The following is a 144,179-nucleotide window of genomic DNA, read 5'->3' as shown; positions in this document are numbered from 1 at the left end:
CACCCAGCACAAGAATGTGCAAGGAAGAAGGCTTTTGGATTTGGTTTTAACCTAGTTAATTTATTAACAATGATCTGTTAGTGAGAATTTTGTTTTAGAGAATATTGATCTAATAATAAAAAAAGAATTGTGTGTGATATTTGTTGTGTGCTAAAATGATGGTTTATTCATCCTCTTACTGGAGATTTAGAACAGAGCTGTTTGATCAGCTCTGTTCTAAATGTCCTTGAGCTACCATTTATGAAACATTGCCTTCTTTATCAGGTATAAATTAACTCCCATTATCATACTCCTGCCATTGGGTAAATGCGCATTCCCTCTACATATTTTAGGTGTGGTGTAGGTAAACTGGCAGGAGACCCACCAATCAGGTTTAAGAAACTTGGCAAAAAATGTAAAGGTGAGTTAAAGAGAACACTTTTTAGGCACAATCTCGAATGCAATGCCTGAAAATGTGGACAGTAGTAATTCATTGAAGAGAAAGCGAGTCATGGAGTCATTGGTGGGGCCTCAACTTTTAATAGAAAAAAGAGAACACTTTTTAGGCACAATCTCAAATGCAATGCCTGAAAATGTGGACAGTAGTAATTCACTGAAGAGAAAGCAGGTCATGGAGTCATTGGTGGGGCCTCAACTTTTAATAGAAAGGGAATGGAATGTGCACTTGAAAAGGAAACATTTTTAACACTACAGAGAAATGTCATCAAGATGATAGTTGTTCCAAAGAGTTGGTACAAGTATGTGAATTTCCTCCTTCTGTGTTGTAAGATACTCTTTTTCTCTGGGGCCATTTTATATTTACTCACTTCGTTTTTGACAGGCAACTGAGAAATTACAATTACATTAAAGATACCATGATCTTGACTGTTAGGACTTCAACTGACACCCACCTAAAGCCAATGTGGGATAATTTTAATCCAAACAATGTTGGTACCTGACGGCAGCATTTACTTCAAGACCCAGATGTAAAATTGCAATCAGTTTCCCACTAGGCAAATCCAGCACTGGTTTAGTTCGTGGTAAACAAAAGCCTGCACTGTAAGTTTTACATCTGTTTTCATCCTCTTGTCAAACTTGGAGGAGCAGGAAATTAGTACACAGTCTACTCTCCCTCCACTGGTTATAAGGACCTCTGTAGGCAAGTCAGGAAGCCAAGCCCGTACTTGGTGGTCACCCTCTGAATCATGCAAATTAATGCTGAATCTGACTGACATCCTGGTGAGAAATTTGATTGACAATGTTAAACTGAGGCTTGAGAAATTTTGTGATTGAGTTTTGAATAAACACCAAAGCCCACATAGTGAAAATTGGGGAATTAACATGAAAAACAAGGAGGTTTTTCATTGGTCTTCTCTTTAGAGGATACGCATAATATCTCAGGATCAGCTGTAAATCAAAAATTGGAAGAGGGGTAGGAAATGTGGGAATTACAATCACTAGCAAAGTGGTACTGAAGTTGTATGAATTGAAGTTTTTCAATTTATTTAAATGACTTGAATCAAGGGGTTATAGGTGTGAAGAGGACATATTATTGTGAAGAGGACATATTATTGTGAAGAGGATTTAAGAAGTCCTTAGGTCCCAATGGACTTCATCTTAGGGTCTTAGGAGAAGTGGCTGGTGAGATAGTTGGCACATTGGTTTTAATTTTCCAAAATTCCCTAGATTCAGGGAAGGTTCCATTAGATTGGAAAATATCAAATATAACTCCCTTAGTCAAAAAAGGAGGGAGACAGAAAGCAGAAAACTAGAAGGTGATTAGCTTTATACATGTCATAGGGAAAATATTAGAAACTATTACTAAAAACATTGTAGCAGGACACTTAGAAAAGTTCAAGATAATCAGGCAAAGTCCACAAGCTTTTATGAAAGGCAGATCATGATTGGCCAACTTATTGGTGTTTGAAGAAGGAATATGTACTTTAGATAAAGGGAAATTGGTGGATGAAATATGGCTTCCAGAAGGCATTTGACAAGGTGTAACGTCAAAGGTTATTGTGGAAATTAAAGGTTCGTAGTCTAGGAGGAAAGATATTGGCCTGGATGAAAGATTTGCCAGCTAACAGGAAACAGAGAATAGGCATAATGAGTCTATTTTAGGTTGGTAAGATGTAATGAAAAGTGTGCCAAAGGGATTGGTCCAGGGATCTCAAATTTTGCAATTTATATAAATGATGAGATCAAGGGATGGTGGGTGTTGTCTCTAAATTTGCTGTTGGCACAAAGATAGATAGGAAGGTATATCGTGAAGAGGACATCAAAGGCTACAAAAGGATATAGTTTAAGTCAGGGGGCAAAGATCTGGCAAATGGAGTAAAATGTAGGAAAATGTGAAATTGTTCCTTTTGACAGGAAAAATATTTTAAAAAAGCATATTATCTAAATAGCGAGAGATTATGGGGCTAAGAGGTAGATGGATTTGGGTGTCCTACAGCATGATTTGCAAAAGTCTAGTATACAGGTACACCAAGTAATTAGGAAAGCTAACAGGATGGTATTGTTTACTCCAGGGAAACTGAGTTCAAAAGTAGAGAGGTTATGCTTCAGTTATATAGGGCATTATGAGACCACATCTGGAGTACTGTGTACAGTATTGGTGTCCATATTTTAGGAGGGCCAGAGAAGGTTTATCAAAATTATAAATGGAATAATACACCACAGCGTTGCACCATTGTAAAGGAAAAGTGTTTAATAATTGGAATATTACTTTAAATATTAAAATTAAAGAAATATTGGCACTTATATACCCTCTTTCACAATCTTAAGATGCCCTAAAATGAGCTACAACCAATCAAATATTTTTTCTTTAGTTATTGGATTAAAGTAACCTGAGAGACAAGATTAAAAAGTACATATACTATCTTTTGACTTAGTTCATAATTTAGGAATTGGATAACAATCTTGGATCAGTGGTGGCAATCTGACAGAGTCAGATGTTGATGGGTTCAAGTCCCGTTTCAGATATTTGAAATACATAATTCAGGCTGACACTGCTGATGGAGTGTTGCACTGCCAGAGAAATTGGTTTTCAAGTATGATATTAAATGAGGCTTCTACTGTTCTCTGAGAGGTACCCCTGGACACTGTTTAAATAAGATCATGTTCTGCTTTAGACCTGACTAATATTTATTCTCATTTATCATCAATGTAAAAAGCAAATCATTTTGTCTGTCACACATCACCGTTTGCAGGGCATTGATGTAAGAAAATCTGTGGCTGAATTTGGTCAAATTATAGCAACTTCTGCATGTCAAAGCTTCTCAATTAGTCTGTGAAGTTCTTTGGGATGCAAGGTACAATAGAATATTCACATAGCAAACTGTGGTCATGGGGATTTCTAGTACCTTTGACATTGGGGAAATGACTCCACTCACAAGAAAACATCAACACGCTGAATGCATTCAAGTCAGCATCTGGAAGAGACTGATTGGCTACATTCAATTGGGCTTTTTCATTAGAGCTCATGATCGACTCCTGATAAGGGATTGACGTGAGCATATTTTTCTTCTTCAAATGCTAATTGAACAGCTGTGCATTTCCAGGGTTCTTTGTTTTTATTTCAGATTTCTGAGTTCAGTTGTTGGATTTGCTCACACAGTTGCCGTGCATTAACAGGCATCTGCCAGTGTGAAAAATCATTTTATTTCCTGGGGCTTGTAAATAAGACCAGGTCACCTACCTCAGTTTCTTTAAATTCTTCTATCTTACATACATATCTCAAGTATTTTCTAAACCATTTAAATAGTAACCTGGGACTTTCAATACCAAATTTCAAAGTTACTTGTGTTCAACTTGACTTAAAATTAAATGGTTTCAAAATTAAAAGAGGTTTTAAAATTAAAAGCTTAGTTTAGTTTGTTTTGAGCTCTTCTTTCTCATTCTATGGAAGATATGCAATCATGATACTGTATTTTAGAAGGGTATCCTGTTTTGGCTAGTTTATGTGTGTGCAATCATAAATTGCATTTAATCTAAGTGAAGCTCACTTTTTCAACTTCTTTTCCAAGCTGTTTTGCTGAAAGTGCACCTGGAACCACACATTATTCAGAGCTCCCAGCTGAAAAGCCCTGCTGTTAATTTGTTCTGCAAAGATTTCTTTTTAAGCAGGAGAAACATTATTATTTTCATGAAGTGTTGTGAAATGAAGGAAGTATCATTCGTCACCTTAAAGAGGTTATCAGTAATGACCCTCATTAATCAGCAATGATAATCCTATTGTGCCAGGGTCTGTGACAGAGCCAGTGTATCTATTATCATGAACGTCAGCATTACAAAGGAAGGCACAGAACACCCACAACAGGCAGAGATGTCACAAACTCTCAGTTTGCCTCCCTGCATGCTTACAATAAAAGTTTCGATGAAATACATGAAACATTTTGGAACATACTGCAGGCAACTAGTCACTTTGTTCTTTGCAGGTTTTTCGATTTAGTACTTGTGAATTTGGAATTAAATTAAGATTTAATGTTGTGGATTTTAGTTCTGTCATCCTGAAAGAGGTTAAAGTTCAAAACATTCACACTTATCATGGTAGACTGTGGCAGGCTTTTTACTTTATCTTCCACACAGCCACACAATCATGGTTTGCTTGCCGGTAATGTTTATGCTGAACACCTAGTGACCCGAAACTAAGTGGGATGTAGTCTTTAGCAGAGGATGGAAGTATATCTTAATCATCAAGTTCTGCTGAACACCAATGCAAAGAGAGAAAATGAATGTCCCCATTCTATGGAATGATCAACCTCATTAGTGCTATTGAGCTTATTGACTTGTCCAGGTACTGTCTGATCAGATAGGACAAAAAGGAATCAACACAGAGGGCTAAGGCCTCCACTTACACTTACACGTTTTTCTATAAAGTTAATTACCCAATAAAACTCCACATGAACCATGTAATTTTGAGACCCCATTGGTCTGATATGGCAAGAGTGCAGAGGCACCACAGGTCTCTGCAGAAGCTGCTGTTTCAATTTACTTATGAATGATGTGCCATTAATGCAAAATGAAGCGTACATTACTTCTGTGGACAACTGTCTGCTACTGTTTGCTTTCCAGACTAGCAACAGTGTCTGCCTAGCACTTGGCTCATCATTCACTTGCCCCACAGACTCACATTCTGCGCACTTCAGTGTGATAGAGCAATAATGGACTCTTTTGTGCCATTGATGTGCACTCACCCATGCGGGCAAGTCAACGGAAAATCTTTTTCATACATCTCAGGAGTTAGCTTCAATTAGCCAAGTTACAGTCTGGAATGAATGTCCTTTCTGACCTTTAGCCTGAGTTGTTATTTTTTGTGAAGAAAAGGATTTAACAAGATCTTGACAGTTAAGAGGCCTGATGCTCGTCTTTAGTTTCTGGTGGATGGGAGTATACTATGGATATGAAAAAAGAAAAAAACTGGATGGAATTTCCACCGTATGAAAGCTCCACAGACTAGTCACTGTACAGTTTTCTCTTACATTGTCACTGAGGTTTGAAAGGATTTACAATGGCCCTGTCTGTCTATCTGCGCCTGTATGGGTGTGAATGTAATTGAAACTAACAGCCCATTATACAGTATATCCCCTATATGAATAAAATATAGTGAAGTGTTGGGCTAATGGAGGCAGGTGGGCCGGAGGTGGGGGTGGGTGTAGAAACAGTTCTGTATTGAATTTCATCCTGTTCCAGGATCTGAAACAAAAACAAACTTATAAAAAGTTACCAATGAGTTACACTTGTTAATTATGCTGTTAAGTTTAACCATGCTAGTGCACAATAAATTGTATTTGACTGCTTTTAGATTATTATATTAAGCAGAAGGATGTAATGCACAAATATGCATATTCATGCATCTTTAATATCTACTGTTTACTTGAGAGGCACATGCTCTAGCTGCCAATTTCTCCCCACATTTCAGCACTCATCATGAATGTTAAAGATCATGCATTTTTTTAAAAAAATGTCTTTAATTTTATAGTTATGGTAGCAGATCATTGTCAAAAGTAATATGGAGGAAAAAAACAATCCCACTCCCTCTGTGGGCCTGAGATAAGTTGGGCTGTCCAGTCATCTCTCCAATTTTACCCCTTTAACTCCAGATGACACCACTTTCTCCACTTACTGAGGCGATGTACTGGTGTGTTTGTCTTGTTTACATCTTGTTTACAGCAAAGTACTTTTTTAAGTGTTGGTGTACACATTACATCAAGGAGGAAGCAGGAAATTTACTATTACCATGGGAATAGTACGTATCTTGAAAATGTCTGTTAATTTTATATCTTGGGCTACTGACTGTACCAGGTTAGCTGTGTGTCACTAGAATGGGGCTTGAATTACTTGAAAACCAATGCAAGCGTCCAACAGATATCGCGCTTTAAATATTTTGCTTTTACAACACTGCCACCACCTCCAAGCAAAGAATCCCCTGTCTCAGTAATGCTAACCTCATCCCTGACCAGGAAAGTGGGTGCCACAGAGCCCTACGCTCTGCAAACCCCCAGCTTGAGGTAGTTGAGCACCCTAGAACCGGGAGTCTCCAGGTGAGACAGACAGACAGTATACATGGATGTGGGAACCCAGCATTTGAATAGTCAGGAGTGGCAGAAAAGAGTGAGTGTAGGGAACAGCTGAGTAAAGGATTAAATGAAACCCAAGGATGTTACTTTGGATAAATAATGGGGAATGTGAAACACTTGGAGCTTGCCAATATACGTGTTCAGAATTTTGAGTATAGGTTTGATCTGATTGTAGACATCATTTGAGATTTATCTGTCCACAGCTGGCTCAGAACTTTTTACACAACAGTCATAAGTGTGAAGCTACATGAGGACTGCACAAGGAGGCTGAACTCATGGCATATGTTCAGGGAGCACTTCTCATGCCCCAGTTTCAACGGAGAGCAATGTGTGCTATACTGGCACATCACCAATGGACTTTTTTCGGCTGGTGCAGCCAAAGATAAAGCTTCAGACCAGGCAGCTTCATCATTAGCCATGACTGCTAAGTACATGGTGAGGCTTAACATTCATTGCAGATGATATTGGTGACATTTTGTGTCATTGAGGTGCTAGGAGAAACATATACAATCACACGCCCAGTGGATAGACCAGGACTGAAGAATTAAGCACTAATCTTTACTCTTCGACTCCACTCACGTGGTCCTGTGTAGGTTAACACAATATGGATTACTGTTTGTTTCCGAAAGGATATTTAGCCTTAGAGTGGATGACACACAAATTCACTAGAATAAAAATGGAGCTAAGAAGGTTAAATTTATAAAGATAGGTTAACATAACAATAGTGTGTTGGCTACTTAGTCTGACAAGCCTTTGCCACCATTCAATTAGGTCATGATTAGTGTGTCCCAAATTCAGTTTTGCATCATTTCCCTTACTTTTAGTTAAGTAGAATCTGTCATTCTCAGATTGAATGTTAACAATTGACCTAGCAGCAGCTAATACCAAACTTCAAAACTTCCATTGCCATTTGAACTTGTTAAAGACTTCTCTGAAAGGCCTGATTAATTTTTCAAAGTCCCCCTAATCCTAAAACTAGATTCTCTCTATTTATTCAATGCTCCATTTAATTACTTGAAAACTTTGATCCAAATTTACCCCCACCCCCTTTCTCTCTTCTTTTAGTATTTTAAATTCCCTGGAATAAAACCCTAGTTTCCCATAACTTAGTAGTTGGAGTGATCCTGATTAATGTTCACTCTGCTCCCTTCAAGGTCATGATTTCCTTCCTATGACATGGAATCCAACATTGTTCATTGCATTCCAAGTACAGGATAAACAAGGCTTGATATAGCTATTCCCTTGTATACTAGTCCTCTGGATACAAAGATCAGTACTATACTAACCTTTTTTGATTATTCATTACACCTGTCTGTGACATTTTAATGATCAACATACATAGACTCCTAAATAGACTAGGCTTGTATTCCCTTGAGTATAGAAGATTAACAGTGACTTAATTGAGCTTGTTATACTGCTGGTAGGATTTGATTAGATAGCTGAAAACTATTTCCTGTCATTAAGAGTCCAAAACAAGGTGGAATAACTTTAAAATTAGAGCTAAACTGTTTGTATATAATGTTTTGAGGCAATTTTTCACATAAATGTAGTACAAATCAGGGACTCAGTTCTTTATAAGGTTATTGTGGCTATGCCAAAGAAAATTTCAACACTTGAATATTGATAGACTTTTATTAGGCAAAGGTGAATGAATGGAAGTAGGGTACAGATCAAACATCATCCTCTTGGATGGTGGAAAAGGCTTGAGATGTTGAATCAGTACTTCTCATTCCAAGATGAGCTCTCTGGTAGCAACCTGGCAATACCATTCACTCTGCATAAATCCTCTGTGTCACCTTCATTCCAGCAAGGAATTCTGTCAGAAGATGGCTCTGAGACAACAATGGATGTAGCATGTGATCCTGTTGACCTGACCGACAAAGACTGACAAGCTGTCACAAGGAACATAATATTGAGCAAACCTTTGGAGAAAGAGACATAGCTTTATTAGTCACATGTACATCGAAACACACAGTGAAATGTATCTTTTGTGTAGAGTGTTCTGGGGGCAGCCCGCAAGTGTCGCCACGCTTCCGGTGCCAACATAGCATGCCTACAACTTCCTAACCTGTATGTCTTTGGAATGTGGGAGGAAACTGGAGCACCCGGAGGAAACCCACGCAGACACGGGGAGAATGTACAAGCTCCTTACAGGCAGCAGCTGGAATTGAACCCAGGTCACTGGCGCTGTAAAACCGCCACACCGCCGTGCCTTTAGTACAATGCATGGGCTAGTGCTCTGGTTGTAATCGGCACAAGAGGCAAAACATGCACATCCCATGCACACCTTCAAGAAGGCTAACTTCCTGTTCCTGAGATGACATGTACATACACAGGTTCTGAAGTAAACAAGAGGGACAAAGGACAATGCAAGAGTAGCAAGAAAGTGGCTGGAGAAAACAATAAACTGTGTGTCCTGCAGAGTGTGGTTAAAAAGCAATAGAAATAATGAGGGGGAATGAGAGTAGGTGAAACCTTGTTAGATGTTCCGTTGACATTGACAATCACCTTGGCCATGACTCTGCCTCTAACCGTGATTGCCAGTAGACCTCAGGGGACAAAGCATCTGCAAGAGGACCCAGTCTCCACCTCTGGCATTGTGTTGTCTGGAGTTATGGGCAAGCTCTTCCTGCAAGAAAGAAGGGAAATGGTGACAGTGTCAGAGAATGTACCAGTCATAGTTGAATAATGGCATGTAGCTTGGCCAGATGTAAGGTGTGAGGAAGGGAGGGCTGAAAAGTGGTCGGTGTGAGTTTGAGGAGAAGGGGGTGGAGTGAAGTGCCACGCAGTGATTTTAGAAGAGTGAAAATGGTTGCAGCTGGTGGAGCAGCTCCCTCACTGTGCCAGTGACTTGGGTTCGAGGCTGACCTCCGCTGCCGTCTGTGTGGAGCTTGCACGTTCTCCTTGAAACCCCATGTGTTTTCCCCGGATGCTCCGGTTTCCTCCCACATCCCAAAGCCCTGCAGGTTGGTCGGTTAATTGGCCACAGTAAATTACCCCTTATGTGTAGGTGCATGGTGAAGTTGATGGGGATGTTGGAAAAATAAAATGGGATGAATGTAAACAGGTGCTTGACAGTGGGCACAGACTCGCTGGGCCAAAAGCTTGTTTTCCATGCTGTATGACTCTCGGAGAAGCAGGAAAGAAGCTTTGAGGCGTGGAGTCAGGTAGTACTGAAAGTGTGAACAGAAGGAAAGTGTATTATTACCTTGTAGCATTGCCGGTAAGCCTCTGTTACCTATGGCCAGAGGGAATTTCCCCTCCAATGGGTTACCTCTACATAGCATCAAAATGAATGATCTCCGGGCCCCCTGAGCAGGTGCAAAGCCAATGAACAGTATTTACAGCATTAGCTGTTCACCTAATTCATAATAACTGCCTGGAGCCAGAGTAAAAATGCATGAAGTTCAAGTCCTGTTACATGTGCAACCACTTCTGGGCATAACTCAGTCAAGGTTTCTAAATTAAATATAAAATCAATTTGTTTCTGAACTAAAATTGCTTAAGTATTCATCTCTGTTTGCTATCAGTATCAATGCTATACAATAGTATCCGTGTGCTGCCTCAGAAGTTAATTCCATTGATTTCAAAGCAAAAGAAATTTGCAGGAAAACTGCAACGTGCTGTTGCTAATATCCAGCATATTTAGTGCTACCCCAGCTGGGAAGGAATTTCTAGGCAACCGAGCTGTCTCTGTCTTGTTAAATACAGGTTTGCATGGAGGCAGAAGTACAAGGCAATTCTGCTTTGTCTTTCTGCTTCCCATGTAGTTAGCAGTCAAGTATCAATTCATTAATTTTCACTTCAAGACCCTTTCAGGGTCCTCCTAACACTGGTGGAAATAATCATCACTGTTAGTACACCTCACTACTTCTGATCAACATTCAAGGAGTGTGCTGTAATTTCTGAGCCACCGAGCTGCTTAAATCAAAAACTGATGTGCTTCTACTGGACAGAATGGCAGTGATCATAACAATCATCATTGCTCACTAATGCTTGGGCTTATTCTGATGCATGATGTATGCATTTACATGTTACTTCTTTTGACATTTGTTTTAAATTGGAGAAATAGAAGCTCTTATGGAACTTGCACAGTTTATAATTATGATGTAGAAAGAACTAAATATAATTTTATGATAAATGCATTCATTTATAAAATGCATGTAGTTATGAGATAATGTGGTGAGGTAATGGTGTATTTTTGCTTAATTATAGAAAATTCTTAATCAAAAAATAATGACTATGCAGTGTGTGTTGCTTCCAATAATTCCTAACTGTTATGTTGTTCAGCATTGTCTCTTCCTGTTCCCAGTCCGTTAATGTAATAAGGAATGTTTATTACTATATCATTAAACGGATGCACTGTATTAAACATATCTAAAGTTGTGCTTTTCTTCAGTATGGTTCCCAAAGTGAGAATCTACCATGGTATTAAAAACAAGAGAACTGGATACCCAGGTGTATCCACAATCCACACAAGTAGTTTCAGATTTCAATAAAATATGAGCTGACAGTCATGAAATCTTTTATTGTCATGTTAAAACATTGCTGTTATGATTGAGTCATAAACCATTCATCTGGAGCAGTCCAAACATTAGCTCCATGGCCAGACGTTACGCATTCTTTTGGCACAATCCCAAACTAGTTCACCCCTGTTAACTATAGGAGGTTTGATTTTCACTCATATAGTTTTGCTGTAGGTCTGAAGAACTTTTTTAGCTTCTTTTTTTTAAATAAAGGCTTTGGAATGTGGTTAGAAGAGTGGGTAAGGTTATTATTAATAGCAAGGGCCATAAATATCAAATAGCCACCAATAAATTAAGAGTTCAGGAGTAACTTCTTTTCTCAGAGATTGGTGGGAATGTCAAATTCACTATCACATAAATTGAGTAAGGTAATTGTACAGATGCATTTTAGGGGAAAGGTTAGGGTTAGGGTTAGGCCTCAGACAGAGAGGAATGTAATGATTTGATGATGATATGTAGCAAAGTGAGAGAAGAGCAGAGTGGAGCTTAAGCAGCTGCATGGATCTGTTGACCATTTGGCTGGTTTCAATGTTGCAAAATTCGCTGCAATGTTAAGAAAGTAAAGATAATGAAAAAATATGCAAAAATAAAAGGTGTTGCCAGGATGAATGTGTAGGAAATAGTTTGAGTTTAAACATCCATAATTGGAATACCTTCAATCAGATTGGATAAAAAATCTGTTATTATGAACAGCTGAGAATTTGCCAGGTGCTTTAGAGCTCCAAATGTCAAAAGTATGGATAGAAATTCTAACGTACCCAAGTGAAAAGATCTTCCACATGTTTGTGGGTGAAAATATGTCACCCAAGACCAAGGCTGGATCCAGTTGTATGTGGGAGTAGGGCAGGAAGCCACGGTATAGGATAGGTGACCAGAGACCATCAGCCCAATCATGGTCTGGAGTCAGTTCCACAAACAGATAAGTAGCCATGGTGGGGGTGGGGGTAGTGTAGGTGGTGGAGAGGTTCGGTGGTATAGGGGAGTGGAGTGGTGGTGGCGGCGGTGTTGTTGTTGGTGCCTAAAACCAAGGTCAGGGCTGGTTTTGGGAAGGTAGGAAGCAAAGTAGGAGGCAATGATGTGAGATGGGAGTGAATCTGCAAGTAAGTTCAGAGACATGAAATGAGGGAGTGTTGGTGAATCAGAATCAGATTTATTATCACTGATTTATATGATGTGAAATGTATTGTTTTGCAGCAGCAGTACAGAGCAAAGATATAAAAATTATCACAAATTACAAAAATAAATAAATAGTGCCAAAAAAAGGAATATGGAGTAGTGTTCATGGGTTTATGCACCGTTCAGAAATCTGATGATGGAGAGGAAGAAGCTGTTTCTGAATCATTGAATGCTGGTCTTCAGGCTCCTGTACCTCCTCCCTGATGGTAGGAACGAGAAGAAGGCATGTCCCGTTGGTGAGGATCCTTACTGATGGATGCCACCTACTTGAGGCACCACCTCTTGACGATGTCCTCGATGTTGGGGAGGGTTGTGCCTGTGATTGAGCTGGCTGAGTCTACAACCCTCTGCAGCCTCTTGTGATCCTGTGAGCCTCCATACCAGGCTGCAATGCAACCAGACAGGATGCCCTCCACCGTACATCTATAGAGATTTGTAAGAGTCTTTGATGCCATGCTGAATCTCTTCAAACTCATAACGAAGTAGAGCCACTTGTGTGCCGCCTTCATGCTTGCATCAATGTGTTGGGCTCAGGAAAGATCCTCTGAGACGTTGACGCTCAGGAACTTGAAGCTGCTCACCCTTGCCACTGCTGACCCCTCAAAGATTTTGTGACTGCAGTGGGGTGGGAGGTGTGGGTGGAATTGGAGAATGGGCCTGCTTTGCTGATCAAGGGCTTGTGCCCAAGGCTTTGAAGTAGGAAGCTTTGGAGACAATGGATGAACTGAATATAATCGTCTAAAATTCCATAGATTTCACAAGACCCACCCCCCAGATGTAACCCCAATATCTAAGAAAGGAGGGAGAGAAAAAGAGGATACTCTAAACTAGTCAGCCTAATGGAAAAGCTATTTCTATTTCCTGTTACTATTTCCTATTAATTTAGAGTGCTCATAACACTAGTGGAAACAATCATCATCAATGTGAGCATACCTCACTACTTCTGATCAACATTAAAGGATTGTGCTGTAATATCTGAACCACCAAGCTGCAAAATGCACTGGATATTCGTAACAGCATCTTGCACTCTCCCTGCATATTGCTGCTGTGATATAGCATGGATACGGCTACCAACAGGGTACTTAGAGAATAACAATAGCACTGAGCAGAGTCAATGTGGATTTATGAAAGGGACACCATGATTGAAAAACCTGTTAGAACTTTTTAAGGGTGTGACTAACAGTGCAGATATAGAGAAAACAGTGGATTTGCTGTATTTGGAGTTTCAGAAGACCTTTGATAAGATGACAGTCAAGATATCATTACTTTAATGAGAGTTTATGAGATTGGGGGTAATATACTGGCATGGACTGAGAATTGGTTAATGACAAAGAACAAACAGTAAGAATAAATGGGTCATTTTTAAATTGGGAAGCTGTGTCTAGAGGAATGCACAAGGACTGAGGTCCCAGCTTTTCACAGTCTATTTCAATAATTTGAACGAGAAGGCCAAGTGTAATATATTTCAGTCTGCTGATGATAATGATTTGTGAGATAGATGGAGGGAGGATTAAAGGAGATATGCACAGGTTAATTGAATGGGAGAGGAAATGGCAGGTGCAATAGGATGTTGAAAATTGTGAAGTCATCCATTTTACCAGAAAAAATATAAAAGTAGATTTTGTAAACAATTGAGAGAATGAAAAGTGTTGCTGCTAACAAGCACCCAGATGTCCTTCAACATAAATCACTGAAAGTTGAGATGCAGATACAACAAGCAAGTAGAAAGGCAGATGCTGTGTTGGTTTTTAATACAAGAGGATCTGAGTGCAGGAGTAGAAAGGAGACACAAGAGATTCTGCAGATGTTGGAATCCGGAGCAACACACACAAAATGCTGGAGGAACTTAGCAGGTCTTCCAGCAGTTCCTCCAGCATTTTGTGTGTGTTGCAGCAATAGAAAGGTCTTGCTCCATTATATAGATCCTTGATGAGACTGCATGTGGAGTACTGTGTACAAATCTGGTCTTGTTTCTAAGGGAGAATATATTTGTGACCGAGGGAGTGCAGAAAAGGTTCACTAGATTGATGGTAACACAAGAGACTGCAGGTGCTGGAATCTGGAGCAACAATCTGCTGGAAGATCTCAGCAGGTCAAGTAGCATCTGAGGGAGGAAAGGAATTGTTGATGTATCAGGTCGAAACCCGAAACACTGACAATTCCTTTCCTCCCATAGATGCTGCTCAACCCACTGAGTTCCTCCAGCAGATTGTTTGTTTCATCAGATTGATTCTTGGGATGAAGAACTGTCCTCTGTGGAAACATTCAGCAGACTAGGCATATACTCACTAGGGTTTTGGAGAATGAGAGGGGATTTCACTGAAACATACAAAAATCTTATGGAACTTAACAGGATACATGCAGGAATGATGTTTCTTCTGAGTTCAAGGGTTTTTGAGTTGAGTTCAAGAGCCGCCAGGTAATGTTGCAGCTCTCTAGAACTCTGGTTAGACCACACTTGGAATATTGTGCTCGGTTCTGGTCGCCTCATTATAGGAAGGATGTGGAAGCTTTAGAGAGGGTGCAGAGGAGATTTACCAGGATGCTGCCTGGATTGGAGAGTATGTCTTATGAGGATAGTTTGAGTGAGTTAGGGCTTTTCTCTTTGGAGAGAAGGAGGATGAGAGATGACTCGATAGAGGTCTACAAGATGATAAGAGGCATAAATTGAGTGGACAGTCAGAGACTTTTCCCCAAGGCAAAAATGGCTAACACAAGGGGGCTTAATTGTAAGGTGATGGGAGGAAGGTATAAGGAGGTAAGTTTTTTTACACAGAATGGTGGATGCATGGAATGCACTGCTGGCAGAGGTTTTAGGGGTAGATACATTAGGGACATTTAAGAGACTCTTAGATAAACACATGAATGATAGAGAAATGGGAGGGAAGGGTTAAATAGATATTAGAGCAGGATAAAATGTCGGCATAACATTGTGGGCTGAAGGGCCTGTACTTTGCTGTTGTGTTCTATGTTCTGGTTGAAAGAGGAGTTATAATCTCAAGATAAGAGGTCAGCCATTCTGATGAGAAAAAAAATTCTTCAGTCAGAGGGTGGTGAATTTTGAAACTCTCTACTCAAGAGGGCTATGGAGACTCAGTTGCTGAGAATATTCAAGATGAAAGCTGATTTTTGGATTGTAAGAGAATCAAGGGATATGGGGGGTAGTACAAGAAAGCATCTCTGAGGTAGAAGATTAGAATGTTCTCATAGAATGTTCAAGCAGTTGAATGAGGCAAAGTGGTCTACTCCTTCTTATATTTTTTTATGTTTTTAGAAACATCAATTCAATTCTGAAATTCTAGGTCAGTTTATTCACATTAGTGGTCATTTCAGAATCTTTAGCTAATCTAATCATAAAGGGCGATGACATCTATTGAAAATAGTTCAGAGACAATTAGTAACAAGATGTATCTTTACAAAGGAGCTAGAATATTGTCTGCTGGCAAGATTGCCTAGATATAATTGTGAAATATTTTAAATTCTCACTCTCAGTTGGGAATAAAAATCAGCAGGAAAATTGTGTAAATGGAAAACTCCTTTTATAACAAGCTGCATGAAAATGTAAGGGGGAAAAATTGCTCTCCAGCAGGACATGGAAAACAGGATGATAAAAAGACACCTATCAGCCTGAGTCCCATTTAAAACCCAGCCTGTCACATCACTTGATTGCAATTTGCAAATTGTGAACCCCAATGGGATCCTGATATCCCTCCCTGGATTGTGGCCTTTGAACTTCCCACTCTTTCTGACCTAGCCTGTAAGTAAGACCAGGGGAGTGAGGTGAGGAGGAGAAATGAAGGTGATGGGGGAGTTGATTACAAGCCTGCTTTGACAGCCAAGCGCAGTACTTTTTTGGGAAGAAGCACTTCTCTTGGGAAATAAAAGGTTTCCACAAATGGAAGGTAATCAGGTTGAAGGTCTTCCAGTTGTTGTTTTCAACCTCACAACTCATAGCGATTACTGCTCTAGCAATACACTTTGCCAGGCCTGCATAACCCAGAATAGCATGTTCTGAATACACAAATCTTGCCGAGATTTGATCAGGTCAAATTTTGTATTCTTTGGTTGACTGCTGGTCCCCAGAGTGTGGAGGCTGGTACATAGTTACTGGTGAAGTAAAATCAAGACTTTAGCTTTTTTGAAACTATGGAATATTGTTTTCTTAAAGAAATAGTGAATGCAATTTATGAATGATCTGAATTGGCTCATAATTTAAACCTCTTCAAATTATTCCAAATCTGTTGAGTTAGAAATAAATAAAATTTCAGATTTCTTTTAGAAATCAAAATCAAGCTCTGAAAGATAATATTAGCATCCGTCCTTTTCTGGAACTGCTTCTAAGTTGTAAACTGCATTTACAACCAGATCATCAAGGCAGTAATTTATTCAGGTCATTAAAAAATTGCTTATTATCAATGAAGTGGCTAAATCACTGAAAGATTTGAGGCAATGAAGAGTAATGATTACAGTTACAAATGAGCTGTCTTGAGTTACTTATGAAAAGCCATTTGAAATGGCCAGAACGACAGTAGAGTCATTTAACCTGAAAGGCTGTATAGTTGCATATTTAAATAAGCTCATCACTTCAAAATGTGTTTAGTTTAAACTCGGGTGAGTCTCCAAAGCACCAGTATCCTTACTCAGTGTTAATCTTCTGGCACTAATGTATTAGATTATCTTAATAAGGCATAATGGAATAAGACATTTCCGGCCCAGTCTTTAGCATTGCAAGAAGTCTAAGGGTTGACAGAAATTGTAACTGGGGCCTATTCTCAGTAATTGGGATGAGTTGCTGGTATTGGAATCATAGAATTAGATGATTCTATTGGTCGCTATTTAACAGGTTACTCTAGTGTGGGGAGATACTATTTCAAACTGTTTGCCTCAGTGATAGCTGATCTCAGATAAGGCTCTGGTGGTGGGCTAGGGTGGAGCAGTGGAGATGTTGTGATGCCTGGAGATTCTGAAGAGAGTCAATGGAACCAGATTGCAGAATCAGACTACAACACACAGCCCCTGCAACATTATGTGTTCAGTGCAAGCAACCAGGGCAAATTTTTAATCCCTCAGTGTGTACTTGAGCAGTCTGCAGTTAATCTGACTTTTGCATTTTAGTCTGTGACAGTCATTCCTTGGCTGATGAAAACAATATCTACAAGGCTGACCTCTGACACAATAAGCATGCAGGACATTATAAACGCAGACAAGGATAACAAAGACAGCATAAAAATACACCATGTCTCTCTGTTAAAGATTCCTTAAATCAAAATCTGGGCCGCTTACTTTCTGACATTTTGCAACCAAGAAACACTGTCAAAAGTACTCTACAGAATAAGTATTGTTCTGCAAGTACAACGAAAAATCTGTTGAGTACTCTGTTTTGATGCTTAATTCAGAATATAGCAAAGTTAGCAGATTCAGCTGTTTGACTTGATAGAATGCCAAGTACAAAATCCATTTGCTAACAAGATAATAAAGTGACAGAGGAATGAAAGCCTCATTTGTGACTCTAAGGTCACCCTCGGACATTTGACTACAGGCCAATGCTGTTTATCCTGTGCAGACACAACGATCACAACACCTGTCAAAGTTGGGCATATAAGCATTTGTATCAGCTCATCCTAACTGCTCTGCTTCTCGCCATTTCAAGATATGAGCTCATTATGAGTAATGGACTGTCTCATTTGCAATGTAATGTGCATTTCATCAAATGTCATGCATTAATCAATGACAAAGGATCATGTAGGAAGCCGACAGGCCTTATGAAAAATGTCTGTGGAGGGATATCCATTTCATAATCCCTAATAATTATAATACCTTAAAGTATCATTGGTTCATTACAGTAGATCAGGATTTCAATGTACTTAGAGTGTGCCTTCACCCTCCCAAATACTTCCATTTTTATTTCAGTTTGATGCTATGATGGACTGAACTAGATATTTTGCAAAGTCAAACTCGTATAGCATTGGGATTTCAGATTTACAAGTAGCCAGTAAAGCTTATATTTTTTTTTTGTTCAGGGTTATTTAATTACATTAGTTTGTATTAACCCTTGGTCCTTGGGAATTTGCCTGATGGAACTGACCACAGGGAGCAATCACTGCAGCTGAATGGATAGGACTGGTGCTCATGAATCTTTGGCCAAGAGTCTCATCGCCAACAAAATTTAGGAGCTCTGGGCACCCAAATTTCAACCTTCAGGCAGCATCCAAGAAAGAGCACCAAGATCAGTCTACTGTTTCATCAGTTTCAGTGCCCAGGTATGCTCTCAAAGGGAACTGGGAAAGAGGTTTGACAAAGAATATGGATTGGGAAGGGGGTGAGCAGGGCAAGGGGAACCGGGCAGGTAACACTGATCAGTAGGAAGTGGGAGATGTCAAACACCTAATCAACAAAGAGACAAATGGTGGCTGTCAAAAGTCTGACCTTCACTTTGTGTTTGGAGGAGTCACTCTTCTTTCTCCATACTTAGGTGAGCATTTTAACAAACTTACTTTCATATCAATGCATTTTACACGAATGGGCTCAGGGCTGGTGCACCACCCTGGGTTAAAGCTGAGGGCAAAGTACAAAATGCTTCTGTGTCCTTTTCGGTGAAATCTGCTCCTCTGTGGTCTGAATGATGAGGTCATGGGGAAGCAGACAGAAAACTTCTAGAATGTCTTGGACTTCAGCACTTAGGCACAAGTACAAGACTTGCTGATGGGTGAATGGCTGTTAGCAGGCTGTTCTGAGGACCCAGCAGCACAACTTGACCTGTTGATTTTGGTCTCCACTATATAAAAAAAAGTTCCCAAACTGTAACTCCATCTGTCCCACAATGCCTGCAGCTGGCCATCCCCAATCCAGATGCCCTATTTGACCTTGGGGTGAGCTTCATGTGATATATGACATTCCATTTGGGGCAGTGGGATCAATGGGATTGCTCTGAGAGTTGCCTTTGGCTCTAGAAGCCAAATGGCCTCCTCCTATGTTGCAAGGATATATGAAAAATACACTAACTTTCTGTTACATCATCTGTGTCCACACCTACATCAATTAACTTGCTGCTGAAACCCTCTCCCATGCATCTCTTGCATCTGGACTGGGCTATTTATATGTTCCCTTCACTCTCCTCCATCTGTGCATCAGAGGTAGATTAGTGCTCAAAGAATCAACTGCCTTTGTCCTTGCTTGTCCCAAGTCTCATTTACCCGCCATCACTGCTTGCTGAACTGTTTTATTATCTGGTCCAACAATTCTTTGACTATTAAGGGAAACAAGGGATTCTCACCCTTGTTTTCAAATCCCTCTGCAATGTCATCCCTTCTTATCTCCTCTGTACTCTTTTGAGGGTACTGAGATCTCATGAATCTCAATATTAATTCAGTTTATATGTGTTTTGAATGTTGTATGTGTTCTGAATGTGCAAATGTTGTATAAAAATGAAATTAACATGAGAGCAGCCATTTCCTTTTGAAATGCTGCTCATCGGAAAATAGTTTTCACTTATTTTTCAGGGTCATGATGTCACAGATAAGTCCAGCATTTATTGCCCATTTTTAAATGCTCTTAAGAAGTTGGTGGTGAGCTCCCAGCTTGAACATTCTGGTGAAGCTACTCCCATACTGCTATTGATTTAGAGGCAGTGACAATGAAGGAACAACACTATATTTCAAAAATCAAAACAAAACATGAATGAAAGAAATCTGAATTAAAAGCAGAAAATGCTGGAAATACTCAGCTCTGCAGGAAGCATCTGTGGTGAGAGAAATAGAGCTAACATTAGTCCAGATTAGTCCAAAAGTCCAGATGAATGGTCTTGACCCGAAACACCAACTGTCACTCCACAGGTGCTGCCTGACACACTGAGTTCATCCAGCATTTTGTATGTTGCTCCAGATTCCAACATTTGCAGTCTCTTGTGTCTCCAATAGAGCTAACATCCTGGGTTGGTGACCATGCAGGCTAGGATGAAGCATGACTCAAAGGGAACCTGAAGGTGGTGATGTTTCATTTTGCCTTTTATCTTTGCCTTCCTCAGTGGCAGAGTTCAGGGCTTTGGGAGGTGCTGTCAAAATAGCCTGGGCAAATAACTGAAGTGAATTTTGTAGACAGTGCACATTAGTGGTGGAAGAACTAAATGTTTAGGATGATAGTTCGCATGCCAATCAACCAGGCTCCTTCATCCTGGATGTTGTTCAAGCTGTGTGCTTGAGTTGTGCCTTGCTGATGACGCTTTGCAGTGTCAAGTGATGGGTCGCTTATCTTAGGATACCTGCTTTGTAGCCACAATGTTCGTGCAGCTGGTCCAGCTGGGCTTCTGGTCAGTGATGCCCCCCATAATGTTGATGGTGGTGGACTGGGCAATGGTAATACCACTGACTGACAAGTGTAAGTTGTTAGACTTACTTTTGTTGGAGATGGTCATTGTCTGATATTTTTGTGGCACGAATGTTATACCACAGAAGCCATGGCTGAATGTTGTCTAGGTCTTGTTGCATGTGGGCCTGGACTGCTTCATTTGCTGAGGAGTTGTGAGTGGAATTGAACATTGTGCCATCATCAGTAAACATCCTCACTTCTGACCTTATGTTGAAAGGAAGATCATTGATGAAGCAGCAAAAGGTAGTTGGATCTAGTACTTTATCCTGAAGAACTCTTACAACAATGTTTGGGGCTGGGATGAGTGACCTCCAACAGCGTCATCCATCTTCCTTTTTGCAAGGTATGGCTCTACTGAAGTATTTTTTCCATTTGGAGCCTATCGATTTCAATTTTATCTGGGTTCCTTAATACCATAATTGGTCAGATGATGCCTTGATGTCAAGGGTAGTTACTCTCACTTCACCTCCAGAATTCAGTTCTTTGGTCCAAATTTGGACACTGCCTGAGAGGAAGTCTGGAGATGACCGCAGGAACCGCCCTCTCCACGACTCCTTAGTTCACTCCTCCACCCAACCCCACCCCCCCACCCACCCATCCATCCCGATCCCACCCCAGGAACTTTCCATTGACCCCTCCGTAGGTGCAACACCTGCCCCTACACCACCTCCATCACCTCCATCCAGGGACCTAAACAGTCCTTTGAGGTGAGACAGAGATTAACCTGCACCTCCCTTAATATCATCTACTGCGTTCAGTGCTCTAAGTGTGGCCTCCTCTACATTGGTGAGACCAAACACAGACAAGGCGACCGTTTCGCAGAACACCTGCTCTCCGTCCGTAACCGCGACCTGCATCTCCCCGTTGCCAGTCGCTTCAACTCCCCCTCCCACACTATCACTGATATGTCAGTCCTCGGCCTCGTCCACTGCCAGGAGAATTCCAAGTGCAAACTGGAGGAACAGCACCTCATTTTCCATCTTGGAACCTTGCAACCTAATGGTATGAATATTGAATTCTCCCACTTTAAGTAATCCCCGCTCCCCCTTCCCCACAACACCCCCCACACCATGTTTCTTCTCTTCTTTCCTAGCCTATCTCTCCTTTTTTTTCTAACCTTTTTTTTCCTTTCTCTCCTTACTTTTGACCCAGCCCCAGTGGATCTGCTCTCCCCTCCTCCCCCGCACTTGCCTATCACTATCTCTTACCTGCACCTACCTATCACCACCTTGTGCCCACCCCACCTCCCCTCTTTTGTCCACCTATCACTGCTCTGCTTTTCCCTGCTCTATATTGGGCTTCCCATTTTCCTATCTTCAATCCTGAAGAAGGGTCCTGACCTGAGACGTTGACCGCCTGCTTTTCTCCACGGATGCTGCCTGGCCTGCTGAGGTCCCCCAGCATCATCGTGTTTTTCATGAAGTCTGGAGAGGACTGGTCCTTGCAGGATTTTGTGTGACTTGGAAGGGAAGCTGCAAGTGGTGGTGTTTCCATGTGCCTGAAGTCCTAACCCACCTTGGTGGTAGAAGTTGTGGGCTTGTGGAACGATGTTGGAGTAGTCTTGCTGAGGAACTGAAGTGAATTTTGTAGCCTGGAGCTAAGTAGCCTTTGCAAAACCCAAAATGACCTTCACAAAGCAAGTGCCATTTGATAACACCATCCAAGGCACTGCCATCATTTTCTGAAGATCAAGAGTAAGCTGATTAGACAGTAATTATCTAGATTGTATTTGTCCAAATATATTAAGTAGACAGCAGGACTGCCTGTGAAATTTCATAGATGTAAATGTAACAACATTCAGAAAGGTCTTCACAGCAGCATAAACTTGGTCTGAGTCTTTTAGCCTCCAGATATGGTGCATGCCACACAAAGTCATCTTCACGGGATTCATATTTACATCTTAAATATTGTTAAAAATTAAATTCATATTGAAGAACTACATTTCAGTTCAAAAGTTTTCAAAGATTGTCTCCCCCCAAAGAACATCTTTATTGGGTAGAGGTGGAGAGACCATGAACACTCATTGAAAACATACACTATAATTTATTACTCGTCCAATTCATGAAAAAATACTTGTTTAAGGGTTTTCATGTTTATAATCAACAAAATAAGCTCATCAATACAGTGGTTAAGAATGAAATTTCTTTAGAATTGATTATCAGGACCTTTATGTTGAATATTGAAAATGGTTATGATGAACCAAATTGTTGGGCAGCATGGTTGTGCAGCAGTTGGTTCTGCTGCCTCACAGCTCCAGGGGCCTGGTTTCCTGACCCCAGGTGGGTTCCTGACCCCAGGTCTTGCTTGTATGGAGTTTGCAAACTCTCCCCATGACTATGTGGGTTTGTGCTGGGTGCTCTGGTTTCCACCCACATCCCAGAGTTGTGCTGGTAGTTTAACTGGAAATTACTCCTTAGCGGAGGTAGGTGGTATAAGAACCTAAGGGGAAATTGATGGGCCAGTAAGACAGAATAAAATCAAAGTCAAGTTCATTGTCATATGCACAAGTACATGTATGCACAGGTGCAAGGAAAAAACTTACTTGCAGCAGTATCACAGGCACATAATCATGTAAATAAGTTGCAGGGCCAGAGGGAAAAAGGGAAGTGAATTGGGACAGAGGGGCCAGAATGATGGGCTGAATGGCCTGCTTTTGTGCTGTAATCAGTAAGTTTTGAAACTTGGCTCTTGTAAATTGCGTGGTGTTTGCTTATTATTTTGTAATCTGGAAGGATTTAATATTTTCATAATCTTTCTTGAATTAGCCTTCTGTACAATTAAACTTCCCTTAACTTTGAATTTCCTCATCGGCAAAAGCTAAAATATAATTTCAACGTATTTCCTATTAGAATTACAATCTTGTTTAGTGAGATGTTTTGCTCTCCTGCTGATTTCAAAATGTGGTAGAATTACGTGGCGTTCAAGGCTACTGCAGTGAAGTACTTTAAGAGACACAAAGCTCCCCTAGCTGTACTATTTGAAATGATATTTTTGTTTCTTCGAGTTGGCTAGAGATTTTAAATAAGTGGGAATCAAGCTAATTTGATTCTCTGGTGCAATGGGGCATTAGTGAGTTGTGTTGTCAATCACTGCTTGGAGTTAATTCACCAATAGATGAGTTGAGAAAAGGTAGGCCTGTGAACACTTTACTGTAGATTTGTTTTTTATTGCTTCATTACTAGTGGAATGGTTTTCTCAAGCTCGCATATCAAAGAAGAATGCAAGAACCCCACTTCAGGTATTTAAAGGATAAATTAAAAAAATTATTGGCTTCTTTCTTAGAGCACATTTTCAGAATAGGAGCTTGCTTTGTAGCAAGTGCTCATGGAAGCAAATATTCCTTCCTGTTTGTCTTCCATATCATTACCAACAGGCTAGAAATAATGATATACTTAAGGGTATCATGAGGAGAAAATAGCTCATTTTTATGGCTTATCATCCCATTACATGAACAGAACTCAGGACTTAACAATTTTACTGTTATTCATCATTTCTGGGCTTATGCCAACCACTTGTTAATTAAAATTGAGTAATCCCTTGTCTTCAGCATGTTTCACCCAAACTGTTAAAATTCTACCAATTCAAAAGAGAAATCGAATGCAAACAGGAAACAGTTTCTTTTCCATGCTTTAAGATTTACCTTAATTTTTGATTGTATGATAAATGAGCCTATCATATAATTGAAAATAATATTTACCAATCCTTTGTGGTTTAATGCCACTTAAAGTGATCAACTGTAGTTTGACATTTGTTCTGGTGTCTCTTTAGCAAATGCACTCTGAAAGGTTTCAACTCTAAATAGAGGATTGTCAGAGGTCAGACTCTGTCAGGACACAGTGCACGAGGTCCTCTTCTGCCATGACCAAGGTAATAAATACTTTTTCATCTGCATGTAAAACTTTTATCGCATGTTCTTATTTACTGAAATGCTTTATTTTAATATCACAAAACCACCGTGGAGTTATTTGATTATCAGATGTACTTGCTACTAGAAGGTATATAACTGCAGTGAACTGAAATCATGAATCAAGTTTCAAACCTCTGATTCTTTTTCCAAGTTACTTACTTGTATCCAGTTAGCAGCACTCCCATCTGAAATGGAAGACTGTGGGCTCAAGGATCAATCTAGAGATTTGAGCATAAAAATCTAGCCACTGGGGCAGAGTTATATTGTTGGAGGTGCCCTCCTTCTGATGAACCATAAAACCAAGGATCAATCAGCTACTTCAGGCAGGTTTTACGAAGATTCCATGGTAATTATAATATTCAGCTTCCCAGGATTCAATCCAATGAACCTTTATTGCACTCCATCACAATTATACAAGTGTAGAATAGTACTAGCTTCTTCAGAATGTGTTGTGGAAGACAATAGATTTAAATTAATTCAGTGATTCTTCAATTGCTCTAATCAAGTTTTAATTGAGATGTACTCGGAGCCCATTTAAAACATTCTGCTTGCATGTCTCTTGGTTAATTGATAAGCATAGATAAATATTTTCAGTGCATACAATAAAGCAGGGAGGAGTTTAACTTACAATCTTGTGTTGTGTGGAGGAGTTGCTGCTTTCCTAGAAGTCCTCTCTGTTGGTTTATGCAGGTAATTAAAATCTCATGATAATGGGAGATAAAACAAGTGAACCAATTTCATCTCCTTCCTGATTGTATGATCCTGAAGAAATACCAAAGGTATTCATTTCAAATGAATTTATCATACCTGCACAGTTATGTGACATTTCTGAGAACTGTGACAGTATGCTATATAATTTTTTTGAAGAGTGATATTGTCAAGTAAAGATATGTTACCTCACTGCTGCTGGTAAAAACAAGCATGAAATAAAAAAGAGGCTTTTCTCAAAACCCCTGAAAAGATCTTATTAAAACACATAAGGTTCTATAGGGGCTTGACAGGATATAGGCAAAGTTGATGTTTCCCCTGGAGGTGGTGTCCAGAACCAGGAGCCAAAGTAGGGATCAGCTATTCAGGATAGAATTGAGAAGAAATTTCTTCAACCAGAGGGAGGTAAATCTTTGAAATATGGCAGTGGAGGCTCAGTATATTCAAGACCCAAGATAAATAGATTTTTAGAAAGCAAGGGCATTAAGGGAAATTAAGTTAATGTAGAAAAGTGACACTGAGGTAAGAGATCAGTTAAGAACCTATTGAATGATGAAGCAAACACAAAGGGGTGATGGCCTCGCCTGTTGATATTTTATATGTGTTCTGTGATCACAATCAGCATTATCTGAGTAAAGGTGCTTTTAAACAACCCCATATCTTAAAAAATTGAAGTTTGTGTACAAGAATTTAACACATACCTAAATAATTTAAAGACCTCACTGGACTAAAGGACATAAGATTTCAGTGGGCATAAAACAAAAACACTCAGCAGGTCAGTCAGCATCTATACAATGAGACAGTTAATATTTCAAGTCAATTTTTCAAGAAGACTCTTTGTCAGAACTGGGAAGGAGAAAAAATAAGTTGGTATTAAGTTGCAGGGAAGGTGGGGAGGCATGGATAAAGGGAATATCTCTGATAGGGTGAAACTAGGGTTGCCTTAGGGATGAGCTGTAAATATCAATGACTCTCTTGACTTTAAATGTGTTCCGAGGATATCCGAACTTGAAACTGGGGAAGATCAATTCAGACCAAACATTGTGTCACCGAAGCTGAGAAATCAAAACATCCTAGAGAACCTTGAAACAAAGTTGGATCATTTACAAATTTCGCAAAAACAACAGATGAAGCAATTAATTTTAAAATTCCAAAATTTGTTTCCAAAAAGAACATCAATGAATCAAAAGAATCATGATGTTGACATTGGGGTTGCAAAGCCAATCAAACAACACCCATATCGAATGAATGTGGAAAAGAGTAAATTTGTTGACCGAGAAATTGAATATATGTTAGAGAATGATATTATTAGATGTTCCACTTCAAATTGGAGTTCACCCTGTGTTATTGTGCCTAAGCCAGATGGGAGTTTTAGGTTTTGCACTGATTATAGAAAAGTGAATGCTGTAACTAAGTCAGATGCTTACGCTATCCCTTGGGTGGATGATTGCATAGACAGAGTGGGAAAGGCTAAATTTCTTACAAAGATTGACCTATTGACCATATGGTGTGTTCCATTGACAGATAGAGGAAGGGAGATTTCTGCCTTTGTAACCCCTTCTGGATTGCATGAATACAGTGTTTTGCCATTTGGAATGAAAAATGCTCCAGCAACATTTCAAAGAATGATTAATTCTGTAATTCGTGGGTTAAAACATACAGATGCCTACATTGGTGACTTAGTGACAGGGAATGATACATGGGAAGAGCACATCTCTGCACTAGAAAGGTTGTTTGAAAGACTTTCTGAAGCCAACCTTACAGTTAACTTGGCTAAAAGTGAATTTGGCCATGCCACTGTGACGTATCTTGGTTATGTTGTAGGTCACAGCAAGTTAGCTCCTGTTCAGGCAAAAGTTCAAGCAATATCTGAGTTCCCCGTTCCAACGGGTATGAGGACTGTTAGAAGATTTCTGGGAATGGTTGGATATTATCGCAAATTTTGTAAATATTTTGCTGATATTGCTCTTCCCCTAACTAATCTTCTGAAGAAGGGAGTGAAGTTTGTTTGGACAGATTCTTGTCAAGAAACATTTGAGAAACTGAAAGCCATTTTATGCTACCATCTTGTGCTCAAATCACCTGACTTTGAAAAGCTATTTTCATTTGTAGTAGATGCCAGTGATGAAGCTGCAGGAGCTGTGTTGCTGCAGAAGGGTGACCATGGTAATATTGACCATCCTGTAGCTTACTTTTCAAAGAAATTCAATGAGCATCAAAAGAATTATTCCACCGTAGAGAAAGAATTACTGTCACTTGTTTTAGCTTCGCAGCATTTTGGTGTGTATGTTTGCACTGCTCAGAAACCACTTACCGTGTATACAGATCATAACCCACTGGTATTTCCGAGCCGAGTCAAAAACAAGAACAGAAGGCTGTTAAACTGGAGTTTAATTTTGCAAGAGTTTGATCTCATGATAACTCACATTAAAGGCAAAGATAACATAATTGCTGATTGCCTTTGTTGATGTTAAATAGAAACATGTATCTTTACTAATCTGATTTTCTGTAACTATAACACATTGCTTTACTAATGGTATACGCGGTTAAAAATGTTGCTCTTGAAGATCAACATTTTTTTTTAGGGTGGAGGTGTTATGGATCAGGTTGCTATTTGGTGAATGTCCCTTTAAAATATAGTACTGTAGAAAGTAGTGTGTGTGTGGTGTCATCATGACAGCAAGATAATAACGTGCGGACATTTTTTTTGCTCAGTGAGTCAGTGAGAAGGAAGAGAGAGAGATAGAGAGACTGACTGCTGGTCTCTGTATCATGGATGAAAAACAATAACTGTGTCTGTCACTACAATCCACATATGGATTATTGGAGCAATCCAGTGGACTCCACTTTGTAGTTAACCTGTAGAGGGAAACAGGTATTTCTGTGGACGGCCACGTCTCAAATGCCTTTCAGGGTGGCAGGTACTTTGGAACAAAGCAGTGGAGATCATCAGTGATTGAGGTGTCGTATGGGTTCCATCACGGAACATTTGGATTTCATAATTTCTCTCTACATTCTCCCTACATTTTCTCTTCGGTCAACGGTGGTTTTGCAAAAGCCTTTGCTCACGTTTCACCTTATGACTCACTGAACTGAACTTTGAGAACTATTCCTGGACTTGAAGTTTGGAAATTTGCCACACACACACTTTGAGTTTAGTTTTGGGGTTAATCTTTAATATCTAACATTTTTACTTTTCTTGTTATTACAAGTAGTTATTAATAAAATAGTTTCTAACACTTATACATGACTCGGTGTGTTTCTGTTGTTGCTGGTACATAACAGTAGCTTCAATAAATTAATTTAAAATCGCAAATGATATGAAATTGTGTGCTGTGGTTGTCAATAGAGTAGTGAACTGTAAAATAAAGATTTATAAATGTTTGATGTAATTTAAAGTGCAATGGGACAGAGTTATACACATGGGACAACAAGAAACAAGACTTGCTTTTCCGACATAGGTACCACGTAAAAGTAATAAAACACAATTGTACTTGGCATTGCTGACCAGTTGGTGAGGAGTCTTTCCCTCAGGATTAAGGATGACTTGCTTCCACTCCAGTTCTGTATGTTCTGAGGTGGCTGATGAGACCAATGTGAGAACCACAGACTCTTCCACAGCGGTAGCAGGAAGTCCCTGACAAGGTGCTGGGTGGATAGTTTGTGAAGAAGTGCACTCTTCCCACTGTTTATACAGGGCTTCTGTGTGCTCTTGATGCATGACCTCTAGGTTTTCAATGCATTCCCTGCTGTTCCTTCCCCACTTTCAACAGTCATGGGCCAGAGTTTTCAGAAGTCAGTGGGGATGTTGCAATTTTTTCTCATTGAAGCTTTGAGCACATTCTTGAATCTTTTCTTTATCCACATGGTAATCTCTTCCCGTGACAGAAATGCGATCTGTTTTGAGTGCACAGGGTCAGGCATCTAAATGATGAGTGCCACTGAACGTAATTACAACCTCAGTGCTGGGGATGTTGGCCTGTACTAGGGCACAGGTATTGCTTCACTCGTTGAAGTGAATTTGGAGGATTTTGTGAAGACAGCATCAGTTGATAGACCGTGAGTTCTGTGCCAGGTCTGAGGTCTTAATCTTGAAAACCCTTTTCCTCAATTGACAAACACTGTTTGGGCCTTTAAAAGCAGTGGTCACTGTCACTGCCTGCCTTCACCAAAAGGTGGCTGCGGAGATTGCGGAACTGTTCTCGGTAATTGTGAATGGGACTCATGCAAGCAATGTTGGGTCAATAAAGTACAAAACTAAGAATACTACCTTCCACTTACAATTTAGTGTGCCTGGGTCTACTTTTCAGTCTATTTTTTCTCTCTGGGAAGTAATGTTACTCGCACTTGTATATCAAGAACAGCAAATGCAAGAAACACTGAGCAGATTAGGCAGCATTTGGGAATTCACTTTTAATATGCATGAGATGGCACCATCTATGGATATGCTGACATTGATAGGCTCGATAATCTTTTCTCACATCCCTTTTCATATTGTCACATTTTCCACTCAGCTGCATTTGTATCCTAATTAGACAGAGAACATAACACTTGATGCTTTCCCCCACTGTACAAATGTAGAAAATTGCCCAGGTGCATTCCGTCCACATAAAGCACGACCAATCCAATTCAGCCAATTACTACCTCCTTAGTGTCCTCTCAGTTATCAGCAAAGTGATGGAAGTTGTCATCGCAAGTGCTACTAAGTTAACTTATTCATTAATAGCCTTGTTAACTGATGCTTAGTTTGGGTTTTGCCAGCACCTATCAGCTCCAAATCTCATTTCTGTAGTTTTCCAAATACGGACCAGAGTTGAATTCCAAACATGAGGTGAGAACGACTGCCCTCAACTTCAAAGTCACAATAAACCAAGTCTGGCATTGTAGAGGCCTGTAACATTGAGTCAACTGGAAATAGAATGCAAACTTTCCACTCGCTGTCATTACATCTTCCAAAAAGGAAGCTGGCTGTGGTTATTGAAGGTCAATCCCCTCCGTCCCAGGAAATTACTGCAGGAGTTCCTCAGAGCTGTGTCCTGGGTCCAACCATCTTTCTCAGCTTCAGTAATGGTCTTCCTTCAATCATGAGTAGGGAAGATCACTGAGGTTTGTAGTATTCAGTTCTATTCAGAATTTCTTCTAAAATGAAACAGTCTGTGTCCACAGTTAGCAAGTATTAGACAGCATTTTGGTTACGTGGGGGGATTAACACCTGTGCAACACATGCAAGGCAATGATCGCCTCAAAGACAGAACCTATCTACTTGTTCTTACCAGCACCATCACTAAATCCCAAACTGTGTACATCTTAGGAGTTACCATTGACCAGAAATCTCACTGGACCAGCCACATAAAAACTGTGGCTGCAGAACGAGATCAGAAGCTGGATAGCCTGCAGTGAACATTTCCCTCCTTGCATCTCTACAAGGCAAAATCAGAAATATGACCTTGCTCTTGCACAGCTCCAACACTCAAGGAGGCCAGCACCATCCAGAGCAAAGCAGATCATCCCATCCATGGCCCAAAATATTTACTCCCCACCACCAGAGCATTAGTGCCATAGTGTATACCGCCTACAGATTCTGTGACTGAGTGGGGATGTTCACTGATGTTTGTAGTATTCAGTGACTCACTATGGCTTCTTTTATTGGACCTTCAAAGCAAGTGACCTTTAACAAAGGTTCAACATAATTAAGTGTGTTACCAGTATGGTTGTATCACTAATATTGCTGACTTGACCCACTTGTTCTGATTGCGTCAGCCATTTCCTACCAGCCCACTTTCACCTCTGCCTTTAACACTCAGAATGCCAAGGGCAGCAGTCACATTGTAACTCTAGTGCTTCCAAGTTCTCCTCCATGTCATACAACATCCCATACCAGAAATCTGCTTTTACTTCATTGCCGCTGGGTCAAAGTCCTGCAACTCACTGCACAGCAGCAATGTGGGAATACCTTCACACACAACCACAGCAGTTCAAGAAGGCAGGTCACCATATCACTCAAAAGCAATAAAGGGATTGTTTTTTTTTATTCGTTGTGGAAAAAAAATGCACATTTAAATCCCAAGCCAACTGAATAAGCAATGTGTTGCATTATCTCAGTACAATCATAAGCTATTCATCATCAGACACCGATGCTGTCTTTACCTCAGCCATGCTGTGTCATGCATTATGAGAGCTCTGGTAAATCACCAGACCATCAGATTATTGTAGTTTTGGGGAAATGATGAGAATAAGTAGTGACGTAATGTAGAATACTGTGGCCTGAAGTGCGGGTGGAGGAGCTGACTTCCGTGTCCATGGATTCTCAGCCCCTGAGGAAAGGTAGGATGCCATATAAACCATAGTCCTTACAGAACAACTCTGATAATTCAGCACCCTTGAGACCCTTGTGCCAGACCAGCAGATTTTCCATACTATTAGATATTACTGTGATTACTATCCCAAGACATTTTTTTAAAAGGTATTACAAGCAGCTTCAATTTTCCAAGGAACACATTGAGTTTAAAGGGAGTGTGGGAAATGTGGCCCCAGTGAGTTTACAGGGAGTGCTGGAACCGAAACCAGGTGAGTTTAAAGGGAGCGTGGAAGACAGAATCCAGTGAGTTTAAAGAGAATGTGGGAAGCAGAACTTGGTGAGCCAGATGCTAAAACATTGAGAGTTCTGAACAATTGGATACCACATTACGGGAGTTTGATTGTACACATTGAAGAAACTTGTGACTTGCGAAGCGCAATAAACATCATGTTTAAACTCCAATCTTAACCGTAATTGTACAAACATAGAACAAAACTAAATTGTTGTACCAACTTGGCCGTCCATGAACTCTTCTTAGAAAAACATTTTTTTTTAAAACAAGAAAAATTGCATTCCTGTTTGAATGAAAAATAATTAACCTGAAATGTTAATTCTGTTTCCCTCTCTCCCATATACTGCTTGATCCACTGAATATTTCCATTTTTTCTGCTTTCATTTCAGCGTCTGCAGTCTTTTATTTTGCTTTTCGAGAAGAATTACTGCTGTTTTTCTTCCAGGTTTTCTTTCAAGAGATATTTTCAGTGGCAGTACAAAAAGTTAGAATGTATAAAAGTCAAGAGATAAACAGAAGCCCATATAAATATTAGTAACAATGTTGCAGTTGAAACATTATATGGACACCACATTTCTTCTGCTTAGGCAGTACCTTGGGATCAAAGATGACTTACTTCTATATGGGTTTTGTGGGATTAAAGCATTCGAATACTATGCAGGTTCATTGGCATCCTTCCTGTCATGAGGGAATGCAAATGTAAGGAAAAACTTAAAAATTGAGACATATTTCTTTGGAGTGATACAAATTACGGCAGCAATATATAGTTAAGATTATGGAAGAATGGGGTGGGGTTGATAGGGGCAGACTGTCTCTAGTGGTTCAGGGCTGACGAATGAGGTGACATGTATATAAAAGGTTCAGAAGAGAAAGCAAAAGAGACAGCTTGGCCGTGAGCTTTCAATTTGTGGAATTCACTTGCAGAGTTAACACGAGTCAAAACCTACATAAACATTTGAGATTGGAGATGTCAGGGGAAAGAAAGAAAATGGAACAATGAACTTTCCTGATATAGATAATGACTGAGATGGGGCACATGATGCATGTGCCCTAACTTTGATGTATTTAGTAGTTTCTTATGTTCTCAACGTTTGTGAACGGTGAAAGCAAGGAGTTATATCTTAGCAGAGGAGTCTAAAACAAATGTGAGAGATTAAATGAAAGGAGGAAAATGGAACAATGTAAATAGAACATAGAGCTTTACAGCACCCTACAGGCCATTCGGTCCACAATGATGTGCCAACTTTTTATCCTGTTCTAAGATCTACCTAACCTTTCCCTCCCACATAGCCCTCCGTTTCTCTATCATTCATGTGTCTATCTAAGAGTCTCTTAAATGTCCCTAATGTATCTGCCCCCACAACCTCTGCTGGCAGTGTGTTCCACGCACCCACCACTCTCTGTGTAAAAAAAATCTTACCTCTGACATCCCCCTTATACCTTCCTCCAATCACCTTAAAATTATGACCCCTCATGTTAGCCATTGTCGCCCTGGGAAAAGTCTCTGACTGTCCACCCAATCTATGCTCCTTATCATCTTGTACACCTCTATCAAGTCAGCTGTCATCCTCCTTCTCGCCAAAGAGAAAAGCCCTAGCTCACTCAACCTATCCTCAGAAGACACGCTCTCCAATCCAGGCAACATCCTGTTAAATATCCTCTGCAGCCTCTCTAAAGCTTCCACATCCTTCCTATAATGAGGCGATCAGAACTGAAAACAATACTCCAAGTGTGGTCCAACCGGAGTTCTATAGAGCTGCAACATTACCTTGTGACTCTTGAACTCATTACCCCACTAATGAAGGCCAACACACCATATGCCTTCTCAACAACCCTATCGACCTGCGCAGCAACCTTGAGGGATCTATGGACGTGGACCCCAAGATTTCTCTGTTCCTCCACGCTGCTAAGAGTCCTGCCATTAACCTTGTATTCTGCCTTCAAATGCGATCTTCCGAAATGTATCACTTCACACTTTTCCGGGTTGAACTCCACCTGCCACTTCTCAGCCCAGGTCTGCACTCTATCAATACCCTGTTGTAATCTACAGCAACCTTCTACACTATCCACAACACCACCAACCTTTGCATCATCAGAAAACTTACTAACCCACCCTTCCACATCCTCATCCTCATCCAAGTCATTTATAAAAATCACAAAGAGCAGGGGTCCCAGAACAGATCCCTGCAGAACACCACTGGTCACTGACCTCCAAGCAGAATACATTCCATCTACCACCACCCTCTGTCTTCTATGAGTGAGCCAATTCTGAATCCACACAGCCAAATTTCCCTGGATCCCATTCCTCCTGACTTTCTGAATAAGCCTTCCATGAGGAACCTTATCAAACGCCTTACTAAAATCCAGGTACACCACATCCACTGCTCGACCTTCATCAATGTACTTTGTCACATCCTCAAAGAATTCAATCAGATTCATGAGGCATGACCTGCCCCTCACAAAGCCATGCTGACTGTCCCTAATCAGGCTATGCTTCTCCAAATGCCCATAAATCCTGTCTCTAAGTATCTTCTCCAGTAATTTTCCCACCACTGAAGTAAGTCCCTCTGGTCTGTAATTCCCAGGGTTATCCCTACTCCCTTTCTTAAACAAAGGAACAACATTTGCCACCCTCCAATCATCTGGCACTACTCCTGTGACTAGTGAGGACGCAAAGATCATCGCAAACTCTTCCCTCGCTTCCTGTAATAACCTTGGATATATCCCGTCTGGCCCCAGTGACTTATCTATACTAATGTTTTTCAAAAGTTCCAGCATATCCTCTTTCCACATGTCGACATGCCCTAGCATATCAGCCTGTCATACGCTATCCTCACAAATGTCGTTATCTCTCTCTGGTGAATACTGAAGCATAGGATTCATTTAGGACCTCCCCTACCTCTTCCAACTCCAGGCACATGTCTCCTCTTTTGATCAGTCCTACCCTCACTCTAGTCATCCTCCTATTCTTCACATACGTGTAGAATACCTTGAGTTTTTCCTTGATCCTACTCGCCAAGGACTTCTCATGCTCCCCTTTAGCTCTCCTAAATCCATTCTTAAGCTCCCTCCTGTAAATAAATGTAAATAAAGTGTAAATATAAATAAAGTGAGAACTATTCCAGCAGCAGAAGTGCTGGCTTTTACACTCAGTTTGTAAAGTACATGTCAGATGCCCTGAACAGCAATGGCAGGTGCATGGGGCTGGATGTGTCTGGTTGAAGATTAAGACAGGAGTAAATAGTTCCGTAAAAACTAGTAACTAGGAAAATAGGTCTATGTTGTCTGGTATATAGCAGGGGGATTAATAGCGTTCCCTGCCTGTTTAGGAAGATTCACTCACACCTTGCAATTTTGAAGTTTCTTCAGCAAATCCCAACCATTAGAATAGATCTTCATCCTATTAATTAATCTGATTGAGAAAATCACTTGTCTGCACACTGAACATGAGGATCAGGCAATTTGAAGTGAATATGATAATCTACTCTGTCTTTTTGTAAATCGTTTTACTTTACAGAGGGTTTCTCTTCCACTATATTGTTGATGTTGCAAATATCAAGTGCCCTGCTGAACTCTGCCCCCTGCAGTGCTTTTAAGCTTTACTTATTGAATGATACAGTTAGTTATAATTCCAAATATGAAAGTTGATTTTATGGTAGACTTTGAAATACATCTGTTCTAGTCATCAATTAGCCCCGAAGCTGTTACACTTAATAGAATCTGTTTGGGTGTTATTAGTTTGTGTTAGAAACCATTAAATATGTGTGTAATGTCTCCTTTATTGATCCCATCTATTGCACTTACTCACCATCAGTCAGTTTCATTATAATAGCCACTTCATCACTGACTCCAATCACCCTAATAAATTACTTCTTTCTTTTAACTTGTCTTCAGCTTCCTTTTTAAAGACATGTTTTGACAGATTAAACAACATGGTTTTCTCATTCTTCAACTGAGCAAACCAATGAAAATAAATAGTGTTCTTTTTTGCTACAGATATCATTTTCTTATTTTGTTGGTTTTAGCTTTGATAAATGATAAGCAATAGGAAAACATAAAAGTCTGTCATTACTGTAGAGAGCAGTCACAGAATCACACAGCAGGGAAACAGGCCCTTCGGCCCAACTCATCCATGCTGACTGTGTTGCCCACCGAGCTAGTCCCATCTGCCTGCATTGGGCCCATAACCCACTGCCAAACCTCTCCAACCAATGTACTTATCTAGATGGCTTTTAAATGCTGCTAATGTGCCTGCCTCAACCATGATTTTTGGCAGCTCATTCCAAATAAGGACTGCCCTTTGCGCGAAGAAGCTGTCACTGATGTCCCTTTTAAATCTCTCGCCTCTGATCTTAAACCTATGCCCTCTTGTTTTTAGCAACTCCCTCCCTCAGGAAAAGACTACGTGCTTTCACCCTGTCTATGCCCCTCATGATCTTGTATACCTCTATCAGGTCACCCCTCAATCTCCAAAATTCCAGGGAACAAAGTCCTAGTCCACACAACCTCTTCTTGTAAAGCTATGAAAAGCAAAATGTTGTCTTTTTGTGTGGGATATTGATCATGTCACATTATGGGGTATGAGAAGTGCTTATCTAAACCTGCATATTCTGCAACTGGTGCTATTGTGGCTCCTGTTATTTTTGCTTGAATTATGAGGGTTATCAGCATAAGGTTGTTTTGTCAAAGGGTTGTTGTGGCACAGAAGGAGGGCATTCTACACTTTGAATCCTTGCTCTCTCCTGACAGGGCAATCCTGTCAGTCCCTGTACCACTGTTCTGTCCCCGTAGCCCTTTAAATCTTTCTCTCTCCAATTACCATCAAGTTCCCTGTTGAAGGAAAACAGAAAAAGCTGGAAACACTCAGCGGGTCAGGCTGCATTGGTAGAAAGAGAAACAGTTAAAATTTCAGGTCCAAGACCATTTGTCGTAACTCACCTCTTAAGTATTTCCAGCATTTTCTGTTTTTATTTCATATTTCCAGCAACTGCAGTTTTTTTATATTTCCCCGTATGAAGACGCTAATTGACACTTGCTGATTGCTTCCACTAACTTTAAATGCAACAAGTTTCAGATCATATCCACTTTCTGTGTAAAACGTTTCTTCTCACATCCCATTTGTATCCTTGCCAAAACTTTAAATCTATGTCATCTGCCACTGCGAACAGCTTCTCTCTATTCATCATTTCTAAATCAGAAATCTCCTTTCATTATTCTTTGCTCCAGGGAGAAAATCCCCAGCTTTTCCAGTCTGACCTTGTGCCAAAATCACTCTTCCCTAGAACCATTCAAGTAAATCTTTCCTAATCTCTCACAAACCTTAATATCCTTCCTAACACTAGGTAACCCAGAATTGTAAGCAATGTAATACTGGCCTAATCAATATACAATAGGGGTTCTCTATAACTTTCCTGCTTTTGTACTCTACATCTCTATTCACAAATTCCATAATCCTTCTTTGTAGTAATCATTCTCATACCATGCTCTGCCACTTTCATAGATCTAAGCACAGATATACTTAACTTTAATTCCGAGATTTTCTGACTTATTGTGTTCCATTTGATATTTTCAAATGCGAATTACAATTCCTATTTGAATGTTTTTCTGCCCATTTTCTTCCGATTCAATCTATGATTTTGATGATTTGCTGTTGTCTAATAAAGATAAAAGTTAAGACAAACAAAATGCAGAAGTTTGAATATGTAGCTATGGTGCTGAAATGTGTGATTTCATGAACTGATGAACAAAGTGTGATTGAACTGTAACATTTATTTGAGCTTTATTAAACTTTAATTTTAATAGTGATTCTCTTTAGTATTGACTCATTATAAGACATAAGCTGCTTTCATCTCTCTGTGCACTCTGAAAAAAATCCTCTTAGGTTGAAATTAGAAATAAATTTGTAAGGGTATTAAGAGAAAATTTTGCCAGTGATTAATTAAAATATAGAATAAATATTTAGATTGACAGTGCAGTAAGACAAGTTCAATGATAACATATTGACAGTATAATCACATTCAAGGGATGGTACTTGGCTAACTGGTTAAGCAGGCTTCAGCACCGGATTAATGCATGGGATATTCATACAACTGGTAGAGCCACCATTTATTGCCATCCTTAATTTTTCCCATGAACGTAGTGCTGCATTCAGTTTTGAAAGCCTTGCACAGGCTTTGCATGAGCCTTACTGCTCCAAATCACACCTAAGTTGGTCTTGTGCTTAGCTCACTATTCCTTTGCACTGGTTCACTCTTGCAGCCACTTAAATACATTTTATGACAAATGTGTGCAACTATATCCTGAAATGCTGATTTATTTTTAGCAAAACAAGTTTTTTCTTTGTTATGAAATGCAAACTTGCACCAGATTAAAATGCATTGTGCTACTGAGCCAAGATTTTACCAGGTACCTGACTTTTCCATAAAACAAACATGGCTTTGGACAATATAATAGGCTGGTGTCCATTCAGGATGAATCAATTGACTGGTTGCTAAATGCAGTTTAATTATCCCTTGTTACCAGAAACAGCTGGAAAACACAATGATGTTGGTGGAACTCAGCAGACCAGGCAGCATCCATGGAGAAAAGCAGGCAGTCAACCTTTCAGGTCAGGACCCCTCTTAGTCCTGAAGAATGGTCCTGACCCGAAATGTTGACTGCCTGCTTTTCTCCATGGATGCTGCCTGACCTGCTGAGTTCCTCCAGCTTCATCGTGTTTTTCATCTAGATTCCAGCATCCACAGTCCTTTGTTTCTCTTCCTATTGAGTTCAATGGGCCAGAAGTAGTTCCAACCCTCGGATTGGCAGGTGGCCCTGCTACTCGCTATCTATGCAGCTCTAACAATGAGTCGATTCACCTGGCTTGCTGAATGTCTAGGGACACATTCATGTCTTGATTTCCAGTTCCTCCTGATCTCCAGTTTCTCTCCAGCACTCCAGTTTTCCAGTGTCTTCCCAGTCCTCTTTGTCTCCAGTTTTCCTCCCTCTCAGACTTCATTCTCTCCCCAGCTCTCCAGGCTCCCGGTATTTCCTCACTTTACCAATCTCCAGTGTCTTCTGAGTCCTCCTAACTTCCAGTGTCTCCTCTGCCCTGTTGAGCTCCAGCCTTTCCCCAGCTGCCCTTTAGATCTTCAGCTTCTCCCCAACCTTCTTCTTGGCCTCTCATGAAACTACAGTGAAGTGCCATGATAGCTGGAGCCCAGCAGGTTGTAGATAATGCTGTGATGATACTTACTCTCCAATTGTCCACTCACTGATGCCCAAACTGTTTCACCTGGACACTTGGTCCAGACCTCATTACCACATTGACCCATATATGCATGAAAGAGCCAAATTCCTCAGCTGAGATGAGATTGATTGCCATTGATGTAAAGGCAGCAAGTGTCTTGAGTGTGGCATCATTGAGGCCCAGGTGAAAACAAAATCAATATGCGTCAAGAGGAAACCATTTTAGTGGTTTGAGTCAAACATTGTACAAAGGAAGATAGATATAGTTCACTTATCCCAGCTCCAGGATATCATTCCTTGGGGCAGGGTCCTGGACACAACCATTTGCTGCTGTTTTATCAATGACCTTCCTTTCACCATTAGGGCACAAGTGGGGAGGAATGTACAATGTTCAATTCCATTCACGACATTTCTACAATTGTAGAATCATGCCTGCATGCAGCAAGGCCTAAACAACATTCAGAGAGCAGCTAATAAGTGGCAAGTAACATTCACGTCACAAAAGGCAAAGACAATGTCCAGCAAGAGAGGAGCTAACTATTCACCCTTGACATTCAATTGCATTACTATCACTGACTTTCTCACCACCAAAGTCAATTCAGTTAGACCAGCCACATAAATACAGTAGTTACAAGTATAGGTCTGAGGCTCAGCATCAAGTGACGAGTGACTCACCTCCTAATACCTCTCTTCCTTTCCACCAGCTACAAGGAACAAGTTGGGAACATGATGGAAAACTTTCCAGTTGCTTGGATCAGCACAGCTCCAGCAACTGTCAAGAAGCTCCATATCATCCAAGATAAAGCAATCCACCTGACTGGCACTAAATCCATCACCCTGAACGTTGATTCCCACCACTATGGTTGCAGAGTTGATGTTGTGTGCACCATCTATAAAATGGACTGCAGTTTCCCACCTAGACAAGTCTAGTGGGAGCTCCAGAACCTGCAACTTCTACAATATTGAAGGACAAAGACAACAAACGTGGGTTCCTCTCCAATTTGCATACCACCCTGATTTGAAAATTTATCACTGGTCCTTCATCCTCATTGGTTCCAAATCCTGGAGCTCTCTAATCAAGAGCACTATGGGAATACCTTCACCGGAATGGCTACAGAAGTTTGAGAAGGAAGCTAACCACCACCTTCTCAACTGCAATTAGGAATAGGCAATAAATGCTGGCTACGCTAACAATGTCCAGATCATTAAAATGAATTTAAGGAAGGGGTAGAGTTGGACACTTATTGGAATTGGTATGATCAGCTAGAGGACTTTCTGGAAAATGTGCCCAAGCGTGATGGAAGGAACAGCATGATCCCTAGCTCAGGCACTCAATGATTATAGAAGATCTGACCTTTTATGCATTTAGCTTTGTTTGTTTCACCTACAATGGCTGCTTTTGATCTTTTGAACCAGAACACAAGAGTAGGAATAGAAGTGAACAAAATGTCAGTTAAGTTGCCGTGAATATTCTACAGTTTAAAATATCTTTGTTCAGTTACAAATTACCACTGGCACAGTAAACAACATTGGAGATAATTACTCCCATAATTCCCTAGTTTAAAAATTATGCTTTGGGGTTCAATATTCCTACATTGTACACTGCTTAAAACATACACATAAAGTCCCTTTTTTAAACAGCTTAATGACTGCATTAAACTAAAGCACAAAGGAATTTTCCACAAATGCGTTAAACAGTGTAGTACCAGAGGAAATTAAACCCTGTATTAATGAGTGACAGATGTGAGAACAATAACTGTTAATGACTTTTAGAATGCTGTGGTTAATGAGTTTGATGTAATTAGGATTTGCATTTGCATTCTGTCACGTGAAAAGTATATGCACACCAACCAGGTCGCATCACTCACCAGAGAAGAAAAGTTAAGATTTTGAAAATGTGATCTTGTATTTCTTACTGCTTATATATCCTTTCCATCATTGGTATATTATTCTTTATTTCCAGTTAATCCATCTACTGTTGAAAATCTTGTGAAATGTGGTAAGGTTGCTGTAAACCCTGAGAAGACTGCTGTAATGTGTAAAAAAAATTATTAATCTCAAGCAGCTAATCTTCTGGAGCAAAGTTCTGCGCAAATATTCCCTTATCCTCAAAGTACTTTCATGAATTTTTATTTCCCTAGAAATTCAATTGCATAATCCTTTTTTTTTCAGTGTTATGCTATTGAAATTTGTTTTTTTTTCCTAGAGTGAAATGCAATCACGATCTCTCCAGGTCAGTTTACATCATTCTGGAAGTTCAACTGAGCATTCCTGAGCATGAGTCTGCTTTATGTCCTTGAGGCATGGGATGATAATGTTCACTGGATTGAGCTCCTTTTACAGAGTATTACAGAGGAACTTGGAAGGCATTGTCCTAGGATTGGCCACTCCCAGAATAGCATTGTCTTCCTAGCGAAGTACCTCCCTCCCCCCCCAGACCACAGCTGTCTCCCACACTCACATCTAATCCTTCAATAACCAGAGTTCTGGGCCTTTCCTTCTACCCCTGATCCTGGCACCATCTTAATCGCAGGTCACAAACTACTGCTGCAGATCTTGCAATACATCTCCTTGTTCTAATGTACTGACTAGCGCAATTCATTGTCTTTGCTGCCTTGGTTGCTGTAATGCTGTATTAACCAGCAGGAGGAGTCAGGAGGAACAAAACAATATGTGGCTACACCCAGATGAACTAGCACATGTCTCTACCTCTCTCTCTGTATTATTATAACAAAGGTTATTACAGCTGTATCTGCTGGTTCCTGAAGTATATCAGTGCAGCCTCCCATCCTAATCTCCTAACACTTCTGCTATTAAACTCACCTCAATCTCTTTTCAGCTTTTACATGGTCCATCTGCTTCTTTTCTGTAGCACTCAGTACCTCTCACAGTGAAACAAATCTCCCCCTGTGATCCTCTTTCTCCATTCACTCACCTCTATCACTTGGCTCTTTATTTTATGCTTGCTATGTAAATGCAGTTGTTGTTGTGGACATTAAGTGTTAACTGCATTTTAGCATGGAGCTACAGGATGCTGAAGCCAGTGGAGGTGATAAGACCCTTCCATGCTAGACATTACTGAACTGCTTCAGGTGATGTAATAATCCAGCAACAGGAGTGGGTCACTTGAACCTGCTCTGCCATTTAGCAAAATTATGGCTGAATTGACTGTAATCTCAGTTCCACATTCTTGTGTCCCCACAGTAAACTTCCACCTACTGCTTATCTAGAATCCATTTACCTCAAAAATATTCGGAAACTCTCTTTCCTCTATTCTTTAAGGAAGTGAGTTCCAAAGCCATAATGCTCTGAGATAAAATCACATTGCCTCATGTCTGTCTTAGATAGATGATCCCTTATTTAGAAACAGCTATCCCTAGTTCCAGATTCAACCTCAACAGCCACCAACCACCATATTAAGACTGCTCTGCAGGTGCCAGATTTACTTCCCAATTCACTGTTGTAGACTTTGAGTGCTGGATTATTGGTTTAATGCTCAGGATCACAGCCATTAGAATTCCATATAACAAACAGCAGCCATCAGTGTGAGGATGAAGTGAAAACATTCCATTTATGTGGCACTGTACACATCCCTAGAATGTCTCAAAGCTCTTACCAGCCAAAGAATTTTCTCTGTTTACTGGACTATTCTGTGAAGGAAAACATAGCAGCCAATTTGCATTTTGGCAAGGTACCACAAGTAGCAATGAGACGAGCAACCAATTAACGTGTTTTTGCTGATGTTGGCTACAATACATGCACCTCCAAGAATATAACTCTTTATCGCAACTCACTCAATTTGCAATTTTCATGTAGGCTGCTGCATTGATATGTTATTAATGTAGATCCTGCAGCACCAGATAAAGTCGTCCCTCAAATACTATTTTCGAATTTACTAAATTAAATATTCATGGAATTTAAAATGAAAATAATGCATTTTAAATCAGTTTATCTCTCATAAAACTGTAAGGAAAAACAATCTGCAATCATCCAGGGAGCTGAACAGATTAGGCTTCCACCGGTTTGGCACTGAGGAACTGATTTATTGTTAGAGGTGTCACCATCTTTCAGGTGAGACATTAAACCGAGGTCCTGTCGACCCTCACCACAGACTTGAAAAATCCCGTGGCACTAATTTATTGAGAGGTAAGGGAGTTATTCCTAGAATCTTACCCAACATCTATCTCTCAGGCAATGTCACTAATCAGATTATCTGGTCAGTGGTGTATCTGGGTCCTTTAGACCCATAGAGTTCTACAGCATGTGAACCCTCCCTTTGGCCCAACTTGCCCATGCCGACTGAGATGCCTAGCTAAACTAATCCCATTTTCCTGCATTTGGCTCAAATCCCTCTAACCCTCCCCATCCATGCACTTGTCCAAATGTTTTTTAATACACTGTGATTGTACCTGCTTCTGCCACTTCCTCTGGCAGCTCCTTCCATGTACCCACCATCCTTTGTGTGAAAGACTTGCCCCTCAGATGTCCTTTAAATATTTCCCCTCTTACCCTAAACGTAAGTCCTCTAGTTTCAGACTCCGCTACGCTACTCTGCAATAAAGACTGTGATTATCCACCCTATCTATGCCCTTCACAATTTTGATGAACTTCGATAAGGTCACCTTGCAGCCTCATGTGCCCCAGTAAGAACATACCCAGCCTATCCAATCTCTCCTTGTAGCTAAATCCCTCCATTTCAGGCAACACCCCAGTGAATCTCTTCTGCACTCTTTCTAATGCTACCATATCTTTTCTATGATGTGGTCACCAGAACTGCACACAATTTTCCAAGGGTGGCTTAACCAATGTCTTCCACAGCTACATTATGTCCCAACTCATATACTCAATACACCTCCCTCTGAAGCAAGCAAAGTTGAATGCCTTCTTCACTATCCTATCCACTTGTGCTGCCATTTTCAGGGAGCTATGAACTTGCAGCCCAAGCTCTCACTGTACCTCAACGCTTCTAATGCATTACCTCACATTTGTCTGGATTAAATTCTATCTGCCACCAGTCCGCCCAACTTTCCAGCTGATCTATATGTCCCTCTGTATCCTTCGGCAACTGTCCTCATTATCTGCAACTCCACCAATCTTCGTGTCCACAGCAAACTTACTAATCAGACCACAGACATGCTCATCTATATAAAGGTCCCAGCACCAATTCCTGCAGTTCACCACTGGTTACAGACATCCAGTCAGAAAACAACCCTCCACCACTACCCTCTGCCTCCTATTTTGACTATTTTGACCAAGCTAATATTGGATTCAGTTTGCCAAAACACCATGGATCCCATGTGCCCTAACTTTCTGGACCACCCTACCATGTGGGGCCTTGTCAAGAGCCTTGCTAAAATCTATGTTTGCCACATTTATCACCTTGTCTTTGTGAAATTTTCTTGGTAACTTCTTCAAAAAACTCAATCAGATTTGTAAGGCAGGATTTCCCCTGCACAAAACCATGCCAATTCCCCCAAATCATTCCAAGTGATCATAATTCCTATCCCTAAAAATGTTTTGTAATACTTTCCCTAGTTCTGATGTAAGGCTCACCAGCCTGTAGATTCCTGCCTTATCTCTTCTTGAATATAGCAAAAGTATTAGCTACACTTCAGTCTTCTGGTACCTTACATGCAACTAAAGATAATGCAAAAAATCTCTGTCAGAGGCCCTGCAATATCTGCCCTTGTTTCCCACTTCATCCTGGGATAGATTTAATCAGGCCCCGAGGAGTGGTCCACCTTCATGTGCATCAATATCTCTAACACTGATACACACTGATACACACATGTTCCTGATACACACATGTTCCAGACTATCAGTGTTCACCTTCCCTAACTCTCCATACTCCCTATCCTGCTCCCTGGTGAATACTGGCACAAAGTATTCATTCAGGACAACATACATGCCCCTTGTCGCCACATTAAGACATTTCTTTTGGTCCCTGAGGGGACCTACTCTTTCCCTAGCTACCCTCTTGCTCTAACATATTTATAAAAAGTTTTGAAATTCTCTTTAATTCTGTTGGCCAGGTCCATCTCATGTCTTGTTCCTATGTGCAAATTGGTTGTCACGGTTCCTACATTACAACACAGAAATGCTGGAAGAACTCAGTGGGTCAGGCAGCACCTATGGAGGGAAATGGACAGTTGACGTTTCGGGTCGATCTGAAGCATCACCTGTTCATTTTGCTCCATAGATGCTGTCTGATCCACTGAGTTCCTCGAGTGCTTTGTGTGTTGCTCCAGATTCCAGCATCTGCAGTCTCTTGTGTCTTCTATATTACAACAGTGACTACATTTCAAACCCACCTCCCTAACTGTAAAATCTTGGGGTATTTTGATGCTATGAAAGGCTTTATAGAAATGCCTTTTTTTTTATTTTTCATTTTATCAACTAAAATGTTTGAACAATAGCTGTAAAGCCCAACATGTAACTATAGACCATATGGAACAAATATATCCAGTACAAATACATTACTTTATTTTAACAGAACTCAGGTTCCCATCAAGATGAATAGGATCAGACTTCTCACGTATTTTGGTGTGTACATGGAGTGATGCTACTTTTAGAATCTGTCCAGTGAAAGACATTTCTTTCACTATAGATTTATTTTTATGTCGCGAACCCCTTGGTGAGCAGAACAACAAAAAACATCAGCAATAAATGTTGCCTGAAGTTTGGTACAAATGTTTGAGACCTGAAATAAAATGAATCACCAATAGCCTGTCCTGGTCCAACCACGTAGATGCCACGGCCAAGAAAGCTCATCAGCGCCTCTACTTCCTCAGGAGGTTAAAGAAATTTGATATGTCCCCTTTGACCCTCACCAATTTTTACCAATGTACCATAAAAAGCATCCTATCTGGATGCATCATAGCTTTGTATGGCAACTGCTCTACCCGGGACCACAAGAAACTGGAGAGAGTTGTGAACACAGCTCTGCTCATCATGGAAACCAGCCTCCCTTCCATGAAATCTGTCTATACTTTTCACTGCCTCTGTAAAGAGACCAGCATAATCAAAGACCCCGCCCACCTCAGACGTCCTCTCTTCTCCGCTCTTCCATCGGACAGAAGATACAAAAGTCTGAAAGCATGTACCACCAGGCTCAAGGACAGCTTCTATTCCACTGCTATAAGACTATTGAATGGTTCTGTAGTACAATAAAATGGACTCTTGACCTCACAATCGACCTCATTGTGAGCTTGCACCTTATTGTCTGCCTGCACTGCACTTTCTCTGTCACTGTAACACTTTATTCTGCATTCTGATATTGTTTTCCCTTGTACTACCTCAATGCACTGTGTAATGAATTGAGCTGTATGAATGGTATGAAAAACAAGTTTTTTACTGTACCTCAGTACATGTGACAATAATAAGCCAATTTACCAGTTTACCAATCCGAAGCTGCTGGAAGTGAGAAATGGACAAATGTTAAACCATCAATCTCTTTACACACGCTGTCTTTTATTCCCAACACTTCCGGTCTCTAATTGTATACTAAAATGACTTGTGGAAAAAAATTCTTACATGCACATCAAATTTAGTTAATGTCAGGGCACATTGAATTTTATGCTGTCCTGTACTGAATTGAAGATAAAAGGTACAGATTCTAATTACTTAATCAAAGTATTTATATATTCAGCTCATTTTCTCTATTTCAATGCTAGGCTTGAATACCATCTGTCTGTATCTATTCTCAATTAATATTCTGCAGCAGAGCTCCTGCAAAGATTACTTATGCTGTTTCAAATTTACAAAATAATCTCCTCTACCATAAAAGTACCAAATGTTGCATATACATGTATGTAATTCATACACAAGTGCAGACAGTAAGTGTAGAAAGTGCTAAATTAAACTAGTACCTAGACTGCTTAAATTGCATTTAAATATACTCTCTATTTGATGCAGGGAACTCAAATTAATGTACTTCTCTCAATTTAAAAATCCTTTCCCGAAAACAGATTGATTTTTTTTCAAATGTTAATTACAGGCTGTGGCAAAGGCTTTAAATCAGACTGCATTATTGTGCCTTGATGCCTCGTTCATGCATTCACCGTTCAGGTTTCCATGGGAGACCTTCCCTTTTGTGCTCAGTGTAATAGGCACAGATGTTCAGCCTGGCTCAAACAGAGTGGGTTTTGCCTAATAACCATTTTTAATATGGGAAGGCTGCACCTGTTCAAGAGATGGGACTGAATTGGAAGGGCTTGATTGCTTCTAAAGAAAAATTGGCATTTTTTTGTTTAAAGACATGATTGTGTTATCTCAGTGAAAAAAATAATTGTTACTGCAATTGTCCTTTATAGTAAGATTGTAGCCAAAATAGTCAATGGTTTGCTCTTTCATTACCTTTTGTGTTTGCCTTCCAAACACAAGTGTATAAAATCATTTTTTGAAAATTTTCTCAATACATCTCATCAAGGTCTTGTGGATTTCCAAAATCTGAACTGCACAACGTGAATGTGAATCATTTTATCCACAGGGATAGAGAGTGCTCAACCTGTTCTAAGAATTATTTGACTTCCAGAAAACAGCCAGTAACTTCCATTTTCTAGTCCCATATCCATTTTTACAGTTTTAATTCAATGTGTGCTTTTGATATTCTTGTAAACCTTATGAATAACTATATATCCAATATAGTCACTTTATTATTGAGATTGTGATGTCTGCAAAGTTACAGTCACACAATCTCCAGTGGTTGCAAGGTTCTGTGAACCTGTCCGAGATAAAAATAATATTTTCCCTGTGCAGGTTGCACCAAATGGATGTGTGTAATCAAGATCTATCTTATGCTTGTCACTCTGGGAGGTACGGTACAGTGAATTTAATATGTTGCATGCCACATTTTTTTACCAGCCCAGCTGAGTGTAACTCCTGTAGTTCTTTCTATACGGTACACCCTTCCTGAAGCAGCGTCAGTGCTTTAGGGTATTACATTATAATCCGATACATGCCTTATGTTGTACAGCAGAGTACAAAGACAAGAAGGGATTTCAATCCACCTGCTTTCACAAGCTGATTAAAATCAATTGATTGTCAGCCAGTTTTAAATTGACCATAGATATGGGCAGTGTTTTGAAACCCAGCAATAGCAAAGGGAACAGTTTTGTACGTTTATACAATGCCTTTTAAAATGGAACAGCTGTCAATTCAGAAGCACTCCCCTCCAAAAAAAAACACAAATTAGCAGCTGCAATGTGCAAAGGACATTAAGTGCACCTCACTATCTTTGGCTTGTCATAAAATGGATTAATGAGGAAAGAGAATCAGACTGTGAAGAGACCTGAAAAGTGAAGGGAGCTGGCATCAAAATACTACAGATGAAGTAACGAGGATGCCAAAATCGTATGGAGGGCATGGTGGTGAAATTAAGATCCATATTTACGATGGTGAAAAAGAGGCAGGAAAATGACTCATTATCAAAAACTTTGACAAAAGAACATTTAATTGTTCCCATAATTTAATCTGAAAAGACAGCTGGACTGGAGTCTGTTTTGTCCTCAACTATCCATGACATGAATTATTTGTAGAGAATATATAGTTTCTCAGTAATCCTTGTTATAATATTCATCATTACTGGAGCCTATTTTAATGGGCGCTTGATTAGATTTCAATGTTCAAATGCTCCAAATTTTGGCAAACAACGTAAGGCATGAGCATGAATTTTATATGACTGTGGTCTGAGAGAGCATTTGATTGAGAGGAATACAAGCAGGTTCTGTTCTTGGGTGATTATTCAGTTTTGCGTTTTCCATGATAATTGACCTTGGTTCTGTTAAACCTTATTTTCCTCATTGTAGGAAATGACTTGGACAAAAGTGTAGATGGGCTGATTGGTAAGCTTGCAGACAACACAAAAATTAGTGGAGTTGAGAATAACGAAGAAGGTTGTCAAAGGATACAGCAGGATGTAGATCAGTTTTTTTTCAAAGGAGATTTATTCAGTGATTACAGCATCACATTATTACAAAACCACAGTATTCCACGATTCACACTATTTACAGTCAATAGTTTCAAATTATAACACAATCATCTCTATCCAGAACACACTTGAGCCCCTGTGGTGCCCACTGGTCACGAAAATCCCCCATTGTACCCGTGAATACCACATGCTCCTTCTCCAGGGACACATGGGTACAGGTGTAACCCCAGAAAAGGGGGCAGACACTCAGCTCGGGCAGAACCCTCGACTGCTCGCTGTCTGGACCTGTGAATGGCTACCTAGGCCTGTTTTAAATCAGTTGCAGATATGGACGAAGAAATGTCAAATAGAGTTTAATTGGGGCAAATGTGAGGTGTTGCAATTTGGGAGGTCAAATGTAAGGGGAATGTACACAGTAAATGGCTTTGAGAACATTGATGGGCAGAGGGATCTTGGGGTCCAAGTCCATAGCTCTCTGAAATGGCAACAAAAGTAGATAGGATGGTAAAGAAGGCATGTAGCATGATTGCCTTTATCAGTTGGGGCACTGAGTATAAGGGTCAGGAAATTGTGATGTAGTTGTATAGAACTTTGGTTAGGCTGCATTTAAAGTATTCAGTTCAGTTCCAGTTGCTCCATTACAGGAAGAATCTGAAGGCTTTGGAGAGGGTGCAGAAGAGGTTCATCAGAATGTTGCTTGGATTAGAGGTCATGTGCTATAAGGAGAGGTTCGACAGACTTTGATTGTTCTTCCTGGAGCGTCAGAGGCCGAGGGGAGAGCTGATAGAAGTTTATAAAATTACAAGAGGCAAAGATAGGGTCGACAGTCAGAGTCTCCTTATGAAGAGAATAGAGGAATAAGGATGATATGCAGGCAGATGGGATTAGTTACATTTGGCATCACAGTCGGCACAGACATCAGGGCCAAATGGCTGGTCCCTATCCCGTAATGTTCGATGTTCTAAGTTTTATGTTCCGAATCAATACTTAGCGTCTGAGATAAGGTGGGAAGGAAGGACTAGGACTTCTTTCAATAAATCTACATCTGTCATGTGGTCATCAGGACTTAAGCATCAAGGAAACTAGTCTTTGCTGAACTCTGTGTTCTATGTTCTTACTCATAGCTTGTCCCACTCCCATTCACTTTATAGCAGCTATTCAACAAAGTACTCCAGAAGTTTCAAACATGCATGTGATAACATCGGAAGAATCTTGATAGAGCTATTGAAATTGTGATACCATTACTAAAGAAATTCAAGTGACCTCCAGGAATTCAGTTCATTCCTGAAGACACCACTCCAAATGGTATACAATGATTTAAGTATGATGTAGAAACTTCAGTTAGGTGCAATGAAAAGCAAGATATCATACAGATACATCTAATAGAAATAAATGGCACTGATACTCCATCCTCCTAACAAATGGGCTAAGATCTGGCAGACAATGCCTGAAGTGCAATGTGCCTCTCACATGGATTTCTGTGAACAGCTATCCTCAGGTATAGAGGTGTAACATGGTAGAAGTGTATAGAGGTGTATAGAGGTGTATAGAGGTGTTACACCTCATGTATAGAGGTGTAACATGGACAAGAACATCCAGATCCTTCTAAATACCAACACATTTCAATCTCTCACCATTTAAAAAATACCCTGTTTTCTATTTCTTCTATAAATGTAATGACTTTTATTTTTTATATTATTATAACATGTTTTGAAAACAGATTCTGTTTCCTTATTTTTTATAGACCAAGATAATATATGAAAGAGTAACAAGAAAATGTGGAAATAAAAAGATGGAAATGAATGATAAGAAATCGAAAAGCATGAGTTGTATCGTATGAAACAGTCACTGTGTGTGAGATCAGTGAACATTTTAGACCATAAGATAAAGGAGCAGAATTAGGCCATTTGGCCCATTGAGTCTGCTCCGCCATTCAATCATGGCTGATTCTTTTTCAATCCCATTCTCCCACCGTCTCCTCGTTTGCTGTAACCCCTTTACCAATCAAGAAACTACCAATCTCTACCTTAAATACGCCCAATGAGTTGGCCTCCACCGCCTTCTGTGGCAACAAATTCCACAGATTCACCACTTTCTGGCTTAAGAAATTCCTCCTCATCTCAGTTTTATTCGAAGGCTGTGCCCTCGGATCCTAGACTCTCCTACCAATGGAAACATCCTCTCCACATTCACTCTGTCCAGGCCTTTCAGTTTGTTTGAGACTTTGCTGTTAAGAAGTTCTGGAGCCCAAGAGCTCCAAGATATTGAACACTACTGAATAGCCTTTTATTTTTAGAAGCCTGTCCTTTGTGTGCTCCTTCATTGCATAGCATACAAAGAAAATCAGATAATATTTCATATTCAGGAGGGTGAATTGTGGGGATGAATGGCCTGGGTGTTTGGAGAAGGATTGGTATTTGGACAGGCAGAGGTTGGGACTGGATTGGAAGAGTAACAGTTGGTCCAGGCAGAGAGATGGGGGTCTGTCCAGGATTGGAAGGGTAGACGTATTTCTGGAACGTTAATAGTAAGATTGAGACAAGTGTTGGCTGCTGGGAATTGTTGTTGGACTGGGGTGGGGTGGTTGGGCCCTGAGATTTGTAATGGTGGGGTAGTAAGGTTGTTGGTTTAAGGGGATCAGACAAGAATTGTGAGCTGAGGAGGTTTGGAGATCACTTCTGGAATTGGCAGACTAAGTTCGCAGCACCACACTCCACAGGCTAGGGCGGGGTCAAATATATCACCTTTAAATAAAACTAAAACAGGTTTCACCATCCCTGAGAAGCCTCATCCCACAAATGGCTTGAGGGCAGTGTAGGCCCACATGCAGGGCCCAAATTCCACAAGTGACCCTCAGGTGTGCATTGTCCACCAGATGCCCCAGTTCTCTCCATGTACTGCATCAGATGAATGGAAGTTCCTGAAAGAAAATTGCAGACTTTGTTCTACTTGCAGTAACTTCCCAACTTTCCTTTAGGTTTTACTTTTCATTGAAATTAAACCACACATTGTAGAAAAATGTGGCACTATGCGATACACTCCAAAAATACTCAAAGTGTGGCTGCCCCTGAAAGAGAATTGATTCTAAGTTCAACAATTCTTGGAACAAACAGTGAAGAACTCACATGAGTGTTTAACTCTCAGCTTGAACAGGATATTTCACAACCTTCATATATGAGAACACTAAGGCTCACCAAGCTCACACCAAATCTGAATATTTGGTTGAAAGTCCTTCATATTTTGGTGATTGTGGTGTGTGAGAAGGGGTCAGGAGGAAAAAAGTCCAACCACAGCAGGGTGTAACGTAGAAGGCAGATGACTTAACAACCCTTATGCACCTATACAGTTTTCCTTTTTGGAGACACAAGAGACTGTAGATGCTGGAATCTAGAGCAACAAACAAGATGTGGGAGAAACAGAGCAGGTCAGGCAGCATCTGTGGAGGGAAATGGACAATGTTTAGGGTCAAGATCCTTCATCTGGACGTGAATATGTCCAGTTGAAGGGTCATGATCCGAAACGTTGACTATCCATTTCCCTCCACAGAGGCTGTCTGACCTGCTGGGTTCCTCTAACATCTTGTTTTTTGCCCAATCTTTCATTTTGTTGATTTAAACAAAATAAATGAAGTTTAGAGCAGGTGGCAGATCCCTTTTGCCTCTTTTGTCTCCCTTGTATTGGTATTGGTATTGGTTTATTTTGCCTCCCTTGTGAAGTCGAATTTTGCTCCTTATTAATTTGCAAACAATCTAAGAGCTAAAAATGCTAAAAATGAGGAATTCCAAGAGCAGACACAGACACCAGAAAGGTTTAAAGCAGTCTTTTAACAATGATGGAAAAATAGTTAGAAAATTATTTGGTAAATGGATTAAGGATTACGAGGAGAAAGCGGGAGAATGGGTTTAAGAAAAAAATAGCCGTAATTGAATGGTGGATCAGGCTTGATGGGCCAAATAGCCTAATTCTGCTCCTATATCTTATGATCTAAAACCATGCATATGTACAAAATACACAACCTATAATGTAGAAGAATAAAAACACCTCTGTTATCAGTGCATTTCTTATCATGCTGCTTCACAAACAAAATATCAGTAGTTTAAACAGGTTCCATTTTCCATGTCTATTTGCCATATATCTCAAGAATGACATGCTCTCAGAAGCTGTCTATGCAATTCTTCAGCTGGTCACTAGGTAGCATGCGACTGCAGCTTGGTTGAAGGGTCGGACAAGTTCCTCTTGCTTCTCTGTAAGATACGATCCTGTGCTTACTGGTTTGGTGAACTGCTGCAGCAATACTACTTTAGTCCAGTTTGTGGCCAAGTACACTGGAGTACTATAGTATTTAACCATCCATAGTAACGAGATGGTTTTATCCACACATCTGATTATTTGATTTCATTTCATTAAAACAAGATTTTATCACTGGATGTTTCCAAAGCAGAACATTAGATGCAACCAATTATTGGCAACACTATAAGGAACTTTAAACAAACATCCATCAAAATGCCAACAAAGGACAAGAACTGATCCCTGAATTTCCCAGATTTGGTGTCTTCAGGGACTCAATCAATGCTTTTAAATGTAACAATTGGATAATTATTAATGATTCTGACAATGAATCTGAACTATTTTGAAATCCAAGTTCCTATATCTGAACATCTGAACATCCTCAGTGTGAGCTGTCGGTGCTGTAGTTTTGTATGAAAATCAGAATCAGCCTTCAACTGTCTTCATATGTAAACCAGTAGTTTACATTTGATATTAGACTGCATAAAAACCAGACATTAAATATCTACAATGATATTTGTTATAAACCCACTGACACCCACAACTACTTGGACGAAATCTCTTCCCACTCTTTCTCTTGTAAGGATGCCACCCAGTTTCGCCGTCTCCACCGCACCTGCCCTCAAAGTGAAGCCTTCCATTCCCAGACATCTGAAATGTCCTGCTTTTTCAGGAAGTGTGGCTTCCCTTTGGCTGAGGTTGATGGAGCCCACTCTCGATCTGCTCTGTTTCTTGTACTTCTGTTCTCATCCCACCTCCCTCCTGACAGAAACACTGCTCCCCAACTATAAGTTTACACAGCTTTGCACACAAACACAGCAGTACCTGTGAAGAGATCAGACTGCCAGGTCACAGTGGGAAGCTACTTAAGGAGATATAGTTTGGAAACTGACGGAATTTGTTAAATGTGTCTAGGAGGGATTCCTGACGAAGTATGTTGACAGGCCGACTAGAGGGAATGCCATGTTAGATCTAGTTTTAGGAAATGAACCAGGACAGGTGAAGGATCTATTGGTGGGTGAGCATTTGGGGGACAGTGACCATTGCTCCATAGCCTTTAAAATTGTCATGGACAGGGACAGGTGCAGAGAGGACAAGGGGTTTTTCAAATGGGGAAGGGCTAACTACGAGGCTATAAGGAGAGAACTTGGGAGTGTAAATTGGGATGTCCTTTTTGAAGGAAAATGTACCATGGGGATGTGGTCGATATTCAGGGATCTTATGCAGGATGTTAGGGATAAATATGTCCCGGTGAGGCAGAGAAGGAGTGGCAGGGTGAAGGAACCGTGGGTGACGAGAGAGGTGGAACGACTTGTTAGGGAGAAGAAGGTAGCATACGTGAGGTATAAGCAGCAAGGTTCAGACAGGGCCCGTGAGGAATATAGGGTAGTGAGGAAGGAACTTAAGAAAGGGCTGAGGAGAGCTAGAAGGGGACATGAAAAGGCTTTGGCTAGTAGGGTTAAGGAAAATCCCAAGGCCTTTTTCAAGTACGTGAAGGGTAGGAGGATGGCTAGGGTAAAGGTAGGTCCGATTAAGGACAAAGGTGGGAGAATTTGCCAGGAGGCGGCGGAAGTGGGAGAAGTTCTCAATGAGTACTTCTCTTCGGTATTCACCAGGGAGAGGGGTCTTGATGACGCGGAAGGGAGTGCTGGTAGGGGTAATGTTCTCGAGGTTGTAGATATCAAGAGAGAGGATGTGTTGAAGTTGTTAAATAATATTAAGACAAATAAATCTCCGGGACCTGACGGGATTTTCCCCAGGCTGCTTCAAGAGGCTAGGGAGGAGATTGTTGAACCACTGGTAAGGATCTTTGAGTCCTCGTTGTCCACGGGGATGGTGCCAGAGGATTGGAGCGTTGCGAATGTTGTCCCCTTGTTCAAAAAAGGTAATAGGGATAGGCCAGGGAATTATAGACCAGTGAGTCTCACGTCTGTGGTGGGTAAGCTGTTAGAAAGGATTCTAAGGGATAGGATTTATGAACACCTAGAGAATCATGGACTGATTAGGGACAGCCAGCATGGCTTTGTGAAGGGAAGATCTTGCCTCACAAGCCTGATAGAGTTCTTTGAGGAGGTGACCAGGAAGATTGATGAGGGCAGTGCGGTGGATGTGGTTTACATGGATTTTAGTAAGGCGTTTGATAAGGTTCCTCATGGTAGGCTTCTTCAGAAGGTCAGAGGCCAAGGGATCCAAGGAAGCTTGGCTGTGTGGATTAGGAATTGGCTTGCATGTAGAAAGCAGAGGGTTGTGGTGGCAGGAGTGCCCTCGGATTGGAAGGCAGTGACTAGTGGTGTCCGGCACGGATCGGTTCTGGGACCTCTACTTTTTGTGATATTTATAGATGACTTAGATGAGGGGGTGGAGGGCTGGGTTAGTAAGTTTGCGGATGACACTAAGGTAGGCGGTGTTGTGGATAGTGTGGAGGGCTGTCGGAGCTTACAGAGGGATATTGATAGGATGCAGAGCTGGGCTGACAAGTGGCAGATGGAGTTCAATCCGGAGAAGTATGAGGTGGTACACTTTGGAAGGACAAACTCCAGGGCAGAGTACTGGGTAAGTGGCAAGGTACTTGGCAGTGTGGAGGAGCAGAGGGATCTGGGGGTTCATATTCACAGTTCATTGAAAGTTGCCTCACAGGTGGAAAGAGCAGTTAAGAAGGCCAATGGGATGTTGGCTTTCATAAATCGCGGGATTGAGTTTAAGAGCCGCAAGGTGATGATGCAGTTTTACAAAACTCTAGTTAGGCCACACTTAGAGTACTCTGTTCAGTTCCGGTCGCCTCATTATAGGAAGGATGTGGAGGAGTTGGAGAGGGTGCAGGGGAGATTTACCAGGATGCTGCCTGGATTGGAGAGTATTGAATATGAGGAGAGGCTTAAGGTGCTAGGGCTTTATTCACTGGAAAGGAGGAGGATGAGAGGAGACATGATAGAGGTATATAAAATATTGAGAGGAATAGATAGAGTAGACAGTCAGCGCCTCCTTCCCAGGGCACCAATGCTCAAGACGAGAGGGCATGGCTTTAAGGTTATGGGTGGGAGGTTCAGGGGAGATGTCAGGGGGAGGTTTTTTCACCCAGAGGGTGGTTGGTGAATGGAATGCAATGCCTGGGGTGGTGCTGGAGGCAGAAACATTGGACAGGTTCAAGAGCTTGTTGGATAGGCATATGGAGGAGTGTGGGATGGGGGGATATGCAGGAGGAAGGGGTTAGGTAGTGTGAGGGTGGTTTGATGGACGGCACAACATGGTGGGCCGAAGGCCCTGTTTTGTGCTGTATGGTTCTATGGTTCTATGGTTCTAGATACAGGTCTCCCTGTCCATCGTTCCCTGAAAGTAGTAACACCGGTTGATAGAGTGATGAAGAAGGTGTAGGGCAAGGTTGCCTTCAAAAACCAGGGCAGAGAATATCAGAGTTGGGACATTATCTGTTAAATTTGCAAGACACTGGTTAGGCCACTCTTGGTGTATCATGTACAGTTCTGGTCACCATGCTCTGGGAAGGATGTGATTATATTGAAGAGAGTGCAGAGGAGATTTGCCAGGATGTTGCTTGCATTGGAGGACTTTAGTTATAAGGAGAGATTGGATAAGCTGGGTTTGTTTTCCCTGGAGCGAAGGAGGCTAAGTGGTTACCTGATAGAAGTATGTAAGATTATTAGAGGCATAGATATGGCAGATAGTCAAAATCTTTTTCCCATGGTAAGGATATCAAAGACAAGGGGGCATAGGTTTAAGGTGAGAAGAAGGAGTTTTAAAAGGATCTGAGAGGTAAGAATTTTTACACAGAGAGTGGTTGAGAGTGGAACTTGCTGCCAGAGGAGGTGGAGGAATCAGATGCAATTTCTAAGGTTAAGATGCATTTAGACAAATGCTTAAATGATCTAGGCATGGAAGAATACGGTATTAATGTGGGTAAATGGGATGTGTAGATAGGCAAAAAGGTCGACACAGATCGTGGTGGGCTGAAGGGCCTGTTTCTGTGCTGTACGACTCTATGACTCCGTGACCATGACACATTCTCACACACATTGTCCAAACATAATTAACATAGAACTATGTTAATTAGACTGCATCAAACCAGGTGACCGACATCTTGAGCTAAGATAATTTGCACCATTGTGATAGAGATCAAGGAAGGTTCCAGACTGGCATTTTTGCTACTTAGAACACCAAAAATGGTCAAATACATATTTGTTTTGTTGATTAGTATTCAGGGTATTTTTGTATCCAAAGAGTCAGCTCTCAGAATAATATGGTTTGAGAAAGATGTTTGGAGGTCTGAAGTCTTTTTGCCTCAGATCTTTTAGACTATCCGGGTAAATTACTTTGACCCGCCAAAGGTGTTTGAATATTCAGAATTGGTCTTGTCATTTAAGATATGCTGCCTTTGGAAATATAAGAGATAAGATATCTTTATTAGTCACACGTACACCGAAACACATAGTGAAATGGACCTTTTGCGTAGAGTGTTCTGGGGGCAGCCCACAAGTGTCTCCACGCTTCTGGTGCCAACATAGTATGCCTAAAATTTCCTAACCTGTATGTCTTTGGAATCTGGTAGGAAACCAGAGCACCCGGAGAAAACCCACGCAGACACAGGGAGAACGTACAAACTCCTTACAGACAGTGGCCAAAATTGAACCTGGGTCGCTGGCGTTGCAATAGTGTTACACTAACCACTACACTACCATGCAATTCAATGGAATCATTTTTCTACACCCAAAATATTGAAGTAAACTGGGCAATTATAACTATTGAAATTGGTTTCAATCATCTGCTGTTACCTTTGTGGGTAATGCATAAAAACAGAATGTACTTTGAAAACTGAATGTACTCAGAGAGATTCTCCCATCAGATCTCCCCCTGCATGTCTACTTGGGCTGAAGAGAGACCTGTTACATCTACCGCTCTGACCTCTGTGTGGCTCATCCAAAAGCACAACACCCTCAATCCAGCTTCCAGAGACATGGTCCATGATGTTGGCAGATGTGACATCAACGGGAAGGAGTATCCAGAATGGGAATTGGTGTGGCCTGATTGTGCCTACCAACCATCAGCCTGGACATGGGGATACACCTACCTCATGAACAAATGGGCTCTATGGAGACTGGAAGGTCTGGACAACCATGGAAATATTAAATATATCTGCTCCAATTGGCTCTTCTCTGGCATCTCTCCTTGTGGGCCCATCACCTACCCTTACCTTCAGTCCCCTCATCCCTGCATAGCTGGCACTCAACATACCAACATACAGTAAACAGGGTCAGTTGATTGAACCTTGTTTTAACCCTCTGTATTTTGGCATTGACAGCAGCATCTGCCCCACTTGTTGCAATGGTGCAGGGGACCTCAGAGACGCCACAGTCTTGACTACCTTCAAGAATGGAGACAGCTGACTGTGGTAAGAGTCTCCCTGGTATCTGTCACAGGGAAAGTCATTGCCAGAATCTTCCTCAGTTTCTACACACAGTCCAACATCTCCCAGTCCAACATCCCCTGCACTGAGGTCCTAATTAGTTGGAGTGTTGGACTGGCCACATCATTTACAGACCCTTTTCTCCCGAAACAGACGTTCCATTTACTGCTCTGTCACGGGAAGAGATTATCAGAGAGACAGAGACAAGGATGTGCTCAAAGCCTCCTTGAAAAAAGTCCAGAGCCCCTGCCGATTTCTGGGGATCTGTGGCCCATAACTGCTCAAAACAAGGAAGGAACATTTGAGATGATTTTGAGTCCATGCATCGAGAGAATACAGAAGTCCAATGTAAACAGCGGGAGGACTCCTCCTCACAATCTATCCACCCACCCAGCCCATCAGGCATCTCCTGCCCCACCGGTGGCAAAGTCTGCAGGTCCCACATTGAACCCACAAAACCAGTTATCCTTGATCCCAAGAGAATTGCCTAAGAGGAAGAGAAAGATGCAGAGTGGACGAATTTCGGTCCAAAGTTTGGGTTTGATTGCAGAGAAGCTTGAAGTAAGAAATTTTGAGGAAAGCGAGATCGACCAGAGTAAACATAGAATAGTGATATTGTTAGCAATAATGGGGTAACAGATGAACTGGGACGAGGACGGGAAATAAAATAGGAATTGCATTCTGCCAACGTGTGTCATGATCTTGATGCAGGGAACAATCCTGGTCCCAGAACTGATAGATCAAAGCCCAGTCAAAATTTAACCTGGGGTCCCCTTTAAACTGGATCAGTGCACTGTGGACCCCTGCTGCACATTTCCAGGTGACTTTCCTGTGAAACAGACATCAGTATCTGTGCTACTGGCAGTGACCCTCAGGATGGTTGGATTGGGGGGAGGAGATGAGGAATGGGGGCTGGGGCCAGGACTGGTGGGGAAGAGTGGGGGAGATCAGAGAGGAAGGAGAGGCTCAGGAAGGGATAAGATGACCAGATTAAGAAAGCAGAGTTGCAGAGAAAATCAACTAGATGTGAGGAATGGAATAGTGGAGATTGGTTGAGGGGTGGGAGGTGGTGGTGTTGAGAAGATTGGGGAGAGGGACATTATAGGAAGGGAGCAGGTGGTCTCAAGGAGATGAATTAAGATGAGGAAGTGATCCTATGACTGGAGGAGATTAAGTAGGGGTAGGGAAAGGATAGGGAGGGCATGTGAGATCAAGGCAGTGGGTCCAGTGAGTCGAGTGGCAGAGGGATTCGTTGATGGGAGACAAATGCATTGTGATGGCTGTCGAATGATGGGAAGTGATCCAAATAGAGCAGAACTTTGCAAAAGGGAAAAAGATGGGTGGGGGCGGTCAGGGAACTGGACCTATGGGGAGAGGGCTAACTATTGGGAATGGGGAGAAGATCAGGTGAAGAGGAGTAGGCAAGATTGGGAAGTTATATGGTTGGGAGTGGAAAGGGTTGAGGGGGTGATCTGGAAGTGGAGGTGTTCTGGAGGGGCCTGCAACGTAGCACTCACTCCTGGGCACTCGGGCAGATCCAGTTACCCCAAACCAAGCTGACCCAGGACTGGCTCAATTCAGGATAGCCTCATTTTGGTATCTCAGTAACATATTCAAAAGAGTAATGCCTGTGTTCCATGAGGACAAATTCATTGGCCTCACAAACTTAGCAGTGGGACAAATGCCCAGGGAGTTTGACCATCCTCTGCTAAACTGGTGCAGCTCCTGAGTGTTTTATCACTGAGAAAGAACATAAGTGTACAGCATATTCTGCCTGAGGATCTTCAGTGCAGACTGTGGAGCCATAAAAAGGAAAATTCACATTCAATGGAAGGATCGCTGAATATAAAAACCAGGATGTAGTGCACTTTGAGGCATCCTGTGCTTGTAAAAGGCATAATGCATAAATCCAATTTGATTTTCCGTTACTTCTGTGTGATGTTGATGTGATGTGACATTGATTAAGGTGCCATTGGAGTATAATTAGAGTTCTGGGCACTCTATTATAGGCTTTCAAATTGTGGAAAGTTAGATCAAGGTTTTATTAGAATGATACGAAGGATGAGAGGCAAAACCAATTTCACTGAAATAAGGGAGGAACAGAATGACATAATGGAAATCAAAAATACAAACGATTTTGAGTAAGCTAGCAATGAAAGACGTTTCCTGCGATTGGAGTAATGGGGACAGTTAGACTTGATAAAGAGGGGACCTAGAAGATTCTTTTTCACATAGTATTATTGGGACATAAAATACATGAAATTGGTTGCTAAAGTAGAAATATAATTTTGAAAGGGAATTGGCTGGCTATTTTAAAAAGAATAATATGAAAAGATATGACTTAACTAGATAATGAGACCAGAATAAGCTGCTCCAGTTAGAGAGCTGCAATCGGTACAGGATAACTTGCTTAGCTGCCTGTGTTCAGTGTTCTCAAAGGAGAAGGAAGTAGTTTTCAACACAACATTTTAGGAGTATAAAATTAGAGCTTGAGGACCAATTTCCACAAAACATGGCAGCTAGAGGCTTCCAAGATCTCCCTCCAACAGCAAAACGTATGTCAGGCTGCTGTTTATTGGTTATATCTCAGCGTTCAACACCATCAACCCCTCAGTATTAATCAACAAGCTTCAAAATCTGGGCCTCTGTACCTCCCTCTGCAAATGGATCCTCGACATCCTTATTGGGAGACCACAGTCAGTGTGGATCGGTAATGCTATTTCCTCCTCGCTGACAATCAACACAGGCACACCTCAAGGATGTCTGCTTAGCCCACTGCTCTACTCTCTACACTCATGACTTTGTGGCTTGGCACAGCTGAAACTCTATCTATAAATTTGCCAATGACACCACTGTTGTTGGTAGAATCTCAGATGGTGATGAGGAGCATACAGGAGTGAGATAGTTCAGCTCGCTGAGTGGTGTCGCAACAACAACATTGCACTCAATGTCAGCAAGGCCAAGGAATTGATTATGGACTTCAGGAAGGGGAAGCCAGAAGAACACACATCCGTCCTCATTGAAGGGTCAGCGGTGGAAAGGGTCAGCAAATTCAAGTTCCTAGGTATCAATATCTCAGAGGATCTATCCCGGGCCCAACATATTAATGTAATCTCGAAGAAGGCGCACCAGTGGCTCTACTTCATTAGGAATTTGTGTAGGTTTGGTATGTCACCAAAGACTTGCAAATTTCGATAGACGTACGGTGTAGAGCATTCTGACTGATTACATTACAGTCTGGTATGGAGGCTCCAATGCACAGGATTGCAAGAGGCTGCAGAGGGCTGTAGACTCAGCCAGCTCCATCACTGGCACAAACCTCCCCATCTACCATCAGGGAGGAGGTACAGGAGCCTGAAAATCCACACTCAGCGGTTTAGGAACAGCTTCTTCCCCTCCACCATCAGATTTCTGAATGGTCCATGAACCCATGAACACTACTTCATTATTCCTTTCTTTTGCACTATTTATTTATTTACATCTTTGCACTGTACTGCTACTGCAAAACAACAAATTTCACAACATATGAGTCAGTGATAATCAACCTGATTCTGATTCTGAAGCATCACCTCTCCTAAATTTGTTAACCTGAGCCTGATGCCAATTGGAGTCACAAGAGACTGCCGATGCTGGAATCCCGACCAAAGAACAACCTGTTGGAGTTCCTCCCGATGCCAGTGGTTAGGTTTTGCATAAACATGGTAGTGTGTTCAGCACATCAATTTTGGGTTTCTGTTGACCTATCTGGCAAGTATTGCTGTGATTTGGGTCTATGTTGATGACTCAGCCTCTCCCTTGTATACTCTCTGAGATATTGGAAATAGTTGTTAACTTAAACTATCAATAAGATGCTTTATAAATGAAGCAGCTAATAGAGCCAGCCGGCATTCTTACACTGCTTTCACTCAAACAGCCTCCTTCCTGAACATTCCTCAGCAGTCCTGTTGCAACATTGTTAACCATGTGAAACAATTTTCAGAGGAGTGACAGCATTAAGCAACAATTATTGCCTGCAGACCAATATTACATAGAGCACATATCTTGCATCCAGCCCAGTCCTCATTTGGTAACAAAGGAAGACAAAAAATCTATCCAGTATGTGTGCTTTATTGTGGGACAAAATCCTGGAAACAATTGGGTTGATGGACTCTCTTTCCAGAATTGTTCCGAACTGGTCATCGTTCTCCTGGGGCCTTTTCCGGAACTGTGGTGTTTTCAATCTGCACAGTGACTGGTAATGCCCTTCACTAACTCCATTCAGTGTCAATGGAGACAAGCATGTCTTTTCACATGATAGAACTCTGTACCAGAAAACATTCATGAAGTTCAGCGTTTCTCCGCAGCATTTCAAGAAATTAAAATCTATTTTTACATCATTGATCTGATCACTTTTCAATCCACTTTCACGACTCTGCCTCAAATTATGTCCAAATTTGCATCTGTTTCAAGAAATGTTTATTGCCCTTCATTCTTTGTCTCCATCCCTGTTCCTCTGCTTCTCTGCCCTTGCTAACAATATCACTATTCTGTATATTGGTAAATGTAAAATCTGTCACAAATTAGCAGATTTCAACTGTACTTTAAAGGGTAAAGACCCAATTTTTGTTTGGAAATGTTGGCAGTTACACATATTTAGTATTTTAAGATTAAAAGACGCTGGTCCTCAAGGGGAAATGGGTCCTTGTATATGAATCACTGAGTATTAAGTCATAGGTGCAGCATGAAACTAGACAGACAAACAGCATGTTGCCTTTATTTCACGAGGATTTCAGTCCAATCAGAGATACAGTAGGTCTTGCAGCAACTATATGGGAACCCGATGAAACTGTAGCTGAAGCACTGTGTACAGGTCTGTTCTCCCTATCTAAGGATGGATATAGTTGGAATTGATGGAGTGAAACAAAAGTTCACCAGATTAATTACTAAAATAAAAGGATTTGTCCAATAAGGGGAAATGAATCAATTGGCCTTTGCACTCTAGGTTTCAAAAGAATGAGAGGTGATCTCACTGAAACCTATAACATTCTTATGGAGCTTGATGGGGTAGATACACAGATGATGTTTCACCTGGCTGGGGTATCTAGAACCAGGAATTACAGTGTCAAAATATTGGGTTGGCAATTCAGGACTGAGGTGGGATGAATTCTAAATTCATTACACTTTCCTGTCAGAAGAAATGTTCGCTTCTGCTGGTAAGAAAAGAAGCCACAATCATATTGTTCATCTATTATCAAGTTATGTTCCTCCTCTCTTCCCTGCCCCTATTAAAAGTGTTCCCTCACGTCAGTTCAGTTTTATAGATACCCATACCCATGTAGTCCTTCATCCATGGTCAAAGTTTGAGTTTTGGGAAATTGGCAAAGCAGGGCCTAGGTCCTTTCCTGGGCTTCACTGAGGTACACCTGATCCACTACAACATTTCTTCAATGGAAGCAGTCTTGGGTGATTGTACTGAAGCCACACACCCATAGATACATTCATTCTTGTATAAGAATGATTGTAACAATTTTAATACTAATAAGACAAGGTTTGGAATATAAAAAAAAATTCTATTTGGCACCCACCTGGCCCTTCATCTTTGACTTTCAAGAGGAGTGTGGATTAATACTTTAAGGAGAAAACATGCAGGAAATGGGGGAAAGAGCCAGTGAATATCACTGACTGAGTTTTTGTCCCAAAGAGCGAATGCAGTTTCAATAGGCTGTGAGGCTTTCATTTGTGTGGCACTATTCTATGAATTATAGTAACTGTTTCTGACTTATGGCCATCTTGCATAGCTCTGTGCTCCTTTCTGAAAGTTATCACTTTTCACCCTTTCAGTGGAGAGTGCTCCTACGTCAGCTGTCCTACCCCACTTGCTCCAGAGCCAGGCATGGAAATATTTGAACACCAACACAAAAACTATATCCGTGTACCGAGGCAGAATTACTTTTTAATCACACAATTACAGCATCAATATTTTATAATTCAGTGAGTGCACATGAAATAGTGGTTAGATCATTTAAAAAATTGAAGCAGGATTTAATCTGACCAGAACTCTTCCCAAGTGGCCCATATGGGCATCTTTACGAGGCATTTAGCAATAACACATCAGTACTCATTTCAAACAATAGTCAGACTATTCCTTTTGCACACACAACTGACTTTTGTAGAGAGTGCTTGATGATACTTTCTTATTTTACGAAATTGTTTTGGATTCAGCCGCTGTCAAGTTGTGGAAGTAGTGGCTGCTTCAGCTGCCAGGGGATTCTATGGAAGGAGCATCGAAATTATTTTGTTGATGCAATGTTTTTGTCATTCATTTTGCACATCACAAGATTGTCTATTACATTGCAATCCTATCCATTCCTGGTTCGGACTGGCCTTGCCTTTTGTTCGGACTGGCCATAGGTAATTCTGTCCTGAGTGACAATAGGCTACTTCAGTGAACCTCTCCTTCCATTGTGCTCTCCTTTCCCAAGCTCCAACTTTCTCCTCTCTTGTCTTTAATCTCTCATGTTGTTAGCCTGGGGTTCCCATGACTGAATCTAATACTCTCCTTACCCATAATCTGTACGTGTATCTTCCAGCACCAATTCCCCAACACAACTTCTTTCTATGCTGCAGAATCCAGCTGAGATCAGATCATTAAGCAAAGGCTATTTGAAATGTTTTGAGGATTTGATCAGGTACATAAAGAAAATCAACTTCCATACTTCTATACAACAAAGAATGAGGCCATTTGGCTTGTTGAGCCAATGCTAACTCATTGAGACTCTTGTAAATTTCTGTAGGTATACAGTGGAGACCATTCTGACTGGTTGCATCACAACCTGGTACGGAGGCTCCCCTGCACAGGATTGCAAGAGGCTGCAGAAGCTTGTAGAGTCAGCCAGCTCCATCATGGGCACAACCCTCCCCACCATCGAGGATGTCTTTAAGAGGTGGTGCCTCAAGAAGGTGACATTGATCCCTGAGGACTCTCACCATCCGGGACATGCCCTCTTCTCATTACTACCATTGGGGAGGATGTACAGGAGCCTGAAGACCAACTCTCAATGATTCAGAAACAGCTTCTTCCCCTCTGCCATCAGATTTCTGAACAGTCCATGAACCCATGAAGTCTACCTTGTTATTCCTTTTTTTTTGGATTATTTATGTATTTTGTAATTTATAGTAATTTTATGTCTTTGGACTGTACTGCTACTGCAAAACAACAAATTTCACATCACCTAAGTCAATGACCACAAATCTAATTCTGATTCTTATTCTGATTCTGATTCTAAAGATTGGTGTTGCTGTGGATAGTGTAGAAGACTGCCTAAGGATACAGTGGGATTTTGATCAGTTGTAGATATGGGCGGAGAAATGGCAGATGGAGTTTAAGTCGGCAAGATGTGAGGTGTTGCACTTTAGTAGATCAAGACCCTTAACAGTGTTGATGTACAGAGGGATCTTGGGGGCCAAGTCCATAGCTCACTGAAAGTGGCTGCACAGGTTGATAGGGTGGTTACAAATGCATATGGCATGCTTGCCTTTCTTAGTCAAGGCACTGAGTTCAAGATTCTGGAAGTTATGTTGCAGCTTTATAAAACTCTAGTTAAGCTGCATTGGAGTATTGCATTCAGTTCTGGCTGGCCCATTATTGGAAGGCTTTGGAGAGGGTGCAGAAGAGGTTTACCAAGATGCTGCCTGGATTAGAAGGCATGTGTTATTAGGAGAGGTTGGACAAACTTGGGTTGTTTTCTCTGGAGCGGCGGAGGCCTAATAGAAGTTTATAAGATGATGAGAGACATAGAGTAGACAGCTGGTACCTTTTTCCCAGGGCTGAAATGTCTAATACTAGAGGGCATGTATTTAAGGTTGGGGGGGGGGGGGTGGTGGGGGTAAGTTCAAATGAGATGTGTGTTTTTACACAGAGAGTGGTTGTTACCTGGAATGCGCTGTCAGGGGTGGTAGTGGAGGCAAATACTATAGAGACGTTTAAGAGGCTCTTAGACAGACACATGAATGTGCAGAGAATGAAGGGATATGGACATTGTGTAGACAGAAGGCATTTAATTACTAGTTTAATTAGTTCGGCACAATTTTGTGGGCTGAAGGGCCTGTTCCTGTGCTGTACTGTTCTATGCTCTATGTTCTATGTAACCTATTCTCCCCCCCATTACTATCACCCCTCCCCTGCCCCCAGATACTCCTCCTCACCTGCCCACTAAGGACAAGTTACAATGTCCCGTTCACCTACCTACCAACCCATACTTCTGGCCATTTCAACTACCTACCAACCCATACATCTGGTCAGTTCACTTACCTACCAACCCAAACATTTTGAGCATCAAGAAGAAATCCATATAGTCTCTGGAAGAACATGCAAACACTACACAGATAGCACCAGAGGTCAGGACTGAACTTGGATTACTGGAGCTATGAGGCAGCAGCTCTACCAGCCGTGCCACTGAGGAGGATTGCAAAACAAGGGAACATAATAGTAGAGTTAGAACTGGTCCACGTTGGGAGTGATAGATATCTAAAAGACTTTCTCCAAAAAGCTGTTAAAATGTCAAAAATAAAATTGATAATTTTTTTTGTTAGATAAGGGATTAAGTTTTATGGAACCAAAGCGTATAGATGTACAAATACACAGATCATGCTCATACTGAACAATATCAGGCTCATGGGAATTCTGTTTCTGTTGGAAAAATTTTTATTCCCTACCTTGCACTATTTTTTAATGCAATTTTAACCTAGGAACAGTGTGGTAACAATAATAATCTTTGACGTGCCTCTGTATTTGCATGCTAATTAAATTTACACAATATAATTTACAAATATTAATATTACAGTTTCACAGCTTGCATTGCCACCAGCAGTTCCCAACTTAAATAAGTTAACTGCAATGACGATAGTTCCAACTCACCAGTTAACAGTCTTGAAACGAGACATTACTTGGAAGTTCCTACAAGCTGTATGCAAGAGAAAAGCTGGTCTAAACAGTAATAATTTCTACTAATTTCTTTCCTGAGGGAGTACCATGCTTGTTGATTCTAAATTCATTTGCTTCAAAGGACATGCAAGTTTCCATCTAATGATGACTGTTGTCATTAATAGTGGGCAAATGCTTAACATATACAGGTGTTAGAGCAAAACCTAAAGCTGAAAATCCAAGGCAAAAACAGAGATGTTTTGGAGGGAGAAACAGAAACAGACATTTCGGTCAAAGACTGTTCATCAGAACTGGAAAAGTGAGAAAACAAGTTTTTTTTAAAAATTACAGACAGAAAGTGGGCTGGAGAGAATAGAGGGAACATAGGTGAGAGGATGTAGATCAAGGTACATATTACCTTAAATTCCAGCAGTTAGAGACAGAAGAAAAAAGAAGCAAAAGGAATAAATCAAAACCGAAATATTCAGCAACATCTATTGAGAGATTTATTTTTTTTTGTCCTTGTGAGAATACTTAGTTGAGAAAAAGTGCAGGGTTCTCTCAGCTCCACCTTTACTTCTGAAAATATTAAGCTCCAGAGACTGACTCTTCTCTTATTAACAAGTAGCAAAAGGTTAGACCAGGAAGAAAATCTCAGCGCTGATTGAAGTGACCTGTATGACATGTCCAATTTGCCCAATGATCATGGACACTTTGAAACTCCCAGTAGGCAGAAGTAAAATTAATGTGCAGGTAGACCAGGTAATTAGGAAGGGAAATTTAATGTTGGCCTTTATTGCAAAGGTGATGGAGTATAAAAGTAAGAAAAGCATTGTAGAATTGTCTGGGGACAATACCTGGAGTACTGCGTAAAGTTTTTGATCTCCTTCTTTAAAGAGGGATGCACTTGTAGTGTCGACAGTTCAGCCAAGGCACATAAGGTTGATTCGTGGGAAGGTGTCTTATGAGAAAAGATTGAGCAGATGGATCCAGGACTCATTGAAGTTTAGAAGAATGAAATGTGATCTAATCAAAAGATATAAGACTCCAGTGGGGCTTGATAAGATAGATGTTGAAAAAGTGTTTTTGTTTTGAGAGAAATCTGGAAAAGGGAGCATAGTTTCAGAATGAAGGGTCATTCATTAAAATGGAGGTGAGGAGGAATCTCTCCTCTTGAGGACCATAAAACTTTGGGATTCTCTACCTCAGAGAACTGTAGAAGCTGAATTATTGAATATACTCAACGATGAAATAGACTTTTGGCCAAAGGGGAATTAAGGGTTTTGGGGAACAGGCCGAAAAATTGAGCTGAGGCTGAAGTTAGATCGACAATGATTTTGTTGAATGGCAGAGAAGGGCTTGATGGTCAAAATGCCTCACTGATGTCATTATATCTTCCATTCTTCTATCTTCACAGTTTTTGTACCGGAATGCTAGTCAAGAGAGCCTCCAATAATACTAGTCTTTAGATGGAGCCAATCAACACAAAGTACTTTTCTAGATACATAATTAAGAGCTCTGTCGACTCAGTTTTGGGTATTCATTAATATTGTAGTTCTTTTCAGGAAGCTTGGTCAAAATGCTAAAATATTGTCCATTTAGTAATAGAGTAACTTGACTGAGTTTTTTGAGGAGGTGACCAAGAGGATTGATGAGAGCAGAGTAGTGTATGTTGCTTACATGGATTTTAGCAAGGCCTTTGACAAGGTCCACATGGTAAGGTTAATGTGCTAGAGCATGTAGCTATCAAGAGGGAGGATGTGTTGGAGCTGTTAGAAAATATTAGGACAGATAAGTCCCGGGGGCCTGACGGAATATTCCCCAGGCTGCTTAGTGAGGCAAGGGAGGAGATTGCTGAACCTTTGGCTAGGATCTTTGAGTCCTCGTTGTCCATGGGAATGGTACCGGAGGATTGGAGGGTGGCAAATGTTGTCCCCTTATTCAAAAAAGATAGTAGGGATAGTCCAGGGAATTACAGACCAGTGAGCCTTTTGTCTGTGGTGGGCAAGCTGTTAGAAAGGATCCTAAGAGATAGGATCTATGAGCATTTAGAGAATTATGGACTAATTAGGGACAGCCAGCATAGCTTTGTGAAGGGAAGATCTTGCCTCACAAGCTTTATAAGGTTCTTTGAGGAGGTGACCAGGAAGATTGATGAGGGTAGTGCAGTAGATGTGGTCTACATGGATTTTAGTAAGGCATTTGACAAGTTTCCACATGGTAGGCTTCTTCAGAAGGTCAGAGGGCAAGGGATCCAGTGAGGCTTGGCCATGTGGATACAGAATTGGCTTGCCTGTAGAAAGCAGAGGGTTGTGGTGGAGGGAGTGCATTCGGATTGGAGGGCTGTTACTAGTGGTGTCCCACAAGAGATTGTTAGATAAGCATATAGAGGAATTTAAAATAGAGGGATATGTGGGAGGAAGAGGTTAGATAGTCTTAGCCGTGGTTTGAAGGTCGGCACAACATGGTGGGCCGAAGGGCCTGTATTGTGCTGTATTGTTCTATGGTTCTATGGCTCTGTGGTAGTCTGGTCCAGAAGGTTATAATACATGGAATCCAAGGTAAGATAACAGATTGGATACAAACTTCGCTCGGTGATAGGAGTCTGAGGGTGGGGTGGTGGGTTGCTTTTCAGATTGGAGACCTGGAAACAGTCTGCAGGGATCTATGTTGTGCTGCAGGGATCTGTGCTTTGTTCTCTATTGTTCATCATATGTATTAATCATTTGGAAGAGAATGTCGGTGACATGGTTAGTAAGTTTCCAGATGATACAAAAATTGGTGGTATAGTGGACAGTGAAGAAAGTTGACTCAGATTATAACAGGATCTATATCAACTGAGAAGGTGGGCAAGGGAACAGCAGATGGAATGTAACTCAGAGGATAGTGGGTATATGGAAAAAGCCACCACAGGAAGTGATAGAAAAGGGTACAATTACAACATGTAAATGGTATTTCGACAGGTAGATAGATAGGAAAGGCTTAGGATATGGGTCAAATGCAGGCAAATGGAGCTAGCTCACGAAGACACCCTGATCGGAATGAATGAGTTGGGCAGACGGTTCTGTTTAACCATAGTACCATAGAACCGTACAGCACAAAACAGGCCCTTCGGCCCACCATGTTGTGCCGTCCATCAAACCACCCTCACACTATCTAACCCTTTCCTCCTGCATATCCCTCTATCTCACATTCCTCCATATGCCTATCCAACAAGCTCTTGAACCTGTTCAATGGATCTGCCTCCACCACCACCCCAGGCAGTGCATTCCATGCACCAACCACTCTCTGGGTGAAAAACCTCCCCCTGATATCTCCCCTGAACCTCCCACCTATAATCTTAAAGCCATGCCCTCTCGTCTTGAGCATTGGTGCCCTGGGAAGGAGGCGCTGACTGTCTACTCTATCTATTCCTCTCAATATTTTATATACCTCTATCATGTCTCCTCTCATCCTCCTCCTTTCCAGTGAATAAAGCCCTAGCACCTTAAGCCTCTCCTCATATTCCATATGCTCTAATCCAGGCAGCATCCTGGTAAATCTCCTCTGCACCCTCTCCAACGCCTCCACATCCTTCCTATAATGCGGTGACCAGAACTGAACACAGTACTCTAAGTGTGGTCTAACTAGAGTTTTGTAAAGCTGCAGCATCACTTCGCGGCTCTTAAACTTAATCCCACGATTTATGAAAGCTAACATCCCATAGGCCTTCTTAACTGCTCTATCCACCTGTGAGGCAACTTTCAATGAACTGTGAATATGAACCCCCATATCCCTCTGCTCCTCTACACTGCCAAGAACTTTGCCATTTACCTTGTACTCTACCCTGGAGTTTGTCCTTCCAAAGTGTACCACCTCACACTTCTCCAGATTGAACTCCATCTGCAACTTGTCAGCCCAGCTCTGCATCCTATCAATATCCCTCTGTAAGCTCCGACAGCCCTCCACACTATCCACAACACCGCTGATCTTAGTGCAGTCCGCAAACTTACTAACCCAGCCTTCCACCCCCTCATCAAAGTCATCTATAAATATCACAAAAAGTAGAGGATAAATATCACAAAAAGTAGATAAAAGTTTCTGTGCTGTATAACTCTATGACCGTATGGATAAGTGTGAAATGAAGCATTTTGGGAAGTTAGGACCAGGCCAAGACATACACAGTGAATGGCAAGTCCCTGAGGGAATGTTATTGAATGGTGAGACCTTGGGGTACAAGTACATAGTTTCCTGAAAGTGGTGACACAGGTAGACAGAATGGTGAAGAAGTCATATGGTATGCTTGCTTCATTAGCTAAAGCATTGAGTATAGGAGTTGGGATGTCATGTTACAGTTGTACAAATTGTTGGTGAGGTGGCACTTGGAGTACTGTGTGCAGTTCTGTTTGCCGGCTTATAGGAAGGATGTGCTTAAATTAGAGAGGGTGCAGAAAAGATTCATGGGGATAAAGTTATAAGGAGTGATTAGTTAGACTGGGACTGTTTTCCCTGGAGCGATGGAGGCTGACGGGTGACCATATAGAGGACTATAAAATCATGAGAGGTATAGATAAGGTGGATGGTCACAGTTTTTCTCCCTGGGTAGGGAAGTATTAAACTAGAGGGCACAGGTTTCAGGTGAAAAGGGAAAGAATTAAGAGAGACCTGAAGGGCAAGTTTTTCACACAGAGGGTGGTGGGTATATGGAACGAGCTTCCAGAGGAAGTGGTAAAGATGGGTACAATTACAGGTACCTGGATAGAAAAGGCAAATGAGATTGGGGTGGAAAGGTATCTTGGTTAGCATGGATGAGTTGGGCCAAAGGACCTTGTTCTTGTGCTATATATCTCCTCGAATCTATGAATCAATCTTTTTCCTGTCAGTTTTGGGATCAGGGTGTCATTCACAAGGCCAGCATTTATTGCACATCCCCAATTGCTCTTGAGAAGGTAGCGGTGAGCTGCCTTCTTGAACTACTGAACTCTTTCAGGTGTAGGTATTCCCACAGGGCTGTTGGGTAGGGAGTTCCAGGATTTGTAACCAGCAATGATGAAGGAATGATGATATACTTCCAAGTCAGGAGTGTGCAAATAGGATGGGAACCTATGGGTGATGGCCTTTCCATGCACCTGCTCCCCTTATCCTTTCTCGTGGTAGAGGTATCCCAGTTAAAATTAGGGTAAGTGGAATTTCTCACTATTTCTCCCCTCAAGCTTTTGTGCTTAACAGAAATTTGCCTTTAAATTTGATTTTCTATCTCTGCTGGCTTGTTTGGAGGTCTGTAGTGCAGTGATGTTTCATGCTGAGTTTTGAACACCTTTCTAAAATTTACTACCTGAGAGTCTCGTTAACAATTCCAGCTGACCTCTTCATTACTTCACTTGAAACTAGATGATATGAACATAGGAAAGAATATAATTTAATTTCATGAAATTTGCAGACAGAACAGATGGACGCTAGGGCCCATTGTTAGAAACAGGCTGTTTAAGTGAAGCATAACCTTCATATAGACCTTAATTCATCTGTAATATATTTGGAAATATGCTCCATAAAGTGTTTCGCTTCAATCCACTTGGAGAGCCAACTGATCAATGCCAGTAAACTGAAATTCACTTTATCACAAATGTCTACCTGTATTCCCCCCAAAAAAAGTCTAGCATCAATGACCGTAAATGCAAAGGGGGTATTTGTAGCTTATTCCTACAAGTATAGCACATCTTTTTTTAACCAGCGATTCAATGTCACTGTCAAAACTAGGAAAGAAATCAAAGCTTCTTGCAGTTACTTTCACACTGACTGTTCTGATATGTTTAAAATGAAATTAGGCTAAAATCTCTCCTTAAAGTAATAGGTATGGCCATCTCATGACCACAGTTGATTCAACTTTGCTCATGTGACAATTCTTTGCACCTAATGCGAAATGGTTTCAGTCAAGTCAGTAGGTGGTGGCATATGATCTGTTACCCAGGTTAAGGATCTATTGAGTAAAAGCTGGTGAAATTTCTTGATCTCGAACACTACTCTCAGTCTTTCTTCCTTGATTTCTGCATCTTTGCACTTGCTTCTTGTGAGAGTATGAGAAGCAAAAGCAATAGGTTTCACTTGGTAAGCCTTGCATTCATCATATGCACTTTCTTCTTTCTTGCTCTATGTCCATTCCATATCCTTTACCAACAAGTGCTTCAATTAATGTGGGCACTGTTGCAAAATCTGGAAGGTAATACTACCCAGTCCCTGGGAATGACCTTATATCTGCTATATTTTCAAGCTTGGCATATTGGTGATGGCCCTACATTTCCCTTCATAGGCCTTAGGTTTTAGGCATTAAATTTAAAACCAATTTGGATACTTAACTTTGTAAGAACCACAAAAGCTTTACTTTAACTTCACATTGCGTTCATGTAATCTCCTGCAAATTTCCTCCCAAATCAGAAAATTTTCTTCTTTGTGCATGGTAATAAATAGATCACTGCATTATACAAACAATACTCTACTCCCTTGCAAGATGCTATCCATCAAGGCCTGGAAAATCTTGGATGAAGACTTGACTCCATAGGTTAATTTTGTTTATAATTGCAACAGTTTACAGATAACATCTTTGATAAAGCCACTTACTCACTAATTATCTCACCCTGCTTCTGAGTCCTTTCTTAAACTTACAGATGTCAATTATTTCTAATGGCTTTAGACTAACTCTTACAGTTCCCACACAAGATCTTTACACAAGTTATCTTTTGCATGGCTCAAGAAGAGTTGTCAGCATGCATTATGCTTCTGTCCCAATCTCTTCCAAATGCATGGAAGTCTAACTGGGATTCCATCCTCAACATATTTTTAATGTCTTCACAAATGCTTTGAGGCACAATATATATTATCAAAAGTGGCATTGTTTTATTTGCAAGGCAGGCACTTAACCTATGCACATGATGAATCTTCAAGTTCTTGCCACAGACTGTGGTTTCCAGTCAACATATTGTTACATTATTACAAAACAGGCACACAACCTGACTCTTCTGCCCAACAGGATCACATTATGGTCACACACTGGGCTACAGAGAACAGGACGTCCATGCATACTGTTTATACCCTTTCATGATTGATCTCAAAGTACCTGGCTGCATATTACATCCTTCCACTCCTGAGACACATCTGGTTATCCTTTTAAGTTTTTATAATGTTCATTTAAGTTATTTTTTCTAATTCCATAAACCTATTACCACTTGAATGGAAAGGTTAATTTTCTGTCCCTCCTTAATCCTAATATTTTAATTCAGTTCCACAGCTCCAGGTGATGAACAAGGTAATGCATTTCCATTTTCCTCTATCACCTGTTGCTTTTCATCCTTTCTTGATTGATAAACTATCTTGCTGGTGTGTAGCATCTACTATATGTGCTATATGTTCCAGGTATACTTCCAACACTGCACTTCTGGTGCTCCAAGTTTATTAAGGTCAAGGTTAGCTTCTTCTAGACTTAATATTGGACCTTGGCTTTGAAAAATTCAGCTGAATCTTAATAAATAAAGATATCGCTGTTTCATTGCAAGCTCAATTGACTCCAAATGTCCTTGGCAGTAAGTATTACAGTCAGTCAATAACATTGAGTGGAAGAGTACAATTGCAGTAATTAAGTACTGCTACATGGACTGCACCTCTCTCTCAAAACTTTATCTACAAAACAAAACATTTTAAAAACAGGCTGTCAGGAACAAAAACTGCGAACTGTGAAACCCACTTAAACTCATTTTTATATAGTTAGTGGCTTTTGATTCTAACCAAAAAGAGAGACTTAGACAGTTTAGGAGCATGGGCAAAGAAATGGCAGATGAGATTCAATGTTGAGAAATGTGCCGTTGTACACTTTGGAAGAAGAAATAAACGGGCAGATTATTATCTAGATGGGGAGAAAGTTCAAAGTACAGAAGTGCAAAGGGACTTAGGGGTCCTTTGTGCAGGATACCCTAAAGGTTAACCACCAGGTTGGATCGGCAATAAGAAAAGCAAATGCTATGTTGGCATTCATTTCGAGAGGTATAACGTATAAAAGTAAGGACGTGTTGATAAGGCTCTATGGGGCACTGGTGAGACCTCATTTGCAATACTGTGTGCAGCTTTGGGCCCCTTTTCTTAGGAAGGATGTACTGATGTTGGAGAGGGTTCAGAGAAGATTTACGAGGATGATTCCCAGAATGAAAGGGCTTACATACGATGAGCGATTGTCAGCTCTTGGACTGTATTCATTGGAGTACGGAAGAATGAGAGGGGACCTCATAGAAACATTTCGAATGTTGAAAGGATTGGACAGAATAGATGTGGCTAAGTTGTTTCCCTTGGTGGGTGAGTCCAGGACAAGAGGGCACAGTCTTAGAATTAGAGTGTACCCATTTAGGACAGAAATGAGGAGAAATTTCTTTAGCCAGAGGGTCGTGAATTTATGGAATTCGTTGCCACATACAGCTGTGGAGGCCCGATCATTGGGGGTGTTTAAGGAGGAGATTGATAGGTATCTAATTAGTCAAGGTATCAAGGAATATGGGGAAAAGGCCAGGAACTGGGGCTAGATGAGAGAATAGTTTAGCTCATGGTGAGGTAGCGGAGCAGACTCGATGGGCCGAATGGCCTACTCCTGTTCTTTTGTCTTGTGATCTTGTGAATAAGAATAAATGCATAATTTTAGAAATCCATGCATTTAAGTTATAGATCAGTATTAGTAGTAATAATTTGATATATATCAGTCTCAGAATGTGGGCTTTGGGGATCACTTGAAGTATGGGAACAGAGACAGGATTACATTTTAAGCATTCCTTTCTAAATTAAAAGTACAGCAGATGGGCTCAGTCCAGTATGCTGTACAGCTTGCAGCATGTGACATTCCAAGATGCTGCTTGCAGACTGGCTGAGTACATCCGCAGGAGGTGCCTCCAGTTTGGTCAACTTGAACGTTGTATTTCAGAACTTGAGCAGTGACAGAACATCAGCAAGGCTGGAAGTTACATGGATACCATGTTTTGAGAAGCGATTGCCACACAGTGTAAGGGAAGGCTGTCAGAGAAGGAATAGGTGACCATCAGGAAGAGAAAGGGAGGTAGTGGGTACATAGTCAGAGAAAACTCTGTGGTTTGCTTTAAAACAGTTTTGTATTGGAGAATGGTGGGGGTGAATGTATCTCTGCAGCATCCAGGTGGAGTGAAGCAAATGGCACTGTGGGTTACTCAGCTGCACAATGGAGGAGGAGCAAAAGTGGTAGGAGACTTGATAGTAAGGGGACTAGACAGATGCCTCTGTGGCTATAGAAATGAATCCATTTGGTGTCTTCCTTCCTGGTATCAAGGATGTCACAGAATGGTTACAAGGCATTCCAAAAGGGGATGGTAAATAACAAGAGGTTCTGGTCCACATAGGTACTAATGACGTAGGTTAAAAAAAAGAGGGATGAGGCTCTACAGCATTAATTTAGAGAGGTAGGTTGCAGATTAAGGAGCAGGACCTCTCAGGTTGTAATCTCTGGATTACTTCTTGGTCTATGTGCTAGTGAATATAGGAATAGGTGGATAGGTGAAATGAATGTGTGGCTAAAGAGATGGTGTATGAGAGAGGGCTTTAGATTTTTCAAACACTTGAACCTTTTCTATGGAAAGTGGACCTGTACAAGCAGGACAGGTTGCACCTGGACAAGATTAGGTCCAATATCCTTGTGGAGAGACTTCAAAGTCAAAGTCAAGTTTATTGTCATATGCACAAGTACATGTATGCACACTGGCAAATAAAAACTTACTTACAGCAGCATCACGGGCACATAGCATCAGATAAGCAGCATTCACAAGAAAAACATAAATTAAACATGCATTATACACAGTTTTTGTAATAAAGAACACCGTTAGAATCTTTGCGGGGAGATTTGCTTGTGCTGTTGGGGAGCAACAGAGTAGATGAACAGTGTGGGGGGTGCAGTCAAGTATAGAAGGGAAACTAAGTCAAGCTATTAGGAGGAACATTCATGGATGCGGTGAAACACGTGAGAGGAATAAAAGATGAAACTTCATCTATTTTACTGCAAGGAGTCTGACTTATAAGGCAAATGAACGAAAAGTATTGATCAGCACATCAGAATATGATATTGTTGCTATCACAGAGAAATGGTTGAAAGAAGGGCAGGACTGGCAACTCAGGGTTCCAGGGTATAGAATCTACAGGGGAGATGCAAAAGATGAGGTGGCATTGCATTATTGATTAGGTGTCCATTACTGCAATAATCAGGGAGGATATCCCAGAAGGTTCCACAATGAGGCCGCATGGGTAGAACCTGGTAACAAAAAGGTGGTGATCACTTTGTCATATATAATGTAGGCCTCCTAACAGTCAGCAGACACTTAACCTATGCACATGATAGCGGAGTAGAATGCTGGACAAATCATGGATAAGAGTAATAGGGTTGTAGTAGTAGGGGGTGTCAACTTCTCCAATATTAACTGGAATTGGTATTGGTATTGGTTTATTATTGTCATGTACCGAGGTACAGTGAAAACTTGTCTTGCATACTGATCGTACAGGTCAGTTCATTACACAGTGCAGTTACATTGAGTCAGTACAGAGTGCATTGAGGTAGTACAGGTAAAAACAATAACAGTACAAAGTGTCACAGCTACAGAGGAAGTGCAGACAATAAGGTGCAAGGTCACAACAAGGTAGATTGTGAGGTCAAGAGTCCATCTCATTGTAAAAGGGAACCATTCAATAGTCTTATCATCGTGGGATAGAAGCTATCCTTGAGCTGGTGGTATGTGCCTTCAGGCTCCTGTATCTTCCGCCTGATGGGAGAGAGAGGACAGAATGACCCGGGTGGATGGGGTCTTTGATTGTGCTGGCTGCTTCGCCAAGGCAGTGAGAGGTATAGTCAGAGTCCATTGAGGGGAGGCTGGTTTTCATGATGCACTGGGTTGTGTCCACAACTCTCTGTAGTTTCTTGCGGTTCTGGGCAGAGGAGTTGCCATACCAAGCCGTGATACATCCAGATAGGATGCTTTCTATGGTGCATCGATAAAAATTGGTGAATGTCAAAGGAGACATGCCAAATTTTTTTAGCCTCTTGAGGAAGTAGAGGCACTGGTGAGCTTTCTTGTCCATGGCGTTGACATGATTAGACCAGGACAGGCTATTGGTGATGTTCAATCCTGGGAACTTGAAGCTCTCAACCCTCTCAACCTCAGCACCGTTGATGTAGACAGGTGCATGTACACTGCCCCCTCTCCTCAAGTCAATGACCAGCTCTTTTGTTTTGCTGACATTGAGGGAAAGGTTGTTGTCATGACACCATGTCACTAAGCTCTCTATCTCCTTCCTGTACTCTGACTCATTGTTATTTGAGATACGGCCCACTATGCTGATATCATCTGCAAACTTGTAGATGGAGTTAGAGCAGAATCTGGCCATGCAGTCTTGTTATTGAAAGACTTAGAGGAGGTGCACTTTTTAATGTGCATCCAGGAGAGCTTATTAAGTCAATGTGTAGATAGTCCCAACTAAAGAAGAGGAGGTATTGGACCTAACTTAGGGAATGAAGCTGGGAATGTACTTGTAATGCCAGTGGTTAAGCATTTTGCAGATAGTGACCATAACTCTTTAAGTTTCAAGGTGGTTATGGATAGGAGCTGTCAAAAGTACACTGAGACAGCTATTTGTAGGTAGGTCAACATTAGACAAACGGGGGTCATTCAAAAGTGAAATAATGAGTTCACAGCCAACATGTTCCATCAGGACAGCAAGTCCAAGGAACCCTGTATGTCAAGGGACATAGACAGTTGGATAAAGGAATAAAGGAAGCAAATGGCAGATATGGAGAACCAAAAACAAGGGAGGACCTTCAAGAATATCAAGGGTGTAGGAGGGTACTTAAGAATAAATTAAGATGGCAAAAAGGCACATAAAATGGAATTGGTAGACAAGGTTAAGGAAAATCCCAAAACACTTTATAAGTATAATAAGGGCATGAGGATAACAAGGGAAATAGCCACTTGGGGACCTAAGTGTCAACCTGTGCATGGAACCAGAGGAAAGTAGGCAAGGATTTAAATACTTATCATCTGTACTTACTAAGGAGAAGGACATTGTAGTTCGAGAATTCAGGGAGGGGATGGTGAATTCTAGAACATGTTATCATTTAACAAGAGAAAGTATTAGATGTCTTAGTGGGCTTAAATGTGAATAAATCCCCAGGGCCTAATGAGATGCCTCCCCGACTGCTGTTGGAAGCCAGGGAGGAGATTGCTGGAACCCTGACTGAGTTTTGAGTCTTCACAGGCCTCGTAAGAGGTGGCCAGAAAACGGAAGATGTGGTACCTTTATTCAAGAGGGGCATCAAAGATAACCCAGGTAATTATGGACCCTTAAGTCTAATGGCTGTGGTAGGGGAATTTTTGGAAAAAAAAACTGAGGCAAGAATTAATCAAAAATAGTCAGCAGAGATTTGTTTGGGGGAGATATTGTCAGATCAATTTGACTGAATTTTTTGATGTAGTAGCAGAATATACAGAATATATCGCTGAGAGCAATGTGGCTGAAAAGTCCCAGATGTTAAACTGATTCAAAAAGTTAAATCCCAAGACAAATTTGCCAACCAATAGGAGGCAGGGGGTGTTGGTAAAAAGTTTGCTTTTGTGATTGGAGGACTGTGATCAAAGATGTACCACATAGACTGGTGCTGGGACCTTCTCTGTTTGTTACATACATTAACAATTTGGACATCAATGTTGGAGGTATGATTAGTAACTTTGCAGATAACATGAAAATTGGGAGCGTTGATAGTCATAGCCTGCAGGATGTTGAAGTTGGTAAAAGGGGCAGAGCAATGGTGGATGTCACTTAATCCCAACAAGTGCAATATGATTCATTTTGGGAGGACCAACAAGGGTAAGACCAAAACAACGAATGGTAGGGCCCTAGGGAGCATTGAGAAACAGAGGGACCTCATGTACGAGTCCAAGGATGTCTGAAGATGACGACACAAATTGTTAAGATGCTAAAGAAAGTATATGATATGTAATTCTTGCCTTCAATAGGTAGGGCATGAAAGGTAAGAATAGGAAGTTTGTAGTACAGGTTCATAAAACAGCTGGAGTACTGTGTAAAATTCTGGTTGCTATATAATAGGAAGGATGTAAGTGCATTGGAGAGAATGCAGAGGAGATACACAAGGATATTATCTGGGATGGAGTGTTACAATTAAGAGGAGAGATGGATAGGCTGCATTTGTTTTTGAGAATATATGAGGAATAGTTAGTAAATTTGCAGATGACACGAAAGTAGGTGGTGTTGTAGACAGTGAAGTATCAAGAATTGCAGTGGGATCTTGATCAACTGGGTAGGTGGGCTGAGGAATGGCAAATGGAATTTAATTCAGATGTGCGAACTGTTACATTTTGGAAGGACAAGTCAAGGTCGGAATTCTTCATTGAATGAAAAGGTCCTGGGTATTGTTGTAGAACAGAAGGACCTTGGAGTATAGGTGCATAGTACCCTTAAAGTGGAGTCACAGGTAGACGGGGCAGTGAAGAAGGCGTTTGGCATGCTGGCCTTCATCAGTCAGGGTATTGAATATAGAAGTTGGGAGGTTATGTTGCGATTGTGCAAGATGTTGGTGAGGCCACACTTGGAGTATTGTGTTCAGTTTTGGTCACCCTGTTGTAGAAAGGATGTGATTAAACTGGAAGGGGCGCAAAAAAGATTTACAAGGATGTTGCCAGGACTTGAGGGACTGAGTTTCAGGGAGACCACACTTGGAGTATTGTGTTCAGTTCTGGTCGCCTCATTGTAGGAAGGATGTGGAAGCCTTAGAGAGGGCGTAGAGAAGATTTACCAGGATGTTGCCTGGATTGGAGAGCATGTCTTATGAGGATAAGTTGAGTGAGCTAGGGCTTTTCTCTTTGGGGAGAAGGAGGATGAGAGGTGACTTGATAGAGGTGTGTAAGATGATCAGAGGCATACATCGTGTGGTCAGTCAGAGACTTTTTCCTGGGGTGACAATGGCTAACACGAGCGGACATAATTTTAAGGTGATTGGAGGAAGATATAAGGGGGAATGCCAGGGGTAAGTTTTTTACACAGAGAGTGGTGGGTGCATGGAATGCACTGCCTGCAGAGGTTGTGGGGGCAGATACATTAGGGACGTTTAAGAGACTCTTAGATAGACATATGAATGATAGAGAAATAGGGGGGCAATGTGGGAGGGAAGGGTTAGATAGATCTTAGAGCAGGAAAAAATGTTGGCACAACATTGTGGGCTGAAAGGCCTGTGTTCTATGAGAGGTTAGATAGGCTAAGCCTTTACTCCTATGAATGTAAGAGACTGAGGGGTGATCTCATCAAGGTATATAAAATTATGAAGGGCAAAGATAGGGTGAGTGATCTATTTTCCAGGGTTTGCGAATTGAGAACTGAAGGACATAGTTTAAAGTTTAGAGGTGAAAGCTTTAATAAGAACCTGAGGGGAAACTTTTACACAGCGGGTGGTAGATATCTGGAACCAGCTGCCAGAGGAAGTGGTTGAGGCAGGTACGTTAGATACATTTAAGAAGTATGTGGACGGGTACATGGTTGACCAGAGTTTAGAGGGATATGGGCCAAGTGCTGGGAAATGGGATTACCTTGAACATACATCTTGGTCGACCTGGACACGTTTAGGTTGAAGGGCCTTTTCCTGTGCTGTACAACTCTATGACTATGACTTTGCATGTGACGTTGCCAAATTTTAATAAAGATATAAAGAATTTGCATTTGTATGACTACATGATGATTCAAAGCACTTTGCAACCAAGTAGATACATTAACTTTTAATAAAAATTTTTTGCAATAACACCATTGATTCTTCGGGTAATATGTCTCCAATTTTATGAAGCTAGTTTTCACGATAATGAGGAACACACCACTCTCTGCCCTTGGGAATACATTGCACAAATGCTCACATTGCATTTTGTCCAGCTTTTTAGATTTACAAAATTTTGTATTTCAATGAAACTTTGTTAGGAATACATTTTCCATAGATTGAAAAATGTATTTTTGAAATTAAACCACCATTGTCAGATAAGATACATATTCTGCACATCAAAGTCTTATAGAAGTGCTAGAAGGCATTGCTTTAAGGTGAGAGGGGGAAACTTTAAAGGAGATGTGGGCGGCACATCTTAAAGAAGGGGTGGCACGGTAGCGTAGCAGTTAGCGCGACACTATTACAGCGCCAGCGATCGGGGTTTGATTCCCATCACTGTCTGTAAGGAGTTTGTACGTTCTCCCGTGTCTGCGTGGGTTTCCTCTGGGTGCTCTGGTTTCCTCCCACATTGCAAAGACATACGGGTAGGTTAATTTGGGTTTAAAATGGGTAGCGCGGACTCGTTGGGCTGGAAGGGCCTGTAACCACGCTGTAAATAAAAAAAATTTTTAAAAAGAGATGTGCCAGACAAGTTTTTAACAGAGTGGTAGATGCCTGGAATTTGCTGTCAAGGGAGGTGGTAGAAGCAGATATGCTAGCAACATTTAAGAAGTGTTTAGACAGACACATTGGCAGGCAGGGAATAGAGCAACATGAATCATGTGCAGGCAGGTGGTGTTAGCTTAGATTGGCATCGTGGTTGGCTAGGACAAGGTGGGCTGAAGGGCCTCTTCCTGCACTATGTTCAATGAAATGAATAAGTAGATCATTGGTTTTAGCATTGGTTGAAGGATAAATGGTGGCCAGGAGCCTTGGACTGTTATCTGTAAGGCCCCAAGTCTGACAGTGCAGAACTCTCTCAGCACTGCAAATGTGCTGATCTAGATTATGTGCTAAAATCGCTGACATGGGATTCAACCACGACCAACAAACAATCTGCTGGAGGAACTCAGCAGGTCAAACAACATTGTGGGAGGAAAAGAATTGTCAATATTTTGGGTTGAAACCCTGCATCAGTCCAAATTCAGGGTTTCGACCTGAAACGCCAACAATTCCTTTCCTCCCACAGATGCTGCTCTACCTGCTGAGTTCCTCCAGAAGATTGTTTTTTGCTCCAGATTTTGCTCTTGTGTCTCCATTTGAACACAACCTTCTGACTCGTTGATTTTGAGTAAATCTCTCCTCTCAGCAGCAAGGTTTTTTGCAGGGTTAACCTACTCAATTTCTGAGTGGAGCTTTCCTCCAATTTTGACAAATCTTATTGATTTGTTCTTGGAAATCCAGCACATGAATGCAAAAGAAGAAAATTTCATCTTGCATGACAGACTCATTAAGTTTTCCCCATGATAAACATGTTTTGCTGAGTTTTATGTTCGAAGTAGAATCCATTATCGTTCATATCACTGTTAAATAACAATGGAAGCTATGTCTTTGTTTAGCAACACTATCTAATTATTCTCCCACTTGACTAAATTGCTTGGATGTGATTAGCCTCTATTTTGACATCAGGAATTTCACCATTGTGATTTGAGAAGCCAAGCCCATAAATAAATTATTTAATTGTTTTCAGTATATTTTGTTTGGAAAGTACAATTTATTACAATTGAACAACAGTAAATTTAATACCTTTTGGCTCTCCAGGGCTAACACATTATACCACAATATGAACAGACAAATTTTACAAAGAGTGTGAGTGAATTTTATTATAAAATTAATGCTGAAAAACAAACAGTATCTTGTCAAAGAGGAAGCAAAATTAATATTTCAATATTTCAGGCCTCTGACCTTTTATCAAATCCTCAATTTTATTGTATTTATCTTTCATGTGTTCAATTGTTTCTTTAAGCTTTCTGTGTGCCGATATGCAATAGTGAGGCACCAACGTGAAGTTGGAGATCTTATTACCAAAGACTCGAGTGAATGCACTTATATGATTTTAGCTATGCAAATTAAAACATTCCTGTTCACTTGTATTATATCCAGTATGTTCAGCATAACATAAAGCCTAACAAAGGTGTAAACTATATTCTAAACGGGGAGCGAATTCGGAAATCAGAGGTGCAAAGGGACTCAGGAGTCCAAGTGCAGGATTCCCTAAAGGTTAACTTGCAGGTTGAGTCAGTAGTAAGGAAGGCAAATGCAATGTTAGCATTCATTTCGAGAGGACTAGAATATAAGAGCAATGATGTAATGCTGAGGCTTTATACGGCATTGGTCAGACCACATTTGGAGTATTGTAAGCAGTTTTGGGCCCCATATCTAAGGAAGGATGTGCTGGTTTTTGAAAAAGCCCAGAGGAGGCTTACGAGAATGATCCCGGGTATGAAAGGGTTAAAATATGAGGGGCATTTGACAGTTCTGGGTCTGTACTTGCTGGAGTTTAGAAGGATGGGGTGGGGGAGGGGTTGGAATCTCATTGAAACCTACCAAATATTGAAAGGCCTAGTTACAGTGGACGTGGAGAGGATGTTTCCAGTAGTGGGAGAGTCTAGAACCAAAGGGTGTAACCTCAGAATGGAAGGACGTCCCTTTAGAACAGAGATGAGGAGGAATTTCTTTAGCCAGTGGGTGGTGAATCTGTGGAATTTTTTCAACAGACAGCTGTGCAGGCCAAGTCATTGGATATATTTAAAGTGGAAGTTGATAGGTTCTTTATTAATAAGGGCGTCAATGGTTACGGGGAGAAGGCAGGAGAATGGGGTTGAGAAGGAAAAATAAATTAGTTATGATCGAATGGTGGAGCAGACTCAATGAGCTAAATGACCTAATTCTGCTTAATGTAGAACGTTGCTGGATATTGGAGATTTAAATTTCTTTTGACTGTCTGATTGTTTGGAATAAAAACCCTGGGATTGAAATTATGGCCAATTCCAGTACTTCTTTGGTACTACTAAGGCAATTTTCTTCTTTTGTAAATTTGAGAGGATGCTTAAACATTGTTTTTCTCAATGTAAAGGTTGGGGTCTGTTTCCATTTGGGACCTTCTGTGATTTATCTATGATGCAAGAAAGACTTGTATTAATACAGTGTCTTTCCCAACCTTAGGATACTCAAAGAACTTTACAGCTTGTTACATCACTATTGTAATATTGGAATTGCAGCAGCTAATTTGCATTCAATAGCTCCCACAATCAACAATGGGTATGGGAGCATAGTGGTTAAATTACTGGACTAATAGTAAGAGACCTGGGCTATTAATTAGAGACGTGAGTTCAACTAGCATGATAATAGGTGGGAAGTTTAAATTCAAGTAATTAATATATTTGGAATAACAAGCTGGTAATGGTGAAACCATTTGACTATTATCAAAATTCATCTGGTTTATTCATAATATTCAGGGAAGTATATCTGCCATCCTTACCTGGTCTGCCCTAAATGCGACACCAGACCTACGAATGTGGTTTTCTCTTAACTGCCTTCTCAACTACCCTCTGACTATGCTGAGCAAGCCACTGAATCCAAGGAGCAAAAAATAATGGTCATATGCGCTGAGTTTTCCAGTGACATCCACCTTCCACAAATGAACAAAACACAATTAAGAATGATGAGATAACTTTATTGCTGCTAACCAAAATCTCAACCAATCTAGCAGAATAATGTGTCTGCTGGAGTGGGCCAGAGCCTAGATGTTCTGCAGTCAGTGGCTTATCTCCTGAATCACCACTTTAAAGACAGGGCAGGAATCCAATAAAATACTTTCCACTCCTTTTATGAGCATAGAGGCTCCAAGTCTTGTAGAACAAAGCAGCCCAGATGATTAACAGAGAACAGTGAGACACTTAGTCACAAAGCAACTTGGCAAGTCTGTTCCAGCAGCACTTCCCAAGCACCCAGCCTTGAAAAACAAAGAACATTGAGCATACAACAATACTGCACAGGAGCAGGCCTTTTGGCCCATGATATCTGTGCTGAACCACCACCTCTTATCATAGAATCATAGAATCATAGAACAGTACAGCACAATACAGGCCCTTCAGCCCATAATGTTGTGCCGAACTTTAAACCTCGTCTAAGACTATCTAACCCCTTCCTCCCACATATCCCTCTATTTTAAATTCCTCCACATGCTTATCTAGCAATCTCCTGAATTTGACCAGTGTACCTGCCTCCACCACCGCCATGGGCAGCACATTCCATGCCCCAACCAGTCTCAGGGTAAAAAACCTCCCTCTGATATCTCCCTTGAACTTCCCACCCATTACTTTAAAGCCATGCCCTCTTGTATTGAGCATTGGTGCCCTGGGAAAGAAGCGCTGGCTGTCTACTCTATCTATTCCTCTTAATATTTTGTATATCTCTATCATGTCTCCACTCATCCTCCTTCTCTCCAAAGAGTAAAGCCCTAGCTCCCTTAGTCTCTCCTCATAATGCATACTCTCCAATCCAGGCAGCATCCTGGTAAATCTCCTCTGCACCCTTTCCAATGCTTCCACATCCTTCCTATAATGAGGTGACCAGAACTGGACACAGTACTCTAAGTGTGGTCCAACCAGAGATTTGTAGCACTGCATCATTACCTTGCGGCTCTTAAACTCGATCCCACAATTTATGAATGCTAACCTCCCATAAGCTTTATTAACTAACCTATCCACCTGTGAGGCAACTTTCAGGGATCTGTGGATATGAACCCCCAGATCCCTCTGCTCCTCCACATTACCCAGAATCCTGCCATTAAATTTGTACTCCACCTTGCAGTTTGTCCTTCCAAAGTGTACCACCTCACACTTCTCCGGACTGAACTCCATCTGCCACTTCTCAGCCCAACTCTGCATCCTATCAATGTCCCTCTGTAATCTTCGACAGCCCTCCACACTATCCACAACATCACCAATCTTTGTGTCATCTGCAAACTTGCCAACCCACCCTTCTACCCCCTCATCCAAGTCATTAATAAATATCACGAAAAGTAGAGGTCCCAGAATCGATCCTTGTGGGACACTGCTAGCCACAGCCCTCCAATCCGAATGCACTCCCTCCACCACAACCCTCTGCTTTCTACAAGCAAGTCAATTCTGAATCCACATGGCCAAGCCTCTCTGGATCCCATGCCCTCTGACCTTCTGAAGAAGCTTACTATGTGGAACCTTGTCAAATGCCTTACTAAAATCCATGTAGACCACATCTACTGCACTACCCTCATCAATCTGCCTGGTCACCTCCTCAAGGAACCCTATCAGGCTTGTGAGACATGATCTGCCCTTCACAAAGCCATGCAGGCTGTCCCTGATCAGACCATGATTCTCTAAATGCCCATAGATCCTATCTCTAAGAATCCTTTCCAACAGCTTGCCCACCACAGATGTAAGGCTTACTGGTCTATAATTCCCTGGACTATCCCTACTACCTTTTTTGAATAAGGGGACAACATTTGCCGCCTTCCAATCCTCCGGTAGCATTCCCATGGACAACGAGGACTCAAAGATCCCAGCCAATGGTTCAGCAATCTCCTCCCTCGCCTAGCAGAGCAGCCTGGGTAATATTCCGTCAGGCCCCGGGGCCTGACGGAATATTCTCCGGGGTCTCTTAAGAGGTAAAACCACCACCTCTTAGTTACTCACCAGGGCATGCACTGTCTTGACATAGAAAAGTAACACCATTCCCTCAGTGTTGAGGTCAAAGTCATGGAACTTTCTTCCTAATAGCACAGTGATACCTTTACACTAAGATTGCAGTGGTTCACCATTGCCCTCTCAGGGCAGCCAGGGCTGGACCCACCCATGAAAGCTATACTCCAAGAATGAATAAACACAGGTTTTAAAAACCCTGCTGTGTTTGCATGTGTTATCTAAGATTGGTAATGTCACTTGCTTATATATTGTTCCAAAGTTAGTTAGGAACTGCATTCACAATTGTGGCTTACCATCCCTTACTCTATATTTAATATTGACAAAATATTGCAAATCAAGTGTTTTTGTTGATAGCTTTTCTATCGGTGTTCAAACAATGTCCATCCGTGAGGCCACATGATAACATTTTGAATTTAATTTATTGATTTTTCTTTTCCTATCTACATTCGTTTCAGTTGGGGAAGGAGACCCATTCATTTTTCAGGTAACCGATTAGAGAAGGCAGCAACATTGTATGACAAGCATATTTGCTGTTCAGCTTTATCACTTTTGTTTAGATAGGCTTGTTGCAGTCACAGGACATTCCTGCTAAATGACCAAAAGCTAATATCACAGATAAAGTTGCTGAAGAGTAAAGGAACTGTTTGTACATTCCTTCTCTTTGAATAGTTCCCTGCTCAAAATCTGGGATCAATAACCTTCCTTAACAAAAATATCTTCATCAAACAAACAGTTATCAAAATGTCATAACATGGAAGAATGATGTTTTGGCAGACACAAGAAATTATGGTTTGGCAGGTTGCATTCTAAATCAGAATAAGTTATTGGAAACATTATTTGTTTTGCTTTGATTATTTTAGTTCAATATTGGTGAGCTGTTATTCCAATTTGAGTTCATTACTTTCAATAGCAGACTGTGGTTGGATGATTGTGGTTCTCTGAAATATTAATAACTGGGACATCAATACCTAAATACATCAATACTTAAGCCTTTTTTTGTGGATAACAAGGAAATCAATATCTAATAGATACAGATTAATTAATAAATACAATGAGTAGTTTGGAATCTTATCAAGAGCATCAACGAGCATCACATGAGACTCAGCCAGTTAGCAGCTATAGCTGTTATCTTGGGAAGACAAAAGCCATCAACTTAGAGGCCAATCAAGAACTAGTAACATTTTTTTTCCCAGCAATTTCTTCCTGGAACTTGTTTGAGGTTGAACAAGATTGTTTGCGGCCTTTGCCTCGAATGTGACCTTGAAATGAATTTCCCAGTATGTATACAGCTGACTGTTTCTGTCTCCATAACATTGCCCAACTCTGCTTCTACTCAGCTCATTGGTCTCTGAAACACTAATCCATGTTTGTGTTACCTCTTAACTGTTCGATTGCTTTCCTGTCTGTTTTTTCTCATTCTACTCTCTGTTACCTTAAGATAATCCACACGATGCTGCCCTTGACATTATTCACATCTTTCTGTTATCAGACACTAGGCTATGCTTTTCCCCTTTGAAATTTGACAATATTTACAGTGTTTGATGATATGCATTGGTTTCCATGTAATTTTTCCACTTGAAATTTCTCACCCATTTTCAAATCCCTCTATAGTCTTATCAGCTCCCATCTTTGTAATCTCCTCCAGCCCTATAACCCTCAGATATTTGCAAATTAGTCACTGCACTACTGGCAGCCATGCTTTCAGCTGCCAAGGTCCAAAGCTCTGAAATTTCCTCTGAAAATCTTACAACCATTTTATCTTCCTTTAAGGCACTTTTCAATATCTACCAATATCTCTTCACATAACTTGGCATCAACCTATGTTTGCAAAAACTTTTACAAAATACATTAAAGGTACTATATAATTTGACGTGGTGAGGTTGTTGTTATCTAAACTCATGAAGTCATGCCTTTGAAGTTGTTCATTGGTATTGTATGTTTGAAATATATTCTGAATATTTGAACAGTTAGTGGTAACTTCTCAGCATATTTTCCTAGGGAATGTTTCCGCTTGCAAGATGATCACTGTACACAGGACAGAAAATCTTAGCCAAAGAGCCAAATACAACTGCAGTGAAATGTTTGAAAGGAAATCCAGCAGGTTATGTGAAGGGACTCCAATCATTGCCAGCGGATAACTGAGTCTGCATTCCATCCAGCCCATGTTAGTTGGTGAAGACACAAATCTGTGCCATCATATGTTGAAGCACAGTTCAAGTTCCTTTGACCCGGTACACCTTTGCTTATGATCTGAACCACTTGTGTACCAAGTGCTATTCCCTTGCCCTTCTCACAGCTTTTATGTTCTTTACCAAACATTTATCCACTTCTCCATAAAAGCTGGTACAAACTTTATTTCCAAGACTGGTTCTTCCATTTCTGATATTTCTCTGAATTTTGCTCTTTGCTTTTCTGCTACAGCCTTCTGTTCATTTCCTCGAATTGACAACTGACCTTACAAAATAAAAAGTATTTTCTCAATTCATTTCATTGTAAGCTCTCATAATTTTGACTTCATTTCTTTCCCAGTTACAAAACATTTTTTTTCATTATCTTTCTCATGTCTTTATTCAATGTCCATTTTGCTCAACAGAAACTAACCATTATTTTCCATTTTTAAGCTACAATTGCGAGCTAACAATAAAATAAATTTGCAATAACCGTAGTTAATTAATAATATAAATGATTAGATTGAACAAAATATTGATACTTTGCAAAATTAGTTTGCAGATTTGAACTCTTGACAGTATTCGATTACAAGCAGTAGGTCTGCAGTAGGATGATTGTAATGAACATTATTTTAATGGACACCAATACAACACTGCAACCAATCTATAACAATTTCCTTCCAGGAGCCCCATTGTTTTTGGGGGCAGTTTGAAAGCTGGAAAAATCACATTTCATCGATCTACGTTTGTGAGGAGGGACATATTCAGCATCCAGGTAAGGGTGATTTTTTTTTAGTGGTGAAAGAATTACTGAATACAAAAATACTCCAGATATTTTTATCCAATTTATTTGGTAGACAGTTGCATTCCCAAATATACTAGCAAAATACTGTGGATGCTGGAAATCCATCAAAGTCCTGGGGATGCTTGGAAGAGCACACAACATCTGTGCAAAGAGAATGCAGTTCACTTTGGGATTATGCTTGGTATAATTTTGTGTGACAATTCAATCATTACTCAATGGGCTGTCTGGGAAGAAGTTGTGCAATCCACATTCAAATTCTGCCTGCTTCTTTGAGGACAAAGGGACAGGAACAGGGCAAGTGTATTACAGCTTTGCATGGCAATTGCATTACTTTGTACCTTGGAGAGAAAAACAGATCCCTAAGTGAGTGGCGTAAAGGTAGGAAATCAAACCACTTTCGAAGTGAAAGATTTGCAGTCCCCTATCTGAAGCTATTTTTCTTGCAGCACATTGAAACCACTGCAGGAAATGGTGCATGGTTTAAAAATCTATGAAATAAATTCTTTAAAAAAAAATGTCCTTGAGCTCCCAAGTAGTCAGAGACCAAATGCAGGTCAAGAAAGCTTTAAGGAAAAAGATCCATACTTGTTTCCATTGACAAAGTTTCCCCTTTAGTACTGAGATTTTTTTAATAAGCTTGTATATCATTTGGTGTGTTATCCATTCATCTGATTCTTTGAGAATCATTGACTGTAAGATTTAACCTTTAAAGTATGGTGCACAAATGGATTTGTGAAATGCTACTATGTGAAGGTCTTTTAATTTATTGGAAATAGCTTACATTGTTCCAAATTGCAACCATTGTTTAAAATAATAGAAAGGAAGTAAAAGGACATTCAATTTTGAATGAACTGATTTATACTCAATTAAAACTTCACTTATTTTTGTTCTCCAATAACTGCTTCAGAAATCACAATACTTAATGATGTAGATAATTGAAGACCAGTTAAGTTCCACTTGCCTGGATCACTCCTACTGTTGCGAATCATTTAGGAACTTCTGTGTCTCTTACACCCAGATATATATCAGTGAGTGAGTTCTACAGAGCAATATTAAAATAAATGGTCTGTACCATTTGTTTAAAAACTTATTTAATGCACTTTGGTTGTTGTAATTATAAACAATTTGTGAAAGGTGTCATGCTGACTATTTCTCAATTTCCTTTATATTTTGTTTGGTACTGATAGCCACTTCCTAAGAGAAACAGCATGTTCTGATCCGATGTATTTGCCATTGTTATTGAATAAGTGGTCCAGGTTGTCTTTGTCTCCAGTGTTATGCCACTCAGTACCTTTGCTCTGAATGTCTAGGAGCCAAACCTTCCATCTTCATTTAGTGTCCTGCATTCAGTTCTCATGATGTGGTTTCTTCTGCATTAGACAAACCAAACACAGATTGGGAGACTTCTTAGCAAAATGTCTTTATTCAGATTGCAGTGACAACCCTGAATTTTCAGTTGCCTTTCATTTGGTTCTCCATTCTGCTCCCATTTTGGCCTCTATCTTCAACTCCTACACTACTCTAGCAATGTCCAATGAGTGTTTGAGAAACAGCACCTCTTCTATCTGGGCACATTGAGACTCAACATTTGAATTTAGCAATTAACCACTCTTTCTTCTCTTCACAGATGTGGTTGTACCTTTCTGTTCCAATGTCTCTTTTTGTTCTCTTCTGTTTCTAATGGTAGTTGTTTAAAGTAATTGTTAGCTAAACAACTTTGATATTTTTAATATCACAGAAGTTCCCTTACTTCTTTCTGCACAGCTACCCTCCACCCTTACCCTTCTCTGCAACGTAAGTGTTTCAGGTTGACTATCCTTCATCAGAAATGGAGAAGTGGGAAAACAGGTTTTAAGTTGCAGAGGGGAGGAGGTTTGGTTTGCGTAGAAGAGAGGAAATGTCTGTGATAGGAGCAGGCAAAAGTCAACAGCAAAAAAACGGCAGTTGGAGATGAGGAGGAGGAGAAAAAATAAATAAGTTGGGGAAAAAAATACTGGAGCAGAATACCTTGTCTGGTCATGTTGAATAATCAAATTGAACTTCTGTCTCAATGCAGTTTTCAAATTTATTTTGCTCCTGCTGCTGTGTGTTTTTAGCATGGCCACCTCCAGGTTTCTTTGTCCTTGTTCCCAGGTAAGGGTTCTGTTTGTTAATGGCTGTGCTCCTTCCTCTTCTGTGATGCAAGACCTCACCATTGCAACTGGAGACCTGGTTACAAAACAAGATCGAGACTAATGGTCAGAAGTAAAGTGATTCTCATCCAACGGCAGAGATTTTTGGGTCTGCTTTATTAACCTGTACATGGACCTCATTGTTTTCACTAGATTTTCACTACAGCAATTATACACTCAGTTGACTGATGAGCTCCAGATGCTGTACTACTTCACTATGTGAGCAGAATTCTGATCCTATCTGTTCATATTAAAACATGCTATGTGCATCTTTGTGTTAGACTGAGAAAGGAATGTGAAGTCATTAGTTCACTTGTCCTGCAACACTCTCCCCCACTTCTTCCCGTGGTTTCCCCCTTCACCCACCAGCCACCACCCATCTTGGTTTGCAAGAGAATTGGATGAAGATATGAAGCCAGGCAGATCAGCAACCACAGTTGCAGGAGTGGGATGTTCCTTTCCCTTCTGGGTACAAAAGACGGCTCTTCCATCCGAATTCTCATTGTTGCATCCAAAAATTGAGGTCTGGACCATTTAAAATCTGCCATTGTGTGCTTAAAAAGACCACACTTGGGTTTCAAGTGGAATGAGTAAAGAGGGTGGATGAGAATATATGCATGATGTTCATTATAATACTGCTCTATGAAAACTGTCTTTTCAGCATGTGTTAAATCTGCAGTCATCTGTTTTAGTACCTCAGAAAATTCATATTATCAGTCAGCAAATGGGATCAGAATTTTGTGCTTAAAATTTCAAACACATGTTTTATTGATATAACACTATTTACCATCTGCTTTCACCATTTTTCCAAAATAGCCCTCTTCACCTTTGCTATTGAATAACTCAAGAACATTACACAAACAGTTGAAATTAATATTTAATTACATCAGATAAACAAGTAGTCCTGGGCTCTGGTTTGAATTCAGTCTTCAAGTTTTATCTATTTGACCCCTACGCTTTTGAATGGTGAGCACTGTTTGCATTAGATATTGTTGGTTTGTAAAATCTTTTGGTCGGCAGTATTTTCCCACACAAAATCCATCAACCTAGAGCTGCACTTATCTTGTGTGTTTGTGCAATATTATGGAGAGCTTCAGGGAAAACCAATGCAGACAATACTCTGCACTGTATGTGACAGGAGAAAAAACATAGATCACTGACACTGGCTTATCAGAGTATACAACACATGTTGCTTCTGATAACTGGAAACTGGTAAACATCAATGTTAATCTAAACCCAGACATTACATTAAAGATGTGAAGCTGGGCCCATTAAATCAGTGTGATCTTAAGCCACTTATGTTCTCGCAAAAACGTCCAATCCTGACCACATAACTTATATTTGTAATGCAGAATCACTGTTTTATTACAGAAGGCACATGAATGTGCAGAGAATGGAGGGATATGGACATTGTGTAGGCAGAAGGGATTAGTGTCATTAGGCTACCATCGTGGGCCAAAGGGCGTGTTCCTGTGCTGCACTATGTAAGGCATGGATATAATTTAATTCCTTGAAAAAGTAATTTTTTTTTCGTTGTGTACATTTAAAATATATCTTAAGCAAGAAGAGACAAACTTTTGTAGTGAAGCTTTCTGAAGGTCAATTCCCCCAAGGTTCAGCCTGCATGGCTGACTGAATCTCATGGTTCCACAGCACTGGTGAAATAGAAAATAAACAGTACTGTATGTGACAGAGCAAGTCCATACTCTGCTTATTAAAATTGATATGGAGCTACATGATAAACACTGCTGAATCCAATATTCATCAATTATTCATTAAAATTATATAATATTTATCTTCTGTTGAGATGCTTCATTTCTCTGCATGAAGATACTTTTGGCCTCATGAACAAGAAAAAACTATAATCTCCATCAAAATAATACTTCAAGCAGGTCGCATATACATACTTGGAGTTAAATAGTCTCATTCAACATGGTGATTCAACAACAATCGTGGGACTAGATGTCCTTCACAGCACCTGTTGCAACTTCTCAGCTGAGAAAAGCCTGCCATGCTGGATTTGACACAAAGTCGATTTCTTTCCTTTTAAAACAAAAATTAAAAGCGCCCTAAGTTGAAATGTTGAACTTTCTGAAAAGAAAAAAGAAACATGTTAAATTGTTTTGAATGTAAAGCACAGACACAGGTGTGGTCTGCGTTAATGTTATCTCCCCAACACCTCTTCATCTAGCAGTTTTTCCTATTTTTCTATTTCTTTGTGTTTCTCCAAATTCTCCTTAAATGTAATAGTTCCAAAGCTACAGGTAATTAGGGTATGGTAAGACAAATGTAATCACAGGAAATGGGTGCTTGCTAATGGCTGCCAAAACAGAACCACTGCTGAGTGGGTGCAAGACTGGATGCATCTTTCTGTGTTGGGCTGCACCCTCAAGACGATAGTAGTCTATTCTTGACAACTGAGGCCACACATAGATGTGTGCTGAGATAAGCAAGCTCTGTGATGCAGTTGAGGGGTAGATGAAGGAACAAATAAACCTGCATGAGTGATTGGATTTCCAGCCTTAAACCCGACTCCACTTAGAACTGAGACAGTGAAGAGAAGAGTTCACTCTAACACTGTGTTGGATAAGGCAAATAAACTGCAGCAGATTTTCCTGATATTTTATCCATTGGTTACATGAGGTGGGAATTGTATCATACTATAAAACCCTCTAATGAGATCCTGGAGAATGCTTACAATCCCATTGTGAACTGCCTAGAAATGAAACAGTCAACTGTTTCTGCTTTTATATGCAACCAGGATCAGGGAGAATCCTGTCATATTTTCTCATCAGAGGTTGGACTGTTAGCAGCTAATAGCAGTTTCACAGATTTAAGGGACTTTCTTGTTAGAGATTAGATTATTTGTGAAATATATGAGTTCAGCCTTGGGAAACAGCGTGTATGTGAGATGGAGTTAACACGGTAGTGTAGCGGTTAGCGTAACACTATTAGAGTGCCAGTGTAGTATGAAGGGCCAGGGGTCAGATGACAGTGACAGCACTACTGACCCCCACGGTCGGATGATAGCATTGCCTATCAGGTCGGAAGCTACACCACTGTCAATCAAGGGTCTGGCTCCGCCCCACCCATTAAAGAGCACACTTGAGGATTGGCTCATAACCCACCTTTGTTCTTGACCCTGAATCATTGGCTTGTTTCACCTGAGCGGGCTCCACCCCGCTACAGCCCTATAAAAGATGGTGGGCTCTCTTTCTCTTTTCTGATTGCTGCTGGGGTCGAGACCACAGGTGAGAGGGTGCACTTCCACAGGGGTCTAGGAGCGTCCTGAGTAGATTTCCAGTAGCGTAGAGCCGTTGTTTGTCCTGATTCAGGGGGTCCAGACAACGGATTTGTTTGTTCCCTGATCATTTGTACTAGTTCATTTTGTGTGTGTGTGTGTGTGTGTGTTTGTGTGTGAGCGTGTGTGCACTTCACCCCTGTTACGACTCCCCCCACGTTTCGCGATCACCCTGGTGCGAGGGTGCATTTGCTCCTTCACATTCTGTTCCCGCGTCGGTCTTTGTGAATAAAATCCTCCTGTTAAAGTACAAAGACTGTGTGTCCAGATACCTTTATCTTTAAGATACCAAAAGAACCTTTCTCATAACAGCCAGTGACCCGGGTTCAATTCCAGCCGTTGCTTGCAAGGAGTTTGTACATTCTCCCCGTGCCTGCGTGGGTTTCCTCTGGGTGCTCCGGTTTCCTCCCATATTCCAAAGACGTATAAGTTAGGAGCTGTGGGCATGCTATGTAGGTGCCGGAAGAGTGGTGACACTTGTGGGCTGCCCCCAGGACGTTCTTAGTAACGTAAAAAGATGCATTTCACTGTGTGTTTCAATATGCATATGACTTATATTTTATATTTTATCAAGCAAAGAGTGTACAAGTACACAGAGCTACTGAGCTATCTGAAGCAACACTAGAAATGTTGGAAGACCAACAGAAGGAACCGGTGTGACAAAAAAGCTGAGGAGGCAAGGTATAGCCAGGGTCATTTACACGTTTCAAGTATTGCGGATGTCATATGAGTGGGTGACTAAAAAATGTCCTGTGTGCACGATGTAAAATGTAAAGTCCTTCCTATGAACAGTGAATGATGAAGTCATTAATAGTTCATGGTTTGGACAAGATGAACCACTCAGGGACAGAGGCAGAGTCACAATCAGAGTATCATTTCAGAAGGAACAGTGGCACATCTAGTGGCCTTGTAGTTTCCAGTGACACAGATTAAATCCTAACCCTGGGTGCTATCTGTGAGATGTTTGCATGTTCTCCCTATAACCACTTGACTTTCCTCCAAGTGCTCTGGTTTCCTCCCATATCCCAAAACATCTAGGTTGGCAGGTTAACTGGCTACTGTAAATTGTCCCAAGTGCATGAGTGGTAGAATCTGGGGGGAGCTGATGGGAATATAGTGAGAATACAAAATGAAATTAGTGCAAATAGGTGCTTGATGGTCAGTGTGGACTCGATGGGCCAAATGGCCTATTTACGTACTGTGTGAAGGTATGACTCTAAAATAAAGGAACAGAACAAAAGCAAAAGCTGTAGCTGATGAAAATTGAATGAGAAGCAAAAACTTTTGGAAATGGTCAGTACAACCAGTCTGACCATGGAGAAGTAGCCAAGATATTTTTGGGATGGACTTTTCCTCAGAACTAATGAAGGGCCCATACCTAATCCCTCTTCTCCACACTCTCAACAGCTGTTACCTGCATTTTTAGCATTTTCTTATTTTAGAGAGTGCATCGATATCCTGGAATATGATTTTTAACCTGAATCATGTCATCCTGAAAACAGGCAAATTATCTGGCAAATTAGGTTTTGATGTTAAGACGTGCAAATTGGGATTTGATTCTGGCTGTGGAAACTTCAGCTGCAGGCTTGAAGTGTGAGTGTGGGTCATGTACACTCTACCTGTTGTGCAAGTTCCTGAGCAGCCAACAAAATGGTTTTGTAACAATCAATGATGATTTTCCTGAATGTATGCAAGAGTTTTCTCATCCTATCCCAAAGTAGACTGACCTGCCGGCTGGCTTGATCTTGGCTGTCAGCTGTAGTCCCACAATCCCAGAGCTGGAAAAATGCATCAAGGCACCTATTTGCTGTCCAGAGGCTCATTGGTACATTCTATTGAAGCTCAGTCCTCAGAATGACTTGAAATTCATTGGGCCCTTGGGACCAGGCAAGCAAATCACCCATAGTGTTAAAGTCACAGTGTCATAGAGTCATACAGCATGCAAACAGGCCCCTTGGCCCAACTAGTCCATGTTGACCAAGATGCCCATCCAAGCAAGTTCGATTTGCCAACCTTTGGCTCATAACCTTCTAAACATTTCCTATCCATGTACCTGTCCAACTGTTTTTTTAAGAGTTGTGATTGTACCTGCCTCAACTACTTCCTCTGGCAGCTCATTCCACATACCTACCACACTTCGTGTAAAAAAAAAGTTGCCCTTCAAATTCCTATTAAATCCTTCCCCTCTCATCTTAAACCTATGCCCTCAAGTTCTTGATTCCTCAGTCCTAGGGAATTTGTCCTGTCTATGCCCCTCATAATTTCATTCACCTCTATAAGGTCACCCCTCAGTCTCTTATGATCCAAGGAATAAAGCCCTAGCCTGTGCAATCTCTCCCTCTAACTCAGTCCCTCAGGTCCTGGTAACATCCTTGTAAATCTTTTCTGCACTCTTTCCAGTTTAATAACATCCTTCCTATAGCAGGGTGACCAAAACCTGAGCACAATACTCCAAGTGTGGCCTCACCAGCGTCTTGTACAACCGCACCATTACCTCCCATCTGCTATGTTCAATGCCCTCTTTGATCATAACTTCATCTTACAGTGAAATTCAATAACTAATGTACACAAATTTCAGATTACATTTCACTCAGATCAATTAATTAAAATTAGTCAAACACTATTAATAATTTTTGACTCTCCAACCTGATTGACAAGGAACTGAAGAGGGAGCAGGTATGGGGAATGGCACTCAGGAAACCCAAAGGCATAGTCTTCTCTCAGTTCTGATAACTTTGACAGCTGGGTAGGTTATTGTTTTTGGAAATCATTTCTCACTAGTAGCCAAAGCCAAGCAGAGGAAGGGAGGACGAGATCCACGATCAGGGCAATGGAGATCAATAGGATTCCTGAAGAGATCAGGGGAGGTGGGGATATTGGGGGTGCTGTGAGATCATCACTTACGGAGTGGAGAGATTATATCAATGGAAGGGACTGGACAGATTGGGATGGTGGGGACACTAATGGTGGTACTGGAGTGATTGCAGGTGAGATATCATTGATGATCTAAAGAGATCCACAAAGATAGAAACATAGATGGGGAAGGAGCATGGACAATTTGGGAATATTAAATGGGGAAGCCTAGAGAGGATGTAGGGTGGGGGGGGGAAGAGAGTTGATTCTGGGGGTGGAAGGTGAGGGAGATTTGGCGCATTCATAATCAGTTGTCGAAGAGAGGCTGGAGGAGATAAAATATCAGTGATTATCAGATTTCCCTACAGAGGAATCTCCCCATAGAGATGGAGGGGACAACATGGAGGCAACAGGAGAAGTGGAAGAGGTCACTGTGGGTGATAATGAGGAAGTAATGGGGCATTAGGTGTGATGGAGAAACAGTTGTGTGGCTATCACTGAGGTGGGAAAGAGATTGTGGATGGACTACACAAGAACATGTGGGTGGTTGGTGGAGGTGGAAAGGAGGAGACTACAGAGAAACCAAAAGGGATAGCATTGTTTCAGGAGCAGGAGGAACTTCAGGATCATGGAGATCCTTGGGAGGGTGTCAATCATGGCGAGCATTCGTCAGCCAGGTGTACAGGTTTACTTGGTGGGGCTGGGGTGAGGGGCGGAGAGGGGAGATCTTGCCTCTTCCACCCAGTGACCCTCCCTTTCAGCTGTTGGCTTTTCTCTGGCCCTGGAAACAGGTCAAAATTGGAAGCGAAAAAGATCTGGGGTAGGCGGCCTTAATGAAATACTTAAATGCCACCAATCCTTCTGGTAGTGGACTTACTGTCTGTAAAAACAGAAACCAACTTGGTTCACAACAGGTTGTCTATGTGTTTGATAGTTTTTTTTAAACTTTGCACCTGATTGAAACCCAGCTATTAGGGAGTTTAAAATCCCTCCACTCCTCACTGCCAATTATTTTTGTTTTTCTCTGTCTATTTGTCATCACTCTGAAAGCCACACATATTTTACTTGGCTCCATATTTTAACATGTGGTTAGGATGCTTGTTTCTCACCTTCATCTCTCTTAATATAAACTTCTCATCCTAGTTTCTCTTTCTTGTTTCCTTCTATCGGTATTTTCTCTCCCATGTGCCTCCTTCACTTCTGTACTGTGCTTATTTCCATGTTCCCAGTTTTTAACCCAGACCCTGTAAAATGCTGATGCTCAAGCTTCTATCCTATTCCCTTTTCGAATTATTTATGGATTTTACTTTTGCGTAGCATTCAAATCACTTGTGCGCCTGTATTTGTTTTCCTCATCATTCTAGTAGTTCTTTTGTCAATTTTAATTTTGTATCTACGACTTTGATTGTAGATCTAATTGCCATTGGAATAGCTTTTGTTCTTCATCTGTGCCATCAAGATTCCTTTTCACTCATATAAACCACTAGTCATCTCTATTACAAGGAGAACATCACTTCTCATTATAACTAAAGCCCTTATCTTTAATGACATCCTAGTAAATGTCCTTTGTACTCTCTTTTCTTTCTGCATGGCTGGCACTTTGCATAAATTTTACACACCGGTAAACACAAAGGTGTGCTTCAGTGGTCATACGTGGCCAGTTGACATCAGCAGATGTTGCTTCAGGTCATTTAAGTTCAGGGAAGGACAAACCTGGGAAAGATGCCAACCAAGCAAAGCAGTATAAGAATCCAAATTAAAAAAGGACTCAAGTCTTATATGACATTAATATAACATTGTGCTTAATGGATATATCTAAATGCAAGGAGTATAATGAATAAGGTGTAGCGGTTGCTACCGCGGAATAAAACAAGACTCTACTTGGAGGATTGCCAAACAGAACTGGTTTCTTTTCCCGCCTTGCACGGGCCCTTTAAGGGAGAATGTTCCCGCCCAAAACAACCGGCAATGACGTAAGTCCTACGTCATCAGGACTTTCCCGCGCGCGGGTTCTCCCCGTCGCTCGGAAAGACGAGGCCCGCCGCCATCTTGGGCCTCGTCGCTCCGATGCCGCGCGACCCGACTGCCGAGCCGGTTCGCCCGACTAGACGGTGAGTCACCACAAAGGCAGATAAGCTGAGGGTATAGACAAATACAAATAAATAAAATATTATAGCTATTGCTGAAACGTGGCTTAAAGAAGGGAGGCAATGCCAGCTTAACATTCCTGGATTCTTGTCTTCAGATGAAATGGAGGAGGGAATAAAAAGAGGAGAGGGCTGGCAATATTGCTTAAAGAAACAACTTGAGCTGTGAGAAGGGGATGTTACAAATCATCAAATGAGGCTATATAGATTGAACTAAAAGGAAGCAATCATACAATGGGAATATACTGTCGACCTCCACATAGTCCAAAGGAAATGCAGAACAGGCAATCTTTTGACAAGTTTAAAAAAAAAGACACTAAAATCAGGCTATTTTAATGACCTTACATTCATGCATGGTAACTAAAATAGAACGTGGGGGAGCATTTTTGTGTGGTGAACGTAATGTTATTTGTCATATTACATAAAGACACAGGAGGTTACCACTGAGTCTTTGCCAGGCTCTCAGAACAATCCCATCAATCCCACTTCCCTGCAACAAACAACCTGCTGGAGGAACTCAATGGTTCGAGCAGCATCTATGCGAGGGGGGGAAAGGAAATCTCAACGTTTCAGGTCTAAACCCTGAGTCGAGACTGAGAGTGGAGAGGGGAGATAGCCAGTATTAGGAGGAGAGGGGGAATGGTGAGTCAGAACTCCAAGGTGATTGGTGGACTGAGGAAGGGTGAAAGATGATGGGCAGGTTGTGCCAGGTAGGGGAAGGAAGGTGGGGTTGGGAGACAGTGGGAGGTGGATGACAGATGGAGGTGGATGACAGATAGAGACAGACAAAGAGAGAGAGAGAAAAAAAATTGAGCGGCAGATTGAGTGAGGTTGAGGTGGAGGTGGAGACAGCTGCTGGAGGGTGATAAACAGGAACACAAAGGATTACCGGCGTTGGATAAACAAAGGAGGTGATAGGGGAATCTCATTCCTGCATGCCCTTTAATACTCACCTGATTCCCTGACCAGCCACCTACACACTAGGGGCAATTTACAGTAACCAATTAACCTGACAACTAGCCTGTCATTGAGACATGGGAGGAAACTGGAGCATCCAGAAGATAAGCATGCAGTCACAGAGAAGATGTGCAAACTCCACACAGACAGCACCAAAGGTCAGACTTGAAGGCAGGTCACTAACTGTGAGAAGTAGTCTTGTAGACTTGGCACAGTCACGAAAAAGGATGAAGATAAAGTAGGAGTGAAGGTTCTGAATTTGGGGAAGGAAATTTACTTAGTTGAAAAGCAATTTAGCAAAAATGAGCTGGAAACAGTTACTGGAAAGTAAATCAATGACAATGGCAGTGGGAGGCATTGAGTAAGGAGATTCTGGGGTTTGGAGTTAATATTTTCTTACAAAGGCAAAGAGTGGTTCTGCTAAATCAACTGTAAGACTGAAAGGGATGATCATTTAATTTTTATTTCTCCCTTTTATCATGAGTGCACACAGCTCTACACTGAAAACACTGAGAACGACTAAGCTATGAGCAACTGTAACATGGTTCTCACTGTCCCATCTGGAGTCTTCAAGACTGAACCATGCATGAAGTCTCTTCAATCTATGGGATAATGTTAACCCTTGGCAAGGATTAGGACCCTGCATTGGAATTCTAAGGAAACCATTAACAAAAGCCCAAGAAATAGATTTATTTAAACCCTGGGGAATTTATTTTGAGCTGCTGGAAAAGAACTTCTACGTTCCTCCAGTGTTATGGAACAGAAGAGGAGCAGCTGCACTGAGTTCCTGATCAAGTATTCAGCTTGATTCATTTTTTAAAAATATATTTTTGTCTTAATTTTTTCTCTTATCAACATGCCTCTGATTGGATAGCCACATGGGAAGATGATCAGGATTCCTAAACAAGCACAACTATTAGTTCTCATCAGTCTTGCCATCTCACAGGATGGCCATATCGGTGAATTGATGAGTAAGAGGTTAGCAGTTCACAGGGGGTCAATGCTACAATTTTCCAGCCAGCTGTGACACTGATGCTGCTTTTCCTGGCTTTTCATAAGTCAGTGCAAAGTAATGTGCACTGACTTCCAATGAAGTTACATAAACATGGGTAGATCCTGGGAAATTCCAATAAAATCCATAAGCAGCTATTTTTAAGCTTAAAGTAATACAAAGCTCAATAGGTCAAATTTCTATGGGAAACAAAGAATTCTTATATTTGACATCATCCTTGGGGGAAGAAAGCTGTTCTAGTAGAATCTGGAACTTAAAAAAGTAATATGCGATTGTCATGCTTACAGAATGTTTAGCTAATCTAAGATTATCCTAAAACGCAGATGTGTAATGATACTGTAAAAGGATCATTCAATGCAATGTATAATATAGGAACTACATTCAATTGATGAAACAGTGGGAAGGTCGGAGAGATGGTAGGCTTGGAAGGTAGTCAGATCTTATAGAGCTGTATAACTTTATGAGGGGCATAGATAGGGTGAATACACATAGTCTTTTCCCCAGGATTGGCGAATCAAGAACTAGAGGGCAAAGGTTTAAGGTGAGAGGGGAAAGATTTAATTGGAGCTTAATGGGTAACTTTTTGTTTTACACAAAGGGTGGTATGTATGTGAAATGAGCTGCCAGTGGAAGTTGTTGAGGCAGGTACAATAACAACTTTTAAAAGACAGTTAGACAGGTATGTGGATCAGAAAGGTTTAGAAAAGTCAGAAATTATTAATAGTATTTGACTAATTTTAATTAATTGATCTGAGTGAAATGTAATCTGAAATTTGTGTACATTAGTTATTGATTTTCACTGTAGAGATGAAGTTGTGATAGAATAGGGCATTGAGTACAAAAGTTGGGAGGTCACAGTGCAGTTGTACAAGGCATTAGTGAGGCCGCACTTGAGGCCGAGTATTGTGTTCAGGTTTTGGTCACCCTGCTATAGGAAATATATTATTAAACTGGAAAGAGTGCAGAAAAGATTTACAAGGATGTTGCCAGGACTTGAGGGACTGAGTTATAGGGATAGATTGCACAAGCTAGGATTTTATTCCTTAAAGCATAGGAGACTGAGAGGTGACCTTATGGAGGTGTATAAAATCATGAGGGGAATGGATAGGGTGCATGTACTCTTGTCTTTTTCCAGGAGTTGGGGTATCAAGAACTTAAGGGCATAGGTTTAAGGTGAGAGGGGAAGGATTTAATATGAACTTGAGGGGCAACTTTTTTACACAAACTGTGGTAAAAATGTGGAATGAGCTGCCAGATGAAGTGGTTGAGGCAGGTACAATAACAACATTTAAAAGACAATTGGACAGGTACATGGATTGGAAAGCTTTAAAAGGTTATGGGCCAAATGCTGACAAATGGGACTTGCTTGGATGGGACATCTTGGTTGGCATGGACCACTTGGGCCGAAGGACCTGTTTCTGTGCTGTATCACTCTCTATGTCCTGTATCTTCCATGAGATTCTCCAGACACACACTCAAAAATCAATGCGAGAAGATTTAAATGGATGGTGTCAAGTTTTGGAGGCAGCAGCTTGGAAACTCGCTGCAAGATAGTTAGTGAATATGTTTTAAAGTAACCTCTCCATGAGGTGATGAAAAGCACTGGTAGGCTGGGCTCAAGCTAAATACTGACAACTGCATTGTCAAGGGGAGAGAATGCCAGTTCTTTGCAATGGTATACACACCACATACCATTAAGGCAAGTCCAGAAAGTCACAGTTATTGCTGAGTTGAAAACAACAGAACATCAAAGGACAGGAGAGAAATTTTTTTTTGTGCTGCTCCAGTTCTTTCATTCCCCGTGTGCCAATACCTGAGGTAATCCTGACAATGAATGAAAGAAAATTTCAAATACTGGTGGTCAAAATACTATAACATTTAGTTTGAACACATTTGAGACAGTGTTCACTAAGTTGAGCCTACAACAGACCGTGTCTTTCTACAGGTAGATTTCTCCACTTGCAAGCCTTTAGCATCTACATTCAATGCTCTAAAGTGAACAGAAACAAGGGATACCAACATAGAAGGAGGGCTATTAGAAGTTCTGCAGTTATCTCTATGGGTGGCAGTGTGTAGAAGAAAATGATCACAGACCCCTAGAGCAAATCTAAAATAAGCAATAATGCTTATTATAAGGAATAAGCAAGATGGTGCTGGAACTTGGTGACTCATTACAAGTTGCTCTCTCTGCAGATCTACTCATTACTTCTGCTACTGTCATTCTACTCTTTTAAATCTAAATTCTTTGGTTCTAAGAATTGACATGGCCTTGCACCTTATTGTCTGCCTGCACTGCACTTTCTCTGTAACTGTAACCCTTTAGTTTGCATTCTGTTATTGTTTTTCCATTGTGCTGATGTGTTGAAATGATCTGTATGGATGGCATGCAAAACAAAGCTTTTCACTGTACCTCGGTACAGGTGAACATGTGACAATAATAAACCAATTATCAATTTAAAAGAAAAACCTATGTGGAGTATCAAAAAGGCTGCAAAGGTTACATTTGAGTTATGATTTCACTCTGAACTACAAACCAGGGAAAGAAGTGATGTGAGCAGATACATTATCTTATCCATTACCACTGGAGAAGCATGAGGTGAGAGATCTAGGTTTGAAGATACACAACCTAGTGAACGTGACACCAGCAAAATCGAATAAGATCAGAGACGGGACCAACAATGAATGGAAGACATGCTCTCTCAGCAAATGATCTGGCAGAAGCTTGAGAAGGTGAAAAAAAATACAGCCAGCAATAAGATGTTATTAGTGAATTGGTGATGGTTTCTGACCTTTCTACTGGCTGGACTCAGAATCCTCATCATACAAAAAATAATTCAAGGAGGATTCTTCCTGAAAATAGACTAAGGTTTCATGAGTCTGGCAAAATGGAAGCTGAGAGCTTGATCAGATGCAAAATGAATCGCTGTTTAAAAATGACATGGAGAAAATGGTGTCAACACAGTGGTAATGTCTGAAGTGCAGAAATATATAACAAATAGGGGAGATGATGGCTGCTGAGATACCACTTGGACCATGTTATATCAGCTGATTTGTAGACGTAAGTAAGAATGGTATGATGTAGTTGTAGACTACTACCCAGGTTCCCATTCATTAGAAGGATGAAAGAAATGACACCCACAGCAGTTCAAACTCTATGTGCAGAATAAGAGATTCCTGAGAAGCTGATGCAGGACAACCGAAACAAGAGCAATATTGGTTCACCACTACATCCTCATCCTTGGACTGTTCAAATGGGCACAGTTTCATAGAGAGACATGCTCAAATAGGCAGAAAGATCCTTACCAAAGCAGATACAAAAGAAGATTCAGCTTTGCTGTCATATTAGGCTACATCTCTGTTAAATGTTTTAAATTTTTTTTAAATTTTTTATTTACAGTGTGGTAACAGGCCCTTCTGGCCCAACGAGTCCACGCTGCCCATTTTAAACCCAAATTAACCTACCCATACGTCTTTGCAATTGCAAAAAGCTTGGCCATTGAATGACAGAATGGGAAAGCATATGACAACTTTCCCAAGCAAAATATATCTTCCATGACCAAGAAGTTGTGTGATAACAGACCGATGCAAAAGTAAAATGAAGCCAAAACTACAACACTCATTCTAAATCATTCATCAAGTTGTGGCGATAACATAGGAACCACTTATGAAAGCCTGGAGTCCATTTAAAGTTATCAATAAAATTGATAACTCATGGTTGTTTATCATCAGGACTGAGACAGGCCAACAGATACCATGAACAGAACCCATCTCACTCCTTTACCAGATAAAACCAAGTATCAGCAGCAAGACCATCAATGGTGAGAGGGGGAAAGTTCAAAGGAGATGTGAGGGGGAGTGGCAGGTGCCTGATATGCACTGCCAGGGATGGTGGTGGAGGCAGATGCGATAGAGGCGTTTAAGAGTCTCTTAGATAGGCATGTGAGTATGCAGAGAATGGAAGGATATGGACCATGTGCAGGCAGAAGGGATTAGGCTTCATTAGCAACACACAAAAAGCTGGAGGAACTCAGCGAGTCAGACAGCATCTGTGGAGGGAAATGAACAGTCGATGTTTCAGGTCAAGAACCTTCATCTGAGTTAGCCGGTTATCTGAGCTCATTAGCTGATTAGCAAGCGTTATTAGCTTAATGAGGTCAGCACAACATCGTGGACTGAAGGGCCTGTTTCTGTGTTGTACTGTTCTATGTCCTATGTTCTAATATCATCAGCAAACTGAATGTAACTTCAACAATATCATCAAAATAACTGTATCCGTTTTGCAGGTGAAAAGTGGTCATAGTAAACTAACCAATTTATTAATTAGGATTAAGTCACAGGGGCCTTTATTGGGAAGTTGCTGGAATTGTTCAGGCCCCATTGGAGCCTGTGAACATTCTCAAGCTGAATTCCTACACTGAGTTAGATTAGTTGTAATTTTTACTACATGGCTCAGATTTGCCAGAATGATGTTAGATTTGAAAGGGTTAAAAGTTATGAACTCAGTTTCTATTCCCTGGAGTTCAGGGGGTTGAAGTATGACCTAATTGAGCTGTTTAAAAGGTAGTGGAAATCTGGAACTCTCTCCCCAAAGGGCTGCTGGGTCAATTGACATCTTCAAGGTGGAGACTGATAGATTGTCAGGTCAGGGTATCCAGGGGTACAGGGCTAAGGTGGTCAAAGCACAGCTCAGCTGTGATCCAACTGAATGCTGCCAGGCTCGGGTGTTGAATGACCTAATCACATCCCTATAAATTAAGAAGGACACAAGCACAGAGTGAATTTGCAAATAGAATGGACGCAAGTGATTTTATTTAAAAAATAATGCCAGCTTGCTTTACTTGGTCTGATTTTCTTTCCTTTTGATTTCAATGGAAAAGAAATTTTGAGCACAGCATGAGACAGTGCACTCATTCTTTTGTCCACTGTTTCCATGCTTTTGGCGAAGATCTTTCAATCTCCGTGACCTTAGTCAATTTTAATGTTCTTAATTTTTATATTTTTAAAAAAATAACTCATAACAATTATAAACCTTTTCCTCACACTATTAATATAAAATTAAAACTAATGCAGAATTTTCTTCAAGAATACACCGGATTAAAGGATTTACCATATGTGACTAGTTCACATGAGGTAAGAGTGATCTTATCCTAAGAAAGCTGAAAGATCATAGTTCAAATTGGCATTTGACACATTGAAAATATGGCTCTGTTTCCCACATTAGCTGTGGAAAAAAAGCCAAACCAGGAAGGGCCTCCAAAGGTCACGTTGCCAAAATAATATTAGGGTGAATTTGTTGCAAAATTTTGCATATTTTGAAAGAACACAAAATATTTAATTAATTATATTGTGTTATGATAGAAGACAATCAAAATAAAGTATAGAACATATTGTAGCCTGCTTATTTTTAGGAGTGTGAGAAAAAGTGTGAGTATTTGAATATTGTTATTTTGAATGCCATTCAGAATGTGCAAGCAGTTGCTGGCTAAGATGAGCTCGTTAGTCAGTGGTGGTCACTGAATGGTCCTCCAAGCTAATTGGTTTGGCAACAATTCCACTAGTCACATAATTTGAACAATTTCAATTGTCACATTTGTTTGTTTTTGTTTTCCTTTTGAGCTTTTTACTAAATGTGAAAAACTCTTCGTTTTTCATTGCTCCTTTGAGATTTCCTTGAAGCAATCATAGAAGTAACATGGCAAGGGCATAAATCCACATGTTTCAAAGGCAGTGAAAACATAATAAGTATCCACAGTACTGTTATAAATCAGAAAAATAATAGCCTGCTGCACCTGTTGTGAATAGACCAAGAAATCAAATCCTTGCACTGTGAGCCGCAGGGGTTTATTGAAAGCAATTCTTTCTAACACAGCAAAAACTGTTACATGTGATTTTGTGAATATGAAAGAGAAACAAGCTTCTTCTCTGCACATTATACTTTGTAGAAATTGGTTTCAATGAAATAGAAACATAATAACAAAATGTCAACTTAATGATGAATTCAAAAGCATTACTTGAAATAATTATTACACAAGGTCCATTAAACATTGCATCACTAAAACTTGTATTTCTAAGCACTGTATAATATTTTTACAGCTCATTGAGAGTGGTGAGCTGTGTCATGCAATCCCCAACAAAGTGTTAAATAGTATCTTGTTAATGTAATAAGCATGTTGTACGACTTTGAGCATAGTAACATATAGCATTGGTTGAATTCATACTATTTGGAGCTTGGTGACAGATTGTACTAACTGTGCATCTTAGACCCAATTACATGGCATTGTTGAGACCCGCTTTTATGAAAATGTGTACTGGTTGAGAACTGATTCAAAGAATGTGCACAAAGAGTGCAATTTTGAATCATAATTCATCTTGTATTCTTTTTGATGAAAAGCAGCATAGAACATCATTTAAAAATAAAACAAACATTTCAAATATAAATCATTCAGGTCTTAATGATTCTGAAGACAATCACTGATATTGGTTTTAAAATTGCCAGAATAGACTGAAATATCACTTGAATTGAATGCCTTTTAGTCAGGAGGTGGACCACCGTGTGTGAACACGTGGAGTAGGAGATAAGTGCCCCAGGAAAGAAAAGCTTAATGTGGGATAGAAGATTACATGAGAAATTGTTCCTTGGCAACAATGTCTGAGGGTGAGCAGAGCTCAGCATGTTAGTTAACTGAATAGAAATAATAATAATAATCAGTCAATGGTATTGTCTTGAAAGAAGCCTAATAACAAATTATGCAAAAAAATGCGGGGCTGTGCTACAGTCAATAAAAATTAAAATAATAATGCTGGAAAACAACTGACTGGGGGAAGGATGTCCACACATCCCTGTTTTAGTATTCCAAAACCTATGTTTAAGACTTCTAAATCTAATTAAAACTTGATAGTTAACCCAAGGAAATGAACTGTAATATTATGATTTAACCTGGAAGGGTCAGTGTCAGCATTCTGCTCTGCTGATGTCATATGAATGACCACCTCTATTCCTATAAGAACACAACAACTCATCCTCTCTGCATTCAATATTAAATTGAATTATTAATACTGAATGGAAAATTGCTAGCTTTTCTTGAACTTTGCCGATACCTTCTCAACCAGCCCTTACTCAAGCAAAAGGCAAATGCATTCATCCAGGATCTTAAAAAAATTGACCGTTGAAATAATTCATGTGTTTGTCCAGATTTCCCAGATTTGTGAAAGATTCAATTAGATTGGAAAATAACAATGTAACCCCTTTATTCAAAAAAAGCCAAAAACTACAGGCCCATTAGTTTAAAATCTCTGAAGACAAAAGAAACTCCAGATGCTGATATTTGGAACAAAAAAAACAAAACACTAGAAGAACTCAGTGGGTCAAGTAGCATCTGTGGAGGCAGAAGGTGTAAGTCGATGTTTCAGGTGGAAACCCTGCATCAGACGCCTGACAAAGTAATGTGTACTTTGTCAAAGGTGAACTTGTGGATGCACTATACTTAGATTTCCAGAAGGCATTTGATAAGAAAAGATAAGATATTTATTTATTAGTCACATGTACATCCAAACACACAGTGAAATGCATATTTTTGCGTAGAGTGTTCTGTGGGCAGCCCGCAAGTGTCGCCACGCTTCCAGCGCCAACATAGCATGCCCACAACTTCCTAACCTGTACGTCTTTGGAATGTGGGAGGAAACTGGAGCACCTGGAGGAAACCCACGCAGACACAGGGAGAACGTACAAACTCCTTACAGACAGTGGCCAGAATTGAACCCAGGTCGCTGACGCTGTAAAGTGTTACGCTAACCGCTACACTATTGTGCCTGGCTCGCTGACAGGAAACAGAGTATGCATAAATGGATGTTTCTCAGGTTGCTCGTTATAATGAGTGGAGCCAGGTATTGGGGTTGAGGCTTCAACTTTTACAATTCATATAAATGATTTGGATGAAGGTGTGGGAATTGTGGTTTCTACATTTGCTTATGACACAAAGATAGGCAGGGAAAGAAGTTGTGAATAGAACATAAGGAGGCTACAAAATGATATTGACAGCCTAAGTGAATGGTTAGACACTTAGCACATGAAGTACACTGTTGGAAAATATGAAATTGTCCATATGGCAGGAAAAATTTAAAAAATATGTATTAGTTAAATGGTGAAAGATTGCAGAGTTCTGATATGAAGAGGGGTTTGGTACCCCAGTACAAGATTTGCAAATGGCTAGTAAGGGGGGCACAGCAAGTAATTAAGAAAGTTAACAGAATATTATCATTGACTGCTAAGATAACTGAATACAGAAGTAGAGAGGTTCTGCCAGTGTTATGTAGGGTATCGTTGAGACTACATCTGGAGTATTGTGTACAATGTAAATTTCCTTACTCAAGGCAGAATGTTACTGCATTGGCTAAGCAGTTCTGAGAAGGTTTACAAGACAAATTTTAGGAATGGGTGGGCTGCCTAATGAGGAAAGATTGGAGATGTTTGGCTTGTATCCACTAGAACAGTGGGTTGGGGTTGGATCAAAATATAACATCAGGAACGGTCTTAACAAGATGGATGTAGAGAGGATATTTATGGGAGAACCTAAGAGCCAGTATTTTAAAAGAAGGGGTCACCCATTTGAGACAGAGACAAAACAATTTTCTTTCTCTCAGAAGTTGTAGTGGTCGCGTCTCTGGCACCGAGACTGGACCCTCAGCTCAGAAAGGAAGGAAAGAAAAAGAGGAGATAAGTAGTGATAGGGGAGTCGATAGTTAGGGGGACAGATAGGAGGTTCTGTGGGAGAGATCGAGAATCCCGGATGGTCTGTTGCCTCCCTGGTGCCAGGGTCCGCAATATCTCGGATCAAATTCTCGATATTCTCAGGAGGGAGGGTGAGCAGCCAGATGTCGTGGTCCATGTAGGGACCAATGATGTGGAAAGGAAGGAGGAGGAGGTCCTGCAAAGAGAGTTTAGAGAATTAGGTGCAAAGTTGAAGGACAGGACTTCCAAGGTTGCAATCTCAGGATTGTTACCCGTGCCACATGCTAGTGAGGCTAGAAATAGGAGGATAATGCAGCTAAATACGTGGCTAAGGAGATGGTGCAGGAGGGAGGGCTTCAGGTTTCTGAACAATTGTTCCAGGGAAGGTGGGACCTGTTCCGACGGGATGGTTTGCACCTGAACTGGAGGGGAACTAACACACTTGCAGGTAGGTTTGCTAGTGCTGCTCTGGGGGGTTTAAACTAGATTTGCAGGGGAGGGGAACCAAAGTGTTAGAGCAGATAGTGAGGTGGAGGAAAAATGTCATGCGAGGACTGCATGTATAGACAGAAATCAAAAATTTGTACGTGATAGAAATGTTCTCAGGTGCATCTATTTCAATGCAAGGAGTATTTAGGTAAGCAGATGAGTTTAGGGCATGGATTGACATGTGGGATTACGACATTATTGCTATTAGTGAGACTTGGTTGAAGGAGGGGCAGGACTGGCAGCTTAATGTTCCGAGGTTCTGTTGTTTTTGATGTGATAGAGGGGGAGGGATAAAAGGGGGAGGAGTGGCATTACTAGTCAGTGAAAATATCACAGCTGTGCATAGACAGGACAGCCCGGAGGGCTCCTCTACAGAGGCCATTTGTGTGGAGCTGAGGAACAGGAAAGGTGTGACCACACTAATAGGGTTGTGTTATAGACTGCCCAATAGTCAGAGAGAATTGGAGGAACAAATCTGTAGTGAGATAGCAGACCGATATAAGAAACAGAAAGTTGTAATAGTAGGGGATTTTAGCTTTCCACATATTGACTGGGACTCCCACACTGTGAAAGGGCTGGATGGCTTGGAGTTTGTCAAATGTGTTCAGGAAAATTTTCTAAATCAATATATAGAGGTACCAACGAGAAATAATGCAATACTTGATCTCCTATTAGGGAACCAGACAGGTCAGGTGACAGAAGTATGTGTAGGTGAGCATTTTGGGTCCAGTGACCATAATGTCATTAGTTTCAAGTTAATTATGGATAAGGATAGGTCTGGTCCTCGAGTTGAGGTTCTAAATTGAAGGAAGGCCAATTTTGTGGAATTGAGAAAGGATCTAGGAAGGGTGGATTGGGATAAGTTGTTTTCTGGCAAGGATGTGTTCAGTAAGTGGAAGGCCTTCAAAGGAGAAATTTTGAGAGTGCAGAGTTTGCATGTTCCCGCCAGGATTAAAGGCAAAGTTAACAAGTATAGGGAACCTTGGTTTTCAAGGGATATTGGTGACCTGGTTAAGAAAAAGAGAGAGGTGTATAGCAGGTATAGGCAACTAGGAACAAATGATGTACTGGAAGAGTATAGAAAATGTAAGAAAATACTAAAGAAGGAAATCAGGAAGGCAAAGAGAAGACATGAGATTACTTTGGCAGATAATGGGAAGGTAAACCCGAAAGGTTTCTACAAGTATATGAAGAGTAAAGGTATAGTAAGGGACAAAATTGGTCCCCTAGAAGATCAGAGTGGTCGTCTATGTGTGGAGCCTCAGGAGATGGGGGAGATCTTAAACAGTTTTTTTGCATCAGAATTTACTCAGGAAACTAGCATAGTGTATATGGAAGGAAGGGAAACAAGCAATAGTGTCATGAAACATATAGAGACTAAACAGGAGGAGGTGCTTTCTGCCTTACAGCGAATAAAGGTAGATAAATCCCCCAGGCCTGACAAGATATTTCCTCGGACCTTGAGAGAGACTTGTGTAGAAATTGCAGGGGCCCTGGCAGATATATTTAAAATGTCCTTAGCCACGGGTGTGGTGCCAGAGAACTGGAGGGTAGCCCATGTTGTTCCGTTGTTTAAAAAAGGGTCTAAAAGTAAACCAGGTAACTACAGGCCAGTGAGCCTGACAACAGTAGTAGGTAAATTATTGGAAGTTGTTCTGAGAGATCGGATGTATAAGTATTTGGACAGCCAAGGGCTGATTAAGGATAGTCGGCATGGCTTTGTGCGTGGTAGATCGTGTTTAATGAATTTTGTAGAGTTTTTTGAGGAGGCTACCAAGAAAGTAGATGAAGGAAAAGCTGTGGATGTTGTCTACATGGATTTTAGTAAGGCCTTTGACAAGGTCCCACATGGGAGGTTAATTCAGAAGGTTCAGACACTAGGTATTCATGGAAAGGTTGTAAACTGGATTCGAAATTTGCTGTGTGGGAGAAGACAGAGAGTGGTAGTGGATGATTGTTTCTCAGGCTGGAAGCCTGTGACTAGTGGTGTGCCTCAGGGATCTGTGCTGGGACCATTGTTGTTTGTTGTCTGTATCAATGATCCAGATGATAATGTGGTAAATTGGATCAGCAAGTTTGCTGATGACACTAAGAATAGAGGCGTTGTGGACAGCGAGGAAGGTTTTCAAAACTTGCAGAGGGATCTGGACCAACTGGAAAAATGGGCCAGAAAATGGCAGATGGAATTTAATGCAGACAAGTGTGAGGTGTTGCATTTTGGAAGGACAAATCAAGGTAGGACATACACAGTAAATGGTAGGGCACTGAGGAGTGCAGAGGAACAAAGGGATCTGGGAGTTCAGATATATAATTTCCTGAAAGTGGCGTCACAGGTAGACAGGGTTGTAAAGAAGGTTTTTGGCATCCTGGCATTCTTAAATCAAAGTATTGAGTATAGGAGTTGGGATGTTATGGTGAGGTTGTATAAGAGATTGGTGAGGCCAAATTTGGAGCATCATGTGCAATTCTGGTCACCTAACAATAGGAAGGATATCAGTAAGATTGAAAGAGCGCAGAGAAGATTTACTAGAATGTTTTCGGGTCTTTAGGAGTTAAGTTACAGGGAAAGATTGAACGGGTTAGGACTTTATTCCTTGGAACGTAGAAGAATGAGGGGAGATTTGATAGAGGTTTACAAAATTATGAGGGGTATAGACAGAGTAAATGCGAGTAGGCTATTTCCACCTAGATTAGGAGAGATAAGTATGAGAGGACATGGCTTTAGGGTGAAGGGGGAAAGGTTTAGGGGGAACTTCTTCACTCAGGTGTGAGTGTGGAAGGGGCTGCCATCAGATGAGGTAAATGTGGGCTCACTCTTAAGTTTTATGAATAAATTGGATAGATACATGGATGGGAGAGGTCTGGAGGGTTATGGACTGGGTGCAGGTAAATGGGACGAGCAGAATAAAGTTTCAGCACAGACTAGAAGGGCCAAATGTCCTGTTTTCTGTGCTGTAGTGTTCTGTGGTTCTAAGGTCAAGTGTCATTGAATTCTCTTCATTAAAGTGTGGTGGAAAAGGTGAAATATGATTTAGATAAAGGTGGATAGACACTTGATGAGCAAAGATGTGAATGGCTACCAAAAGTAGATGGGAATAAAGAACTGAGGCTACAATCAGATCAGCCATGATCTTATTAAATAGCAAAACAGTATTGAGGGGTCAGGCAGCCTACCCTGCTTCTAACTCTTGTGTTTATTTGGAGCTAAGTATTAACAGATGGTGGTTGGCTCAGTTGAACTTCTGGTGAATGGTGTCTCCAGGATGTTGATGGGGGGTGTGGTGGGGGTATGGGAACATGGCAATGACAATGAATCATAATGGTTTGCATTAGATGCTCTCTTGTTGGAGATGGTCACTGGCTGGCACATTTACAGTGCAAGTGTTACTTGACACTTCTTAGCCCTTGCACGAATGTTGTCTACATCTTGGTCCATGTAGACATGGGTGGTTTCACTTCCTAAGGAGTTGCAAATGGAATTGAACAGTATGGAATCTTCAACGAATGTCCCCACTTCCTGACTCTGTGATAGAAAAAAAGGCTATTGATGAAGTAGCTGAAGATGGTTCAACCATGTCACCTTCCTGTGGAACTCCTGTCGTGATGTCTTAGTGTTGGGATGATTGACCTTCAAGGACCACAACCATATACCTTTGTGCAAAGTATAACTCCAACATTTGGAGGGTTTTCCCTAGATGTCTAATGACTTCAGTTATACCAGAGTGCCTTAACATGACACTGGGTAAAATGCTGCATTGGTGTCCAGGGTACTCACTCTCACTTCACCTCTGGAATTTAGCTATTTGATCCATGTTTGGATCAAGGTTGTAAGGAGATCCGGAGCTGAGCGAATCTGGCAAAACCCAAAATATACTTGTTGAGCAGGTTATTGGTGAATAAGTGCCTTTTGAGAGCACAGTAGAAAACAGCTTTCCTCACTGTACTAATAATTGAGAACAGGCTAATCAAGTGGTAATTAGTTGGATTGGTTATCTCCTGCTTTTTGGTTAATTTTCCATATTCTTGAGTAGATGTTAATGTTGCAACTGTACTAGAATTGACTTGTAGGCTCAGCTAGTTCTGGAGTATAATGCTTCAGTACTGCAGCCAAGATGTTGTTTGGTCCTATCACTTTTCTAGTACCCAGTTCTTTCAGCTATATCACAAGGAGTGAATAGAATTGGTGGGAGACTGGCTTCTGTGATGTGGGGATTTTAGGAGGAAGATGAGATGGATCATTTATTAGGCACACTGGCTGAACATGATCGCAGATGTTTAAGTCTGCTCTTGAGCAATAGCATGCCAAGTCCTGCCATTGTTGTGGGTTGGGATTCTTCTTGGAGTCCCTCTTGCAATTGGCTGTTTAATCCTCTAAGACCATTCACAAATACATGTGGCAGGATTGCAGAGCTTTGAGATTTCCATTATATGCTGCTTTTGCTGTTTAGCATGCATGTACTCCCTTGTAGCTTCACAAGGCTGGCACCTCAGTCTGCTATGCCTGGTGTTGTTCCTGCATTGCCTCTCAGCATTCACTGAACCAGGGATGATTCATTGCCTTGATAGTAATGGTCGAGTAAAGAGTATGCCAGGTCATAAGTTAGAGATTGTGGTGCAACAAAGAATCTGCTGGAAGAACTCAGCGTGTCAAACAGCATCTGTGGGAGGAAAGGAATTGTCGATGTTTCAGGTCGAACCCCTGCATTAGGATTATGGTGTTGTACATTTCTGCTTCTGGATGTCCAGTTTTGAGCCACCAAATCTGTTCTGAACATGTCCTATTTCACATAATTAAAATGCCACGCAACATAATGGAAAGAATCCTCGGTGTGAAGATGTGAATTTCTCTCTCCAAGGGCACGTGTGGTGTTATTTCTACCAGTGTTATCGTGACTAGATGCATCTGCCACAGGAAGATAGGTGAGCACAGGGTACAAGTGTTTTGCATGTGGAAGTGCCCGGTTGAATTTCAGAATGAGAGGAAACGACTTAGAAATGTCACTACCACATTTTGCTCTGAATAAGTTTTTGTAGTGGTTGAGAAAAACAACATAATGCATTTGAACTTCTTGGCAATGCATTGTTGCAAAATTAGTGTTGTTCTAAAATTATTTGTTCTCCTGATCTTGAATTTTAATCTGTTACTCAATCCTCCGACAACCTTGCCATTACCAAAATCTTGAACCCTTGCCTTCCACCAATCTTCACACAGGTTTAAAGAATCTCCTTAGGACACCAATATAAATGAGCTAGTTGCACAGAGGCAACAAAGAACTTACCGAGCACTCCTATTCCTTATTGCTGTCAAGTGGCGTGTGTTTGGAAGCTGTGAGTGCATATCAGCAACTGACAAATGCAGTGAGATTTCCAGTGGTTCAATGGCATCTATTACCCACTGCTTCCATTCTGATAGCAAGGAGGCTAATGTGGATGAGGGTACCTGTGGAATGCTGCTACGTTCCTCTTTAAATTGTGCATTTAAGTGGAGCAGACTGGTGAAGCACTTGTAAGGTTCAATATAATCACAAATCCTGAAGTTGGCTAAAACCTTATCAAATAGATGTCAATGGAATATTTGGGTAGATTCTTTATATTGTGTATTAAATATTTCAGATGAGCTGCAAGACACCAGTGTGTCTTCAAATTCATTTGTAACCATGTGTTTTGCTGGTTTTAATGTCCATTTAACATCCATCTTCTCTATCCCAAAGTGCAGAATAATTTTTGGCTTGTGGTTTGCTGAAGAGCTTTAATATAAAACTCAAGTTAGTATTGTGCATTTAAGACTTTAGTTGATAAATTATCAGGCTATTTGACCATGGAAGCATTACACTTCCATACTTGTTCCATCCACGATATGCACTTTCAGATGGGCTGCTGCATGGTGGGTGGGTGTTCTCCTTGCCGTGACCATAACCCTGACACCTCCCCTCCCTCTGCAGTCTCTTGTGTCTCCTGGGACATTTGTTCTCTTCTTTGCTGAAGGCAGCTGTAGCCCCCCTTCTGCCACCTCAACCGAAAGCAGCTAATTTACAAGGACGGTTGAGCTTCCTTCTCTGTTTGATTCAGCGACTCATTAGCTATATTCGCTGAGCTTTTTGAAGAAACAAAAGTTGTTTTTTTTTCAGTTAAATTTTCTTGGGCAATATTTCCCCCCATTTCATCCTCAATTTATCTTCTGAGATTCATTAACTAGTCTGGGTACAGTCACTCTGTTATGATCGGAAGGTGCTCTGAAGCCCAGAGCTGAGGTTTATTTTACCACCTCTAGCACCTTACGAGCAAACACAACACTGACTGTGGCTTAAACAGCCACTTATTGGTTGGTTAAACATACAGAACTACTGGGGGAGCTATAAGCTTTTTCATCTGCATTTCTTCATTTCTTTCCTGCCTTGAAATCCATCTCTTTCTTCTGTTGTGTACATGCATTAAGCACTCAATATAGCTATAAAGGGAGCAGTTGGTCAGCTGTGTCCAAAATGCCTGTCATTAACATTTTGAACTTGCAGCTAGGTGCGGCTCCTGCAAAGCTTCACTCCCTAAATTGCTCAAGTGGGAGCTGGAGGACTTGGTAATAAAATAAGATATATCCTCTGTTCTTGTGGCCAAGAAACAGATCAAGAAAAAAACTGGCCACAGCCGCACATAAAATGCTTCACATTAATTCTTATACTAATGAGTGAATACAAGTTTCCCATCAGATTTAGAGTTTCAGAGAAGTCACATTCTTAAAAGTAAAGATGGTATGTCATGAGCTGCATGAAAACTGTCACCAAGATTGGAGGCAACTTATTCGCTGTTACAAATTCTTATATACAAAAAATAATTGCCAATTGGAAAGAAAGATTTTGACTCCACATCATTCACTCATCATATTTTCTGATATGTGTTTACATGACTGTGAAAACACATATTCTGTGGAGGTTATTTATGCTGTTTGAAGTATCAGTGCTCAGGGGTCATGTATAGAACCTGTCAGATGCAACCATACTTTTAAAGTTGTGCTACATTAACTATGTTAACTCAGCAGGGTTGAATATTTTGACCCACTCCAGTTTAATTTACTGCAGGTAATAAGTTACTTCAACAAAGTGCTCACTAAAATTATTCAAATTTACCACTTTAAATGAAAATTAGCCACTTCAACTAGGCAATCAAATGTGACTTTTAGCACTCTGACCATAAAGTGGAAAATGGTCAATTAAAGTTGAGGTATAAGAACATAAGTAAGAGAAGCAAGAGTAAGCAGTTCAGCCCCTCATGTCTGCTCTACCATCCAATGAGGACATGGCTAATTTTTTACTGCAGTGTCACTTTTGTGCACTAATTTTATATCCATTGATGTCCTTCATATCCAAAAACTCTATGTCTCAGTTAGATGGCACTGCTACAGGAAGCAATTAAACATAATTCACTTGGAAACTAAACAGCATTGTTTGTAACAAAGTAATGTGGCAAGATTTGTGACAAAAGACAAATCTTTATCTTCAATAATTTTGGAATAATTAATTTCTTGCTATTATTTGAGAGATACTGAATCCCTCCTGATATATTTACTGATCATGTCATAATTATAACTGAATTTAAACCTCTGGAGCTAGTCATTGATGACTTTATATTAATGGTGTGTTGCATAATGGTGCTGGAGCTGGTTTGTTCCCAGGCCAGATGAAGTGTCTCGACCTGAAATGTTGACTGTCCATTTCCCTCCACAGATGCTGCCTGAACCATTGAGTTCCTCCAGCAGTTTTTTTTTGCTCCAGATTCCAGCATCAGCAGTCTCTTGTGTTTTGTTCTTCTTTGAGTCTGCAAAATGGAAACCACCAGGCAAAACTGAAATTTATTGCTGGGAGTTTGCCTCTCCCTTTTGGAACTTAGTTTAGGTGGCCAGTGAACAGATGAGCTGTGTATTAATATGTAAAAATGTGCCTTAATGTGGGTCAAATGACATAGCTCAGATCTCAGTGCTGTGTGCAATATGGTTTGGGTTAGTGGGTGGTGGGGAAACCATTTTCAATTGCATTAAAAGGACTTGCAAGGTGTAAGGCACTAATTACGTTAAATAATGTCAGTTCTAAACAGAAGAGAGAAAAGGAAGCAAAGAAGAAAATTGGAGCTGAATTTTTTAGTAATAGTGGAAAAGAACAATTAGCTGGTTCTGTAAAACTGTTACATGTAATATTGAATCCCAAGGCTTGCAATGTGCCTACATGGAAGCTGAGGTTCTGCTGTTGGGCATTGTTGGGACAGGGGAAAAACAGAAATCAGAGGGGGCATGAGACAAAGTAATAGAAAGTCAGGATTATCCCTGCAGACTGAACAGAGGTTTTTGCAAAGTGGTCACTTTGTGTTTGGTTTCTCCAGTGTGTTGGAGATCACACTTTGAGCACCAAATGCAGTAAACTCGATTGGAAGAAGTAAATCCCAGCCTCATCTGGAAGGATTTCCACTTCCACCAATCATTCCCCTTCTTGTTGCAACTGGGGCAGGTGCCTCTAGATGCAGTGCCTGCCTTATTGCAGGTGCTGCTTGAACTGCAGAGGGCTTCTGGCAGTTTCTGCAATTGTTAGCAGCACAGTTAATCCTGGCTGCTCACTTTTTCTGTGCCATTGTCCCCTGGGCATGAAAATGAAATCGGGCCTTTCGTCATCAAACACATCACCCGAGTAGACCCTGAAGTTCACCCACCCCCTTCCATATTTATGCCATGTCAAAACCCATTCTGTTCTCTTAACCACTTCAGCAGGATTATTTAGATGTACCCAACCAGTCTTCCTGTATTGTGATCTAAATTTACCAATGCCATGCATGCAAGTGTATCATTTTGGAACCCCTGAATATGTGATTGCAGGGTTAATCTGTCTGCTGTGGAGTGAAATATCTGTGGTGGGTAAATAAGGTTCATACATAAGCAGGTTTTAGTAAGGACATCTTTTTCTCAACACCTTCAACTCACCATCTGCAAGGCACATGCTAGGAGTGCAATGGAACACCCTCCAGTTGTTTGGACGAAGGTAGCTCTCACAATGCTTTCGAAGATTAGCACCATCCAAGACAAAGCAGGCCAGTTGATTGGCACTGTAATGACTTGAGGCTGGATTGTGAATAAGGCCAGGAGTGTTGGTAATTTCTAATTACTTTAATAACTGGAGAACACAGGGAACTTAAAAACAAAGATATGTACTTTCTGGTCCAAAACCAACAGGGACAGAACAAATGGTGCTTATATCATATATATACACAGTGACATCAACATATAATATTTACACATTACGCATCAATACAGCACACCGCTTTCCCTCTTTGAAAACAAGTGTGTGAATACTCTTCACATATATACCGTCACTGGAGATTCAATCTGTTGACTGTCTGTCTTTTTGATCTCCTCAGCTGTATACTTGTCACTGACATTGTCATAGAGTCATATAGCATGGAAGCAGGATCTTTAGCCCAACTCATCCATGCTGACCAAGGTGTCTTCATGGGCTACCCCCACTTGGCCCATATCCCTCTAAATCTTTCCTATCCATGTACCTGTTCAAATGTCTTTTAAACGTTGTGATTGGACCTGCCGCTGTCACTTCCTCTGCAGCTCCTTCCACATACCCACAACCCTGTGTGTGAAGAACTTGTCACATAGGTCCCCTTTAAGTCTTTCTCCAGGCCCATGTTTGACAACACTCCCCAGGACCCTGTCTTTCACTGCGTATACCCTGCCTTGGTTTAACTTAGATAAAAAAATGCATCACTTTGCACTTGTCCGAGTTAAATTCCATTTACCATTCCTTGGCCCACTTTCCCAGTTGAAATAGGTCCTGTTGCAGCTTTAGACAATCTGCTTCACTGTTCACCACATCACAAATTTTGGTGTCATCCACAAACATACTAATCTTACCATCTATGTTCTCGTCCAAATCGTTAATATATATGACAAACAATGGTGGATTTAGTGCTGATCTTTGTGGCACCCCGCTGATCACAAGCCTCCAATCTGAGAAACAACCCTCCACTACCACCCTCTGATTCCAACTACCAAGCCAATTTTCTATCCAGTTGGCTAGCTCACCCTGGATCCCATGTGATCTCACCTTCCAGACCAGCCTACCATGCAGGGTCTTGTCAAAAGCCTTTCTGAAGTTCATGTAGACAATATCAACCCTCTTGGGTACGTTTTCAAAAAAAAACTATCAAATTCATGGGACACGATTTCCCACACACAAAGCCATGCTGACCATTCCTAATCAGTCATTGCCTTTCAAATTGTAAGCTAAAATTTGAGGCTAAAGTTTGAGGCTAAAATTTAAAGTAGTTGGTAGGATTAGAGGGGAAATGAGGGTGGCAGAGGATCTCTAACTCTTTGCTTGAAAGGGTGATATAGGCAGAAACCTTCATCTCATTTAAACAGTACTAAGATGTCCACTTAAAAGGCCATGACCTGCAGCCCAAATGTGAAGGGCTGAGTAACCTCCTTCTGAGTAATAATTTTATTTATGATTCTATGATTGAACTAGTGAACTCACAACCTCCTAGCTTAAATCATAGTTGTTCTTTATGTCTTCAACCACAGATGAATCTATATCTCAAGAGGAAGAGATTCATTATCACACATCACTTTAATGTCTTTTGTTGTGATCTTTTGACCCAAATAGATTTGATATGACTTCCAATATGAGCCAAGTACCATCTCACACAATAGATTTGAATTACCTCGCTGAGGTCCCATTACTGAATCTCACTTATCTAGTTACTCTGACTCTTTACATTATCTGAATTGCTATTCTTTGCTTCAATTGCTGGCTGTCTTTCCTCCAAGCTAGGCAGCACAAAGATGAACTTAGTTGTTTAAATTTCACTTTGGAGGCACTTCAGAATTAGTAAATTGTTCTCTGCACTTACTTCTGTGATAAGGAGATTTTCTGAGCAATTGAGTCAATCCTCCATGCCTGGCAATTTCTTTTCCATGCTGGATTGAAAGATCTTTGAGGATTTCACTCTATACATTAACTAACGACAGGAGTATAACCCTAATGTGTGTCAATAGTGTGATTCTTCTGTCTCTCCCCCTCTACACACAGCTGAACCTATGATTGTAACATGAGGAGCCTGCTGGAAAACTTCTTACAAGAGAACTTCACTTTCGATAATGATATTGCGTCAGAAATAATAGTCCAATCTGTTGCCTTGTATTTCTGCTTTGTACCTTTTCATCTCATAGTTCTCACTTTCTTACAATGTAGAATGAGGCCATTTGACCCATCGAGTCTATGCCGGCTGACACGGCAATCACATCAATCACTTTCCCCACTTATTTCCCTGTCAGCTTTTCTCTCTCATATGCCCATCAACTATCCACCACCCCATCCCCATGAATGATATTCCCGCCACACATTTGTACCAAGAGCAATTTACAGCAGCCAAATAACTCAACAACCAGTACACCTTTGGGATGTGGGAAGAAATCGGTGCCCCTGGAGGAACTCTGAGCAGTAGCTGGAGGTCAGGCTTGAATCTGGGTTGCTGAAGCTGTGAGGCAATAGCCCTGCCTACTGCACCATTGCTCCATCCAGGATATGCATTGCTCTTGGACAGTTTAAAAGAACAATTAGTTGAGGAATGACTGCCATTATACAGAAACACACTTCCATAACACTTGGGGTTGTGTGATGTCGTGTCTGTTTCTGGATCAAGGGTTTAGTAGTTGTCCTTTGATTGTGATCTTTTGACCCACGTAGATTTGATATGACTTCCAATATTGTTGACTACTGTTACAGTGTGACAATATAATTATTTGCTAAATGACTTGCTAAATCACCCTGTGTCATTCATTCCCCACTGCTGCAGGAGCCATACAGGAACATCCATCATGGGGGACTTATGCTGTGATGCATTCAGCAGAAGTTCTCACCAAGGCTCCTTCAGCAACGTCCACAAGGGTAAGAGCACCAGTAACATAGGAATATTGCCAGCTTAACTTCCCTTCCAAACTGCAGATCATCCTGACTTGGCACTACTGTCTATGGTATAAGATACTCCCACAGTGTTGTACACCTGTACTTTGAATCAGTGACAACTAAGAGTGTATCTGCAAGTTGGAATGCTGTGTAACTTGTAAGCTGGAAGGACTCCCATGCTCCTGGTGTCCTTGTTTGTGAAGGTGGTCATGTTTGTACCTTTGAAACTTTCTGGCATGTGGCAGTGGTACATTCACAAGCAGACCAAGTACCCTGAGGTGCATGTCTTTTATTAGTTATTGCAGCAGAGGTGAATGAATGGCTCTAGGTGCTTTGAACTGCTGTCCTCTGTGTAATGTGGGCACTAGCTAGATTTAGAAAGAAACTGAATATCATCTACAAAATGACCTTTAAATGGCAGCGTATATAGTTACACATTTGTTATCACGTACTAATTGTGTTAATGATCAAATCATCAGTCTAGATGGAGGGTCTAGACCTGAAATGTCAACTGTCCATTTCCCTCCACAGATGCTACCTGACCCACTGAATTCCTCCAGCATTATATGTGTTTCTTCAGACTCTTGTGTCTCTTTACTGAGTAGGATGATGTTTCAAACAGGCTAATTCTCCTTTTCCTAATTTTGGGAGTGCTTGTGAATGCACCACAGCCATTTCCAAAGGTACGGTTTTCTACTTACAAGGTCAGTAAGAGGAGCATCAGAATCCTCTCAGCCTCACAAATGTATAAGTGAGATGTGGTGTCCTTACCTGCTCTCTCTGCTCTGCTTCCTGCTTTCAGCTTTCCACTCCCTTTAAATGAGCTGTAGTGATATCTGAGTGATCTGCTCCCACCCCAGCCTCTCTCCCACAATCTCATTGTGAGTTCCCATTGGGAGATCAAGAGCAGACTAAGGAGCTGAGCATTTGTAATAAATAAAGCCAACCCAATAGGTTTTGTTGGGCATGAAGTGCAATGCCTGTGCAGAAAATCCTTCAAAGAAATTGAAAACTTCACAAGTATGGTACAGAAAACTTCTAGAAACAGCTCAAATAACTTATAAAGTTTCACCTGGTAGTCATAGAGCAATACAGTATGTATACAGGCCCTTCAGCCTAACAAGTCCATGCTGACCAGGGTGCCCACTTAGTTAGTCCCAATTTCCTGTATTTGGCCCATATCCCTCTAAGCCTCTCCCCTCCATGTACCTATCGAAGTGCTTCTTAAATGATACTATCATACCTGCCTCTGGCAGCTTGTTCCATATACTCACCACCCACTGTGTTGAAAAAGTTGCCCCTCAGGTCCGTTTTAAATCTTTCCCCTCTCACCCTAAATCTATGTCCTTTAGTTTTGGATTCCCCTACCCTGGAGAAAAGCCTGTTACCATCCACCTTATTTATGCATTTCATAATTTTAAACACTTCTATAAGGTCTCCCTCATTCTTCTGTGTTCCAAGGAATAGAGACCTAGTCTGGCAAATCTTTCCCTATAACTCAGACCCTCTAGTCCTGGCAACATCCTCGTAAATCTTCTCTGCATTCTTTCCGGTTTAGTCACGTCTTTTCTATAGCAGGGTGACCAAAACTGTATGCAGTGCTCCAAGTGCATCCTCACCAACAACTTTTACAACTGCAAAATAATGTCCCAGCTCCTATACTTAATGCCCTGACTGATGAAAGCCAGCATGCTTAACCACCCTTGTCTATGATGCTACTTTCAATTAGCTATGCACTTGTACTCCAAGGTCCTTCTGTTCCATTAAACTCGCTCATGCCCTACCATTCATAGTACAAGTCCTACACTGGTTTGACTTTCCAAAATGCATCACCTCATACTCATCTGTATTGAATTCCATTTGCCACTCCTTGGCCCACTTCCCTAACTGATCAAGATCCCCCTATAATCTATGATAACCTTCTTTATTATCAACAACACCTCCTTAATTTCGTGTCATCCACAAACTTACTGATCAAGCCTTGTCCAAATCATTTATATAAATAACGAATAACCAGAGTCCCAACACTGACCCCTATGGGACACCACTAATCACCTGGCTCCACTCCAAGAAACAACCTTCAACCACTACCCTCTGCTTCCTACCTCTGAGCCAATTTTGAATCCACCTAACTAACTCTCCCTGGATTCCATGGGACCTAACCTTCCAGATCAGCCAACCATACAGGACCTTGTCGAAGGCTTGCTAAGTCAAATCGACAACATCCACTGCCCTACCTTCATCTACCTATTTGGTTACCTCTTCAAAAAACTCTAAAAGATTCTTCAAGCATGACTTTCCACACACAAAGCCATGCTGACTCCTCCTAACCTGACTCTGTCAATCCAAATGTTGGTAGATCCTGACCCTCAGAATTCCTTCCAGTAACTTCCCCACTACTGATGCCAGGCTGACTAGCCTGTAGTTCCTTGGCTTGTCCTTGTAGCCCTTCTTAAAAAACGGAACAACATTAGCCACCTTCGAGTCTTCGGGAACTTTATCAGTGGCTAATGATGAAGCAACTATCTCTGCAAGGGCATTTGCAGTCTCTTCTCTAGCCTCCCATGAAGTCCAAGGATGCACTCAGTCAGGCCCTTGGGATTTATCCATCTTGATTCGCTGTAAGGCTGTAAGTACCTCCTCATTGGTAATATGAATGTCCTCCAAAACATTACCACTTGCTTCCCTTATCTCTTGAACAAGCATGATTTTCTCCTCAGTAAACGCCAAGGAGAAATATTCGTGTGAAGTCCCACCCATCTCCTGCGGCTTGAGACATAGGCAGCCCTGCTGATCTCCAAGGGCACCTACTCTCTCCCTAGACACCCACTTACTCTTAATATTGCAAAAGAACCATTTGGGATTTTCCTTAATCTTACCTGCCAGATCCATCTCGTACCCTCTCTTTGCCCTCCTGATTCCTCTCTTAAGGGTATTCTTAATCTTTTTGTCATCATCAAGGGATTCACCTGTCTCCAACCTCCTAAATACAATGTATGCTTCCTTCTTTTTCTTGACCAGAGCCTCAATATATCTCATCAGCCAAGGTTCCCTAAACTTGCCAGGTTTACCCTCCACCCTAACAGGAACATGCTGCTCCTGGACTCTTGATATCATACTATTAAAAGCCTCCCACTTGCTATTCATTCCTTTCCCTTCAGACTTACCCAGTCGACCTCTGCTAGATCCTGCCTAATTCCCCCAAAATTAGCCCTGCTCCAGTTTAGGACCCTAACCTGTAGACTGTCCTATCCTTATCCATCACTATCTTAAAACTAATAGAATTATGGTCACTAGAGCCAAAGTGCTCCTTGACTGCCACTTCAGTTACCTGCCCTGCCTTGTTCCCTGACAGAAGATTCAGTATTGCACCCTCCCGAGTAGGACCCACTATATTTTGACTCAGGAAACTTTCTTGGACACATTTCACAAATTCCATCCCATCCAGGCCCTTAACACTCTGGGTAGTCCAGTCAATACCGGGGAAATTAAAATCTCCGACTGATAAAACCCTATTATTCTTACAAGTATGAGCAATTTCTCTGCACACCTGCTCCTCAGATTCCCACTGACTGTTAGGGGGTCTATAATACAGCCCCAGGAAAGTGACTGTCCCCTTCTGTTCCTAAATCCTACCCATATGGCCTCACTGGATGATCCCCCAAGAATGTCACCTCTAAGCACCGCTGTTATGTCTTCCCTTATCAAAAAGGCAACACCCCCTCCTTACTAACCTGTACCTCAGTCACACCTGAAGTATCTGTATCCTGGAATATTGAGCTGCCAGTCCTGTTCTTCTCTCAGCTATGTTTCTGTTATGGCTATAACATCCCAGTCCCCAGAGTCAATGCATGCTCTGAGTTTGAGTGTCTTACCCATTAAACCTTGTGCATCGAAATAAATGCAGTTTAACTAAGTATTCATTTCCCTGCCTTTGCTGTGCCTCTGGCTATCCTGATTACTAAACTTGCTCTCACTGGCTGCTGCTTTATCCCATGATTTGCTCCTGCTCAGACTTCCACCCCACTGCCATTCCAGCTTAAGTCCTCCCATGTGGCATTAACAAAGGAGGACTAAAGTCAATGGAGAGAACACTCTGGAAAGATATTCAGGCTGCTGACTCACTATCACCTGACACCCACTGATGGTGGGAATGGGTCAGTTAGTGTTCCCATTCTCCCAGTTCAGGAATCTTTTCCTCACTTGGAAATAGGGTTGAGATACCAGCTCCATATTTTCTCCACACCAAGCCCTCGGTTAACCTATTCCACTCATCAAGAACAAGGCAAGTTAAGATAAGATAAGATAAGGTATCTTTATTAGTCACATGTACATCGAAACACACAGTGAAATGCATCTTTTGCATAGAGTGTTCTGGGGACAGCCTGCAACTGTCGCCACGCTTCCGGCGCGAACATAGCATGCCCACAACTTCCTAACCCTTTTTTTGGAATGTGGGAGGAAACCAGAGCACCCAGAGGAAACCCACACAGATACGGGGGGAACGTACAAACTCCTTACAGACAGTGGCCGGAATTAAACCCCGGTCACTAGCGCTGTAATAGTGTTACACCAACTGCTACACTACAGCTTGTACCCCACCCAAATTTATTATGGGTAAATACTTTGGATAAAATCTATATCCTTTTCTTATTTTCAATCTCCGGTAGTGAACTAAAAAGCACCTAAAGAAACAATTTTTCAGGGGAGATGACAACAAAAGCAAACTAGTAATTAGTATAAAGGCTTCTACAAAGGTAAATAAAACCTAAATAAAAAGTGTTACTGCGGACCTTCATTCTTATGTAAAATTTTAGTCACCTGTTTAAAATGTGTGTGTGACCAGTGTTTTCATAGTCTGTGAAATTGCCCAAGAGAGAACATCGAACAAAGAACAGAACAGCACAGAAGCAGGCCCTTCAGCCCACGATGTCGGTGCTGACCACGATGCCAAATTAAACTAAATCTCTTCTGACTGTCCATGATCTATGTCCCTCCATTCCCTGCATATTCATGTGCCTGTCTATAAGCCCCTTAAACGCCACTATTGTATCTGCTTCCACCACTACCCCTGGCAGCCCATTCCAGGCACCTACCACGCTCTCTCCAAAAAACTTGCTCTGCACATCTTCTTTAAACTTTCCCTCTCTCACATTAAATGCATTTCCTCTGGTATTTGATATTTCTCTATCCTGGGGAAAAGACTGTTTTAAAAGTACCAAGCAAATCCAAGATGTCGACGAAAACATGAGTCACTTTATGTCATTCGATTTTGAATTGTACGTATGGTGTGACCCTAATGCACTATTTAATTGGGGAACAGAAGATAAATTATTATTACGTGAAGATTGTAAGAATACATGTGCCAGGGGATTTTACAAACTTTGAAGCCTGGAAATCATTGTCCATGTGCCTTCTGCTTGTTTGGAAGCCGCAATTCCCAGTGTAGTGGCTGGTGCACTTTTCTTGCCTAGTAGAAGTGATTTTCAGTGGAGCATGTCCTTGGCCAAATATGAAACATAGACATAAAAACTGCAAACCTTGTTGTTACTGGCACTCAAGGATGAAGCAGACTAAATGATAATCTCTCTATATTGTTCCTCTGAGGTACTGACCAACCAAAACAGATGATCAGAGACATCTTTACCTGTAGACATTACCAAATATTTTACTATATCACAAGCCATATTTATGGCACTGCGAATTACTAAGGTGTACTTCTTCCAAGCCCACTTTCAGCATGGATTCATTGCCCTGCTGTTCCATCTGCCTTAAGAGGCCTCCAGGTAGCCTCAGACATAGAAAAAGCTTGGCGAGATTTTGCAATAATCCAGACTAACTCTGGGACTTGAAGATGACTTTGAGGATCAATGAGTCACTGACTGAAATAATTGCAATTACTAAAAATAAACCTGCTTTTTTAAAATATGTTTTCAAATTTGGATGTTCTGTGACCCACAGGTGCAGTAAAGAGAAGAACCTGCCTTCATATGTCTGTCAATACCACTTACATTATTAGAGCAAATTATAACTGTTTCTAGACTCCTGAGATTCAGCTCTGTCATGTTCTGGAGCAGCTTTGATAGTCCTTACACCGCACTAACACCACCTACCCCCAGAGTATGATCTGAGAGAATGCCCCTGAAAACTCTGTTTATGGCCTTCAGCCCATACTCTGAATTTCAATGACTTGGCAAAACATAACGACTACTGGATGTGTACCATACCAACCCCTTGTGGGAAAGGAGGCAAAAGTTTATTGTAATATTTAACTACTTATTTTCAGACCATTATCTTGCCTCTCCACACCCTGCACCCCCATCTTTGAGATTATCATTTGAACAGACCATGTTAGTACTTGGTGGTCTGCTTGTGTATAAAATTAAAACTAAACCCAACCTGGTCTGAGTCAAAGTCAAATCCAAACTGAGGCCAAAGACATGTAATTTTCCTGAACCCAAACTGACCATTGCTTTACATATAATCATTCTAAGCATGCCAGTGTGCATGTTGGACAATTCAAATGAAGGCTGGAGGAAGCATTTGCAGAAAAGCAAAAAAAAAGAGAGAAAAATTTGTTATTGCAAAAATACATTAAAAAGCACTGACCTCTACATATAGGCAGGTCCTGTTGGGTAGGGTCAGATAGCCAGGCTCTGCTTCAAATCTAAATTAGGACATTTTCCCATTAAATAGTCGGCATCGTGATTTAGACTCTGTTCATTTTCTTTCGAAGTGCTTTCTGCTTACATTTACAATGTGATAGACTGTCCATTTGTGCTGTCAAATATCTGCACATCTAATTTACACATAAATGATTAAGACTGAAGGATGCCACTTCCTATTTTGCACACAGTTACAGTGAACTAGCCAAGGAATTGATTTCTCCTGAAGTATTTGATGTTGCTGTTGAAACCAAATAAAAAATAATTAGTGTTAGAGTAAACCCTTGGGGCTTATTAGAATTCATACGATTAATCACACTGTTACCAATAGGATGTCTAGCTGAACAGCTACTGAATAGAAATTAGCTCTCACTTCAATTTAAGTGGAGAATGGTGGGGAAACAATAAACCAAAAATATACTGAATTTGATCTCTCTCTCTCTCTCTCCTCTCTCTCTCTCTCTCTTTTCTCTCTCTCTCTCTCTCTCTCTCCTCTCTCTCTCTCTCCTCTCTCTCTCTCTCCTCTCTCTCTCCTCTCTCTCTCTCCTCTCCTTTCCTCTCTCTCTCTCTCTCTCCTCTCTCTCTCTCTCTCTCCTCTCTCTCTCTCTCTCTCTGTATACATATATATATATCTCTTATGGTGAATATTTGTGTCAGAAAGAAGAAATTGTTATTGTATGCTTGGATTTCTGACAATATGCATCTGCATAAAACCAAGATATTTATTTCTCTGTCTCTACTCTATTCAATCAGTGGTTTCCTTCATTATATACAGTATTCACCCATCTAGGTAATTTATTATGGCAATATGTATAGGCATAACATTTGAGTAAAACCATCACATTTAATCAAAATACCATTGGTTATTTATCTGAAGTCGTTTCATTCAAATTATTGGAAGTATTTGAATTGGAATTCCACTAATAAACCCCCTAGTGCTACTTCAATACAATTACAATTCAAATTCTGGGCAATTAAATATTTGGACCACAAACAAGCTTTAACTGTCAGGAGTATACCATTTGCACTTCTGAAACAATAATTACTGATTCAGAGAAGAGATGAAGAGACATTATTTTGCACAGGGAATTAATATTATCTGGAGTTCTTAACAGTTTAACAGACAAAATTTAAGTGGTAGTTTTCAAAAGGAATTAGTTAAAAACAACTGTAAAGAAAGAGAATTGCAGGACTATGGAAATGGAGTTGGGATAATCAGATGGAGAGAGATAGAGATAACACTGACATGATGATCAACTGACCTTGTGTTTTAAGGTGCCACAGTCACAAAGATCAACATTTCTCGATGCATCAATTAAATAAGTAGGAAGCAACTTAAAAAATACTGTAAGCTGATGCTACCAAGTGTTGCACGGAAGAATTGGATTATCCTAATTAGGAACATAAAGCATGTGAACAGGTTCAAATCATACACCCCCCTGAGCTTATTCAGATATTCAATAAGATGATTACTGATCTCTATCATTTAACTACAATTGTTCCATATTCCTTAAAGCCCTTACCTAGAAAAATAATTTATGTTCTTTTTTATTTCAATGTAATTGTTAAAATAGTTGTGAGCTAATACAATAGAGCTAATAACTTGTTTTATTTAAAATAAGAATCTGTCTTAAGCACACAATTTTGGTCCTAATTGCTGAATACTACAAGTGCCTAGAGGTGATAACATAAGAATATAAAAAATACAAGAAGGAGTAGGCAGTTGGTCTATCTTGTTCTATTTCCATATCCCTTGTTTCCTCTAATAGACAGAAATTCATCCATCGCTGTTTGAATGCAACCAAGGACGGAGTTTCCAAAGCCCTCTGGGGCAGAGAAATCTAAAGATTCACTCCCATTTGAGTAAAGAGAATTCTCCTCGTATGAATCCTAAATTTCATCTTTGAGTTTGAGATTTTGACTGCTAGTTCCTGATACCTTAGCCAGGGGAAATGGTTCCAAGTGTATACCATGTAGATCCCTCTCCTAATTTTGTATGTCTCAGTGAGGTCACCTCTCATTTTTCTAGAGAATATAGGCCTAGATGACTCTTCTCATCTGACAGACCAGCCGTCTCAGGAACCAATCTGATGAATCTTCATTACACTCATCTCTATACTCTTTTTATAACGAGTATAGTTTTCCTTTAGTAAAGACGTTAAAATTTTGAACAATATTCTAGATGTGGTCTCATGAAAGCCCTTTCTAGTTTTCCATGCTGTATAACTCTAATTGCAAAAACACCTATACTCCCATACTCAAATTTTCCTGCACTAAAGGCCACACCATTTGCCTTCCTAATTGCCTTCTGCACCTTAGAACATCAACATTTCTCAATCACTCATTTTAAAAAAACTTCTGGCATTTGTGCTTATCCCTTTGAAGTAGATAGCCTCCCATCTTGCAGCCTGTTCGCATTTTTATCACTGTTCTCATTCCCACTTAGTTTCATATCTTCAGGAAATCTAGAAATGCTGCATTTGATCCCTTCAGCCAAACCATTGACATAGATAATGAATAGTTGGGACCCCCATCTCAAATTCCTGGGATACTGCAGCAGTCACAGCCTACCAACCTGAGATGTTTATTCTCACTCGTTGTTTTCTCTCTGTTTATCAACTCTCAATCTACATTTGTATATTACTCCCAATTCCATGTGCTCTAACCTTGTTCACCAACTTCTGTGTGGGACCTTATTGAAAGCTTTCTGAAAATCCAAATACATCATGCCCACTTGTTCTGCTTTGTCTGCTCTGCTAGATAGTTCTCAAAGAAGTCCAATAGATTACTCAAACATGATTGTCTTTTCATGGAGACACCTACAAGTAATAATGTTGTTTGGATGCAATTTCCGTTGAACAGCGTGTTCCTAGAATCCACTTCCACTGAAGCTATGAGGTGTACCAGCTGACACACTGAGGCAAGGTTCTGATGGATCAGGAACTGAAGGAGAGATTACTCACAATCTTGGTGGTGGCTCTGGAGGTTTCAGAGGAGAAGGGCAGTTGAGGACAGATGTCAAACACCTGCAGTGGGAATAGGACCCGGCTCCCACTCTAGGCCTTTCCTGTCTGCAGTTCCTGCTGCTGCTCTGTCTGGCTTCATCTCCCACCATTCACCCTGATTAAACACTCGCTTTCTCCTGGTGGTTCCTCTAAGAGGTCTTATAAGACCACAACATTTATCCTTCCCTGACACAGTACCTGGAATAAATGTTGATAGTATTTGTGAAGTCTTAACAAGGTGTCCAAAGATATTTCTCAATGCTTTAAAAAATTACTTGCTTCAGTCCAGCACTGTGAACAGTGGGAGGTGATATACCTTCAAGTTATGATCAAAATCTTCACACCAACTTGGTTACTTCCAGCCAGTTGGCTGACATTAGCAAAAGGTATTTGGTCAAGCACCATCCACCAAAATGCCAACCTGCCATCTTGATGAGCAACAGTGTGCAATTTAATTGGCAATCAGATGCTTAGTGCTCTTCCAGGAGGTTATTACACCATCAGTAAGATGACAACCTGCAAGCTGGCTTAAGGTGCCATTCTGATAAGAAGCCCCAGCTTGGCAGCCTCAGAGGCTCATTACTTTCTTAAGCATGTGGGGAAAATCAACTCCTCTGTGTTTTGTTGAATTGAACATTACATTGTCCAGTAGGAAATACTTAATTAACTTGATATTCCTTTGAAAGTCACATTATGCAGTGGATAATTTGTTGTCTTGTGAATTATATGATATCATGCATAAAATAATGAAACATTATTCAGTGAAAAATATTGCATTATGCAGTTGATGGTGTTTTGTGATCTAGCAGATAATGTTTCATTATCCTGTAGCTATTGCTATGCAATCCTGTTATCCTGCACACATTGCTGTATTAACCTATAGAGATTGTTCTGTCATCCAGTAAACATTGTGGGGTTATGTGTAGATAAAGTCTTAATGCATAAGCAGATGAAGAGTTATCACTTTATTCTTCCTCTGAACCTGAAAGCATGTCTCATGTATCTTAAGTAGTAGGTTGCCTGTTCAATTGTTTGCTCCATGTAGCCAGCAGAGCTTTTGATTTGAGTTTTACCATCAAGTAAAAAGGGAGTTGGTGTTCGATTGACTTAAATGCATCACCTTATCAACAGGGAACGTGTCATGTTATCCGTTATTATTTAATAATCCACTTCATCCAAACCAGGCAACAAGATCAATAAAGCATAAGTGATGAGTAACATTCTGAATATTGGCATTTTAAACTGAATTGCTTGTAGTTAGATTGTTCATAATTACAAGAAATTAAAAGAGGAATGAAGAAAGTTGAGAGGGCTGAATTGGATTGAGTCTGGAAATGGAGACACAAGAGACTGCAGATGCTGGGATCTGGAGCAAACAACAAGCTGCTGAAGGAACTCAGAGGGTCAGGAAGCATCTGTGGATGCAAAGGGCTGATCAACATTTCAAGTTGAGACCTTGCATCACGACCAGTTCTGCTGAGTTCGTCCAGTAGCTTGTTTTTTGAGTCTGGAAATGGGTGTGGAGATTGTTTTACACAATTAACTGCTTCTAATGCATATCCACATGGTGCTGCCTTCTAACTTACTTTTGCTTGCAGTCAGTGTTATAGGTTGGCTCTAACCTGCGACTGGGGTGTGTGTGTGCATGCAAGAGTGACAGTGAGAGACCAACATTACTTATGTTTGCTCAAGTTATAACCAGCTCACACTTCTTAAAGACTGAGGAATACTGTGACTGCAGCAATGGGGGAAACCACCAGACCATCCATTCTTACTGAGGAAAATTAGCCCAGCACAGGGAGAATGGGCTCAGTGATTGACAGGTACTTCAGTAGAGGCCTTGGTGGATCGGAGCAGAGATGTACTCTATTCACAGAGGCGAGACAAATTCCACAGGAGTTGGGCTGGAGGCAATACCAGGAGTTGAGGCCCTGCAATTGGATGAAGCAAATGCATTTTTAATTCTCTTTCACCTGCCGCCACTGCTGTGTTAGTTCTGAAGTGAATGACAAGGACAATGTGGGGCCCACAGACTCTGCCACAGGTGGGGCCGGAGGTGCTTGACAAGACAGGAGGATGGTTAGTTTGTGAGATAGTGCATGGCATCATACATCATAGAAACAGGTTATTTGGCCCATACAATTCATGCTGACCATCAGGTACCTATTTATAATCAACCCATTTCCCATCCCTTGTCCTGTAGCCTTCAATACCATGGTGCTTCAAGTGCAATTTAAATACTTCTTAAATGTTGTGAGAGGATCTGCCTCCACCAAATCCACAGATGGTGTGTTCCAGATTTCAATCACACTCTGGGTGAAAATATTCTTCTTCAAATCCCCTCTAAAGCTTCTACCTTTACCTTAAACTTATGCCTTCTGGTCACACACACTGCTGCTAAGGGGAAAATCTTCTCACTATCTACCCTATCTCCGCCTCTCATATTTTTGTGTACTTCAATCAGCTGCCCTCTCAACCTCCTCCACTCCAAAGAAAGCAAACCAAACCTATCCAGTCTCTCTTCATAACTGAAACGCACCATCTGAGGTGAATCTCCTCTGCACCCTTCTCCAGTGCAATTACATCCTTCCTATAATGTGGTGACCAGAACTGCCCACAGTACTCCAGCTATAGCCCATTCAGTGTTGTATATAACTGCATGATAAATCCCTTGCTCTTGTTTCTGTGCTGTACATAATCCAGGCCTCAGAAGTATATGAGGAGAGAAGGAAGCTTTGTAACAGGTAGACCATAAGTTTTGTGTTGGGTTTCAGACCTTGATCTTCAAGCACTATTTTCTCAGATGGCCAAAAACTATGCTGGTGCATTAATGGTGAATTTCATCACTGGCCTGCCTTTGCTGGGATGTGGCTCCCAAGATTTGGACATGTATGTCTTCTTCAGCACTGTCAAGGCCATCATCAAAAGCCCAAACACTCAAGACCCCGCCCCACTGAGAACCAAGAATGGAGGACCTCCATTCAAGGACCTCCTCAACCCTCCCTCTAACCTTGATCTGAATGTCCTTGATTCCATCACACAGCTTCATATCTGATTCAGCCTTGCCACCAGTCCTAACCATTAAGAAGTCATAAAGGTCCTATACGAACTAAAAAAAATCATGGTTTCATTGAGGGGATGGTATCTCAATGGAAACATTAAAACTCATTGATGAAGAGCTTAATTTAAGAATCCATGATATCATCATCCAGATCTGTGTAAAGAAAGATATACCAGGGGACTTGGGAGATGCCATAGCTGTGACCAAGAAAGAAGACAGATCTAACTGCAGTAATTAGGGATGGGTCACTGTATAGTCTGCCATAGAGAAAATGATCGCCAGGGTCCTTTTCAACCACCTCCTACATGTCAAGAGGTGGGGGAGTAGCACTGTTGCTCAGAGATAGTGTCACGGCTGCAGAAAAGGTGGACATCATGGAGGGACTGTCTACGGAGTCTCTGTGGGTGGAGGTTAGGAAAAGGAAGGGGTCAATAACTTCACTGGGTGTTTTTTATAGGCCACCCAATAGTAAAAGGGATATTGAGGAGCAGATAGGGAAGCAGATCCTAGAAAGGTGTGAGAATAACAGAGTTGTTGTGACAGGAGATTTTAATTTCCCAAATATCAATTGGCATCTCCATACAGTGAGGGGTTTGGATGGGGGTGGAGTTGGTTAAGTGCATTCAGGAAGGATTCTTGACACAATATGTAGATAAGCCTACAAGAGGAGAGGCTGTGCTTGATTTGGTATTGGGATATGAACCTGGTCAGCTGTCAGATCTCTCAGTGGGAGAGCATTTTGAAGATAGTGATCATAATTTTATCTCCTTTACGTTAGCATTGGAGAGAGATAGGAACAGATGGACTAGAAAGTCGTTTAGTTGGAGTAAAGGGAATTATGAGGCTCTCAGGCAGGAAATTGGAAGCTTAAATTGGGAATAGATATTCTCAGGGAAAAGTACCAAAGAAATGTGGCAAATATTCAGGGGATATTTGTGTGGTGTTCTGCATAGGCATGTTCCAATGAGACAGGGGAGTTATGATAGGATAAAGGAACAGTGGTGTACAAAGGCTATAATAAATCTAGTCAAAAGGAAAAGAAGGTTACAAAAGGTTCAGAGAGCTGGGTAATGTTAGAGATCTGGAAGAGTATAAGGCTAATAGGAAGGAGCTTAAGAAGGAAATTAGGAGAGCCAGAAGGGGACGTGAGAAGGCCTTGGTGGGCAGGATTAAGGAAAACCCCAAAGCATTCTACAAGTATGTGAAGAGCAAGAGGATAAGATGCAAAAGAATAGGACCTATCAAGTACGACAGTGGGAAAGTGTGTATGGATCTGGAGGAAATAGCAGAGGTACTTAATGAATACTTTACATCAGTATTCACTACGGAAAAAGATCTGGGTGATTGTAATGAGGAATTGCAGTAGGCTGAAAAGCTTGAGTATGTAGATATTAAAAAAGAGAAGGTACTGGAACTTTTGGAAAGCATCAAGTTGGATAAGTCGCCGGGACTGGATGAGATGTACCCCAGGCTGCTGTGGGAGGCGAGGGAGGAGATTACGGAGCCTCTGACGATGATCTTTGCACCATCAATGGAGACAGGAGAGGTTCCAGAGAATTGGAGGGTTGCAGATGTTGTTCTCTTATTCAAGAAAGGGAGTAGAGATAGCCCAGGAAATTATAGACTAGTGAGTCTTACTTCAGTGGTTGGTAAGCTGATGGAGAAAATCCTGAGAGGCAGGATTTATGAACATTTGGAGAGGTATAATATGATTAGGAATAGTCAGCATGCCTTTGTCAAGGGCATGTCCTGCCTCACGAGCCTGATTGAATTTTTTGAGAGGTGACGAAACACATCGATGAAGGGAGAGCAGTAGATGTAGTGTATATGGATTTCAGCAAGGGATTTGATAAGGTACCCCATGCAAGGCTTATTGAGAAAGTAAGGAGGCATGGAATCCAAGGGGACATTGCATTGTGGATCCAGAACTGGCTGGCCAACAGAAGGCAAAGAGTGGTTGTTGACGGGTCATATTCTGTGTGGAGGTCAGTGACCAGCTGTGTACCTCAGGGATCTGTACTGGGACCCTTACTCTTTGTGATTTTTATAAACGACCTGGATGAGGAAGTGGAGGGATGGGTTTGTAAGTTTGCGGATGACACAAAGGTTGGAGGTATTGTGCATAGTATGGAGGGCTGTCTGAGGTTACAGAGGGACATAGATAGGATGCAAAACTGGGCTGAGAAATGGCAGATGGAGTTCAACCCAGATAAGTGTAAAGTGGTTCATTTTGGTAGGTCAAATATGATGGCAGAATATAATATCAATGGTAGGACTCTTGACAGTGTGGAGGATTAGAGGGATCTTGGGGTCCGAGTCTATAGGATGCTCAAAGCAGCTGCACAGGTTGACTCTGTGGTTAAGAAGGCATATGGTGTATTGCCCTTCATCAATCGTGGAATTGAATTTAGGAGCCGAGAGGTAATGTTGCAGCTATATAGAACCCTGGTCAGACCCCACTTGGAGTACTGTGCTCAGTTCTGGTCACCTCACTACAGGAAGGATGTGGAAGCCATAGAAAGGGTGCAGAGGAGATTTACAAGGATGCTGGCTGGATTGCGGAGCATGCCTTATGAAAGCAGGTTGAGGGAACTCGGCCTTTTCTCCTTGGAGTGATGGAGGATGAGAGGGGACCTGATTGAGGTGTATAAGGTGATGAGAGGTAGATAGTCAGAGGCTTTTTCCCAGGGCTGAAATGGTTGCCACAAGAGGATGCAGGTTTAAGGTTCTGGGGAGTAGGTATAGAGGAGATGTCAGGGGTAAGTTTTTCGCTCAGAAAGTGGTGAGTGCATGGAATGGGCTACCAACAATGGTGGTGGAGGCGGATAGGATAAGGTCTTTCAAGAGACTTTTGAATAAGTACATGGAGCTGAGAAAAATAGAGGGCTATGGGTAAGCCTAGTAATTTCTAAGGTAGGGACATGTTTGGCAGTTTTGTGGGCCAAAGGGCCTGAATGGTGCTGTAGGTTTTCTATGTTTCTTTCTATGTCATATCCCATCGATCCTGCTATCATCCTGACACTTCAATGCAGTAACCTCTTAGCATCCACCTGGCATCAACATTTATTAATCAGGAATCATACCTAAAATTCATGGAATCAGTAACTAACACACTTACTCTCTTTCCCCTCTCTTTACTGAACATGTTGACACATTATCAGAGGCAGCAGCAGCTAAACATGAGGATATAGATGTCACTATGTAGCTTCACCCACGGAGGAGGAGGTCTTCACACTAATTGGAGAGACCATCACTGTGACTATTGCACTTTTGAAACTATAGTAGTTGATGATATTCTCACACTTAGTTTTCCCCTCAGATCCCACATACTCCTCATCACACAATCTTTTCTGGTTTACAAGCTGCTAATGATGTCAGCATACAGCTCTGACTCCATACCCCACACTACTCATCTCATGCAACCCTATCTTGGTGTTTTTCACTTATTTAATACTCAACAGCAACACTCTGGCATGATTATTCTCAACACTGGTGCCCCACAAGGCTGTGTCCTCAGCCCTCTACGCTCCTCAAAACTGCGTGGCCAGATTCTGCTCTAACTCCATCTACAAGATTGCAGATGGTACCACCGGAGTAGGCCGTATCTCAAATAATGATGAGTCAGAGTACAGGAAGGAGATAGAGAGCTTAGTGACATGGTGTCATGACAACAACTGTTCCCTCAATGTCAGCAAAACTAAAGAGCTGGTCATTGACTTCAGGAAAGGGGGCAGTGCACATGCATCTGTCTACATCTACGGTGCTGAGGTTGAAAGGGTTGAGAGCTTCAAGTTCCTAGGAGTGAACATCACCAATAGTCTGTCCTGGTCAAATCACGTAGATGCCATAGCCAAGAAAGCTCACCAGCACCTCTACTTCCTCAGGAGGCTAAAGAAATTTGGCATGTCCCCTTTGACACTCACCAACTTTTATCGACGCATCATAGAAAGCATCCTATCAGGATATGGCAACTGCTCTACCCAGGACTGTAAGAAACTGCAAAGAGTTGTGGACACAGCCCAGTGCATCATGGACACCAGCCTCCCCTCCATGGACTCTGTCTATACCTCTCACTGGCTTGGTGAAACAGCCAGCATAATCAAAGACCCCACCCACCCAGGTCATTCTCTCTTCTCCCCTGTCCCATCAGGCAGAAGATACAGGAGCTTGAGGGGGCATACCACCAGGCTCAAGGACAGCTTCTATCCCACTGTGATAAGACTATTGAATAGTTCCCTTATACGATGAGATGGACTCTAACCTCACAATCTACCTTGTTGTGACTTTGCACCTTATTGTCCACCTGCAATGCACTTCCCTGTAGCTGTGACACTTTACTCTGTACTCTGTTATTGTTTTTACCTGTACTACCTCAATGCACTCTGTACTACCTGAATGTATCTGCACAGTGTAATGAATTGATCTATACAAACGGTATGCAAGACAAGTTTTTCACTGTACCTCGGTACAAGAGACAATAATAAACCAATACCAATACAACCTGCAATCTGCCAGGGAGTTTGGGAAGAAGCGGGTGAAAGAATGAGAAGACAGCAAAGGTGAAGAAATACAGTAACTTGGATTTACAGTAACAGTCACCAACTCAGATCCTGGCACGCCATATCATTTGAAGATTAGTTTAGAGGAAGAATCTACAAGTGGCAAGATTAAGACAGGGCAAAAAATGAGCTGCTGAAGCAACTCAGTGGGTCAGTTAGCATCGATGGAGGGAAATGGACAGTTGACATTTCAGGTTGAGACCCTACATCTGGATTTCATGACCAATCCAGATGAAAGGTCTCAACCCAAAACATCGACTGTCCATTTCCCTTCACAGATGCTGCCTGACCTGCTGAGTTCCTTCAGCAGCTCGTTTTTTTACTCAGGATTCCAGAATCTGCAGTCTCTTGTGTCTCCATTAAGACAGATCATTAGCCAGTGCACAAAATTCCTATCTGGGAATGCTGGCATCAAATCAGTTTTGCACACTGATTGATTTCATGCTCCGTCGACTCTGCTTAATTCCATTGGGTCTTAGCTACTCAAATATTAGCACCCTCATCAATATGCTTCAGATGCAACTAAGCATGAATAATAAATGTTAATCACAACATTGGATAAGAAGCTGAAAAGTGATCTTAACGAAAAGTCCAATGGTAACAAGGAAAAGAGCTACAGCATGGGAAGGAAGTAATGGGAGCTGGACTCCAGCAGTTCTTTCTTTGAGCAACACAAAGACTGTGAAGCAGCAAGGAGAAGCAACAGAAATTAAAAAAGATGTCGAGAATTTTATGGATTGCGCAAAATGTGGCAGGTGTCATATAAAGTCTATTTGTCTGAGAAAGCCATTGAAGCAAAATTCAGAAATACATGTACATGCCAATAGAAAATTGAATGCTCAGGATTAATACAAGCATCTAGCGGTTCAAACATAGTGGTGGATCATGCTGACTTTTGCATGCATGTTATGAATGGAACTGTCACATTTCACTCACTGAAGCACAAGTAACTCTCAGAGTAGACGCATGAGCTGTGAAATGCTAAGACTTACTGATAGATTTGGAAGGCTGAATGTCAAAATTCTCTACCATGTCAAAACTATGAGACCCCATTAATTTGAATGGGAATTGTAGGGCAAAGATGTGGAACACAAAAGGGAAGTTAAATTTCTGATTTCATCATCTTGCTTTAGTTTATTTATAGATTCTTTGTATTTTTAGCTGAATTTTCTAAAAAAAAACTTACTTCAATCACGAACATTTTTATATGTCTCTAAATGTCAGACATATTTAAAAATCATTCAATTAATGATTTTTTTCACAAATGGCAATGTGTCACTCATGGATTTACCTGCAGTTAACAGGGGTTCCTCAGGCTCAGGGCCTTCTCTCAGTGCTGCTGAGGTCCTGTCGCCATTGACAACCTGTTGCTGGACACTGGGTCGCCGAGTTCAATATGACAAGACCTCAGCATCCTGCTCAGGTAAGAATGGGCATGGGTGAATCAGAGGCATCACTTGTGGTTACATGCATGCCGGCTCATAATATTCTGAAGAGTACAGTTAGACAAGGTCATAAAAGTAGTCATCAGCAGTCTGAGTTTCGTGAGCAAGGCAGTAGTCTATTGGACTAAAGAAAAAATGCTGTTACAGTTATGGTCATATTTTCCACTGCTGCATACCTCATTGAAGAAACGACAGAAAAGCTGTAAGTACACGAGCTTAGTGGTGTAGAAGCTTACAGTTATGATGAGAGACAAGACACTGTCACAGTCATTGTCTTGTTCTCCCCCATTTGCACCATGTGGAATGGTAACCATCTGGTAGATGTGCCAGTTTTCCATTTAACTGCCTTAACCATTTCAGAACCTTTTCCAAATTGGAAAGAGAGGACAAATTTAACCATTTGGGAGCCAATGCCAATTTCTTTCTGTCTGTATTACTATCATCACCAATTACCTATTCTTCCAGGTAATTGTGAGAGCTTTAAATTGGGAGGTAGCCACTTTCAGTGAATATGAAGAGATTCTTAAAAGAATACAGGTATTATTGTGTCAAGTTTTTTTCTTCCATTTGTGTTTTTTTTTCTGCCTTGAAATGAAAATGTTTTTATTGCTGCTAGTGGCATTGACCTACTATGTAGTAATGTCATTAAAGTGGACAAAATATTTAGGTGACTTAGCAGGGTAAATATGAAGTTGATGTTTGCCCTGGCTGGGATGTTTAGAACCCAGGTCATAATGTCAAAATAGGAGATCTGCCACTCGGGACAAAGATGAGAAACTTTTTTGCTACCAAGGAAGTGGTG

Source organism: Pristis pectinata, chromosome 10, assembly GCF_009764475.1.
Source record: "Pristis pectinata isolate sPriPec2 chromosome 10, sPriPec2.1.pri, whole genome shotgun sequence".
In the NCBI taxonomy this organism is placed as follows: domain Eukaryota; kingdom Metazoa; phylum Chordata; class Chondrichthyes; order Rhinopristiformes; family Pristidae; genus Pristis; species Pristis pectinata.
The sequence above is the reverse complement of the archived record's forward strand: the minus strand, read 5'-3'. Positions refer to the sequence as shown.